Source organism: Notothenia rossii, assembly GCF_949606895.1.
Source record: "Notothenia rossii genome assembly, chromosome: 1".
Classification (NCBI taxonomy): Eukaryota; Metazoa; Chordata; class Actinopteri; order Perciformes; family Nototheniidae; genus Notothenia; species Notothenia rossii.
In genome coordinates, this window is record NC_136912.1 from 8,403,110 (window position 1) to 8,533,843 (window position 130,734).

The 130,734-nt window shown below is 41.1% G+C and overlaps 8 protein-coding genes and 1 long non-coding RNA gene across 15 annotated transcripts in view; 6 read left to right on the plus strand and 3 right to left on the minus strand.

Moving 5' to 3' along the window:
- Positions 1–2,155, plus strand: part of LOC307044621 (uncharacterized protein) — a 2,896-nt gene extending 741 nt beyond the window's left edge. The window contains exons 1-2 of the mRNA XM_079689932.1: positions 1–1,152; positions 1,476–2,155. The exon at positions 1–1,152 is cut by the window's left edge and continues 741 nt beyond it. Coding sequence (XP_079546058.1) covers positions 1,023–1,152; positions 1,476–2,038 — 693 coding nt within the window. The 5' untranslated portion in view covers positions 1–1,022 and the 3' untranslated portion in view covers positions 2,039–2,155. The remainder of the gene's footprint in view (positions 1,153–1,475) is intronic.
- On the minus strand, positions 1,625–6,892 carry LOC307044612 (uncharacterized protein). The gene is made up of 2 exons (XM_079689923.1): positions 3,839–6,892; positions 1,625–3,395 (listed from the first exon to the last, which is right to left on the minus strand). Exons 1-2 carry the CDS (start codon positions 4,132–4,134, stop codon positions 2,711–2,713), a joined length of 981 nt encoding a protein of 326 aa, XP_079546049.1. The 5' UTR covers positions 4,135–6,892; the 3' UTR covers positions 1,625–2,710.
- An 8,385-nt stretch (positions 6,893–15,277) lies between these two features.
- Positions 15,278–27,749, plus strand: LOC307036719 (uncharacterized protein; the record flags this gene model as incomplete). 4 transcript variants are annotated; one of them, XM_079677286.1, is made up of 5 exons in its annotated part: positions 15,278–15,542; positions 15,792–15,884; positions 19,587–19,953; positions 21,162–21,213; positions 27,334–27,749. In XM_079677286.1, the coding sequence occupies exons 3-5, from the start codon at positions 19,609–19,611 to the stop codon at positions 27,747–27,749; spliced, it is 813 nt and encodes a 270-aa protein (XP_079533412.1). In that variant the 5' UTR covers positions 15,278–15,542; positions 15,792–15,884; positions 19,587–19,608. The 4 variants fall into 4 exon arrangements, with proteins under 4 accessions (XP_079533412.1, XP_079533409.1, XP_079533410.1 ...); XM_079677283.1 differs by lacking the exon at positions 27,334–27,749 and adding an exon at positions 21,646–24,099; XM_079677284.1 differs by lacking the exon at positions 27,334–27,749 and adding an exon at positions 21,646–24,099 and having other exon boundaries at positions 15,800–15,884.
- LOC307036737 lies at positions 24,091–25,321 on the minus strand. The gene is made up of 3 exons (XR_013807434.1): positions 24,982–25,321; positions 24,862–24,912; positions 24,091–24,467 (listed from the first exon to the last, which is right to left on the minus strand). It is a non-coding gene; the product is annotated as an uncharacterized lncRNA (long non-coding RNA).
- Positions 27,750–48,630: 20,881 nt separating the features above from the next.
- On the plus strand, positions 48,631–71,904 carry LOC307040269 (uncharacterized protein). 3 transcript variants are annotated; one of them, XM_079682937.1, is made up of 3 exons: positions 48,631–48,773; positions 55,562–55,598; positions 70,757–71,904. In XM_079682937.1, the coding sequence occupies exons 2-3, from the start codon at positions 55,566–55,568 to the stop codon at positions 71,789–71,791; spliced, it is 1,068 nt and encodes a 355-aa protein (XP_079539063.1). In that variant the 5' UTR covers positions 48,631–48,773; positions 55,562–55,565; the 3' UTR covers positions 71,792–71,904. The 3 variants fall into 3 exon arrangements, with proteins under 3 accessions (XP_079539063.1, XP_079539064.1, XP_079539065.1); XM_079682938.1 differs by having other exon boundaries at positions 55,565–55,598; XM_079682939.1 differs by lacking the exon at positions 48,631–48,773 and adding an exon at positions 51,238–51,895.
- On the plus strand, positions 56,722–59,603 carry LOC307040283 (uncharacterized protein). Its single transcript, XM_079682971.1, has 2 exons — positions 56,722–58,600; positions 58,924–59,603. Exons 1-2 carry the CDS (start codon positions 58,471–58,473, stop codon positions 59,484–59,486), a joined length of 693 nt encoding a protein of 230 aa, XP_079539097.1. The 5' UTR covers positions 56,722–58,470; the 3' UTR covers positions 59,487–59,603.
- On the minus strand, positions 65,932–69,692 carry LOC307044863 (zinc finger BED domain-containing protein 5-like; the record flags this gene model as incomplete). The annotated part of the gene is made up of 3 exons (XM_079690287.1): positions 65,932–66,754; positions 66,993–67,343; positions 69,642–69,692. 3 exons carry the CDS (start codon positions 69,690–69,692, stop codon positions 66,278–66,280), a joined length of 879 nt encoding a protein of 292 aa, XP_079546413.1. The 3' UTR covers positions 65,932–66,277.
- A 3,272-nt stretch (positions 71,905–75,176) lies between the features above and the next one.
- Positions 75,177–78,974, plus strand: LOC307014976 (uncharacterized protein). The gene is made up of 3 exons (XM_079643262.1): positions 75,177–76,741; positions 77,951–78,002; positions 78,436–78,974. Exons 1-3 carry the CDS (start codon positions 76,397–76,399, stop codon positions 78,915–78,917), a joined length of 879 nt encoding a protein of 292 aa, XP_079499388.1. The 5' UTR covers positions 75,177–76,396; the 3' UTR covers positions 78,918–78,974.
- A 15,863-nt stretch (positions 78,975–94,837) lies between these two features.
- Positions 94,838–111,935, plus strand: LOC307021193 (uncharacterized protein). Of its 2 annotated transcripts, none has more exons than XM_079653068.1 (3): positions 94,838–94,994; positions 98,573–98,609; positions 110,452–111,935. In XM_079653068.1, the coding sequence occupies exons 2-3, from the start codon at positions 98,577–98,579 to the stop codon at positions 111,820–111,822; spliced, it is 1,404 nt and encodes a 467-aa protein (XP_079509194.1). In that variant the 5' UTR covers positions 94,838–94,994; positions 98,573–98,576; the 3' UTR covers positions 111,823–111,935. The 2 variants fall into 2 exon arrangements, with proteins under 2 accessions (XP_079509194.1, XP_079509195.1); XM_079653069.1 differs by having other exon boundaries at positions 94,842–94,994; positions 98,576–98,609.
- Positions 111,936–130,734: the final 18,799 nt, after the last annotated feature.

The window sequence follows — 130,734 nt, forward strand, 5'->3', positions numbered from 1 at the left end:
CATGGTGTCCAACACTTTTTTGGGGTCTTTGGCTTTAAAAGCATTTCCCAAAAGCTCTCTGTGTGCCTGTTTTGATTCCCTCAATTTGACTTTCAGTTCTCTCTCTGTCTGTCTAAGTGCTCCATACTCTTTGTTTTTGAAAGCTATTTTCCTGGTTTTTATAACTTTTTGTTAATGTCCTTAGTCACATATGATTTATTACTTGAATAGATTTGTATTTCTTTAGTGGGAACACAGAAGTTAATATAGTCTTTGGTAACAGTAGTTATTTCATCTTGTGAACCTTTCTGAAAAATGTCCCAATCTGTCCAATCAAAACAGGCTTTCAACTGTTCCCTACTTTCATTTGTCCATGTCCTTATTACTTTCTTTTCTGGTTGACTTCCCTTCAGTTTGGTCTTATACACTGGTATCATATTCACAACATTATGATCTTGAGTTCAGTATTGGTGGTCTGTATGTAGACACATAGGCTCCTTTATCATTAACAAAGCATTTGTCCAGGATATTGTCTTTCCTGCTGGTATCCCTAACATACTGCTTGAACCCAGGTAACAAAGTCTCCAGGCGACATTGGTTCAGGTCCCCGAGCACTATTGCTGGTGCATCGGGGTGGCTGAGTTGCAGCTCGTGAACACAGTCAGCGATGGAGCCGGCCGCCAGTGACGCTCTGCTGCTGGGAGGCACGTGAACAAGAAACAGTAAAATACACCCAAATTCTCTCGGCCAGTAGTTCTCAACCTTTTTAGGGCCCGTCTACACTACAGGCATCGAAAAATGCTTTCAACGCTTCGCCCATTCACTTGAATGGGGTGACGTAGAAGATTTTTAATCTTCGCCGAACTGCATTGTGGGGGGCATGGCATGGCTTTGCAAGCATCACGAGCATCTATCAGAGGCTCGATGCTTGGCATCAGCCAATCAAATCCCGTTTATGCAATTCCCGCCAGCACAAGCGCTAGCCAATCAAACCGCGTGTATGCTGATACCGCAGGTCTTGACTGTTTTCCATATGTCATAAAATGGAGGATAAATTAATCATTGCCGTGGCAAGTGTCCCAGTCCTGTATGACTGTACTCTGTTCACCTACCGGGACCTAAACCGGAGGAACCAGGCATGGCGGGAGGTGGCAGAGACAGTTGGTGAAACTGGTAGGTTTTCAACTGTTTGGGGAGTTTATATCCAGTTTACTTCGTTTTAACATTGAATGGACAGCTAGTAATGTAGCATAACATATAATATATATTAATATAATAATAAAAAAATAAAAAATAAATATATATAATATATAATATAATAAGTATAAGCATAATATATAACATAACATATAATACATGCACAGCTATCAAGCATAGACAGTATATTGAGCCAGCATGTAGCATAAAAATAGCATTCATTATTGGAGGAATAATTTAGTAAATTCAAGAAATTAACTATTATTTATTAACTTTATTATTTTATTTCATTTTATTAGAGGATGTGTGCAAAAAGAGATGGAAGACTCTGAGGGACAGGTTCCGCAAGGAGAAGAATATGGAGAAGGAGGCAAAAAGAAGCGGGGCAGGGTCTGCAGGGGGGTACAAGCCCTGGCGTTTCATGGCAGTGATGGGGTTTTTAACCCCATTCATCATAGACCGTGCGACGTCCAGCAATGTCCCCCGGCAGACCCTGCCTCCATCCACCCTGGTGGCAGAGGAAGAGAGCCAGGTAGAGAGTGAGCCAGCCAGCCAGTCCACCAGCCAGTCCACCAGTCAGCCCGCCAGTCAGCCAGCAGCAGCCAGCCAGGAGGAGAATGCTGAGGTCCGGGGCAAAAAACGGAGGAGGGAGATGTCCTCGTTCGAACGAAGTCTGCTGTCTGCTGTCAGCAATTACCCAGCAATTGCCCAGCCAACCCCACCAGTGGTGGAGGAGGACGAGGACTTGCAGTTTTTTAAGAGCCTCTTGCCCACCATGAGGCTGATGACAAGGGGACAGAGGGCAAGAGTCCGCCTCGGGATACACCAGTTAATTTTTTACGTGGACCAGGACAATTTATAATTTAATAATTTTTTCACACATACTGATCAACATTACATTTTTTTACACTCATCACTCATCACACACACTTCACTCACAACATTACCATATAAAACATTAAAGTATGTTATGGCTATACTGTGTCTTCACTTGTTCATGTGGTTTGTCAGTTGAAACATACCAGAAGCTTCATGTATGTCGGTATATATAATGTGCTTTCTTCTGTAATTGTTCATGTGAAAACCTATTGAAATTATGAGTGGTTTATCAGTAAAAACAGGGCTGAAAGAAAAAGGTTGTTAGTCATATCATAATATAATAATATCAATTCAAGAAACATGTTTATTAGGAATGTTTGACTTTAAAATGGCTCATTTGGAATATTTGCTCTTTAAAGAAAATGGGTAGCTCTTAAAAGAGCTTTTGGTTTGGAGGAGCCATGGTGACCCTACACCACTTTATGCTGCCATGACACTACACCCTCCTCATTCAAATAGGAGCAGAAGGTCTCCCACAGTTGGATGGATCGGCGTGTGGCGTTGTTTGAGCCCATCCTAGGTGCATCGCGCAGGGTTGGAGCGTCATCACTCGACTCTGCGACGACAGGTACGACAGGTGTGCGTCATGGCCTTCCTATTGTCTTCCTGCGGAGGAAGTTGTGCAACACACAGGTGGCCTTCACACACAACTCTGTTACCTCCGGGCTGTTACCTCCGGGCTGGTGCTGATGACACGCCGGAACATTCTCCACTGTGATGCGAGGACGCCAAACACACATTCAACAACCAACCTGGCCCGGCTGAGGCGGTAATTGAACAGCCTCCTTTCACGCGTGAGCTGACGTCCAGGGAATGGACGCAGCAGGTTGTCCAGCAGCGGAAAAGCCTCATCCCCAACAAACACATGGGGAAGAAGGCCCAGCCGCTCTGCTCCTGGGATGACGCTGTCAGGTGGTAGCTGCAGACTGCCATCTCGGAGGCCCTCTCCAAAAGCGGAATTTTGCAGGCTCCCACCGTCGCTGCTCCTTCCAAAACCTCCGACATCCACTACCCTGAAGAGGTACTGGGCATCCACTACAGCCAGTAGTACCAAGGAGTGGGTGGACTTGTAGTTGAAGTAGAGGGACGCAGAATTTGCCGGAGCCTGGATCACCACGTGCTTCCCATCAATGGCACCAACGCAATTCAGAAAGTTCCAGCGCTCCTGGAACCCAGCAGCGATGGCTCTCCAGTCCTCCGTCTGTGGTACCGGCATGGTCTCCTCGACCAGCGCGGTCCAGATGGCACTCGCAACCTCCTTCACGATGACAGCCACTGTTGCATGCCCGACCCGATAGCTGAATGCTATGGTCCTGTACGAGTCACCGGTTGCCAGGTACCTGAGAAAAAAGTAATATACATGATTTAAAAAAAAAAAAGTCATACGCCACGCAGACACAGATCCCCCCCACACAGACACACACCCCAGACACACACACACACACCCCAGACACACACACACACACACACACACAGACACACAGACACACAGACACACCACAGACACACACACCACAGACCACAGACCACAGACACACACACACATATACCCCAGACACACACACACAGAGACCACACACACACACACACACACACACACACACACACACACACACACACACACACACACACAGGGGAGCAATACTGTGTTTACCTAGCTATCTTAATTAATGTCATTCATCTGAACTAAATCACAGACTTCATTCATCATTCATCCATTGCATGCATTCTCTCTCTTTATATACAGAGTCATATTAAAGAAGTAGAAATACACAAAACGTACCGTAGGCAGATGGCGAGTCGCTCTGCGGGTCGGATTGACAAACGCATACGGGTGTCTGCCTTTGCAATCAGTGGACCCACTTTTCCGAGCAACTCGTTGAACACGTCTTTGCTCATCCTGAAGTACTGCTGAAACAGTACACCATCCAGGCGGAGCTCTTGGACAAGAACGTGGTATTCCTCCCGTTGCAGACGTTTTCTGAGTATCGGATGTACCCAATAGCGACGCACAATACGTGGCCTCCTGCGAGACATTGCATAAACCAACGCTACCCTTGCTACAAAACCGGCATCCATTTTGGCAATAGTGGAAAAGAAGCGGGCTTTTTTTTCGCTTTGTATGCCGGGGGCGGGCGGGAGATTCCTGAATGGTTGTTGGTCGCCTTGGGCGCGAGAAATCGCCAAGCTTCAGACACGCCCAGCTTCAAGATTTTTGGATTCCTGTAGTGTAGACGGGCCGTTACACCAAGTACCACCTGAGAAAATAGTTGGTTCTCCAATACCACCGTATGACCAATGTTAAAATACAGTCTGCACAGTTCATGCAGGACTCTGAGGCACATGTATTCATAATAACTGTTACGTCCCCACTAGGGATGAGGAAATGCAACAAACACCAGTTGGAATTGGTAATAATTATGAATAGTTTTAATGTATAACAGGTAGACAAAATGGCAGGCAAGCAGCCTGAAACAAACAAAGTGCCACAAAAACACCGGTTTAAATAACAACCAAAAGTGGCCACAAGGGCGCAAGTTTAAATGTGCAACCAAACAAAGGGAGGACTCTAATAAGTGAGAATACTTAAATACAAAGGTGTATATATACATATGTATTAGGGGTGTAACGGTACACGTACCCGTACTGAAATTATTCGGTACGGGCCCTTCGGTTCGGTACACAAGTGTACCGAACGAATATAACGTTAAACGTAAACATTTTAGAACGTGAAAAACTTTTTGGTTGTAATCTCAGGTGCTGCGTCGCAGCATTCAGAGTAATTTGCTCAAATTGGGTTCAACGCGTCATAGAGCGAGCAAGTCATTTCATTGGACGAGAGGTATACTATGAGAGCAGGGATGCGTTCAAATGTAGTCAGTAGTGATGAACGATAATTATCGGCCCGATAATTATCGGTCCGATATTAGGAATTATGACGTCATCCGGATAAACCCGATAAAAGTATTAATAGCCCCGATAATATAAAATATCTTTTTTGGATAAAAAAATAAATAAAAATACTGCGGTGTGGGTGGATTGGGATGAGGGGTGCTTGTTTTTCACTCGGCTCCTCCCTTTTTGCCAGTACTCTGGTATTAGTGGTTTAGGAGGAGGGGAGTTTTTCACAAATCCAGCGCTCCCTAACTCATGCCTGGCTGTGACGTAAATGGTGTGCGGCTGTGAAGCCAGGACAGTAAACAAACATGTCGTCGGTAGTATGGGACTCTTTCAAAGTTTCAGAGTTAGATAGTTCTTTTGCTATTTGTATTAACAAATGCAATGCAGAAGTTCCACGAGGAGGGAAAAAGGCAACGAGCTATAATACTTCCAACCTGATTAGTCACCTGAAACATCGCCATCGCTACGATGGTGTGTTAAAAGCGTACGAAGAAGCCTGCGCTGCTAAACTAGCGGCGAATCCAAAGCCAGCTGCAAAGGCACCGGGGCTTTTACCTATCGACGAGGCTGATTGACTCAATTATATTTATTTGGGAAAATAAATATGGTCACTTTGAAGAGTCTTGGCTTTGTTTTGTTCATAGTGTAATGCTCATGTCATTTGCTCACTACTAGTCTTTTTTTTACCACCAGGTGTGCAAAAACTACAGGTACATTTAATATATATATATATATATTATATTATTATCGGTTATCGGTATCGGTCTTGAGAAGCCGGAAGTTATCGGTATCGGTTTCAAAAAAACAATATCGTGCATCCCTAGTAGTCAGTAATGTGAGGAACTGTCGAAATGGCGAACGCAGATAAAGTTGAGCTCGAAAATTCTCCAGCATCATTGAAGTCTCCGGTTTCAGAACATTTTGGTTTCGCAGTTACGTACAAGGATAACGGACAAAGACAGGTGGACCGAACCAAAGCTGTTTGTCGGCATTGTTCAACTAAAATTGGTTACGCGGCAGGCAATACATCAAACTTGCACTCATTTGAAAAGGCATCACCCGAACGTGAATATCAACGGTACCAAAAGACTGAAGTGCAAACCCAACTCCCACTACCATTTAAGCCTCCACCACTCGCAAAAAGTTCAGACCGAGCCAAAGCTATTACAAACGCCAAATATCCTTATGTTGCCATGTTAGCAAAGCGCTACCTGGCTGTATCTGCTACCTCTGTCCCTAGCGAGAGGGTGTTCTCCACAGCAGGAGACATTGTTAGTGCCAACAGATCTGCCCTTTCGGCAAGCAATGTGGACAAATACATTTTTCTTTAAAAAAACATGAAAATACAATGACAAGCAAGTCATAATGTCCCCAGGCTTTGTAGTCATCTCCAGCAGGTGTGCGCCGGCTGTGCGCTGCGATTGGAGTGCGTCGGGCCCGGCGTGCTCCAATCACAATCTTCATGGGGCGGACCAGGAGATGGCAGCCAATGACGTCAGGGCAACCGCACAGCTCATTTACATATCACACAGATTAACACAGTTAAGAGGACCAGGAAGGCAGCAGCCGTAATAATAACATTATTTGTTGTCAGCCACAGCTACATGTACAAAGGGCAGTCAATTCAATAGCTTTATTAGCATGACCATAGTTACATACAGTATTGCCAAAGCTCTGTATAGTTGCAACATCTATACAAAAAATACACACAAATAAACAGTTATAAACAAACTGCTAAGAACATGTTTTTTTACGAGGAATACAGATTCATTTAATTAATATAATACATTAATACAAAATAAAATATGATATAAATATATATATATATATACATAAGATATATAAGATGTGAGAGCTGGTGTATCAGGTCAGTCCGATTCCCTCAAACTGTGGCAGGCAGAGACAAACTGTCCTGCAACAATGCAGCTCTCTTTATATCCCCCCTGGAGTATTTTTTGTTTTTCATTTTTAAATATTTGAGCATGCTTATGGTTGAGTTTTGGGAATAATTGTTTCCGTATAGGTTCAAAGGTTGGGCATTGTGTGAGGAAGTGCTGCTCTGTCTCCACAGCAGTTCCTCCTCACTGTTGGCATGATCGCTGATCTTTTGGCAGCCATGTTTTCTTGTACCTGCCTGTTTCTATGGCCAGGCTGTGTCTCTCTCTCTCTGTCTCTCACCTGTCTCCCTCTGTCACTCACCTGTCTGTGTCTCTGTCTCTGTACCTGCATGTTTCTATGGCCAGGCTGTGAGCACTCACAGTATGCAAAGTAGTCTGGTGGGATTATTTTCGGAGTATTGAAGATCGTTTCCCCGACATCGGCGGTGCCTGCCACAGGACAACACGGAACGTGCGCGATTGGGACGCGATGAGCGCGGGGGTGCTAGTGGAGCACGCGTGTGAACTAAGTTTCCTTGGTAAACTCTGGTAAAATGACTCACTAAAAAGAGCCGGAATTCCCATCACTAACGTAAAGAGATAGTCAATCAATGTTTATTTATATAGCCCAATTTCACAAATGTTACATTTGTCTCAGTGGTCTTCACAGTTTGTACAGAATATCAGTATGACAACACGACACCCTCTGTCCTTAGACCCTCACATCGTACAAGGAAAAACTTCCAGAGAAAACCCACAGTTTAAAGGGGAACATGGGAGAGCAACAGAGTAGGGATCCCTCTCCCAGGACGGACAGACGTGCAATAGATACCGTGTGTAAATCAAAAAGATAATACATCTACAACATAGGTAGACCAAATGTTTAGAAATGCACGTGTCCACAACAAGAAGATGAATCCACGAGGATGTCAGCAATCCTGTGGGAGCCATCAGGGAAGTAGTATGGTGAGAGTCTGTCAGGACCGCAGAGACAGGTTCAGCCACGGCTCAAATTCCAGGACTCAGATCCAGAACTCAGGATCCAGGACACACGACCACAGCAAAATGATTAGCCTCGACTCAGGATCCCGGCATATATATGGACACAAAAAAAATATTTGGGGGAAGCTGGGTTAATCGGAACATGAGAGTACACAGGTACAAACAGAAAGACGGAGTAAGGTGCCCCCCCCCCCCCCAACAGTCCAAGCCTATAGCAGCTAAACTAACGTGTCTACATACATGCACTCCCTTAGGATAGGTTGAGGGAAAAGGGTAGCAAGTAAGAAGTAGGAAACAGAGGGGGAGAGGCACACACAGGGAGAAAGGTACCCACTGGAACCTGAATTGGTTAGAGGTAAGGAGTAGGTCAGTGGCTACATTCCACACTCCCGGGCCGGGTTAGGCCTTCTCTGCATCCTGTTACCCTCTAATAAACCTCGAAAGGTCAAAGAGGGGAAAGGTTTTTGGATGAAGTTTTAAATATAAGAACTACGTTTTTAGGATTTAAGTGAAAGAGTAAGAACTAAAATGTATAGGTGAAGAGGCACAACGTATCTACGTCAATGCACTCTTATTAGATTATTTTATCACTATAAGCTTTATCAAAAAGGAAGGTCTTAAGCGTACTCTTAAAAACGGATAGGCTGTCTGCCACCCGCACACAAACTGGAAGCTGATTCCACAAATATGGAGCTTGATAAGAAAAGGCTCTGGCTCCCATTGTACTTTTAGAGACTCTAGGAACAACTAACAACCCTGCATTCTTGGAACGCAATAGATAGTACCTATAAGGGATGGAGCCCCCTCCCCCCGCGCTCTCAGGGTGGACGCCCTCTCAGCCCTGGTCCGCGTTGTTGCTCAATGAGCGCAGGTTTGTGAGAATGATGGATGGAAGTGGTGACCGGCTGAATCTCTTCTGAACGCCTCCCCTCCTTCCTCGTCTCTTTTTCCTGGTGTTTCTAAGCGGCTCCCGATGGATGTCATCCAATAACGAAGAGCACAGATGGCTTGGTGTATTTGTAGGAGGCCGATCGCATTGCAGCTCTAGCATAGCCTCGCGGCTGCAGCAGCATACCTGTTCGTGCTGTAACTCAGGTGTGTCTTGGAAAGTTGTATGGCCAGACATGGTCTGCAGAAGGCAAATGTAATCCACAGGATCAAAAGCATGGTCTCTCAAAAATAACGTTTCATAAAGACACGACAAAGTTTAGACAATAATTAGACCAAAAAAACTCAAACAAAACACAAGACGAACGGAGCATACTGAGACTCGCGGTGACAGGATGCCATCTCCCTCTGTCTCCTGTATACCAGAGGTGGGAGTAAGTCATACATGTGCAAGTCCCAAGTTACTTGGGTGAGAGTCAAGCAAGTCAAGTCATACGAAATCCTGATGAATAACCCCAGTTTCCGCATTTAAGTCAGTCACATGACTTGACTCAAGTCGCATATTTTTTGACTTGAGACTTGCTTGACTAACATTGATAAAAGACTCGACTTGACTTGTGTAGGGGTGTAGAGTTATTTGTTAATGTGGAAAATAAAACTCTGAAATCATAAAACAGGTAATAGGGGGAATAATTGGGCGTGTGTGTGTGTGTGTGTGTGTGTGTGTGTGTAGAGGTGCGTGTGGTTAAAACGTAGCAGCCTGCGGTCGCTCTTTAGCTGTTCTAATGAAGGTAAACAGTGAAGTAAACAGTAAAAGGCACAGCTCTTTGCAGCTGGTGCTGCTCTTCTCAGATTCTGCTGAGTTACACGTTACTCCTCCTGGTGCTGCAGAGATGTCATGAAGTGAAGGAGGTTTTCCTTCTATAAAACACCTCTGGGCAGCAGATACTGTGAGAGTCACAGACATGACTACATAGGTCAAGGCAGACTGGTTCACAGACTCTCCTGTTTTGCCGATCCGGTGCTTGAACAAATAACTCTACACCTCTACACAAGTCGAGGCTTTTATCAATGCAAGTCAAAAAATATGCGAGTCAAGTCATGTGACTCGAGTCCCCCACCTCTGGTATATACTGTGGTTAGAATGTTGCTGTATTACTGTATCAAATATAATACAAATATAATAAACCCAAACAGTTGATAAGTAGTATTTTGTTAACTCAAGGTTTATATTAAGTGAGTTTTTATTGTTAACTTGTGTATTCATGCTTTTTAGATTGACTTTCTCTCTTTTTCTGTCCGTCTGTTCTAGAAACCGAAAGCAAGAGAGAGACGTCACAGCTGTCAGCAATGTGACAAATCCTTTTCAACATCTTTAAATTTAAAGCGCCACCTGTATATTCACACAGGAGAAAAACCGTACAACTGTGAAGAGTGTGGGACAACTTTCACTCGATCAGATTCTCTCAAAACACATCAACGTATTCACAGGGGAGAAAAACCGTACAGCTGTGAAGAGTGTGGGACAACTTTCACTACATCAAGTCATCTCAAAAAACATCAACGTATTCACACGGGAGAAAAACCATACAGCTGTGAAGAGTGTGGGACAACTTTCACCACACCAGGGGCTCTCAAAATACATCAACGTATTCACACTGGAGAAAAACCTTACAGCTGTGAAGAGTGTGGGACAACTTTCACTTCATCAGGTGCTCTCAAAAGACATCACCGTATTCACACGGGAGAAAAACCTTACAGCTGTGAAGAGTGTGGGACAACTTTCGCTTCATTAGGTTCTCTCCAAATACATCACCGTATTCACACGGGAGAGAAACCGTACTGGTGTGAAGAGTGTGGGACAACTTTCGCCACACCAGGGGCTCTCAAAACACATCAACGTATTCACACTGGAGAAAAACCGTACAGCTGTGAAGAGTGTGGGACAACTTTCACTACATCAAGTACTCTCAAAACACATCAACGTATTCACACTGGAGAAAAACCGTACAGCTGTGAAGAGTGTGGGACAACTTTCACTTCATCAGGTGCTCTCACAAAACATCACCGTATTCACACTGGAGAAAAACCGTACAGCTGTGAAGAGTGCAGTACAACTTTCACTACATCAAGTACTCTCAAAATACATCAACGTATTCACACGGGAGAAAAACCGTACAGCTGTGAAGAGTGTGGGAAAACTTTCGCTGCATCAGGTGCTCGAGAATCACATCACCGTATTCACACGGGAGAGAAACCGTACTGGTGTGAAGAGTGTGGGAAAACTTTCACTACATCAACTAATCTCAAAACACATCACCGTATTCACACTGGAGAAAAACCATAGTGGTTTTAAGAGTGTGGGAAAACTATGAGAGCTAAGCTAGCTGTTTCCTCCTCCTGATGTCCTGAGAGCTGTAGTTATATAGTCTCATTGAAATAAAGCTTATTTCATTCAAATGTGTCTTTTCTTCAGTGAGATATCTTTATGGATTTCCTTATGACTTGAGAGTCTGATTTTAAAAGTGGTTTAATATTTCTCAGTCTGACTAAAGCAACATAAATGTTTGCTTTTGGGCGAAGTCATCTGAACATTTTGTAGTGTGCAAGTAATCTGGCACTCTACCTTTGTCCCTATATTTAGATAAACAAATGAATCACCATTATTGCATTTAATCATTCATATTTCACGACTCACTGTTACTGTAGCACTGACCACTTTTTTGTATAAAGTGCATTCAATTGAAAACACCATAGTGTTACAGTTAAATTATTTACAATTATAAACACTTTATGTACATAAAAGTATTTACATATAATAAATAGACAATCAACGGCTGAAATATCAGAGAAATTAGAATGTAACAATTGCACTAATGGCTCTGTGTGTTTTTTGTCACCAATATTATATTTTAGTTTGCATTGCCTCCACGGCTTTGGTTATGGCATGATAAGAACTGCTCTGTATTCCTAAAGTTTGACCTTTCTGGCAAAATATTTAATTGATTCAGTATAAATGATGGCAACAGCTTAAAGTTAAACTAAGGTAAACACAGGTAAAAAAGCTCAAGTGGATACGAATCAGATGCATGCAACACATTCACTATTTTAGACCCCAGGATGTATTTGTCGTCAGCAGGTATGAATCAAATGTTAGGTTATCAATGACTTCTTGTAAACTAACATTTGTTGTTATGCAAGTCAACCACAACGAGATCTCACTCCACTGCAGAAGAAGAACTGGGGTATACTACGAAGCAGGATTTTCGCTTAGCCGGCTAACATGGAAAACTCTGGGTTTCCGGTCCTACGAAGCTGGTTCTCTTTTTAGCAGGCTAGATCTCCATGGTAACTTATGCTGTGCGGCTAACCTGGGGGGTATACTACGAATCTAGTTCAAACCTATCCTGGATATGTTTTGAGTTATCCGGTTGACTTAATCCAAAACAAAGCCGCTCTCGCTAAACTGTCCTACAACGCTGGCTATCAACTCGTTTGCTCAAGCTAGCAGTATCCTATCTAGTTAGGTGCGCGTTCACATAAAAGGGGTGGTATCTGGAGCATTCGACCAATCACAAACATGGACAAGCGTACTGACAGCGCAGCGTCATACTTCCTGAATGAAAAGTCAACTATAATATTAGTCAAATATGAAGAAGTTAAACTTTAAACATCCATGACTTAAACACTTTATCCAGGATCAAAGCCACATAGCTGCACCTGCAAGGTGAATACAGCTGGTAAAAGAAAAAGTGTTTGAATGCGCACATTAACAGGTTTATGATATCACTGCCCCGTCTAAGACACGATCTGACTTGAATTACATTTGACTCGAGTGTTTCGTCAACTTAATGTGTTGCTTAAAATATACTTCTGCATACAGTACAGTATGTGACACTTTGAGTGTTGCTCGGCCAGATACGGCTCGGCTGACTCAGATAAGGAAATATATGATACATTATGATGTGATATGAATGATAATGGGACACATCGACGTCTGCACTCACAGTGCTGCGGACTGTAGGCTACATAATGTTACTTTGATCCGGTTACTTACGTTGTGGCAGATATTTAATTAAGCTTTCTTAACATAATAGTATAATAATGTGAACATTAATAGAATATCACCTCCGATCTTCAGAGCAATCTGACTATTATAACATTAACGTTAAGAAAGCTTACTTAAATATCTGTCACAACATAAGTAACCGGATCAGAGTAACATTAAGTACAGTCCGCGGCATATCACATCATCATATATTTCCTTATCTGAGACAGCTGAGCCGTATCTGGACGGGCAACACTCACAGTGTCACATACTGTATGCAGAAGTATTATTTTAAGCTACACATTAAGTTGACGAAACACTCGAGACAAATGTAATTAAAGTCAGATCGTGTCTTAGACGGGCAGTGATATCATAAACCTGTTAATGTACGCATTCAAACACGTTTTCTTTTATCAGCTGTATTCACCTTGCAGGTGCAACTATGTGGCTTTTATCCTGGATAAAGTGTTTAAGTCATGGATGTTTAAAGTTTAACTTCTTAATTTGTCTAATATTATAGTTGACTTTTCATTCAGGAAGTATGACGCTGCGCTGTCGGTACGCTTGTCCATGTTTGTGGTTGGTCGAATGCTCCAAATACCACCCCTTTCATGTGAAGGCGCACTAGCTATAGGACACGGCTGGCTTGAGCGATCCACTTGATAACCCGCGTCGTAGTACAGTTGAGCGAGAGCGCGTATGTTTTGGATTAGGCCAACCGTCTAACTCAAACATATCCAGGTTAGGTTGAACCAGCTTCGTAGTACAGGCCTCAGGAATGATCCAGCTATTGAACCCAGTTGGATTCTTAAGGACTTTTTCTGAGCAACAATTCACCTTCATTGATTCAGTATAAAGCAACACAACAATATAAACACAGTTAAAAAAGCTCAAGTGGATACAAATCAGATGTACAATTATGTACAGGGAGGCTGTGGTGCAGTGCGTTGGTGTTGGGATCAGGGGAGCACAGGTTCAAACCCCACTGCAGTCAGCATGTCATTGTGTCCCTGGGCAAGACACTTCACCTCACAGTATTGAGTATGTAAGTCGCTTTGGATAAAAGCGTCTAACAAGTAACATGTAATGTACATAAAACTATTTATATTAATGACGTACATATATTTACAATAGACATAATAAATATAAAACTCAACTTGAAAAATAAAAATGATTACACAGCAAGTTGAAAAACATTTAAATGACTATTTACAATATTTACACATTACAACAGGTCATTGCTCGAACTCGTCAACAACAGCTGTAAAATGTTGGTAACTGTTGTAGACTGTGTTCTCCAGACCCTTTGATGGAGACATCCTCTTCACAGGGCAGAAGACTTTGCGTCTGTACTTTTTGTGCCCCTGGGTGGGTTGGCCACAGCAAGTGCACAACAGCAGCTTTTGAACCCGGGACACTTTGGCTCCTACTCCCGAGGGCTCGTCCATCCCCTTGCGCTTGTAAAGCGTGGACCTTGCCCAGGATGAGGGAATGCACTCGAGAGTAGTGAGGACAGACACATCAGCAGACAGGGTTGCCTGAATGGCAGGCAGTAAAGGCAATGAGGAGGGGCCCGCAATGGCTGGGGTTGGCTGACTGGCAGGCAGGATGGGGCCAGGGAAAAGGGAGGGCACAGGTCTGGTGATGGTACTGGTGGCAGTGACGTCCAGCAATCGCAGGCACGATGGGCCTCGTGGAGGGGCCAGCAATCACCTGGGTTGCTGTGGATGGAGAGGGGGAGGGCAAATGGCTGGGGTTGGTCGCCGTGGCAGTGATGTCTGAGGGTGTGAGAGAGGCATGATCAGGTCCCTCCTTCCCTTCAATGACTGGGTTCCTGCTGTGCTGGGTGTCGGCACGTACTGCATCAGCGGGTAGTCTGGTGGAGGGAGCACTGCTGGCTGGTGTGGCGCTGGAGGCAAGTGGGCAGAGGAAACTGAAGTCGTCTTTGAGAGCATTGCTGGCTGGTTGGTCGCACACAGGTTGAGGAGGTGTTGTTGAGCGCGGATAAAGTCACGCACCGTCTTAATGTTTATCTTTGGCAGTGGAAAACCTGCTTTAGACAAGACGGGATCGTCCACCAACACCCGGTTCTCTCTCTCTCTCTCTCGCTCACTCGTGCGCTCTTGCCACACACACGGAGCTCAGCTTGAATGAAACACCCAGTCTGGTATGCTAGAGTACAGTACAAGTAGCCTACTTCTGGGCCAGAAGTAGGCTACTTGTATAGTACTGTAGCATATCATTTTCGAATCAATCATTTTTAAAATTATGAATTTCACATTAAAAAAATCCATACATTTCTTTGGGTTGCTTAGCAGTTGCTAGGCCAATTGTTGATGTTGCTGTAGCAACTGCAAGCTACCGCCTGGCGCCGCCCCTGATCTCACTGTATATACAAAACATGCTTTTGTAAATGTGTTTTCAAGGCCCGACCATATAGGGCCTGACCTGTTCTTATATATTTACAGAAAATGTAGTAGGGAAACTTCTGCAGTGTGTATTTGAATATACCGTATGTATTTAAAATATGTAATCTTTTGGCAGGTTGCAGAGGATGCCTGAGGAAGGAAGCTGCTCTGTAGTCTGGATGTTCAGCTATGGATACTCCTGTACTGCTTTCCATACATCAGTGTGGTGAACAGGCTGCTGCTGGGGCATATATATTGTCTTAAATATCCTTCAAGCTCCCCTTCTCACCAATCTTAAACTGACGCTCTGCAGAGCAACCCGTCTGCGATGTGCACATCACATGCCAGTTTGTAATGTTTCCAGTGAGTATGTTTTCTATTGCTTCTATAAGAATGTTTAAAAGAAACTCATGGAAATTGTGCCTTCTTAAAAAAGATCACTAAGTATCCTCATGTTCAGGTAACTACTTGTATTATGGGTTTCTACTAGAACATGTTTACAAGCTTTAATATTTGTATTCATCCTTTGTCTGAAATGCTCCATTTGAACATTATACAGTTAACCAAATGTGTCAGCACAAACACTAATAAGTGTTTAATGTCCCCTCTAAGTTTCTTAGAAAACACAGCAGTTTCTGAAGGGTTTTTTCACACGGCAGGAGATGAGTGGTGACCAGCTTCTCTGTTCCTCTATCTCATAAACAGGTGGGAAATATAACCAGCAGAATGTACTGGTCATAATAAGTGTGGTTTATTCACTGACATTTCCTGTGTGAAGTGGAAGTTGGGTGAGGTGATACACACACTCCTCCCTGCTGCCTCCTCCAGCTGCTGGCCTGTTCACACATCTGTACTTGACTCCCTCCCAGGCTGATGCTCACCGTCTTGAATCTCCTCGTAGATCTGCTCAGGGTTCAGCTTCGTCATCGTTGGGGGTTCTCGTTTTTCTGTTTTTGAAGAAGTGTCTCAGGGTTATGATCCCCAGAAGCACCAAAGCAGCCTCAACCGCTACTCGTACGGGTACTTTCCAAAAGTCAGATCGTGGTTGGTTCTCTAGTTCTGCAGTGGCTCCCTCCTGTCCTGAGTCACGACCCAGTCCCTTGTTTCTCTGTGTGACTGGTTTATAGCTTCAGGATCCACCATGTTGGAATCCTTCAGCCTGTCCTCCTACAAAAAACGACCATATAGGCCGATTGTTCATGCCCTTATTACGACCCAGAGACACGTTTTAAAGTGTATGTTGGTGGTCGTGTAAGAAACAACATGCTCCCGGCCCGTTCATTGCAAACGCTCCGGAGGGACGTTTATTCACAAATAACCCGTTCTGGAAAATCCTAAATTGTGGAATAGTTTGGCCATTAAAATGCTTTTTGATTCGATTTCTGGCGAGAAGTGTATATTGTACTCTTAGAATCCACGTCCAGTCGATGTGTAGGATCTATAGTTTGATAGATATTACGTAGATGATTTGTAGACAATACAGTTTCCGAAGACACTACACTACCCAGAATCCCCAGCTATCGTTTGGGACTATGACATCCGCCTTGCTTTAAAAACCCTGTGATTAGTCATCAAGCCCTGTGATTGGATGTTGGAGTGGCAGTGCGACAAGGTTACGCTGAGCGTCAAACAGCTCTATGAAATGGAATGGAACCACGGCAGACTTTCCAAAACTAGAATTGGACGCCCCCCCCCCCCCCCCCCCCCACACCCCCCCCCCCGCCCGAACTACAAATGCTGGCTATTGTGTGTTTCGCAACATGTTCTATGGCACGTCTCTTTATAAGACGTTTTCGTATTTCCCACAAATAGAAGTTGCCAGTATTAAACTGTATACACCCTGGAGGTTTAGGGGATACGAAACACAGTGGTATCAAATTTAATACATATAATTATTAAATGGGTGAATTAATATACCCACATGACGCCTAAGGTCAGAAGAGCTTTATTTAACAGCTGGTCTTATGTCTGTGACCCCTTCTGTTGTTCATTGATAAGCCTGAAACATGCACTTGTCAAGGTTCAGAGGCAAATTTTGCAAATAAGGCAGTAGCCATCGATCATCTTAAGATAAGATGTACTTTATTGATCCCAAGTTGGGAAATGTTTTTGTTACAGCAGCATACTACTTTGTTCTACTCCACTACAATTCAGAGGTTAACCTGGTATTTTTACTCCACTACATTTATTTTAGTTACTTTGCAGATTCTGATTAATGATGTGAAATATAAACAACCCTTAAATCAGACTTTAGTTACACCTGAGTCAAATTCAGGGAAGGTGTAATATATTGGACGTTAAGTACTTTGTCAGACTTCATATTTATCTTTGGATAACCCCAAAGTTTTTTTCTTATTCAAAATAAGACCTTAACTTAAAGTAATCTTTAATGTTTAAATAAAGCCTTATTAGTTTGTCTGTTTTGCACATCCTCCTGTTAATATCTTTGGGTGTCCTGCACTAAACTGTTTTATTGTAGAGATCACTACAGTATTTTCTTGATATTTTCAATGTTGTATGTAGGCTACTCTTAATATTTTAATGTTTTCATCAAATAAAACTTATTCAACAACAAAATTCAATAACGTGCTTTAACCACTAGGCGGTGCGGGTTAAAAAAACAGTGGTGTAGTTAATAAAACATATCAAACATAATATGACTATTAACTTTATTGTGAAATTAAAACAGAATGGTAAAGGAATATACAGTTTCAGTCTCTCGATTTGAAGCTTATGCATTGTACCATGAACCTGTATAGGCCTGTAACAGTCAACTGCATGAGGAGTTGGAAAAGTAGTTCAGTAAATAATATCTTTAAAAACTACAAAAAAATCCCTTTCTATCAGCTGTGCACCATTATGGTGAAAATATAACCTATATACCAATTGGATCAAATATAAAAGTCAGCCAAATTGGTGTTGATACTGTGAGGAAAGGAAGATGTTGCTGCTTTGTTCGCATCTTAACCACATTAGACCAGGTCCTGATCTAAAACCTCTATACCTAGACTCATCAAATCTGGACTGGATTATCCCAGAGACTCTAAAGATTCTTTATAACACAGTTTGAGATTTGTGAAACCTTAATTCTATTTGTAAAAATACAAAAAAGGGAGATTTTGCTGGGTTTTTTTGAGAATTTTGAGCTTCTCTGGGATAATCCAGTCAAGATTTGATGAGTGTAGGTATAGAGGTTTTAGATCAGGACCTGGTCTAATGTGGTCTAGATGTAAACAAAGCAGCAAAATCTGACGTTTATGTATTTTCACAAATAGAATAAAGGTTTCACAAATCTGAAACTGTGTTATAAAGAATCTTTAGACTCTCTGGGATAATCCAGTCCAAATAAATCGTCTATGCAGCGATTTAAGAGGTTCAAACACGGAGGATTGTTCGCTCAGCGCTGTAAATTAAATGTCCCTTAGCTTTCCCCTTAACTGCTGAATCGGACGCCAACTTCAGCGTCGTTGAAACTGAAGCAAAGCGCAGGATTTCTGACATTTATCTCAGTTTTAACATTTCATTTTTAGATAGCAGAAGTCAAAACGGCTCTATATTTCTCACGGTGAAAAGACTGGGTTTCTGTTGGTCATTACATGCTCACTTAGTGATCCAGTCACAGCTTCAGTACTAATGACTGTTTTAACCGTTATAAGTGGTTTAAATACATTTAGTTAAGTAATACACTTTAGTAATGAATGTGTTCTTTACTAGTGTTGCATGCATACTATTATATATGATACTGATTTGGGCAAAACAAGTACTCTTACTTCAGTTATTTAAAGTATATTTGAATGTAGGATTTCACCTGTAACAAACCGTTTTTACACTATGGTATTGCTACTTATATTTAGGTTAATCTGAATATCCCCCTTATTGTCTTCAAGTAATAATTTATTTTGTTAAATGTAAAAAGGGGTGTTTAAAACTCATATGACAAGTGAGACTGCTTAATTATTTCCAAACCAAATTCTAAAAACAGTACAATTTTTAAAAGCTGCAAAACATAGGTTTAAGAAACTTTGTCAGTTGTTCTGGAGTAACGTAAACAGTTAATTGATTGTCTCAATAATCTTCAGTACATTATCAGTCTGTAGAGGATAATCAATACTAGCTAGCTTGTGTTATAACAAGGTTTATAGAATCATACATACATATATTTTCAGTTCTTGAATCACTGTTGTCTAGCTTTCACCAATACCGAAACCAAAATCAATACTTTTTTCCAATAACCTCTTCAGGATATGTGTAATAAAACATGATCATTCTTAAATGTACAGCTGTATAATCATAAGCTTGAACGTTTGGTGCACTAAATACACACAATCTTCTGGAATAAAGACACTCATACACATGATATAAGAAAGAAGCGTAGTGCCAACAATATGTCCTTTCTCTATTGGTCAGGTGACACGTACAGTTTGCCACCATGTCGTCCAATAAGAAGGGCGGCGATGAGCGTTTCCTCCGGGTTCAGAAGGACTCCAGGTTTTGGGAGATATCCGAGAAATACACGGTGGACAAGAGAGGCCGACCCATCAACCAAACCTCCACCGAGGGCCTGAAGCGCTTCTACAACTTCTCCAGCTCAGAGGACGAAGACTACGATGAGGAGGGTGTGAAGAGCAAGAAGGAGAAGCTGGTGAAGATAGAAGTGAAGCTGGAGAAAGAAGTGAAGCTGGAGAAAGAAGTGAAGAAAGGAAAAGCAGTGAAGAGCAAATATATTAAAACTAAAGGACCGCCGCCTGAACGAGGGGTCAGAGTCATAGAAGAGGGGGAGTAGATTTCTCTGAGGCTCATATTCACTGATTCAGGCTGAGGAAACGAGCACAGATTCAACTTAATAGATAAGAACCATGTTTACATATACAAGGAATTTTCCTTGGTGTGTAAGGTGCATAAAAAACACAGGTAAAGAAGAGAAAAAGTAAGAAAAACAACAAAAAAGATTTAAAAAACTAACATTTCCGTGTTTGTATATGTTTGTGTTTTGCCTTATAAATTGTCATTTATTTGCGGTTTAATCAAGTTTTACACATCCCAGAAATCAGCACAACCTCAGCTAATGATATATGTCACTCATTGGAGACTTATAAACACTATAATAGGAGATATTTGCCTATAAATAATTGAGCTTGAATCTTTTACTTATTTCATTAAAAAGAACTGCAAATCCAAATATGGTCATTTCCTTTGTATTAGCAACCAATCGTGAAAGTACAAAGCTAAAACACTTCCTCGTTTAGCTTTCTGGAAAACTATATTTCACATTGCTGGAATAGCTTTCAGGTTTAACTGCTTAAACGTGACAATAGCGCCAAAATAAACATCATATTCATGCTAAATATACATAACTAAGCACAAGAAGAGGCTGTGAAGCTAAAGTCAAGAAGAGCAGCTTACTCGTTTGATGCGATGACAGAAATGAGGGACAGAACTAACGTTCACAGGAGGTGAAGCTATGAAGCGTTCAAACGCCAGTCTTTGCCCAAAACTTCCAATAACTGCTTCAAATATCTGCTTACATATAAACTTAAGGAACTATTGCATTTTCATTAATAAATTGCTTTGACATTTTATTTTATTAACGTCAGTATTTCTTTTTGATGCGTTGTAAACTGCTCAGGGCTGGTAAAGGCCTATAGATTTGAACAGTAGTTTGAAAAAAAAACAGTTTTAATAGCCGTTTTTTATTGGCTGTTTGTCTTCGTGGTTGTTTTAAAAAAAAAAAAGCTTTTTTTTTTTAATACTTGTTGGCTGATGTGCTCGATTTGAAAATGATGCAGTATTTAAACAGGACTTGCATCTTCTGCCTCATATTCTTCAAAAAGACAAGAGCGACAGACAAAAAATGGATTCCCATGGTAAATGGCCGAATTTAGATTAATGCGACTGTTATTCATTCACTGTGTGCTCACTTTAGCGCTGCCTGTTAGAATATGATTGAATTGATTAAACTAATGATTGAAAATGATCTTTTCAGATGAACTTGTGCGTTACACTGCAGCAGAGAAGACCTTCGCTGTGAGAAAAGGTAGGCTGCTTTAATATTGTTTAAGTTAGAAGCAACACACTTAGCTATTCTATCTACCTCTGGAACTAGCTAAACTAATTATAAATATGTTTATTCTTCACTGTCGGCTCAATCTTTCTTCTGGATCAGCGAGCTGCATGAGATACTGACGGGCTGTCAGGAGAGAGAGAGGGGAGAGAGGAAAACACAGGCTCCGTTTATAATCCAAAGTTACTGTACACTTTTGAATCATGTAGTTAATAATGTAGCATAATTAGGTTGTTTAATATAGAGTCGTTATCAATTTCTTTTAAAACTCTATAAATACCATAGAAGACGTTTGACCTGCACTTTTTTCTCATTTTGTCGATGTTAACCGGCTACAAAACATTTCAAAGGGAAGCTCTGGTTTTGTGTGTACACTATTTAGTCACGGTTGTTCTGTGTTTGTAGGGCTTCCAGTGTACCTGCTCACAGCCTCCATGTGCCAGGGTGTTGAAGAGCAGATACCACACCTGACTGCTGCATATGTCCACCCAGGAACATTCCTCCTGGGGAGCCTGGAGCAGCACGCCTGGAAATTTGATCGGGTGACCGGGGAGGCGCTGGTGGTCGTGCACATCGGAACCCTCATTGACCGGATCCAGCGCGGCCATGCAGAGCCTCTCTGTGTGGCCGTCTGCTCCATCCTCCCCCGGCCGGTGGACAACCAAAGGACGATGGATACGGTGCGGGACACCAACCGCAGGTTCAACGAATTGTGTCGGAGGAAGAGGGACACAATTCACCTCCCTACCGGGAAACTGTTTCTCAATCAAAGACAGATTATTACAAATTATTTTACAGGGGATGGACTCCACCTAAATGTGGAGGGGAAAAAAGTCCTCTTTAATTATTTAAAGAAATGTCTTTGGCATTTTTTTAAGCATTTATAGAATATTTACAAAAATGCCAAAGACATGTCTTTCTCACAGACAGACAGACAGACAGACAGACAGACAGACAGACAGACAGACAGACAGACAGACAGACAGACAGACAGACAGACAGACAGACAGACAGACAGACAGACAGACAGACAGACAGACAGGTTACTATACTAGTATTGTATTGTGCTTTCTAATGTATTAACTGGGTCCATTTGGAAGAGTTTTAGACATTACTTTGTTACACACACCTACACACACTGTACAACACACACCTATGCATCGTCCTTGTTGAAATAAATACATAGTAATAATCATTATAAATAATAATAAGATAGAGATAGGAAATTACTGACAGGGAACCCTCTGAATCAGACTACGAGTGGCTGACTGCATCCACTCAGTGTCCGATTCAGAAACGTGACTCTTTCACCCTTTACGTCACAAACAAAGATGGTGGATGAGATTAGATCTATAAAACACATGGAACGATAATCATCGGGCCACAATGAAGGAGAGACTAGCTGCATCTTTTAAAACTTTACGCACAAAGTTTCACCTAAATAATGAAATGCCTCTAACGCAAATGTTAATCGGGTTGTTTATTGCTTTTTCTGTAGTTTAAGAGGAAAAACTAAACACTATTGGACAGTAGGGGGCGGTTTGCACATTGAATTTGTTTTGAACGAAGAAAAGGGAGAGAGAGGAGCTTACTTGTTCCTTGGCTGAGAGACATTGATACCATCGATGGCAGATTAAAAACGAATTGCAAATGTTATTGTAGCGTTTTAAGCAACTATTAGGCAAATTAATTAATAACCTAGTCTATCCGAGACACAACAGTATATGACTTTAAGCACACTTTGTCTAATACATTGGCTTAGTAAACCTTTTTCTTTTTTTTTAGTACATATACAATTCTTATTAATGAGATTTATTAATTATGTTTGTCTAACTGCTACACATGTGGTTGTTAAAGGTTTTAAGATATACATAATCAAATGGGGTCTTTAAGGTTTCAAACAGGTTCATAAGGTAGGCCCACTATAAGATGAAAACATGATTTTTAAAACTAATTTCTGAATCTCACATTAGCCTGTAGTTTGGTATATCATTGATATGGCCTGGACACCCCTTATCAATGATCATTTACTTTTTTAGAACAAATTAGGCCACTAATGAGCTCAATAATTCACATGTATTATTATTACTTTATAAATTAAGAGTACTAGGGGTATATTACAAAACCTTTGAAGGAATCGTATCAATTAAAATAAATGTATGGCAAGTATGATAAAATGAACATAATGTCAAGATATAGCAATATACAATCAACATGCTTGATTATAAAGGCAAGAAGAACAATAAACAGATGAACATTTAGGTTGTATGTGTACATTGTGATAGAGCAAACCATCTTTATACATGTAGCAGCCTAAATAGCAAACTAAGCTTCTTGAACTGCTGCTAGAACAGTTTCACCATGGGGTATTTCTAACAAGACCAAAAAGATATACAAGGCTTCCAAAACAGAAGAAACCAACTCAATACAGTATTTTAATTTCCTTCAAAATGACAAAAGCACCAATAAAAACCAAATTACATCAAGTAAAAGTTTGATGTCGCCTATCACAGTGCACTGAGATTTGTTACTAATTGTAAAGTACTTACTCATCACTGTAGGCTCAGTCATTGGTACATGTTCATCTATAAAGCCATGTTAGGTAAATTATCATCATATATCTGCTCTCTGATCTCACAGAGAGTTGTAGGTAGCTATTGCCTGAGATCTCACGATGTGGTTTTGTTACATGTGCCAAGTGCTAGGACTTGAAACTGAGCAATTTGGTTCCACTGCATGATTTTAAAGCTCGGATAGATTCTATGCAATTTGATACTGTTGGTACCTATCATTGTCGATAGGTATGTAAATGTAGCACTGTGAATATGTTGTATGATGTCCTTTTTGTTTTCTGTTTTCATGTGTAACTGACTAGCAGCAGGTCTCTCTTGAAAGATAGATGATTGATGATCTCAATGGGATTCGCCTGGTTAAATAAAGGCTTGAAATGAAATGACATATTGTTAGAAAAATATCACTCGTCACCAGGTTGAAAATCAATGATCAGGTAACTAATTTATTCTTGCAAGAAGGAGCAGAGTTAAATCACATACAAAGGATATGGCTTAACTCACACACATGGGGTATGTTACTCAAAGGAACAGCACAAAAGGAGAACAGGACTACATATAAACACATCGGTTAATGGGGCACAGGTGAAAACAATCATGAGCAGGAGACCACAATCAAGCTGGCAGGTGACACACAACGACGGGAAGTGTAGACACCTGAAAAGAGAGGACAGAGTCAACATCAAAATAAAATGCAAGGCCACAAGAATAAACACAAAACAATAAACTAACAGAACTCTAACGCTGAAACCTTACAATAACCCAGTGAGAAAGTAGTCGCACACCTCCAATAAAATGTGCAGGTCTGATAACGCCACAAGAAAGATGCACGAGAGGCCTACCTACGTGAATGTTCCTTAAATCCTTTTATTATTGCACACCTTTTTATTTGCAAGTGCATATAGTGAGAGAACATTGGGATTCAAACAGAATGTTTGTCAGGTCTAAGTGGTGGTGAATCACTATTGCATGCATTTACAAATGAAAGGTGTTAAGGAGCAATCAATTGTATTGTGCCATATCACTATATTATGGCCTTATCCTTACTCACCGTTATCATGAAGACACCACAGTCATTCCCATGGGTCTGCTTCGGAAGCCCCTGTATGAAGAAAAGTTAGTAAGAGCATAATAGTCAATTGTGACAATACGATAGTGAAATTCCAAACACCTCAATATCCAGAGCAGTCTTCTCTGTCCAGGATCCTGCAATGATTTTCTGTGCAACACCCCTGGGAAAGCAAGAGCAAAACTCGGTCAAACATCAGAAATTAGGAGTGAAAGAAAAAAAAGAGGGAGAACAAAACTTTGTTGCTTCAGACTCAGAACATGAACCGCCAACTGTAGTCCACAGAACGGGGAACACAGTTGTAGAAAATAACAGCCAATAACACGTTCAGACCATGCAAATAAAGTAAATCGTGTTATTGGAAAAAGTTCAACGAGGAAGATTTCTCTCTGTCTCCCTTCTGATTGTGTTTGACACTTGGCTATTTCATTCAACTTCAGCTCTAAGGAAGCTATAACAATCCTTCCGTACTTAAGGACTACAGTGCCTCCTGTTTGAACTTTTCTTTTTTTTAACAAATAGTCTTAACATTATAGGCAGGTCAGGGTAACGTGACCGCCAGAACACACACATCCAGGGTAACTTTAAAGGGGACCTATCATGCTATATTTGAATAATATATTGTAGGGCCATACCTATATAAGGTATATTTATAAGTTTTATTGGTCAAAATACCAAACAGGTCATGCATTTTAGCCATGCCTCATTTTGCCTCACTCCAGCTCTGTCTCTGCATGAGCTGGAGCTGACCCCCCCCCCCCCCCATGCAAAGGAGGGGGCGAGGCACAAGCGTCATGTTACTATGCTGTTGCTATGCTGTTGCCATGCCACGGCAACCTCTCATTCCCCTGATAGGTGGAGAGTTGACCATACAGGCGGAGTGCACCTCTGTGACATCATAGAGGTGTAAATCAGAATCCACATGTATCAAATCCGTTGCAGCCCCGTTTTTAGATATTTGGGTATGGAGGAAAAGAGAAAGGGTTGTATTTTCTGACACTTGGTGAGTTCCCTGGAACACCGGGGACACATATTCATGTATAAAAGACGTACAAAAGTGCATTTTGCATGATAGGTCACCTTTAATAGATTCCTGTAGGGCTCACAGGGGAAACCCCCTGTTCTTCTGAAATATTGCCAATCCAGAAAGAAAAGTTCTTTCTGGAGTGGCCTCATCAACTAGAGGGAATATTCAGTCTGGACAATAAGCAAATAGTACCCTTTGGGGGTAATAACATTGCCTCAACAAATTCACAAGCAAATAGCATGAGTAATGAAGGTTAAAGCTAAGAAATTCACAACCACATCCTTTCAATGTACATCTGTGGGTGTCATATGCTGCATACAAAGTCTGTATATTTTCAGTGGGTATAATGAATTTACACACAGGAGAAAATGCCCTGGAACCCACAGTGGAATGATCAGGGCTTCCCTCTGATCAGCATCCTTCTGTTGAAAATTATGTACTGCATTTTCATAAAGTAATTTAGTAATGTGGTGTTGCAAAATCGGAAGACCACAGCAAAAATCTCAAATTACGATAATTGTTTTTTTTCAAAACTTACCAGATGCACCCCAGACCTTTTGGAACACCTTGTCATGGTACTGGACATGGACTTGGTAGTGGTATTCTGTGTTAAACACAATGTTGTTGGCCCTGGTCCGAGAACCTATCCAAGGTGCCCATTTATGGTACGATGGGGATACCACACATGGATTTGAAGCATTACCTAGGAAAGAGCCAAACCGACAAATTATGACCAAAATTGTTTATATAAGGTTATATACACAAACACACAGCTTATCCTGAAAAAACTCAAACTAAATTGTTAACAAATGCCTGCAGTTTGACCTAATTGGCACATTGCAATCTCTAAATCATCCCCTTTCAAATTGCTCAAAGTTGACTTACTCTTCACAAGGCCTCGACAAAGGATCTCTTCGCTAACCGAATGCCAGAAGTCTTCAATGTCAACCTGGCCATCAAATTCAGGTGGTGGCTCTTGGAGGTCACTCACTGAAAGAGTTGTCTAAGTTGGAATTGTAACTGACACCATAAGAAATCTGAATTAATTAGCACTCACTTGGCAGGCTGAAGACTCCCTTTTTATGCAAATCCATAATCACCACAGGAGGATGATCTCCACAGTTTACACATGAGAAGTAATTTGTTTGTGATGACAGGGCTTCAAAATTAAGGTACCCATGGAGTCACGGTCTGGATATTTTTGCTTGTTTGTCGCTTGTAAAGCCTCTACAACTCTTCCCACTGCTGTATGGTTCTACAAGTGGATGTGGAGGAAAAACTGTCAGGCTAATATTACAATGGATAGGAACAAAGGTTAACACATACAACATAATATCAAACTTGTACACAAAAACAACACGTTGTGTTTTTGCGCTTTGTGATCAACATTTTGGGGGCTGTGGAAATATTGTGCCATGTTGCTGCAGCAGTCGGAGCCATCCCTGGAGCGGTCGTCGGGGTCATCCCTGGAGCTGTCGTCGGGGCCATCACTGGAGCGGCCGTCGGGGCCATACCTGAAGCGGTCGTCGGGGTCATATCTGGAGCTGTGGTCGGGCCATCACTGGAGCTGTGGTCGGGCCATCACTGGAGCTGTGGTCGGGCCATCACTGGAGCTGTGGTCGGGCCATCACTGGAGCTGTGGTCGGGCCATCACTGGAGCGGTTGTCGGGGTCATCCCTGGAGCTGTCGTCGGGGCCATCACTGGAGCGGCTGTCGGGGTCATCCCTGGAGCGGTCGTCGGGGTCATACCTGGAGCTGTGGTCGGGGCCATCACTGGAGCTGTCGTCGGGGCCATCACTGGAGCGGTCGTCGGGGCCATCCCTGGAGGAGTCATTGTGGTTAATGGGGCCGCCGCCAACGTAGTTGGATGTTCAGTGCAGCAGTTTTTAAGGTGACTAATAAACATCTCCTTTCTCCCAATGATTCTTGGGCAAAAACCACAGTGATAACGGCTGCTGGCCACACATTGGAGATGGCATTTATAGACATTATAACCTAAAAAAGAGACAGAAAGTGGTTAGAGGATTCTAGAAACAAACCAAAATGAATTTCTTGTAAATATGCAATTTGAAATAAGGTGTTTGTGCGAGAGCAATAAATAATCATGTCACCAACAACAATATTTTTGCCTATAAAGTATAAACTGAATTTTTGCAGATTGAATGTGTGATTATGCTCATATTGTGCCTACCCCAAATAAGGATACTATTCCAGCATTATTAATGCTTCATAACCTAAATATAAATCTAATTTGTAATGTTCAATTTCTAATTCAAAACTAATTTAGACCAAGGATGTCCTTGGGCATAGAAATAACACATGTATCCATAATGTGTGAAGCATTACACCTTAAGGAAACTTGGAGACCATTCAAAATTCAAATGATTAAGTATACAATGATGATATAGAATTATAGATGGACTTACCTCCATATTTTACAATTGACCTCTGGTGGCTCTGCAAATGAGCCATCAGGGCAGGGTATGACCCGGTCCTTTCACAAAATGGACACTGGAGAGTGTCCGAGTCCAATTTGTTTAGCTCTGGGCATGCTCCATCTCGGAGTGTTGTTTTGTTAGTCTATAGGTGAATAAAATAGAATACAATTTAAATGAGTTTAATATTGGAAATAGTCAACAAGCAGTAATAGACTGCATACACATATATATTATTTATATATTCCATTCCTTTAAATTGAATATTTAAAATAAAAATTAGCTAAATAAAGACAATTACACTGCGCTAAATAGCCAAATCGAAAAAACAACCGAGAACCTAAATAGTATGTAATTATATCTAAAACCACAAGACGTTAATTACCTGTTCTCTGTACGCCATATTGCAGGGATCACCAACTACATTTGTCCAAGGGCCAAAATGTATCCAATAGACACTATCGCGGGCCAGCGATTTTTATATAGCCCAGAAGGGGGGGTGGGTCCGTGTACGTTTTGTCAGTTTGATTTTTCGTTTAAACCAAAAGCCAAAAAACGAAAATAGCAGCCTTTTTTCCCATTTGTGTTGTCTGAATCAAAAGACGGATAACGAGAAAACTTAATAAAAAAAAGTCTGTAAGGTCAGAATCCGTGTACTGTATCTACCGTCAAATTGTTTTTCTTTATTAAACACGTAAACGGAAGAGTACTTGTGGGGGTAGTTTCACTAGTACTGAGTCCAACAGGATCAATCTCACGAAGAACTAATGGCAAGAAAAAATAATTCCCTCTTCAAACTTAGCAGAAGTGGCTTGATTTTGTTCTCAGCAGAGTATTTCTCAGAAAATACACAGTAAAAGTACTTCAATGTATTGTAAGTAGTAGACTAACTAATACAAAGTCAAACAGTATCAATTTCATTAAGAACTTATGGTAAAATTATATTTTTATCATTCATCAAAGATAGCAGAAACACATGCATTATGTAGGCTACTATGGAGGGGACTCTGACAGAGGATTAGGCCTACTCACAAAGTACACAGCAAAAGTACTTCATTTTATTTCTGGTAGAAGTCAAACTAGAACCGAGTCCAACAGTGTCAGTTTTCTTAAGAACTTGTGGTAAAACATATTTGTATCACTCGTCAAATATAGCAGGAATAATGAAGAGCAGCTGATTTGAAAAAACAAACGCGAGAGGCGGCTGAGTTGACCGCGGTGCAGAATCGCTTTGTAGTTTGAATCTCCGAAAAATGTTGTCCCATTTTAGACAGAGGCTTATTATATTTACAGCCCTTAGTAACATCCATTTTCTGGGCTCAATATGTGTCTTGGCCGTTTTCGTTGTGATCGCTAAATTCACCTTGTTTCCCTTTGTTTATGTTATTATGACCGCTTTTGTTTTGAAATCACTTCCGTGAGTTTCGCCCCGCCCATCGCTCCAATGACCATTAGACCATTTAGTAAGGTAAAAAGCAAAAAGCAAAAAGGCCTCTCAAAGGCTCTTCCGTTTATATGTTTAATAAAAAAAAACTATTGGACAGTAGATACACGGATTATGTAGCAATAATACATAATACATATTTTTTAAATGTCTCCAGTACCGCTGTGTGGAAATATTGTGCCATGTTGCTGCAGCAGTCGGAGCCATCCCTGGAGCGGTCGTCGGGGTCATCCCTGGAGCTGTCGTCGGGGCCATCACTGGAGCGGCCGTCGGGGCCATACCTGAAGCGGTCGTCGGGGTCATATCTGGAGCTGTGGTCGGGCCATCACTGGAGCTGTGGTCGGGCCATCACTGGAGCTGTGGTCGGGCCATCACTGGAGCTGTGGTCGGGCCATCACTGGAGCTGTGGTCGGGCCATCACTGGAGCTGTGGTCGGGCCATCACTGGAGCGGTTGTCGGGGTCATCCCTGGAGCTGTCGTCGGGGCCATCACTGGAGCGGCTGTCGGGGTCATCCCTGGAGCGGTCGTCGGGGTCATACCTGGAGCTGTGGTCGGGGCCATCACTGGAGCTGTCGTCGGGGCCATCACTGGAGCGGTCGTCGGGGCCATCCCTGGAGGAGTCATTGTGGTTAATGGGGCCGCCGCCAACGTAGTTGGATGTTCAGTGCAGCAGTTTTTAAGGTGACTAATAAACATCTCCTTTCTCCCAATGATTCTTGGGCAAAAACCACAGTGATAACGGCTGCTGGCCACACATTGGAGATGGCATTTATAGACATTATAACCTAAAAAAGAGACAGAAAGTGGTTAGAGGATTCTAGAAACAAACCAAAATGAATTTCTTGTAAATATGCAATTTGAAATAAGGTGTTTGTGCGAGAGCAATAAATAATCATGTCACCAACAACAATATTTTTGCCTATAAAGTATAAACTGAATTTTTGCAGATTGAATGTGTGATTATGCTCATATTGTGCCTACCCCAAATAAGGATACTATTCCAGCATTATTAATGCTTCATAACCTAAATATAAATCTAATTTGTAATGTTCAATTTCTAATTCAAAACTAATTTAGACCAAGGATGTCCTTGGGCATAGAAATAACACATGTATCCATAATGTGTGAAGCATTACACCTTAAGGAAACTTGGAGACCATTCAAAATTCAAATGATTAAGTATACAATGATGATATAGAATTATAGATGGACTTACCTCCATATTTTACAATTGACCTCTGGTGGCTCTGCAAATGAGCCATCAGGGCAGGGTATGACCCGGTCCTTTCACAAAATGGACACTGGAGAGTGTCCGAGTCCAATTTGTTTAGCTCTGGGCATGCTCCATCTCGGAGTGTTGTTTTGTTAGTCTATAGGTGAATAAAATAGAATACAATTTAAATGAGTTTAATATTGGAAATAGTCAACAAGCAGTAATAGACTGCATACACATATATATTATTTATATATTCCATTCCTTTAAATTGAATATTTAAAATAAAAATTAGCTAAATAAAGACAATTACACTGCGCTAAATAGCCAAATCGAAAAAACAACCGAGAACCTAAATAGTATGTAATTATATCTAAAACCACAAGACGTTAATTACCTGTTCTCGGTACGCCATATTGCAGGGATCACCAACTACATTTGTCCAAGGGCCAAAATGTATCCAATAGACACTATCGCGGGCCAGCGATTTTTATATAGCCCAGAAGGGGGGGTGGGTCCGTGTACGTTTTGTCAGTTTGATTTTTCGTTTAAACCAAAAGCCAAAAAACGAAAATAGCAGCCTTTTTTCCCATTTGTGTTGTCTGAATCAAAAGACGGATAACGAGAAAACTTAATAAAAAAAAGTCTGTAAGGTCAGAATCCGTGTACTGTATCTACCGTCAAATTGTTTTTCTTTATTAAACACGTAAACGGAAGAGTACTTGTGGGGGTAGTTTCACTAGTACTGAGTCCAACAGGATCAATCTCACGAAGAACTAATGGCAAGAAAAAATAATTCCCTCTTCAAACTTAGCAGAAGTGGCTTGATTTTGTTCTCAGCAGAGTATTTCTCAGAAAATACACAGTAAAAGTACTTCAATGTATTGTAAGTAGTAGACTAACTAATACAAAGTCAAACAGTATCAATTTCATTAAGAACTTATGGTAAAATTATATTTTTATCATTCATCAAAGATAGCAGAAACACATGCATTATGTAGGCTACTATGGAGGGGACTCTGACAGAGGATTAGGCCTACTCACAAAGTACACAGCAAAAGTACTTCATTTTATTTCTGGTAGAAGTCAAACTAGAACCGAGTCCAACAGTGTCAGTTTTCTTAAGAACTTGTGGTAAAACATATTTGTATCACTCGTCAAATATAGCAGGAATAATGAAGAGCAGCTGATTTGAAAAAACAAACGCGAGAGGCGGCTGAGTTGACCGCGGTGCAGAATCGCTTTGTAGTTTGAATCTCCGAAAAATGTTGTCCCATTTTAGACAGAGGCTTATTATATTTACAGCCCTTAGTAACATCCATTTTCTGGGCTCAATATGTGTCTTGGCCGTTTTCGTTGTGATCGCTAAATTCACCTTGTTTCCCTTTGTTTATGTTATTATGACCGCTTTTGTTTTGAAATCACTTCCGTGAGTTTCGCCCCGCCCATCGCTCCAATGACCATTAGACCATTTAGTAAGGTAAAAAGCAAAAAGCAAAAAGGCCTCTCAAAGGCTCTTCCGTTTATATGTTTAATAAAAAAAAACTATTGGACAGTAGATACACGGATTATGTAGCAATAATACATAATACATATTTTTTAAATGTCTCCAGTACCGATAAAAAGACCGATAACGTTGGAGCTTAACGGCGCGTAAAACACACGTGATGACGTCACCAACGAATCGACAACTGAATTAGTTGGCAACTAATTTGGTCATCGATTTTAACCGATTAAGTCGATTAGTTGTTGCACCCCTATACAGGAAGACATCTTTACACAATTCAAAGGTATGTGGGGGATGGAAGGAAGGTGGGGTTTAAAAGAAGGGAGGAAAATGTAATTTCTCGGATGAGAATAGGTCATACAGGTCTCAATCATACTTTAAAGTGGACCTATCATGCTATATTTGAATAATATAGTGTATATTATATTACCTATATAAGGCATATTTATACTTTTTATTTTAGCCATTCCTCATTTCGCTCAATTTAACACTGTCTTTTCAGGGGCTGATTCTGTGAGAACAGCACCATCTACAGGCCTGGCATATGTACTACAGCGCATGGGCGTAGGAAGCATCCTGAATGTGGGGGGGGACATTTTTAACGGGGGGTTTGGGGATCCCCCCCACGAAAAAAATTAATAGATTTCCTGTATTCTGGTGCATTTTAACAGGTGGTTTGATACTTTTATGTGGCTATACTAGCATGAGGAAAATGATGGGTACATTTTGTAATTTCATCCAGTAGTATGTTGGAGATCGGAGGATGTTTAAAACCAACCTCGTCTCCGCGTGTCGTTTGGTAAGCTGGGTAAATTCGTAAAAAAGGAAGGGATTAAGAAACACCAGAATGCAAGTTAAACAATCATCTTGTTTTAATGATAAAAAGTAACAATACAGATACAAAGGAAGTACTTCCTGCTCTTCCTCCAATCTTACGGATCTGGTCAGTTTGAAGAAAAGAAGAGACTGGTCTAAAGAAAACATAGGCTTATATCCAAAAACCCCAGGAGGAGCTATGCGGCTGCCCCCCCCCCCCCCCCCGAGGGGTCCTCCACTTAGAAAAGACAGCCAATCAGCGCGAGCCAGAGGCGACCCTTACATTCGAGATAACAAACCCCTCCTTGCAAGTTTCATATACTTTTGGCATTTTATAAAGATAGGTTTAAGATATAGTTTTTTATAGTTGGATTATACAAATAACACATGTGAGTTACCTTAACCTCAAACAATAATAACAAGAGGAAAACATCAGCTGTGATCTCAAGCAGTTAAAAAGTACCGCACACTCATTTAGCCTGCAGCTCTTCCAGACACTTGAGCTATTGTTCTTTAAGAATATTCCCTGCAGAATCTTTATTTCAAATAAAAGGTTTCACATTGCATATTTCCAGCTTCCTTTACACATACTGTTATTATTAATACAAAGAAATCAACCACACACATCTATTTAAAACAAGTAGATTTCCCTGATCATTGACATGCTGAAAATCTCAAGAAGAATGTCCCCTCCCCCAGCTCTCTCGTCCCTGTCATAAAAGTTGCTTCCATTTCATATAGAGTAATAAAACATGTTTAAGCTAATTTCTCCACAATGTTTGTAGCCATCTAGTACCCACACATGAAAGAATAAAAACAGAGGAATCAAATAAAACACCAATACAGGAATAGTTGATAAATGATTATACAGGACATATGATCACAGTAAGGAATACTCACACATATTCTCTATGAAGTGACCCTTGTTATAGGTCCGAATGTCCTGTCCCCTGACAGTCATGAGTTTTGGTTGATTAACAGAAGTTTAATTGTTCTTATCGCTTAATGGCTTCCCTGAACTTCCCTTCACCCCAAAGTCAGCTTACTAGGAATGAATACATTTTATTGATAAGCTGTTAACTGCCTTATATCTGAAAATGTATCCGGGAATTCCCCTGTTGATTGCAAGGACTATTGATAATTAACAGAGAGACCCTAGGGGCCTCTTCTTGGTATCTGCTAGGCAGAAGTCACTCAATGCAGAAATCACAAGTTTAACATACATTCTATATATGAGGTGACATTAAAATGAATATACCAGATTGAACTTTCCTGCCATAACACGTTACTTTAATCCTTCAAATAATTCAAATAATACTTCAAGTAAAGAAAGGAAACATATTTGATTATTAATTCAGAGCCGTCTTTGAATTAATAAAAAGCAGTTTAAATGCCCATTTTTTGTACATTTATATACAACAATAAATATTTGTGAGTGCATTGAGAGATATTGTTGTGGAGAGTCATTTATATATAAATCGCAAAAATACATTTGTGAATCCTTCTGTGAGCATTTATTAATATTGAGACTGATCTGAGTCCACACAGATGTTAAATTCACCTAGGAATGGTATCATTGACTTAAATGTTGCTCTTCTGTCTATATTGGTCATATGATGCCCCTTGACTGAAATGTTTCCTGTTCAATATCCCCACTGATTTCCTTAAAATTCTGGGATGAGAGTCCACATCACAATTTACTCTAAACTGTCATTTCCCTTTCATCATTCACCTCAGCAATGAACCTCTCTCCAGTGTCCCTGTGTTCTGCCTCTGACTCACTCTCAAGCGCCTAGATGGTGGCGAAGTGATCATTATTTATTGAGCAGTATAGGCTACTCTTTCACATTGAATCATAACAAGTCATACTGAATGTAAATACAACTCGCTCTAAAGTAAGTCCCAGTCTGTGACATTGGACATTTTGAAGACTCAAAGTCCCAAGCAATAGGTAGAATATTAGCTAGTCTATGTAATGTGCACAGAAAATAAATAGTTAACTGAATACTGGGATGGAAATTGCTTATAAGCACTCACTAAAACATAAACACACACAAAAATCTTCTGAATGATAAGAAGTATAATTAAAACATAATGCACATTACCATTTTGAGAGAGAGTACCTAAGTTAAAGAACTCAGAAAATAATCTCTTATCGAACTGAGGCTCCAGTAAAACACACTGACTGCGTCTCTACAGTACATCATGGTGTTTACATGAGCACAGAGATCGGGTTATTCATGTTCCCTGTTTACATGATAAATACTAGTAACCTGGCATTTCGATGCCTTTTCTCATCTAAACTATTCAGTATTTGTATCTCTCTATAATGGCATAAAGACGAAACTCCTCTCCAGAAGTGAGACGCCGCCGCCATCACTGTTAACTGATTAACTGCTACCAGCTGATGACTTACTTTCCTCTTCTTTGAAAAAAATGTTCTTATGTCCATGTTGTCTGGGGGAGAAAACATATCAAACCAAGAGATCGTCAGCTTTGATTTTCGCTGTATTAACAATGACCTGAACATTTGGTGTGTGTGCCTTACCTCCGCTAGCGGCATCGCTTCATACAACTGATCTGAGGTGTCCAACTATGACAACACTCCTTGAACATGCGCGGCGCGCTATGGGAGAATCTGCCTTGGTACAAAGTAGCAGTGAAAACACGAGAGACAGCAAGCGCATTTCGTGGCATCTGCGGGCAGTGGCAAGTACTTCCGGCATCTGCCACAGAGGCCGCTACTCCGTGGTATCTGTGGCAAGTATATGCCACAGATCCCACAACTTGCCGTGGCAAGTATATGCCACAACCATGCCACAACTTGCCGTGGCAAGTATATGCCACAACTTATATATGCCACAACTTGCTGTGGCAAGTATATGCCACAACTTGCTGTGGCAAGTAAATGCCACAAGTTAAGAGTTAAGAGAAGGTTTACGGTAGCTGCCACTCGCCTTCCGTGGCAAATGCTGATATTTAAATGTCGCTGTTTTGGCATGACTTTATCGGACTGATCTGTACACAAGACTGATGATCTGTTACTGATGGTCCGATCATATTTTTCAAAAAGATTAAACATTATATGTTCTATAGATTTTACTTGGAGAACGTGGTTTGTTAAAATAAATAAACGTGCTATTTTTATGATAATACTCAAGATATATTATTAGTAAGTTGACATAAAGATCTAACATTGTTGACCAGAGGTGGGAAATAGGCTAACTTGTATACTCAAGTACTGTATTTGTGATTTAGAAATAGCCTACTTGTAATTTAGTTGAGTATGTATGTAACCGGCTGTGTCTGACTCTGCGTTGTGTTGTGTAGAAAGACGACGACCCAGACGTGTAGCTTCATTCAGGATGTACATTTATTTTCACTCCTGACGAAACAGCGACAGAAAGAAAACATTTCTCCAGTCAGTACTCTCTTTAACGTGCCCCTATACAAATTAAACAACACAGAAATACATTGTGAACACCCGTGAGACACTACAACAAAAATAAGTAATAAAAAGTAACTTAAAGTGCATAAAGTCGACACTAAAACACGGAAATTGCTTCTGGCTGAAGAGCCGCCTACCTCTCCCACAGAGATCAGTATCAAAAGGGGAGAACGATGCATGAACCCCGCGAAAAAAAGGGGAACAGTGTCACATACATAAGGAACGTAGGGGTACACGCTAAAATTATAGTTCCACATACTGATGTGAGTCCTACTGCGTCAGGTATTAACACAAGATGAAACAAGAATAAACACAGATTTTGTGTAATTATATAGACATATTTACATAATATATTATATACAAATGAGACATAACTGTCCCTGTTACACTCACCCCGCTAGAATTATGCAAAATTCTGGGTCGCAAAACAATCCACATATAAACACACTGGCCATTACAACAAGCAACAAAACCATATGAAACAGCAATAAGAGCTTCCTACCTAAAGGATAAGAGAATGAGGCACTCGCTTGGGCCCAGCAAGAACCCACAGTACTCTACAGACAAGGTGAGGTGCAGTTTACACCCCACACCCTGGCCAAACGATGTGGATGAGCGAAAAATAAAAAAAAGGCTCAATACAGCAGTATATCACCAGAGCACAAATAATGGCTAACACGCCACATTTCACACATTAATAACAGCACGCGGCCTTATCTCAACCCTCAAGAAGGGACTCAAGTTGTGCCATGGACTCAATGAAGCGGCGCACAGGTCTAATGACTCTGCCGAATCGTGAGGTAACCTGGCCATCTACATGTGATGCTTGACGCTTATTGGCAGGGGGCCGTTGTGGCAGAGGAGCTGGGAAAGCCATTGGGGTCTCTACAGCAGTTGCAGGGTCACTAGAAACGGGGGTGACCAACACAGAAGGAGGTGGTGGGTGGTCTGGATGAACAGAGTCATCAAAAGGGGACTGCTCAAGGACCCATGAGGCGGTGCGGCCATCCTCCCCGTCAACATCCGAGAGGGAACCAGCTAGGGATGGCCCAGCTGTTGCAGCTGCTGTGTCTAACTCGGACACCTCTGTCCCATGCCAATCAGATGCCGGAGCGGTATCGGTCATGCTAGGGGTAGGTGCGGGCACAGGAGCATCATCTTCACCATCCGAGGCCTCCTCCAGCGGAAGGAAGTTGACTTGCAGCAGCAGGTTTCGGTGAACAACACGCTCATGTCCCTCTGGATCCCTGATCCGGTAGATATGGAGGGCTGGTTTTGAGGCCACCACAGTGTGCACAACAGGCATCCACTTGTCAGAAAGCTTGCATTTTCCCTTGGCGCCTTTGTTCGCCAGCAGCACCTGGTCACCGACAGACAGAGGTTGGCCCCTGACCCGTTTGTTATACTGGTCACTCTGATGTCTCTGCTCCGCTGTGCAGTTTTTCTGGGCCAGTGCCATGGCACAGTGCAGGTCTTCCAAGAGGGATTTCACGTAGGCATTGTAGTCACACACAGTCACATCATGAAGTACATTCCTGAACAGAAGGTCCACTGGCAGCCTTGGGATTCTCCCGAACATCAAATAGAAGGGCGCGAACCCAGTGGTCTCATGGACAGTGCAATTGTACACGAAAGTCATTGTCTGTATTATCTGCGGCCACTTCTGTTTGGAGCGAAGTGGTAGAGACCTCAACATGTTGCCCAGGGTGCGGTTGAACCTCTCTGTGCCGCCGTTCCCCATAGGGTGGTAAGGTGTGGTGTGGGACTTGTCAACCCCTGACAACTGCAAGAGCTCAGCAATCAGCTCACTTTCAAAGTTTGCTCCCTGGTCAGAATGAAGGCGCTGAGGGAAGCCATAAACACAGAAAAAGTTGTCCCACAGCTTCTTGGCTACTCTCTTAGCTGTCTGATCCTGGCAGGGGAAAGCATGTGCCAACTTTGTATAGTGATCGGTGATCACAAGAACATCCACAGACTTGTTGTGACGGTCTTCAGCTGACCAGAAGTCGATGCACACAAGCTCCAGAGGGGCAGAGGTCTTAATGCTCTCCAGTGGGGCTCTTACGGAAGGTTCAGGAGTCTTGCTGAGAACACATCTGTGGCAGTGCTTCACATGATTGCGGACATCCTTCTCCATGTCGTACCAGAAGAAACGCTGGCGGGCCAGAGACAGTGTGCGGGGCTGACCTTGATGGCCAGCATGGTCGTGAACACCAGATAATGCATCTGCCTTTAGCGACTCCGGCACCACGAACTGGGACCTCTTCTGTCTAGTCAAGGGATCTTTCGTGACCCTGTAGAGGACGCCATTCAGAAGAGTCAGTTTATCCCACTGCTTCAAGACTCTCAGAGTCGGCTGACTCTCATTGTAGCGTTCCCGTCTGGAAGGCCTGCGCTTCCTGTCGACATAGAGAGCGACCCTGGAAATTACTGGGTCCTGTTGCTGGTGTGACTGCAGCTCAGAAAGAGATAGGGAATGCAACGTGTCCTGGCCAGGTGGTTCAAAGGTGGTGAGGTGATCAACCAGGGAGGCTGCACGCTCCCTAGGAGCAGAGTCCCACTCGTCCAAGGAGGAAAGAAGAGAAGAGACCTCATCCTCAGACATTGAACCTTCAATGGCGTCAGAGTGAGATGGACCCTCCAGTGACTGTGGTTGGCAGGTGAGGCGGAAGGCATCTTGCACAGACCCATCACTGACGTCACAGACCTGGTCCAGTAGCTCCAAGTAGGGTTCACGCAGCAACCGTTCCCTCAAAGGTTTCACGAAAGGGTCTCTGCTGAGGGCATCCGCCACCACGTTCAACCTGCCGGGAATATGTTTGATTTCGAAGGAATACGGAGCCAACTTAGCAACCCACCGCTGCTCACAGGCGTCAAGTTTCGGCTTGGTCATGATATATGTGAGAGGATTGTTATCTGACCAGACGGTGAATCTGTGACCCTTGAGCCAGTGGCTAAACTTCTCACAAACCGCCCACTTTAGAGCCAAGAACTCCAGTCTGTGTGCAGGATAATTGAGCTGGCTGCGACTGAGAGTTTTGCTTGCAAAGGCGATGGGTCTTGCCTTCTCCTCACCAGCAGAAATTTGGGACAGTACAGCACCCAGACCATCAAGGGAAGCATCGGTGGAGAGGATGAAAGGCCTATCAAAGTCTGGGTGTGCCAGCACCACGCTGTTGAGGAGTGCGTGTCTCAGATCATCAAATGCCTTCTCACAGGCAGGGGTCCAATCCTGAGGAGTCAGTTCTCGAAAGGTGCCAGCTCTTCTCCGACCGAAAGAGCCCTTGGCTTTCCTCTTCTGCCCTGCAGTTAAGGCGTAGAGTGGCTTTGCGATGGAAGAACAGCCAGGAATGAAGTGTTGATAATACAGCACCATCCCGAGGAAAGACCTGACCTTCCGCTGAGATGGGGTGCAACCGTCGTCGTTCATGAGATCCTCCTTCCCGAAAGCTGAGATGACCCTCACCTTCTCTTGGTCGACTGAGACGCCACTGCTGTCTATCACGTGACCCAGAAACCCCACAGTCCTGCGAAGGAAGTAGCACTTCTTCTGAGACAGCTTCAGGTTGTTGGCTCTGAGCCGCGAGAAGACAGTCTCCAGCCGTTTCAGGGCTTCCTCCTCGGATGGAGCAAAGACAAGCAGGTCGTCCAAATAACAGAGGAGGCTGGAGAAGTTCAAATCACCAAACACACTCATCATCATCCGCATAAAGGACGCGGGACTGTTGCAAAGACCTTGGGGAAGTCTGTTGTACTCATACAGGCCTAAGGGTGTTGTGAATGCCGAGTACTTCCTGTCAGACTCATGGAGGGGGATGTTGTAGAACCCCGATGTGAGATCCATGGTGCTGAAAAAGGCGTTTCCACCAAGGGCAGCAAGACAGTCGGCCTGGTGAGGCAGCGGGTGGGCGTCCTTGACGGTCTTGGCATTAAGCCAGCGAAAGTCAGTGCAGATCCTTAACTCTCCTGACTTCTTCCAGACAAGGACCAGCGGCGATGCATACTCACTGACTGATTTACTGATGATGCCTTTCAACTCCATCTCAGACAGCACCTCTCTCAGTTTGTGATAGTGTGCTGGAGGGACACGACGATAGGGTAGCCTGAAGGGGTGATCATCAGTGAGATGAATCCGGTGGACGAACTCTTTCGCTTCCCCACAGTCCAGCTTGTCTTTGGAGAAGACATTCTGGTAAGTGAGCAACAGTTCAGAGAGTCTCTTTTTCCATTCATCTGACACCGCACAGCCTTCGAGGTCGATGTCTGCCAATCCACAGTCTTTAAGCTGCTGAGTGTGGGTAGAGCTGGCATCTGAGTTGGGAGGAGGGTCAGCTGCCTGACTGGTCTGTGGCCTATTCACACCCTGAGAGAGGGGAAGGTCTTCCATCGCGACACAAGTAAACACATCGGCCACTTTAGCATTGCGGCGTAGTGTCACGGGACTCTTGGTTGGGTTAAGGACCTTCATAGGGACCCAACGATCTCCCCACATGGGTGCCACAACCCGTCCCACAATAATGTCTTTGGGGGCTGAACGGGAGGAGGTGGGCTCCACAATGACAGTGCTCCCAGGGGACACAGGAACACTGCCAGGTAGCTTTCCCCACACCAGATACTCCTTCTGTGGTGCTAGAGTGATAGCTTGCCGTAGCTTGACCGTGCCAACCTTGTCAGGCAGTTCAGGACCAGACCAACGAGTGATGCAGCTGAGCAACTGAAGAAACTGCTCACAGTCGGGGTCTGAGGTGTTGGACTGGATGAGCTCCCAGTACTTCTCATCAGACTTCATCCTCTGTAATATGGGCCTGATGACGTTGCTACCAATAATGAGTTCGTCTCTCTGCCCTGGGACAAGGAAAGTTGGCACAATGAATTTAGAACCGTAAACCTCAATCTCCAGGTCATAGATACATCTGGGTTGTGTCATAAGGCCACCACAGCCAACTAGGACCACCTTCTCTGGCACAGGCTGAGGACAAGGGAGGACACCAGCAGCTCTAAGATTGGACTCTGCCTCTTCGCTGAGTGTGCATGACATGCTCCCTGAATCAAGCATCCCCCTTAAAGTTGACTGACCCCCTACTAACACTGGGGTATAAAACAAGTCATTGGCTCCTTCAACTCTATGTGAACCCACAGCAATCACAGTTTTGTCATCAGGAAGATTACTACAGCAGTTCACATATGTTGATCTTAAGTCATTTTCCTCACTGAGGGTGTCACTAGTGCCGCCCATGCTATCCCTCTCACTGCACGGGCGGGCTAGTTTAAACCAGCATTGGAGGGAGAAGGTGGCATGGCTGAGGAAGGAGAGGCCTGTGGGCACTGATTTCTTATGTGACCAGGACTGAAGCAGTTAAGGCATAATCTGTAAAGCCTGCAGTGTGCATGGGTTGAATGGTCCCTGGAGCCACAAACCTTGCATGGAAAGGACTCAGATGCCTGCTGGTAACGGGGTCGACCATTCTGACGGTGGACTTGTTGGTGGTTGCCTGGCTGACCATTCTGACGGTGGGCTTGTTGGTGGTTACCTGGCTGATGGTAGTCTGGCCTTTGACTGGTTGTAAGGGAAGCGTTGCACATAGCCAGAACTCTGTCAAACATTGCAACTACCTGTTGAACACCAGCGTCGGTAGTAGGTGGGTTGACGGTGGTAGGGGCTGGGTCAGAGACAGCAGAGAGAGGCAGGGATAAGGGGGACACTTGGGGACTCACCCTAGCATGGTCTGGCTGCTGAGGCTGACTGTAAGCAAGGGCAGTGGCCGGTAGAGAGTTGGGAGGGGGGTCTGGTTGGTGCGCTAATGAGGCCTGAGACATCCCCAGATTGACAGGGCGAAAAGAATCAGTCACAGGGCTCTGACTATAAACTGACAGACCCACCACATTATGAGACTGCGCTGCTGTTTTTCTCACATTTCTCATATGGGCGTCCAGACGCTCCTGAACCTCAGCCGTGGTCCACCGCTCAGGTGCCTTCAGTTGGAATGATATGGCGAGACTGGGGTCAGGACAGTGATTAATGAACATCAAGACCACTTCTGCACTGGGGTCATCTACACATTTACCTCGCCTCCGGAGGCACTCGTCCGCAGCATCTATTGACTTGTTAAGGCGTATCCAATAGTCCATAGCACTTTCACCAGCACGTGGAACAGTGCCGTAAAAATCTTTCATGGGCAAGTTAGAGTATGACAGCTCACTAAAGTTACCCTTTAATATGTCAAACACAGCTGTGGGCAGGTCGGTCGCACTCAAGTCAGGTCGGCTGCGGATTGACACTTTCACCACATCCCTGGCTTTACCTGTTAGTCTTGACATAATCAGATCAAACCTTTCTACGTGAGTGTCACATTTCACTCTATTCAGGTAACATCTCATCATGTCCTCCCATTCATGAATAGAAAATACATCAGCACGATCACCCCTGAAGTAAGGCGGAGCCTTGGTGTCTGACTGCACCACAACCTTCAATTGAGACAAATCAGCCTGGTGGGACGGGTGTGGATTGGTGGGAGACTGAGGCTGGGCAGCACTGGGCTGGTGCATGGTGCTTGATATGTTCTCACCTATCTGTTTAGCCAAACTTGTTATCATTTCCCCAAAAGCTTCAACAGATACTACTTGTGTAAGTTTACGGTCTGGCTGCATAATAGGTGTGGAGCTTGCAGCAGGTGTTAATGTCGGGTTGAAATCACTAGCGAACCCAAATCTTTCACTACCTTTAAGTCGCTGGCCCCTCCCCAACCCAAATGTGACATCATGCCCACTAACATCCATATTGTTAATGACAACAACAAAAAAATCCCACAAAGCAATCAAAACACAGTTTAAAGCCACCCACAAGAGATAAAACACTAAAATAAAATAAAATGATAAAACACAGATAAACAGATATACTCAGTGATAAGTGTCCTCTCAGACTCAGTGCATCTCTCAATTTGAATATGTACACTGTCCCTTTAACGCACCTGCCGTCGCAGCAAGAGAGGGGGAAAAAAAAAAAAAAAAGAGGAAAAAAACCACACACTCCAGTCTTTCCTTCTTCCCGCCGGTGGGCAGCAGCTTTACCCCGGGGACCAGACGGCGCTGGTCGCGGATACAACGGGTCGTCAAGGCACCAAGTGTAACCGGCTGTGTCTGACTCTGCGTTGTGTTGTGTAGAAAGACGACGACCCAGACGTGTAGCTTCATTCAGGATGTACATTTATTTTCACTCCTGACGAAACAGCGACAGAAAGAAAACATTTCTCCAGTCAGTACTCTCTTTAACGTGCCCCTATACAAATTAAACAACACAGAAATACATTGTGAACACCCGTGAGACACTACAACAAAAATAAGTAATAAAAAGTAACTTAAAGTGCATAAAGTCGACACTAAAACACGGAAATTGCTTCTGGCTGAAGAGCCGCCTACCTCTCCCACAGAGATCAGTATCAAAAGGGGAGAACGATGCATGAACCCCGCGAAAAAAAGGGGAACAGTGTCACATACATAAGGAACGTAGGGGTACACGCTAAAATTATAGTTCCACATACTGATGTGAGTCCTACTGCGTCAGGTATTAACACAAGATGAAACAAGAATAAACACAGATTTTGTGTAATTATATAGACATATTTACATAATATATTATATACAAATGAGACATAACTGTCCCTGTTACATGTAAATGGTATGTTACGTAGTAGGCTACTTACCCCACTACAATTCAGAGGTAAATTGTGTAATTCTAGCCTACTCAGGGGCGCCGTAAGGGGGTGAAAAGTTAGGACGATTCTAAGGGCCCGTGACTGACAGGGGCCCCAAAAAGTGTAGAACATTAAGAAAAAATGTTTAAGTAACCTTTCATCAATCATCAATAATTAACATTAATATAACATTATATTGATAATACACTCACTAAACTTACGATTCATTTCACTTTTTTTGTTCGAAAAGTTAATTATCCAAAGCCTCTGTATACCCCCCTCTATTTACATGTAATGGTTTGGTCCTGTCTCCAAGCGCTGTGCGGCACCGCTCTTTCTAGCAGAGTCAGAGCATGTGAGACAGGGATGCGAGTACTTACGTGTGTACGACGTCTCAACGACTAACAAAGTCAGGCTTTCAAAAAAGAAAATAAAGGAGAGAAAGACAAGAGAGAGTGACAGTATGTCACCCAGTTTTGCTCTGATTTAACACCACCATCAGGCCTTTTCACTTCCGTTTTGTTGTCCATTTACACTTTAATACCCACCTATTTTGTAGTTGGTATGTATATTTAATTAGAAAATCTGCTGCTTATGTTTTTTTTTTGTGATAGCATTTTTATAAATGATAATATTGGTGTTAATGTTCACTTTATTTTAATTTAAGTGGTCATGTATAATTAAGTAATATTTATTTTGATTTATGAATTTTCCATTCAAAAATGTTATTAAAAAGGCATGTACACCATAAAAGATGACTATTGAGGTCTATTGTCAGGAATGTTAGTGTTATATCAAATAGTGAATTCTACTGCAGCAGAATGTTGCAGTAGAATTTGCAGTCTGCAAAGTGTTATATGTTCACAGCTCAGTGTCAGTAAATATTGATCGCTTAGTATTGGACTACAAGATAGATGCAAGCCTGTGCAGGTAGAGTTATTTAAAGCATAAATGAGTCGGTTGGGTTCTGGAGGTGTGGTTACAGCAATTGTGCTTGGTTTGCGTGGCATGTGCCTGGTGGTGGGGCCCAATGTGATATATCTTCATGGGGCCCAAAATCCCTGGCGGCGCCCCTGAGCCTACTCCCCTACATTTATTTAATACGCTACCTTTAGTTACTTACTACAGATTCTGATTAATGATGATACATATAATCAAGTCTTAAATCAGACTTTATAGAGTAAATTCACAAGATACCCTACTACAGTATACAATGTCATTAAAACTAGCTGCACCTTTACCAGCTTTGAGAACACTTTCATGATCAATCATTATAATGAAAACATGTATTATGCACTTTAAGTATATTGTTATGCTAATCATTTTGCGCTTTTACTTGAGTAACATTTTAATGCATGACTTTTACTTGTAACAGAGTATTCCAACATTTAGGTGGGCTACTTCTACTTTTACTTCACACTAGAACCGCCAGGGGTCGCTGTATAGCCTACCTAAAACCACCAACGTGTCAAATGAACGAATGCATTGATTTTCAAGGTACAATATTATTTTATTTATCATACTAGAACACAATGAGTGTTGCCATTACTCGCCGTGGCATGTGCCTTGGCATTTGTGGCATCTCCCACAGAGGCCACTACTCTGTGGCATCTGTGGCAAGTATATGCCACAGATGCCACAACTTGCCGTGGCAAGTATATGCCACAACTTGCCGTGGCAAGTAAATGCCACAGATGCCACAACTTGCCGTGGCAAGTATATGCCACAACTTGCTGTGGCAAGTAAATGCCACAGATGCCACAACTTGCCGTGGCATTTGCGCATGCTGAACGGGAGTTGCCACAAGATGCCAGAGTTAAGAGAAGTTTTACAGTAGCTGCCACTCGCCTTCCGTGGCAAATGCTGATATTTAAACTTGTATTTATCGTGTAAAATGTCGCTCTTTAGGCATGACTTTATCGGACTGATCTGTACACAGGACTGATGTGCGATCTCTATTTTTCAAAAAGATAATAAATTATCATTTATATTCAATTTTATTTAGAATAGCCTACGTTGTTTGTTAAAATAAACAAACGTGCTATATCTATGATAGTAGGCTAAACATAGGCCTATATTGTAATAAAAAAAGAAATATTGGCAAGTGAGCGTTGCAACGCAAGCCCTTGGCAATTGTCGCTTCTTGAGGGGAGTTTCCACTGCTTGCTACGATAACCAGGTGTATTGTTACTAGTAAAGACAAATAATTAAAAAATAAATATCTGTATTGACACAGCAACGTGTACAATGGTGTTATTAGACTTGGCTACAGACTTAGGGCAGCACCATGATAATGATAAATACTTAAATAAACATGAAGAATGTTCTCTTAAGCATGATACTCCAAGCAATCCTCATTTAACCGTATAAAGTTGATTTAATATGTTGAGGAAAGAGGGTTACAATGTAATATAATTACACCCTTGTTAAAACTTTTTTTGTGCATCAGTAAAAAGGTTATATGTCATGCATGCAAATATCAAATCATTGTGTTGCTAATTAACATAAACAGATTTTGATATGATATGTTGTATTTACTTTATTTATCTAAAATGTTGAAATCTTTGCGTTACAGCAGTGATAAGGGATAGGAAACATAAAATAATAATAATAAAAAGAAACAGGAAATAATTTACACATTATTAGTAGATATTTATCTACAGAGTATCTAAAGAATAAACAATATAGCCTACTGAATATGTAAGAATACACTATAATAAATCATCTTACTAAAACCAATAGAAACATATATTTGTGTTTCTTAACCCTTTCATCCATGAATTATGAAAGCCTCACTCAGGATTTTTTTACCAGGTGTTTTTATTGCTCTTGGGGCATGAAAAACAAGATTTTAACTTTAGTTTATTTTTATCTAGTTTTTTCAAATTTAGAACATTTAAAAATACATTTAAAAAAAGAATTTTAAGGATGATGTTTTATAATAATATATCTTGAGTATTATCATAAAAATAGCACGTTTATTTATTTTAACAAACCACGTTCTCCAAGTAAAATCTATAGAACATATAATGTTTAATCTTTTTGAAAAATAGAGATCGGACCATCAGTAACAGATCATCAGTCTTGTGTAGCCTACAGATCAGTCCGATAAAGTCATGCCAAAACAGCGACATTTTACGCGATAAATACGGGTTTAAATATCAGCATTTGCCACGGAAGGCGAGTGGCAGCTACCGTAAACCTTCTCTTAACTCTTAACTTGTGGCATTTACTTGCCACGCAAGTTGTGGCATATACTTGCCACGGCAAGTTGTGGCATATATAAGTTGTGGCATATACTTGCCACGGCAAGTTGTGGCATGGTTGTGGCATATACTTGCCACGGCAAGTTGTGGCATCTGTGGCATATACTTGCCACAGATACCACATTTGTGGCATATACTTGCCACAGATACGACGGAGTAGTGGCAGATGCCGGAAGTACTTGCCACTGCCTGCAGATGCCACGAAATGAGCCAGGCCCTACTGGAGAACATGGTACGGAGTTTCATTGATTTGGGCATTCTCTCAAGAAGCAAGTGGAATGGATTTGATAGTGAAGCACTGACACATTGCTCTACAAAGTGCGGCGAGTGGATAGACCGATTCACGGACTTTCCACATGGTAAAAGTGTGGGGGGGGGGGGTCTAAACTAATCATTTGAAAAAGTGTGGGGGGGGGGGGGACGCCCGTGCCACAGCATCTCCAGCGCTTTCGAACGGCAATGTCCGTGGCTGTCTCCTCCTGATTGGTGGAGTTGGCCCAATAGCCGTAAAGTGTATACACTGTAGCCAGCCAGAAACTGTTGAGTATGTTTTACTGCTTTGCAGGAAATATAGTACTCAGAGAAATGTGCTTTTCCAGACACTGAAGAAAGCAAAATTCCATGACTTGTCGCTATCAGGGCTGTTAGGGAAAACATCAGGCAATATGTATTGTGAGATTATTACGTTTCTAAGAGAATTGATACATTTAAAATAATCTAGAAGTTTGGTTCTTTATTTTATTTTATTTCTTTTGTTTATTGCTTTCTGCATAGTCTCTTGTCCACACTCCAGTCCAGTTGGCTGCGGTAATGCACCTACAAGTTAGTTTGCCAACCGCCAATAAACAATAAAGAAGAAGAAGGAATAGGCGGAACTAACGTTATTCGTCATTCTAGTCGGACCCATTAGAGCGGTGCACTCATTTTCAATGTCCGGCTGAAGCGCGCAAAAAACTACCACTTTTCATCTCGGATCATCAGAGGCTGTTGCATCCAAGAAAGACTGATTGAAACCTACGTTTCGAGAGACTACCACTATAATTCAAGGTGAGTTAAACTATTGTATCCGTGTAATTGTTACAAAGTAAGACTTTAGGTCAGTCAGTGTTGTTGTTGACTGGCGGGTCCACTTTTTCTGGCCCGACAAAATCGTGGTTCTATCGGGGCCAAGACACAGGGCTGAGTATGCTAAACTAGAGAGAGAATCGCTGGCAAGGGGGCTACAACCAGGGCCGGTGTTCCGGATTAACTTGTTTTCCGATCAACTCGTTTCAGTGAGGTGCGTGGCTTTCGACTGAAATACACATTTCGATCGCTTTCTTCTGTCGTTTACATACATCTTTTGGTATATTTGGCTTCTTAGGAACACGTTGATGCACATCCAGTACCAGTGTGTGAGGTTTTGATTACGATGGCGATACCCGACATCATATTGATAATAATATATGATACAAATGTAAGACTGACAACAATAATATTTAGTAAAGGATTTATTGATGTGAATGTTTTGAACAGTGAATACTTATTGTAAATCGCTTTGGATAAAAGCGTCAGCTAAATGCAAATTAATGTAATGTGATCTAACAGGCATCAACACAGCGACTTGATTTATTGTTCTCTGGTGATCTGTTAGGACGTGTTGAATGGAGAAGTCTTCATCTGTGTTAAACCGATCCTCCCAGGGAACTGGGACCCGCCCAGGTTAAAATGTGACCCGCCTAGATTAAACTGTGACCCGCACATGTTAAACTGTTACGATTTCTGTGTTAAGTGTTCACTGTTCAAAACATTCACATCAATAAATCCTTTACTAACTATTATTGTTGTCAGTCTTACATTTGTATCATATATTATTATCAATATGATGTCGGGTTGCATTTTTCTAGAACTTGTTGACAATGTTAATGTAACAAAATGAGCTGTGGTGATTTATTAAGACGTGATAATTTGTGGCGCACTCGTAACGCGCAGGGCATGATTAATTTTTACTGTTGGGACTCGGGTTTGAGTCCAGCATGAACTTTTTCATGGGTCACGGGTCACAAATTGGATAATATATTGATTTCAAACCATGTCAGTGGGCTGCAGCATAAATTATTTTTTAAAGTGTAATACATAAGAATCAGTTGATTGTTACTATTAATGATCTGGACATGCAGAAGAGGCTAACATGATCACAAAACATTGTCAACATTCATTTTCCATGTCTCTCTCCTTTCCATAACCTGCAGCCTCTCTTCCTGTTCATTACTCTCTCTGTCCTCTACTCTTTCTTTGTTCAATCTCTCCAGGCGCGGTTCCAGAACAAAATGACTCAGGGTGCATCTGAGATTAGAGAGGGGGCATGCTCCCCCGGGAAGATTTTTTTTAAATATTGAAGTTAAAAGCATCAATCTGGTGCACTTTGAGAGCAAAATTAAGAGATCTATGTTCTCTTTGCTTGATTCATGCCTTCCCAGTCCCTTATCACGTAGCCTATAAGAGCATGGCGCCAGTCCTTGTAGCCAGTTGTAGGCCTGTCACGATAATCGATAAATTGACTTATCGTACGATAAATACAAATGGACTCGATAACTTTTCTGAGCTCGATAAATTGCCGTTTACATAAAGATGTGACCAGCATTTTAGCCTGAAGCGCTGTGGCTGCCAGGCGCGCTGTGAGGGGCGGGGCTGACACACAGCCAGGTCAGGACACTCCGCGTGCACGTGCAGCAGCGTAGCAGCCAAATTAATAATATAGCGACAAGCGGGAGACAACGTGTGACTTACTCGCGGGGAATTTAAAGTGAAATGGAATTGGTTACAAAACCTAACTACACATCTCGATTCTCCGGTGTGGCAGTATTTTGGATTCAAACCAAATCAACGAGGCGAACCTACGGACTTGAATGAGCCGGGCGGTGTGTCGCATTGGTTTAAAAAAGGTAGCGACAAAAGCAGGCAATACCACGCATTTTAAACCACCTAAAACACAACCACCCCATTCCCTTTTCCCAGCTGGGAGCAAACACGGCAACTGGAGATGGAGAGCCCCCGCCCCGCCCGACAATGCAAACATGTTGGTGTTCCTTGCTCGAAAACTTAGAAAAACAGATTTGGATATGGCCTGTTGAGGCATCTGGGTCTTTGACAGTGGACTGTACACTTGACTGTTGTTTTAAGGAGTTTTTTTTTGCTTGTGAGATAATGTGTGCTCAATATATATATATATATATATATATATATATATATATATATATATATATATATATATATATATATATATATATATATATAATTATATATATATATATATATATAATTATATATATATATATATATATATATATATATATATATATATATATATATATATATATATATATATATATATATATATATATATATATATATATATATATATATATATATATATATATATATATAATTATATATATATATATATATATATATAATTATATATATATATAATTATATATATATATATAAATATATGAGAGAGAGAGAGCTCTGTTTTCCAGCCTGACTATTTAATTTATTGTTTTGATGTGTGAGGGTGATGACGTCAGAGCATCGTCCTATGTGCAGGGCCAATTTAACCCCTGGGTATTTGTGAGGGAGCTCCTATATGGCATTACCCCGCTGAAGCTCACCAAAGTTTAATATATTTCATAGTTCAACGTTTTGTCAATTGTTTTGTTTATTGGTCAAATACTGGTTTCTAATGGTTTCTGAGGAGTTTTACTGGAATGAAAGAGCACAGAGTCTACAGAAGCAAAAAAGCAGCATACTGCATTAAACCTGACCTTCACAGAGAGGTTGAAGTTCATGTGGAGAGGAGGCTTCAGTAGTCTGTCTGCACTCTGTTTAGTTTTGCTATCTTACAATCAATATAGTAAATGTGAGGTAAAGTGTGTTACCAATGTAACCGGTTAGAACTCGAAGTTGCGATGAGGTCTTAAAACGTATGGAAAGGGTCTTAAAAAAGGTATTACATTTGACTTCAGGATTCCTGCATATACCCTGATTACACATATCCACACTATTTACTGTATATCTGTTTAGGTCAATGTTAATTTACAATAAATATTGTGGTTTTTGAATTTTACTTTCTTTATTTGATTGGCAGTCAGTTGCTGATTACATGCAGACGTTGATAAAGCTACAGGGTAATTCAATATATATATCACACTAATTCATAAAGCAAGTTAGACATTTTGAAGTTCCGGACCTTGCACGGGGACATTTTCTCTAACTGGACCTCGTTGAATTGTAGTTACCCCTGCACTAGAGAATCTAAAGAATACACAATATGCAGAAAATACTGTATACATGGAGTACATTAAACAGTCTCACTAGCTAATGTTTGCTTTCTGTGTTAACTTAGTGATAGTTAATGACACAGATGGCGTTATAACCAGGGGTGCACATAACTTTTTTGGCCTGGAACTCAAAGGAGCACCTGGAGATGTGACTTGGTGCTCACCAAATATCGCGACCCGTCTCGCAGAATGAATAAAACAGGGATACATGGATAACTTATTGCGATATAAAATGTATTCATAAATAAATATGAATTAACACATTATGGTGTGTGTGTTAGTCTGTATAATCAGTAGTGTAGGTGAGTGGATGTGTGCAAAGTATGGTGTGTGAAGGTGTTGGATGGAAAACAAAATAAAATAAATCAAATTACTGCTCTTGTAATTAACACTGTTCTAAAACACACTGAAATCAACTGACATCCTCACATCAATCATCTCTTTAAGCATTGAATGTCTGTTCTTTTAACACTGAAATCAACTGTCATCTTTTTAAGCACTGATGAAGAATGTGACTCTCTATTCTGTTAACACTGAAACACTGAACAATAACTCAAACTGACTGCCCTTTAACCACTGCAATTAAATGTTGGTTCTGTAAACACTAGAACAAACACTGAAACACTGAAACATAACTTAACTGACTGCCCTTTAACCACTGCAATTAAATGTTGGTTCTGTAAACACTAGAACAAACACTGAAACACTGAAAAATAACTTAACTGACTGCCTTTTAACCACTGCAATTAAATGTTGGTTCTGTAAACACTAGAACAAACACTGAAACACTGAAACATAACTTAACTGACTGCCCTTTAACCACTGCAATTAAATGTTGGTTCTGTAAACTCAGGATAAAACACTGAAACACTGAAAAATAACTCAACTGACTGCCCTTTAACCACTGCAATTAAATGTTGGTTCTGTAAACACTGGAACAACTGACTGGCTCTTCTTTCAGCTCAGTTTAAAGCTACAATCTCTCCATTTATCTTTTTATTCTACAAGCTGGACATCATCATCCTCACTGCTCTCTTGACTGCTGCTATCACTGTCCTCAATTTCAACCATGGCAGCTGCTGATGTAGGCCTACTCCTCTCCCTCTGGTTGAGCCTACGATCAGCTGTTTGCATCCACAAGTCAATAGCCTGCTTTGGGTCAAAGGTCTCTGTTGTCAACTTAGACAGGTGGATGTGCATCAGGGATGACAGGCGACAGTCTGACAGGCGGGATCTGTACTTGGTTTTAATAATGTTAAGGTGTGAAAATCCTCTCTCACATGCAGCACTGCTTAAAGGCAGTGTAAGGGACAACACAAGGACTTTCTTAATGTTAGAGTAATTCTCTGGATTGCCTGTCTTCACAATGTTGACCAAGTCATACACAGAGGAGGCTGCTAAACGTTTTCCTGCTTGCTTTAAACGCATCCATTCACTTAGAATGGAGTCTCTGTCAACAGACATGCTGGCCTCATAATTCTGGAGGATGCTTTTAAGTGTTGTGTTGCCAAAACTGTGGAGGTCTTTCCTTTCCTGAGGCCAAGTTGAAGGATCAAAAATTAGAAATTGGTCACATGACTTGAGGGATTCATATCTGGTTTCAAACTCTTGAATTAAACCCCTCAGTACATTATTCTTGTCCCTGTCAGCATCAGCATTTGCAACACTTTGTTTCCTGTACTTCCCATCATCACTGTCAAGCAGAAGTGTCAGCTGGCCAACAGCTACCATGAGCTCATCTTTGCATTCACCGATACTCAGCTGATCTCGCTGGAACTTGAGAGAGAGCCCCTGTAATATCTTCCCAATATCAAGCATGTTGGCTAGGAAACAGTGAAAACGCTCTGTGCAGACATGCTTTAGGTCACTGTCATCACTTTTAGCCAGTTGTATTTTAATGGCAGGTAATAGCCTCCATATTTTTAACAGAGTCTCATGTCTCCAAGCAGACCATCTAATGTTGTGAAACTTTCCCAGTTTTACAAAGTCAATGCCAGTCTCATCACAGTGTTTCTTTAGTTGTGCTGTGTTAGCGGCACCCCTCTTTTGCAAATAAAAGCGTAGCAAACTGACAACGGAGCGATTAAAAGACTCACAGTATGGCACCATGCGATCGGCTGATTTGGCGCAGTTCTCCAGGGTGTGGGCTGTACACAGAATATGAACCAGGGAATCCCCGACGTCCACTATCCGGCGTAGTTTAGGGATGACGCCGTTGTATACTCCCACGTTGACAGCTGCTCCGTCTGTACACACCGAGACCAACTTTGTCTTCCACTCATCCGCTAATCCACATGCATTAAATAGTTGCACAAGTCCGTCAACAATGTCCTGTGCTGATCGTGCTGCCCCCAGATTAATTAATCCAAGGAAATTCGAGTTTAACTCTCCGTCGCTTGACACAGACACAATGTACACGATTTCCTGCTCAGTTTTGTTGATGTCTTCTGATCCGTCAAAGAGCAGACCCCAGAATTCTGCTGCTTTTAATTTTTCAAACAGTTCCGTGCTGATTGTCTGTGCAATAGTCTGCATGATGCGGGATCCTCCTTCTCTTGAATGATACGCAGTCCCGACATCAACTCCAAGCCTCTTAAACAGAGGAATGTCCTCTTCATACGAGCGCATCGGCCGTGCGTGTTTAGCTTTATGAAAGGCCAACAGAAATATATTACTGAGTGCCTGACGCTGTTCTTCGTTAATTTTGTCTTGCCACCTATCAAGAGGGCGACTCCGACCCTGTCTGCTGCTGTTTTCAATTGTTTTAATGATGTTCACGTGCTCTTTGCTTTTCTCATGTTTTTCGAAAGGTGGGTGACTGAAATTATTTGTCCCAGTATAAAACGCGCTGTTTTTATCTGCCAGATTAGGATGCTCACGGCATAATTTGCACCACATGTCGGTGCGTTCATCATTGGATTTAAGCCAGCCCACCTGCTGAAGCCACTTTTCAGAAAAAACACGTTTTCTTTGCGAGTCAGGTGGTGGTTCAGTGTGTTGTCTCTTTGGTGGTGGCGGTCCTGGAAAACCAAAAAAGTTACTCAGCGTTGCTTGCTTTTTGGACATTTTAACAAGTGCCTGCAGATAGTGTCACGATTTTCCAAGTGCCGCTCGCTGCAGAGCCGAGATCCAGGGGCGGGGCTGAAGCGCTAGGTCCAGGGGTGGGATTTTCAGGAAGAAATTTCCTCTCAGTGGCCCCAGCAGTTGGTGCGCAAAAGCGTTTCCCGGGGTTCATCTGGCAGCGCATCATTCAATTTCGGTGCGCATGCGCACTGGCGCACCAGTTATGTGCACCCCTGGTTATAACCGTGGTTCAAACAACCATTAATGTCACTTTCTAGGTGAATAAAGTCATTTTAATTAAAGTGAACAAACTGTGAGCTGTAAATTAGAATGTAAGTTGCTACACAGATTATGAATAATTATATCAAAATATTTGTATTATATTAATAATGATTTAATAATAATAACTTTTTATCGTTAATAACTATCTGACCTTTCTATCATTTTCAGCAGCATGGAGGAGTACAAGGAGGCCCCTGAAGCTCAGGTCAGTGTGCACTTCATCACAATATATTCCTTTTTTCTAAAAAACTTTTTATTTTATTTTTTTTATAAACAAACAGATAGCACAATAGTAATTGGCAAACAAATTAGGATGACAACAATGTGACACATTCACAATATATTCCTAACTCCAGCGTTTCCGCCAGGCGAGCGTCTTGCCGTAATTTGACGCCCTTATTCAGCTCGGAACGCCCTGAACTCGAGCCGAGGGCGTCCAAAAGAGCCGGAATTCCCATCACTAATGCGTAAAGATATAGTATCTCTATAAGGGACGGCTCAATTAAAGATTCAAGTCCAGGGTTTCCCACACAGACTTTACTTGGGCCGCCCAGGTTTAACGGCCACCAAAGTATATTTCGCAACCCATTCATTATTATTTTGTTTGTATCCGTCCGCGAGCACGACGCTATCTGCAATCGATTTACAATGATCCCTCGCTTGCTGTACCTGTTCGCTCTATCGCGTGGAGGGTTTGCTAACAAGTGACCAACAGAAAGGTTCATGTTAATGTTGTTGCACCTTACAAATGCCTAACACTGTTACCCCCAAATGAAAGATCACAACCTGTTTTGAAATATACAATATGAATGCACAATATGGTTAGATATAGGTTAGAACGTTGTTGTATACGATAATACTTTAATTGTCAGATCAAGTCTGAAATGTGACTTGCGTCACAGCAGCTCCATGTGTAACATCAACATAGACAAATAAGATAAACCCAATACATGAGAAACAAACAACAAACATGTAACATAACAGCAGGATCAGTGAGAGCTGCTCAAAGAGCCTTCAGCGTGCATCTGATCTGGATTCAGCTCTGTGTTTACTGAGAGGATTGGCTCTCTTTTTTCTGTTCTCACGGTCATGGCCTTTCTCCATGGAGATCTTTTCTTGCCAGTCACTTCCTTTACCTTAGTTGGAGCAATGGCATCTATAAACATTTTTTTTTTTTTACTAGCTCATTTACTGAGATGTTAGCAGGGGCAAGTGTGGAAGAAACATTCTGAGTAAAAATGTCCCTAGTGTTTTCAGTTAAATATCGCTTGGTTGTTACCTCTTTTTGAACATGTGTGTGAACAGAAATAGAGCTCTCAAAGGAGAGTGCAACATCAGTCACCACAACCTCAGAGATATTTAGACCCTTTGAGATCATTAAGTCCAGAGTGTGCCCCTTATTGTGCGTGGGCTCGTCACATGCTGAGTCAGTCCATAGTTATCAAGAAACCAAAACAGTTCTTTAGCCCCTCTGTCCTGGGTGTTGTCAACATGGATGTTAAAATCACAAACAATGACTAGACGGTCAAAGTGAATACACACTATAGACAGCAGTTCAGTAAAGTCATCAAAAAAAGCTAAAAGAAGCTAGTAAAGGGCACAGCTGAACTCCCACAGCCCTGGGGGGCCCCTAGATTGGTTGTGATGGCAGATGACAGGGTTTTGTTAACCTTCACAAGTTGCTCTCTACTGGTGAGGAAAGCGGCATACCAGTAAATCAGGTATGGATTTACTTCCATTTTGGCCATTTTTGACACCAAGATGTCTGCTTGTATTGTGTTGAATGCTGCTGAGAATTCTAGGAAGAGGGCTCTTGCATAGGTGTGACGTTTATCTAAATGTTTAGTATGAACCAGAGTAGCAACAGTACCACCCCCTTGCTTATAGGCAAATTGGTATGGATCAAGTATGTCTTGTCCGTCACAATAGGTTTAGCTGAAGAGGTCATTCCTGTCATGGTTCTCATGGTGTCCAACACTTTTTTGGGGTCTTTGGCTTTAAAAGCATTTCCCAAAAGCTCTCTGTGTGCCTGTTTTGATTCCCTCAATTTGACTTTCAGTTCTCTCTCTGTCTGTCTAAGTGCTCCATAGTCTTTGTTTTTGAAAGCTATTTTCCTGGTTTTTATAACTTTTTGTTAATGTCCTTCGTCACATATGATTTATTACTTGAATAGATTTGTATTTCTTTAGTGGGAACACAGAAGTTAATATAGTCTTTGGTAACAGTAGTTATTTCATCTTGTGAACCTTTCTGAAAAATGTCCCAATCTGTCCAATCAAAACAGGCTTTCAACTGTTCCCTACTTTCATTTGTCCATGTCCTTATTACTTTCTTTTCTGGTTGACTTCCCTTCAGTTTGGTCTTATACACTGGTATCATATTCACAACATTATGATCTTGAGTTCAGTATTGGTGGTCTGTATGTAGACACATAGGCTCCTTTATCATTAACAAAGCATTTGTCCAGGATATTGTCTTTCCTGCTGGTATCCCTAACATACTGCTTGAACCCAGGTAACAAAGTCTCCAGGCGACATTGGTTCAGGTCCCCGAGCACTATTGCTGGTGCATCGGGGTGGCTGACTTGCAGCTCGTGAACACAGTCAGCGATGGAGCCGGCCGCCAGTGACGCTCTGCTGCTGGGAGGCACGTGAACAAGAAACAGTAAAATACACCCAAATTCTCTCGGCCAGTAGTTCTCAACCTTTTTACGGCCCGTCTACACTACAGGCATCGAAAAATGCTTTCAACGCTTCGCCCATTCACTTGAATGGGGTGACGTAGAAGATTTTTAATCTTCGCCGAACTGCATTGTGGGGAGCATGGCATGGCTTTGCAAGCATCACGAGCATCTATCGGCATCAAAAGTTGAACAATGTTCAACATCAAAAGTTGAACAATGTTCAACTTTTGAACAATGTTCAATGTTCAACTTTTGAGTTCAACTTTTGAGGCTCGATGCTTGGCATCAGCCAATCAAATCCCGTTTATGCAATTCCCGCCAGCACAAGCGCTAGCCAATCAAACCGCGTGTATGCTAATACCGCAGGTCTTGACTGTTTTCCATATGTCATAAAATGGAGGATAAATTAATCATTGCCGTGGCAAGTGTCCCAGTCCTGTATGACTGTACTCTGTTCACCTACCGGGACCTAAACCGGAGGAACCAGGCATGGCGGGAGGTGGCAGAGACAGTTGGTGAAACTGGTAGGTTTTCAACTGTTTGGGGAGTTTATATCCAGTTTACTTCGTTTTAACATTGAATGGACAGCTAGTAATGTAGCATAACATATAATATATATTAATATAATAATAAAAAAATAAAATAATAATATATATAATATATAATATAATAAGTATAAGCATAATATATAACATAACATATAATACATGCACAGCTATCAAGCATAGACAGTATATTTAGCCAGCATGTAGCATAAAAATAGCATTCATTATTGGAGGAATAATTTTGTAAATTCAAGAAATTAACTATTATTTATTAACTTTATTATTTTATTTCATTTTATTAGAGGATGTGTGCAAAAAGAGATGGAAGACTCTGAGGGACAGGTTCCGCAAGGAGAAGAATATGGAGAAGGAGGCAAAAAGAAGCGGGGCAGGGTCTGCAGGGGGGTACAAGCCCTGGCGTTTCATGGCAGTGATGGGGTTTTTAACCCCATTCATCATAGACCGTGCGACGTCCAGCAATGTCCCCCGGCAGACCCTGCCTCCATCCACCCTGGTGGCAGAGGAAGAGAGCCAGGTAGAGAGTGAGCCAGCCAGCCAGTCCACCAGCCAGTCCACCAGTCAGCCCGCCAGTCAGCCAGCAGCAGCCAGCCAGGAGGAGAATGCTGAGGTCCGGGGCAAAAAACGGAGGAGGGAGATGTCCTCGTTCGAACGAAGTCTGCTGTCTGCTGTCAGCAATTACCCAGCAATTGCCCAGCCAACCCCACCAGTGGTGGAGGAGGACGAGGACTTGCAGTTTTTTAAGAGCCTCTTGCCCACCATGAGGCTGATGACAAGGGGACAGAGGGCAAGAGTCCGCCTCGGGATACACCAGTTAATTTTTTACGTGGACCAGGACAATTTATAATTTAATAATTTTTTCACACATACTGATCAACATTACATTTTTTTACACTCATCACTCATCACACACACTTCACTCACAACATTACCATATAAAACATTAAAGTATGTTATGGCTATACTGTGTCTTCACTTGTTCATGTGGTTGGTCAGTTGCAACATACCAGAAGCTTCATGTATGTCGGTATATATAATGTGCTTTCTTCTGTAATTGTTCATGTGAAAACCTATTGAAATTATGAGTGGTTTATCAGTAAAAACAGGGCTGAAAGAAAAAGGTTGTTAGTCATATCATAATATAATAATATCAATTCAAGAAACATGTTTATTAGGAATGTTTGACTTTAAAATGGCTCATTTGGAATATTTGCTCTTTAAAGAAAATGGGTAGCTCTTAAAAGAGCTTTTGGTTTGGAGGAGCCATGGTGACCCTACACCACTTTATGCTGCCATGACACTACACCCTCCTCATTCAAATAGGAGCAGAAGGTCTCCCACAGTTGGATGGATCGGCGTGTGGCGTTGTTTGAGCCCATCCTAGGTGCATCGCGCAGGGTTGGAGCGTCATCACTCGACTCTGCGACGACAGGGACGACAGGTGTGCGTCATGGCCTTCCTATTGTCTTCCTGCGGAGGAAGTTGTGCAACACACAGGTGGCCTTCACACACAACTCTGTTACCTCCGGGCTGGTGCTGATGACACGCCGGAACATTCTCCACTGTGATGCGAGGACGCCAAACACACATTCAACAACCAACCTGGCCCGGCTGAGGCGGTAATTGAACAGCCTCCTTTCACGCGTGAGCTGACGTCCAGGGAATGGACGCAGCAGGTTGTCCAGCAGCGGAAAAGCCTCATCCCCAACAAACACATGGGGAAGAAGGCCCAGCCGCTCTGCTCCTGGGATGACGCTGTCAGGTGGTAGCTGCAGACTGCCATCTCGGAGGCCCTCTCCAAAAGCGGAATTTTGCAGGCTCCCACCGTCGCTGCTCCTTCCAAAACCTCCGACATCCACTACCCTGAAGAGGTACTGGGCATCCACTACAGCCAGTAGTACCAAGGAGTGGGTGGACTTGTAGTTGAAGTAGAGGGACCCAGAATTTGCCGGAGCCTGGATCACCACGTGCTTCCCATTAATGGCACCAACGCAATTCGGAAAGTTCCAGCGCTCCTGGAACCCAGCAGCGATGGCTCTCCAGTCCTCCGTCTGTGGTACCGGCATGGTCTCCTCGACCAGCGCGGTCCAGATGGCACTCGCAACCTCCTTCACGATGACAGCCACTGTTGCATGCCCGACCCGATAGCTGAATGCTATGGTCCTGTACGAGTCACCGGTTGCCAGGTACCTGAGAAAATGTAATATACATGATTTAAAAAAAAAAAAAAGTAATACGCCACGCAGACACAGAACCCCCCCCACACAGACACACACCCCAGACACACAGACACACACCCCAGACACACACACACACACACCACAGACACACACACACAGACCACAGACACACACACAGACACACACACAGACCACAGACACACACACAGACACACACACATACCACAGACACACACACACCACAGACACACACACCACAGACCACAGACACACACACACCACAGACACACAGACCAGACACACACACCCCAGACACACACACACAGAGACCACACGCACGCACACACACACACAGGGGAGCAATACTGTGTTTACTTAGCTATCTTAATTAATGTCATTCATCTGAACTAAATCACAGACTTCATTCATCATTCATCCATTGCATGCATTCTCTCTCTTTATATACAGAGTCATATTAAAGAAGTAGAAATACACAAAACGTACCGTAGGCAGATGGCGAGTCGCTCTGCGGGTCGGATTGACAAACGCATACGGGTGTCTGCCTTTGCAATCAGTGGACCCACTTTTCCGAGCAACTCGTTGAACACGTCTTTGCTCATCCTGAAGTACTGCTGAAACAGTACACCATCCAGGCGGAGCTCTTGGACAAGAACGTGGTATTCCTCCCGTTGCAGACGTTTTCTGAGTATCGGATGTACCCAACAGCGACGCACAATACGTGGCCTCCTGCGAGACATTGCATAAACCAACGCTACCCTTGCTACAAAACCGGCATCCATTTTGGCAATAGTGGAGAAGAAGCGGGCTTTTTTTTCGCTTTGTATGCCGGGGGCGGGCGGGAGATTCCTGATTGGTTGTTGGTCGCGAGAAATCGCCAAGCTTCAGACACGCCCAGCTTCAAGATTTTTTGATACCTGTAGTGTAGACGGGCCGTTACACCAAGTACCACCTGAGAAAATAGTTGGTTCTCCAATACCACCGTATGACCAATGTTAAAATACAGTCTGCACAGTTCATGCAGGACTCTGAGGCACATGTATTCATAATAACTGTTACGTCCCCACTAGGGATGAGGAAATGCAACAAACACCAATTGGAATTGGTAATAATTATGAATAGTTTTAATGTATAACAGGTAGACAAAATGGCAGGCAAGCAGCCTGAAACAAACAAAGTGCCACAAAAACACCGGTTTAAATAACAACCAAAAGTGGCCACAAGGGCGCAAGTTTAAATGTGCAACCAAACAAAGGGAGGACTCTAATAAGTGAGAATACTTAAATACAAAGGTGTATATATACATATGTATTAGGGGTGTAACGGTACACGTACCCGTACTGAAATTATTCGGTACGGGCCCTTCGGTTCGGTACACAAGTGTACCGAACGAATATAACGTTAAACGTAAACATTTTAGAACGTGAAAAACTTTTTGGTTGTAATCTCAGGTGCTGCGTCGCAGCATTCAGAGTAATTTGCTCAAATTGGGTTCAACGCGTCATAGAGCGAGCAAGTCATTTCATTGGACGAGAGGTATATTATGAGAGCAGGGATGCGTTCAAATGTAGTCAGTAGTGATGAACGATAATTATCGGCCCAATAATTATCGGTCCGATATTAGGAATTATGACGTCATCCGGATAAACCCGATAAAAGTATTAATAGCCCCGATAATATAAAATATCTTTTTTGGATAATTTTTTTTTTTTTTAAATACTGCGGTGTGGGTGGATTGGGATGAGGGGCGCTTGTTTTTCACTCGGCTCCTCCCTTTTTGCCAGTACTGTGGTATTAGTGGTTTAGGAGGAGGGGAGTTTTTCACAAATCCAGCGCTCCCTAACTCATGCCTGGCTGTGACGTAAATGGTGTGCGGCTGTGAAGCCAGGACAGTAAACAAACATGTCGTCGGTAGTATGGGACTATTTCAAAGTTTCAGAGTTAGATAGTTCGCTTGCTATTTGTATTAACAAATGCAATGCAGAAGTTCCACGAGGAGGGAAAAAGGCAACGAGCTATAATACTTCCAACCTGATTAGTCACCTGAAACATCGCCATCGCTACGATGGTGTGTTAAAAGCGTACAAAGACGCCTGCGCTGCTAAACTAGCGGCGAATCCAAAGCCAGCTGCAAAGGCACCGGGGCTTTTACCTATCGACGAGGCTGATTGACTCAATTATATTTATTTGGGAAAATAAATATGGTCACTTTGAAGAGTCTTGGCTTTGTTTTGTTCATAGTGTAATGCTCATGTCATTTGCTCACTACTAGTCTTTTTTTACCACCAGGTGTGCAAAAACTACAGGTACATTTAATATATATATATATATATATATATTATATTATTATCGGTTATCGGTATCGGTCTTGAGAAGCCGGAAGTTATCGGTATCGGTTTCAAAAAAACAATATTGTGCATCCCTAGTAGTCAGTAATGTGAGGAACTGTCGAAATGGCGAACGCAGATAAAGTTGAGCTCGAAAATTCTCCAGCATCATTGAAGTCTCCGGTTTCAGAACATTTTGGTTTCGCAGTTACGTACAAGGATAACGGACAAAGACAGGTGGACCGAACCAAAGCTGTTTGTCGGCATTGTTCAACTAAAATTGGTTACGCGTCTGGCAATACATCAAACTTGCACTCATTTGAAAAGGCATCACCCGAACGTGAATATAATCGGTACCAAAAGAAAAAAGACTGAAGTGCAAACCCAACTCCCACTACCATTTAAGCCTCCACCACTCGCAAAAAGTTCAGACCGAGCCAAAGCTATTACAAACGCCAAATATCCTTATGTTGCCATGTTAGCAAAGCGCTACCTGGCTGTATCTGCTACCTCTGTCCCTAGCGAGAGGGTGTTCTCCACAGCAGGAGACATTGTTAGTGCCAACAGATCTGCCCTTTCGGCAAGCAATGTGGACAAATACATTTTTCTTTAAAAAAACATGAAAATACAAGGACAAGCAAGTCATAATGTCCCCAGGCTTTGTAGTCATCTCCAGCAGGTGTGCGCCGGCTGTGCGCTGCGATTGGAGTGCGTCGGGCCCGGCGTGCTCCAATCACAATCTTCATGGGGCGGACCAGGAGATGGCAGCCAATGACGTCAGGGCAACCGCACAGCTCATTTACATATCACACAGATTAACACAGTTAAGAGGACCAGGAAGGCAGCAGCCGTAATAATAACATTATTTGTTGTCAGCCACAGCTACATGTACAAAGGGCAGTCAATTCAATAGCTTTATTAGCATGACCATAGTTACATACAGTATTGCCAAAGCTCTGAATAGTTGCAACATCTATACAAAAAATACACACAAATAAACAGTTATAAACAAACTGCTAAGAACATGTTTTTTTGTTTTTTTACGAGGAATACAGATTCATTTAATTAATATAATACATTAATACAAAATAAAATATGATATAAATATATATATATATATACATAAGATATATAAGATGTGAGAGCTGGTGTATCAGGTCAGTCCGATTCCCTCAAACTGTGGCAGGCAGAGACAAACTGTCCTGCAACAATGCAGCTCTCTTTATATCCCCCCTGGAGTATTTTTTGTTTTTCATTTTTAAATATTTGAGGATGCTTATGGTTGAGTTTTGGGAATAATTGTTTCCGTATAGGTTCAAAGGTTGGGCATTGTGTGAGGAAGTGCTGCTCTGTCTCCACAGCAGTTCCTCCTCACTGTTGGCATGATCGCTGATCTTTTGGCAGCCATGTTTTCTTGTACCTGCCTGTTTCTATGGCCAGGCTGTGTCTCTCTCTCTCTGTCTCTCACCTGTCTCCCTCTGTCACTCACCTGTCTGTGTCTCTGTCTCTGTACCTGCATGTTTCTATGGCCAGGCTGTGAGCACTCACAGTATGCAAAGTAGTCTGGTGGGATTCTTTTCGGAGTATTGAAGATCGTTTCCCCGACATCGGCGGTGCCTGCCACAGGACAACACGGAACGTGCGCGATTGGGACGCGATGAGCGCGGGGGTGCTAGTGGAGCACGCGTGTGAACTAAGTTTCCTTGGTAAACTCTGGTAAAATGACTCACTAAAAAGAGCCGGAATTCCCATCACTAACGTAAAGAGATAGTCAATCAATGTTTATTTATATAGCCCAATTTCACAAATGTTACATTTGTCTCAGTGGTCTTCACAGTTTGTACAGAATATCAGTATGACAACACGACACCCTCTGTCCTTAGACCCTCACATCGTACAAGGAAAAACTTCCAGAGAAAACCCACAGTTTAAAGGGGAACATGGGAGAGCAACAGAGTAGGGATCCCTCTCCCAGGACGGACAGACGTGCAATAGATACCGTGTGTAAATCAAAAAGATAATACATCTACAACATAGGTAGACCAAATGTTTAGAAATGCACGTGTCCACAACAAGAAGACGAATCCACGAGGATGTCAGCAATCCTGTGGGAGCCATCAGGGAAGTAGTATGGTGAGAGTCTGTCAGGACCGCAGAGACAGGTTCAGCCACGGCTCAAATTCCAGGACTCAGATCCAGAACTCAGGATCCAGGACACACGACCACAGCAAAATGATTAGCCTCGACTCAGGATCCCGGCATATATATGGACACAAAAAAAATATTTGGGGGAAGCTGGGTTAATCGGAACATGAGAGTACACAGGTACAAACAGAAAGACGGAGTAAGGTGCCCCCCCCCCCCCAACAGTCCAAGCCTATAGCAGCTAAACTAACGTGTCTACATACATGCACTCCCTTAGGATAGGTTGAGGGAAAAGGGTAGCAAGTAAGAAGTAGGAAACAGAGGGGGAGAGGCACACACAGGGAGAAAGGTACCCACTGGAACCTGAATTGGTTAGAGGTAAGGAGTAGGTCAGTGGCTACATTCCACACTCCCGGGCCGGGTTAGGCCTTCTCTGCATCCTGTTACCCTCTAATAAACCTCGAAAGGTCAGAGAGGGGAAAGGTTTTTGGATGAAGTTTTAAATATAAGAACTACGTTTTTAGGATTTAAGTCAGGGGTTCTCAACCTTTTTTGGGCCAGCGCCCCCCTGTCCATTATCCAGGTCTCTTACAGCCCCCCATCAAAAAAAGTAGACTTATTTTCTTCCCTGAATATTAATGTTGACTAATATTCTGTGTTATATCATTTAAAAAGCATGTCACTGAATGCCAAATAATAGATTTGATTTAACTGGGCAGTTGGAATATCATTATCATTAGTTTACCAGAGAGCAGAAAATGCATGTGAATGTGAATAAAAATGATATTTATGAGTGTTAAACAAACTCAGACAAGAGCAGAGAATACAAACAGACTGCTACGGAACAGCAGCAATTTCACACATGTCCAGTGCAGAACAAATAGTAGGCTACAAAACTGTACATTAGGCCTACAGAACTAACAGGTCGGAAAGGTGTTGCATTTCGCCAAATTGCGGGGGGGGGAAGGTTAGTGTGAGCCCTGCGCTTGGTGGTTCTCTGCCAGTTTCTTCACTGCGGGTTGCAGAGAACTTAGTTTCAGTCGCAGTGCACCTGAGGCCGTCAAGTTCAAGCGATTGCGGTACTTGGACTGCATGTGGAGGACCTGGCTGAATCCCTGCTCCACGAGGTATGTGGTTGGGAAAGCCAGAAGAAGCAGCCTCGCTTTCTCCCAGAGAGCCGGGTAACGCTGAGAGTATTTGACCCACATGTTGCCCCAGCCAGAGGTGCGGAAAATAGCCTGGGCCTCATCGTCACTCTGGATGTCGATGAGATGCTCCTGTATTGCTGGCTCGCATTCCGCCACGTCCGCCTGAAAGGGCTGCACCACCCAGGTGGGAACATCGAGGTCCAAAAGATCTCTGAAGCGGATCTTCAAGTCGGCATTCACCATCCTCAGGTGGTCTGTGTAAATGAGGAGGCGCTCATCGGTAAGAGCCTCAGACACCTGCAATGAGTATAACCAGGAAATTGTTATCGGTGCAGAATGTTACCATCCGATTTTAAACTGGTTATTTTATTGCTAATTAGTTTACTAATTTATGTTTCTTTATTCTCATAATACATTCAGAACATAAGTTATTTATACTAACCAGGAACACAAATATAGTGTTGCATAGAGTAGCCTACATTTATTACATGTATTATTTATTATTATCATTATTTAGTAGCCTAGGCTAGATCACCTTGGTCAACAGCGGGAAATGAGCAAACTGCCTCCTGCCTATGCTCTGCCAGTATAGATCCAGCCTGGAGGTGAGACTGTGGATGACCGCCTTGCTCTGGATCAGAGTAACTCCTTTTCCTTGGAGCTTCAGCGTGACTTCATTCATTTTGCCAAAGAAGTCTGCGAGGTACATGATGTCGCAGCGGCTGGATGACACCTGTTCCCAGAGTGCTGCATCCACCTCCTCCAGGAACTCCACGATGCTGTCAAACAGCTCACAAAAACGAGCAAGGCCGTTTCCTTTTGAGAGCCAGCGGACATCAGTGTGGAGAAGAAGATGCTCAAAGGTCTCAGCATTTTCCTGACACAGCTGTCGGAACAATCTGTTATTCAGGGCATGGGCTTTTATTTTGTTTATTGCCTTTACTGCAACATTGAGAGACTCGTGGAGAGGTGGACTTTTAGATTTGGCCACAAGGTTGTGGCGGTGCAAGACACAGTGGACTGTGAGGACATGCGGGACCTGCTCCTTCAGCAGAGTGGTGAAGCCACGGTACCTGCCAACCATGGAAGGGGCACCGTCAGTAGCACATGCGAGGATGTTGTTGATCGGGATTGACTTCTCCTGTAGATAAGCATCCAGTGCATTAAAAATGGTCTGGCCCTTGGTGTCTGTGACCAGATATTTGGAAAATAAAAATTCCTCAGCCATCTCCTGACTGTTGGAGGTGCTATAGCGGACATAGGCCATCAACAGAACATTGTTGTCAGAAGTGGTTGTCTCATCCAGCTGAAGGCTGAATGGAGTTTCCCGCAGGATGGCACACAGCTGCTCCTCTGTATCAGCGCCCATTTAATCAATCCTAAGTGCTACGGTGTCATTACTGAGTGGGATGGATTTCAGCACCTGTGTGGGATCACGCCCCATCACAGTAGATATGACCTCTTTGATGGCAGGGAGTACCAACTTCTCTCCGATTGTGAACGGCTGCCCACATTTGGCTATCAGCAAGGAGATGTTATATGACGCTATTAGCCCGCTATCAGTCTGGGTGGTCTTCCTAGCGAAGAGACTGCTGATGGTGCTCCTACCATGTTTCTCTTTGAGGGCCTGGAAGAACGGACGCTCCTTATCTGCCTTATCCGGGTGGATCTTGGTAAGGTGCTCCTTTAAACGTGAGGGTTTCATTCCCTCATTGGAAAATACATGTTCGCAAAGTAAACACATTGGGAGTTGTGCATTGGTAGGAGACGGTATGAAGCCATAGCTAAGATATTCAATAGAGTAATGTCTGTATTTTATCTTTTTCGCGGCCATTTTGCTGATGTGATATGATTTTTGTTGTTTTATGATGCTAATATTTAGGGGGGGGGGGGGTAGTGTCACGATATGGCGGCAAAGGCTAGAGGGCTAGCTGGTGACATGACAAGACATCGTGCCGGGAGCGGACCAGAAGTCGTTGTAATTTTGAACAAACAGAGCTCTGTGTGGAGCAGCCTGGCTAGCCAGCTCTTCCATGTCGTAGCAGACATAGAAACGGGTATTATTTTTCATAAATTGACCACTTAGTTCGAATCTGTTAGTGGAATTTGTCATATCAAAACATATCAAAATTTAACAAAGTGACACAGATTATTAACAGTCGCGATCCCAAAATTACAACGACTTCCGGTCCGCTCCCGGCTGCTTTTTGTAGGGTACGTTCGTAAATGCGCTCTGAGCGCTCCGAGCGTCCCCGTTCCACAGTCCAGAGGGCTGCGCTCTGAGCGCTCACAGCTGGGTGCTCTGGCGGAACAGACGGGTTGTCCGAGCGGACTGACCGTTCGTGCATTTACGAACGTACCCGTAATAACACTGCGGACAGCTGACCAATCGCAAGCAGAGTTGTGGTTTCCTATAGCAACAAAAGATGCTGACAGCTGCTTTTTGTACAGGAAAAGACGCTGTGGCCAGCGTTTTTCATGACAAAAAGACATTATGCGTGAACGCCCCCCAAGAACACCTCAACGCCCCCCTTTCAAAAATATTGCTTCCAGCGCCCCCCGATGTTCTCTGAACGCCCCCTGGGGGGCGGTACCGCCCCCGTTGAGAACCAGTGATTTAAGTGAAAGAGTAAGAACTAAAATGTATAGGTGAAGAGGCACAACGTATCTACGTCAATGCACTCTTATTAGATTATTTTATCACTATAAGCTTTATCAAAAAGGAAGGTCTTAAGCGTACTCTTAAAAACGGATAGGCTGTCGGCCGCACACAAACTGGAAGCTGATTCCACAAATATGGAGCTTGATAAGAAAAGGCTCTGGCTCCCATTGTACTTTTAGAGACTCTAGGAACAACTAACAACCCTGCATTCTTGGAACGCAATAGATAGTACCTATAAGGGATGGAGCCCCCTCCCCCCGCGCTCTCAGGGTGGACGCCCTCTCAGCCCTGGTCCACGTTGTTGCTCAATGAGCGCAGGTTTGTGAGAATGATGGATGGAAGTGGTGACCGGCTGAATCTCTTCTGAACGCCTCCCCTCCTTCCTCGTCTCTTTTTCCTGGTGTTTCTAAGCGGCTCCCGATGGATGTCATCCAATAACGAAGAGCACAGATGGCTTGGTGTATTTGTAGGAGGCCGATCGCATTGCAGCTCAAGCATAGCCTCGCGGCTGCAGCAGCATACCTGTTCGTGCTGTAACTCAGGTGTGTCTTGGAAAGTTGTATGGCCAGACATGGTCTGCAGAAGGCAAATGTAATCCACAGGATCAAAAGCATGGTCTCTCAAAAATAACGTTTCATAAAGACACGACAAAGTTTAGACAATAATTAGACCAAAAAAACTCAAACAAAACACAAGACGAACGGAGCATACTGAGACTCGCGGTGACAGGATGCCATCTCCCTCTGTCTCCTGTATACCAGAGGTGGGAGTAAGTCATACATGTGCAAGTCCCAAGTTACTTGGGTGAGAGTCAAGCAAGTCAAGTCATACGAAATCCTGATGAATAACCCCAGTTTCCGCATTTAAGTCAGTCACATGACTTGACTCAAGTCGCATATTTTTTGACTTGAGACTTGCTTGACTAACATTGATAAAAGACTCGACTTGACTTGTGTAGGGGTGTAGAGTTATTTGTTAATGTGGAAAATAAAACTCTGAAATCATAAAACAGGTAATAGGGGGAATAATTGGGCGTGTGTGTGTGTGTGTGTGTGTAGAGGTGCGTGTGGTTAAAACGTAGCAGCCTGCGGTCGCTCTTTAGCTGTTCTAATGAAGGTAAACAGTGAAGTAAACAGTAAAAGGCACAGCTCTTTGCAGCTGGTGCTGCTCTTCTCAGATTCTGCTGAGTTACACGTTACTCCTCCTGGTGCTGCAGAGATGTCATGAAGTGAAGGAGGTTTTCCTTCTATAAAACACCTCTGGGCAGCAGATACTTTGAGAGTCACAGACATGACTACATAGGTCAAGGCAGACTGGTTCACAGACTCTCCTGTTTTGCCGATCCGGTGCTTGAACAAATAACTCTACACCTCTACACAAGTCGAGGCTTTTATCAATGCAAGTCAAAAAATATGCGAGTCAAGTCATGTGACTCGAGTCCCCCACCTCTGGTATATACTGTGGTTAGAATGTTGCTGTATTACTGTATCAAATATAATACAAATATAATAAACCCAAACAGTTGATAAGTAGTATTTTGTTAACTCAAGGTTTATATTAAGTGAGTTTTTATTGTTAACTTGTGTATTCATGCTTTTTAGATTGACTTTCTCTCTTTTTCTGTCCGTCTGTTCTAGAAACCGAAAGCAAGAGAGAGACGTCACAGCTGTCAGCAATGTGACAAATCCTTTTCAACATCTTTAAATTTAAAGCGCCACCTGTATATTCACACAGGAGAAAAACCGTACAACTGTGAAGAGTGTGGGACAACTTTCACTCGATCAGATTCTCTCAAAACACATCAACGTATTCACAGGGGAGAAAAACCGTACAGCTGTGAAGAGTGTGGGACAACTTTCACTACATCAAGTCATCTCAAAAAACATCAACGTATTCACACGGGAGAAAAACCATACAGCTGTGAAGAGTGTGGGACAACTTTCACCACACCAGGGGCTCTCAAAATACATCAACGTATTCACACTGGAGAAAAACCTTACAGCTGTGAAGAGTGTGGGACAACTTTCAATTCATCAGGTGCTCTCAAAAGACATCACCGTATTCACACGGGAGAAAAACCTTACAGCTGTGAAGAGTGTGGGACAACTTTCGCTTCATTAGGTTCTCTCCAAATACATCACCGTATTCACACGGGAGAGAAACCGTACTGGTGTGAAGAGTGTGGGACAACTTTCGCCACACCAGGGGCTCTCAAAACACATCAACGTATTCACACTGGAGAAAAACCGTACAGCTGTGAAGAGTGTGGGACAACTTTCACTACATCAAGTACTCTCAAAACACATCAACGTATTCACACTGGAGAAAAACCGTACAGCTGTGAAGAGTGTGGGACAACTTTCACTTCATCAGGTGCTCTCACAAAACATCACCGTATTCACACTGGAGAAAAACCGTACAGCTGTGAAGAGTGCAGTACAACTTTCACTACATCAAGTACTCTCAAAATACATCAACGTATTCACACGGGAGAAAAACCGTACAGCTGTGAAGAGTGTGGGAAAACTTTCGCTGCATCAGGTGCTCGAGAATCACATCACCGTATTCACACGGGAGAGAAACCGTACTGGTGTGAAGAGTGTGGGAAAACTTTCACTACATCAACTAATCTCAAAACACATCACCGTATTCACACTGGAGAAAAACCATAGTGGTTTTAAGAGTGTGGGAAAACTATGAGAGCTAAGCTAGCTGTTTCCTCCTCCTGATGTCCTGAGAGCTGTAGTTATATAGTCTCATTGAAATAAAGCTTATTTCATTCAAATGTGTCTTTTCTTCAGTGAGATATCTTTATGGATTTCCTTATGACTTGAGAGTCTGATTTTAAAAGTGGTTTAATATTTCTCAGTCTGACTAAAGCAACATAAATGTTTGCTTTTGGGCGAAGTCATCTGAACATTTTGTAGTGTGCAAGTAATCTGGCACTCTACCTTTGTCCCTATATTTAGATAAACAAATGAATCACCATTATTGCATTTAATCATTCATATTTCACGACTCACTGTTACTGTAGCACTGACCACTTTTTTGTATAAAGTGCATTCAATTGAAAACACCATAGTGTTACAGTTAAATTATTTACAATTATAAACACAATTTATGTACATAAAAGTATTTACATATAATAAATAGATAATCAACGGCTACAATATCAGAGAAATTAGAATGTAACAATTGCAGTGATGGCTCTGTGTGTTTTTTGTCACCAATATTATATTTTAGTTTGCATTGCCTCCACGGCTTTGGTTATGGCATGATAAGAACTGCTCTGTATTCCTAAAGTTTGACCTTTCTGGCAAAATATTTAATTGATTCAGTATAAATGATGGCAACAGCTTAAAGTTAAACTAAGGTAAACACAGGTAAAAAAGCTCAAGTGGATACGAATCAGATGCATGCAACACATTCACTATTTTAGACCCCAGGATGTATTTGTCGTCAGCAGGTATGAATCAAATGTTAGGTTATCAATGACTTCTTGTAAACTAACATTTGTTGTTATGCAAGTCAACCACAACGAGATCTCACTCCACTGCAGAAGAAGAACTGGGGTATACTACGAAGCAGGATTTTCGCTTAGCCGGCTAACATGGAAAACTCTGGGTTTCCGGTCCTACGAAGCTGGTTCTCTTTTTAGCAGGCTAGATCTCCATGGTAACTTATGCTGTGCGGCTAACCTGGGGGGTATACTACGAATCTAGTTCAACCTATCCTGGATATGTTTTGAGTTATCCGGTTGACTTAATCCAAAACAAAGCCGCTCTCGCTAAACTGTACTACAACGCTGGCTATCAACTCGTTTGCTCAAGCCAGCAGTATCCTATCTAGTTAGGTGCGCATTCACATAAAAGGGGTGGTATTTGGAGCATTCGACCAATCACAAACATGGACAAGCGTACTGACAGCGCAGCGTCATACTTCCTGAATGAAAAGTCAACTATAATATTAGTCAAATATGAAGAAGTTAAACTTTAAACATCCATGACTTAAACACTTTATCCAGGATCAAAGCCACATAGCTGCACCTGCAAGGTGAATACAGCTGGTAAAAGAAAAAGTGTTTGAATGCGTACATTAACAGGTTTATGATATCACTGCCCCGTCTAAGACACGATCTGACCTAAATTACATTTGACTCGAGTGTTTCGTCAACTTAATGTGTTGCTTAAAACAATACTTCTGCATACAGTATGTGACACTGAGAGTGTTGCACGGCCAGATACGACTCGGCTGACTCAGATGAGGAAATATATGATACATTATGATGTGATATGAATGATAATGGGACACATCGACGTCTGCACTCACAGTGCCGCGGACCGTAGGCTACGTAATGTTACTTTGATCCGGTTACTTACGTTGTGGCAGATATATTTAATTAAGCTTTCTTAACATAATAGTATAATAATGTGAACATGAATAGAATATCACCTCCGATCTTCAGAGCAATCTGACTATTATAACATTAGCGTTAAGAAAGCTTACTTAAATATCTGTCACAACATAAGTAACCGGATCAGAGTAACATTAAGTACAGTCTGCGGCATATCACATGCGCCCACCCCCCCGCCCGAACTACAAATGCTGGCTATTGTGTGTTTCGCAACATGTTCTATGGCACGTCTCTTTATAAGACGTTTTCGTATTTCCCACAATTAGAAGTTGCCCATATTAAACTGTATACACCCTGGAGGTTTAGGGGATACGAAACACAGTGGTATCAAATGTAATACATATAATTATTAAATGGGTGAATTAATATACCCACATGACACCTAAGGTCAGAAGAACTTTATTTAACAGCTGGTCTGTGACCCCTTCTGTTGTTCATTGATAAGCCTGAAACATGCACTTGTCAAGGTTCAGAGGCAAATTTAGCAAATAAGGCAGTAGCCATCGATCATCTTAAGATAAGTTATACTTTATTGATCCCAAGTTGGGAAATGTTTTTGTTACAGCAGCATACTACTTTGTTCTACTCCACTACAATTCAGAGGTTAACCTGGTATTTTTACTCCACTACATTTATTTTAGTTACTTTGCAGATTCTGATTAATGATGTGAAATATAAACAACCCTTAAATCAGACTTTAGTTACACCTGAGTCAAATTCAGGGAAGGTGTAATATATTGGACGTTAAGTACTTTGTCAGACTTCATATTTATCTTTGGATAACCCCAAAGTTTTTTTCTTATTCAAAATAAGACCTTAACTTAAAGTAATCTTTAATGTTTAAATAAAGCCTTATTAGTTTGTCTGTTTTGCACATCCTCCTGTTAATATCTTTGGGTGTCCTGCACTAAACTGTTTTATTGTAGAGATCACTACAGTATTTTCTTGATATTTTCAATGTTGTATGTAGGCTACTCTTAATATTTAAATGTTTTCATCAAATAAAACTTATTCAACAACAAAATTCAATAACGTGCTTTAACCACTAGGCGGTGCGGGTTAAAAAAACAGTGGTGTAGTTAATAAAACATATCAAACATAATATGACTATTAACTTTATTGTGAAATTAAAACAGAATGGTAAAGGAATATACAGTTTCAGTCTCTCGATTTGAAGCTTATGCATTGTACCATGAACCTGTATAGGCCTGTAACAGTCAACTGCATGAGGAGTTGGAAAAGTAGTTCAGTAAATAATATCTTTAAAAACTACAAAAAAATCCCTTTCTATCAGCTGTGCACCATTATGGTGAAAATATAACCTATATACCAATTGGATCAAATATAAAAGTCAGCCAAATTGGTGTTGATACTGTGAGGAAAGGAAGATGTTGCTGCTTTGTTCGCATCTTAACCACATTAGACCAGGTCCTGATCTAAAACCTCTATACCTAGACTCATCAAATCTGGACTGGATTATCCCAGAGACTCTAAAGATTCTTTATAACACAGTTTGAGATTTGTGAAACCTTAATTCTATTTGTAAAAATACAAAAAAGGGAGATTTTGCTGGGTTTTTTTGAGAATTTTGAGCTTCTCTGGGATAATCCAGTCAAGATTTGATGAGTGTAGGTATAGAGGTTTTAGATCAGGACCTGGTCTAATGTGGTCTAGATGTAAACAAAGCAGCAAAATCTGACGTTTATGTATTTTCACAAATAGAATAAAGGTTTCACAAATCTGAAACTGTGTTATAAAGAATCTTTAGACTCTCTGGGATAATCCAGTCCAAATAAATCGTCTATGCAGCGATTTAAGAGGTTCAAACACGGAGGATTGTTCGCTCAGCGCTGTAAATTAAATGTCCCTTAGCTTTCCCCTTAACTGCTGAATCGGACGCCAACTTCAGAGTCGTTGAAACTGAAGCAAAGCGCAGGATTTCTGACATTTATCTCAGTTTTAACATTTCATTTTTAGATAGCAGAAGTCAAAACTGCTCTATATTTCTCACAGTGAAAAGACTGGGTTTCTGTTGGTCATTACATGCTCACTTAGTGATCCAGTCACAGCTTCAGTACTAATGACTGTTTTAACCGTTATAAGTGGTTTAAATACATTTAGTTAAGTACTACACTTTAGTAATGAATGTGTTCTTTACTAGTGTTGCATGCATACTATTATATATGATACTGATTTGGGCAAAACAAGTACTCTTACTTCAGTTATTTAAAGTATATTTGAATGTAGGTTTTCACCCGTAACAAACCATTTTTACACTATGGTATTGCTACTTATATTTAGGTTAATCTGAATATATCCCCCTTATTGTCTTCAAGTAATAATTTATTTTGTTAAATGTAAAAGAGGGGTGTTTAAAACTCATGACAAGTAAGACTGCTTAATTATTTCCAAACAAAATTCTAAAAACAGTACAAAACATAGGTTTAAGAAACTTTGTCAGTTGTCCTGGAGTAACCTCAACAGTTAATTGATTGTCTCAATAATCTTCAGTACATTATCAGTCTGTAGAAGATAATCAATACTAGCTAGCTTGTGTTATAACAAGGTTTATAGAATCATACATACATATATTTTCAGTTCTTGAATCACTGTTGTCTAGCTTTCACCAATACCTAAACCAAAATCAATACTTTTTTCCAATAACCTCTTCAGGATATGTGTAATAAAACATGCTATCATTCTTAAATGTACAGCTGTATAATCATAAGCTTGAACGTTTGGTGCACTAAATACACACAATCTTCTGGAATAAAGACACTCATACACATGATATAAGAAAGAAGCGTAGTGCCAACAATATGTCCTTTCTCTATTGGTCAGGTGACACGTACAGTTTGCCACCATGTCGTCCAATAAGAAGGGCGGCGATGAGCGTTTCCTCCGGGTTCAGAAGGACCCCAGGTTTTGGGAGATATCCGAGAAATACACGGTGGACAAGAGAGGCCGACCCATCAACCAAACCTCCACCGAGGGCCTGAAGCGCTTCTACAACTTCTCCAGCTCAGAGGACGAAGACGACGATGAGGAGGGTGTGAAGAGCAAGAAGGAGAAGCTGGGGAAGATAGAAGTGAAGCTGGAGAAAGAAGTGAAGCTGGAGAAAGAAGTGAAGAAAGGAAAAGCAGTGAAGAGCGAAGACATTAAAGCTAAAGGACCGCCGCCTGAACGAGGGGTCAGAGTCATAGAAGAGGGGGAGTAGATGTCTCTGAGGCTCATATTCACTGATGCAGGCTGAGGAAACGAGCACAGATTCAACTTAATAGATAAGAATAAGGTTTATACATACAAGGAATTTTCCTTGGTGTGTAAGGTGCATTAAAAAAACAGGTAAAGAAGAGAAAAAGTAAGAAAAACAACAAAAAGATTTAAAAAAATAACATTTCCGTGTTTGTATATGTTTGTGTTTTCCTTATAAATTGTCATTTCTTTGCGGTTTAATCAAGTTTTACACATCCCAGAAATCAGCACAACCTCAGCTAATGATATATGTTACTCACTAGAGACTTATAAACACTATAATAGGAGATATTTGCCTATAAATAATTGAGCTTGAATCTTTTACTTATTTCATTAAAAAGAACTGCAAATCCAAATATGGTCATTTCCTTTGTATTAGCAACCAATCTTAAAAGTACAAAGCTAAAACACTTCCTCGTTTAGCTTTCTGGAAAGCTATATTTCACATTGCTGGAATAGCTTTCAGGTTTAACTGCTTAAACATGACAATAGCGCAAAAATAAACATTATTATATTCATGCTAAATATACATAACTAAGCACAAGAAGAGGCTGTGAAGCTAAAGTCAAGAAGAGCAGCTTACTCGTTTGATGCGATGACAGAAATGAGGGACAGAACTAACGTTCACAGGAGGTGAAGCTAGGAAGCGTTCAAACGCCAGTCTTTCGCCCAAAACTTCCAATAACTGCTTCAAAAATCTGCCTACATATAAACTTAAGGAACTATTGCATTTTCATTAATAAATTGCTTTGACGTTTTATTTTATTAACGTCAGTATTTATTTTTGGTGCGCTGTAAACTGCTCAGGGCTGGTAAAGGCCTATAGATTTGAACAGTAGTTTGAAAAAAAAACAGTTTTAATAGCCGTTTTTTATTGGCTGTTTGTCTTCGTGGTTGTTTAAAAAAAAAATGCTTTTTTTTTTTGAATACTTGTTGGCTGATGTGCTCGATTTGAAAATGATGCAGTATTTAAACAGGACTTGCATCTTCTGCCTCTTATTCTGCAACAAGACAAGAGCGACAGACAAAAAATGGATTCCCATGGTAAATGGCCGAATTTAGATTAATGCGACTGTTATTCATTCACTGTGTGCTCGCTTTAGCGCTGCCTGTTAGAATATGATTGAATTGATTAAACTAATGATTGAAAATGATCTTTTCAGATGAACTTGTGCGTTACACTGCAGCAGAGAAGACCTTCGCTGTGAGAAAAGGTAGGCTGCTTTAATATTGTTTAAGTTAGAAGCAACACACTTAGCTATTCTATCTACCTCTGGAACTAGCTAAACTAATTATAAATATGTTTATTCTTCACTGTCGGCTCAATCTTTCTTCTGGATCAGCGAGCTGCATGAGATACTGACGGGCTGTCAGGAGAGAGAGAGGGAAGAGAGGAAAACACAGGCTCCGTTTATAATCCAAAAGTTACAGTACACTTTTGAATCATGTAGTTAATAATGTAGCATAATTAGGTTGTTTAATATAGAGTCGTTATCAATTTCTTTTAAAACTCTATAAATACCATAGAAGACGTTTGACCTGCACTTTTTTCTCATTTTGTCGATGTTAACCGGCTACAAAACATTTCAAAGGGAAGCTCTGGTTTTGTGTGTACACTATTTAGTCACGGTTGTTCTGTGTTTGTAGGGCTTCCAGTGTACCTGCTCACAGACTCCATGTGCCAGGGTGTTGAAGAGCAGATACCACACCTGACTGCTGCATATGTCCACCCAGGAACATTCCTCCTGGGGAGCCTGGAGCAGCACGCCTGGAAATTTGATCGGGTGACCGGGGAGGCGCTGGTGGTCGTGCACATCGGAACCCTCATTGACCGGATCCAGCGCGGCCATGCAGAGCCTCTCTATGTGGCCGTCTGCTCCATCCTCCCCCGGCCGGTGGACAACCAAAGGACGATGGATACGGTGCGGGACACCAACCGCAGGTTCAACGAATTGTGTCGGAGGAAGAGGGACACAATTCACCTCCCTACCGGGAAACTGTTTCTCAATCAAAGACAGATTATTACAAATTATTTTACAGGGGATGGACTCCACCTAAATGTGGAGGGGAAAAAAGTCCTCTTTAATTATTTAAAGAAATGTCTTTGGCATTTTTTTAAGCATTTATAGAATATTTACAAAAATGCCAAAGACATGTCTTTCTCACAGACAGACAGACAGACAGACAGACAGACAGACAGACAGATGTGTTACTATACTAGTATTGTATTGTGCTTTCTAATGTATTAACTGGGTCCATTTGGAAGAGTTTTAGACATTACTTTGTTACACACACTGTACAACACACACCTATGCATCGTCCTTGTTGAAATAAATACATAGTAATAATCATTATAAATAATAATAAGATAGAGATAGGAAATTACTGACAGGGAACCCTCTGAATCAGACTACGAGTGGCTGACTGCATCCACTCAGTGTCCGATTCAGAAACGTGACTCTTTCACCCTTTACGTCACAAACAAAGATGGTGGATGAGATTAGATCTATAAAACACATGGAACGATAATCATCGGGCCACAATGAAGGAGAGACTAGCTGCATCTTTTAAAACTTTACGCACAAAGTTTCACCTAAATAATGAAAAGCCTCTAATGCAAATGTTAATAGGGTTGTTTATTGCTTTTTCTGTAGTTTAAGAGGAAAAACAAAACACTATTGGACAGTAGGGGGCGGTTTGCACATTGAATTTGTTTTGAACGAAGAAAAGGGAGAGAGAGGAGCTTACTTGTTCCTTGGCTGAGAGACATTGATACCGTAGATAGCAGATTAAAAACGAATTGCAAATGTTATTGTAGCGTTTTAAGCAACTATTAGGCAAATTAATTAATAACCTAGTCTATCCGAGACACAACAGTATATGACTTTAAACACACTTTGTCTAATACATTGGCTTAGTAAACTTTTTTTTTTTTAGGACATATACAATTCGTATTAATGAGATTTATTAATTATGTTTGTCTAACTGCTACACATGTGGTTGTTAAAGGTTTTAAGATATACATAATCACATGGGGTCTTTAAGGTTTCAAACAGGTTCATAAGGTAGGCCCACTATAAGATGAAAACATGATTTTTAAAACTAATTTCTGAATCTCACATTAGCCTGTAGTTTGGTATATCATTGATATGGCCTGGACACCCCTTATCAATGATCATTTACTTTTTTAGAACAAATTAGGCCACTAATGAGCTCAATAATTCACATGTATTATTATTACTTTATAAATTAAGAGTAATAGGGGTATATTACAAAACCTTTGAAGGAATCGTATCAATTAAAATAAATGTATGGCAAGTATGATAAAATGAACATAATGTCAAGATATAGCAATATACAATCAACATGCTTGATTATAAAGGCAAGAAGAACAATAAACAGATGAACATTTAGGTTGTATGTGTACATTGTGATAGAGCAAACCATCTTTATACATGTAGCAGCCTAAATAGCAAACTAAGCTTCTTGAACTGCTGCTAGAACAGTTTCACCATGGGGTATTTCTAACAAGACCAAAAAGATATACAAGGCTTCCAAAACAGAAGAAACCAACTCAATACAGTATTTTAATTTCCTTCAAAATGACAAAAGCACCAATAAAAACCAAATTACATCAAGTAAAAGTTTGATGTCGCCTATCACAGTGCACTGAGATTTGTTACTAATTGTAAAGTACTTACTCATCACTGTAGGCTCAGTCATTGGTACATGTTCATCTATAAAGCCATGTTAGGTAAATTACCATCATATATCTGCTCTCTGATCTCACAGAGAGTTGTAGGTAGCTATTGCCTGAGATCTCACGATGTGGTTTTGTTACATGTGCCAAGTGCTAGGACTTGAAACTGAGCAATTTGGTTCCACTGCATGATTTTAAAGCTCGGATAGATTCTATGCAATTTGATACTGTTGGTACCTATCATTGTCGATAGGTATGTAAATGTAGCACTGTGAATATGTTGTATGATGTCCTTTTTGTTTTCTGTTTTCATGTGTAACTGACTAGCAGCAGGTCTCTCTTGAAAGATAGATGATTGATGATCTCAATGGGATTCGCCTGGTTAAATAAAGGCTTGAAATGAAATGACATATTGTTAGAAAAATATCACTCGACACCAGGTTGAGAATCAATGATCAGGTAACTAATTTATTCTTGCAAGAAGGAGCAGAGTTAAATCACATACAAAGGATATGGCTTAACTCACACACATGGGGTATGTTACTCAAAGGAACAGCACAAAAGGAGAACAGGACTACATATAAACACAACGGTTAATGGGGCACAGGTGAAAACAATCATGAGCAGGAGACCACAATCAAGCTGGCAGGTGACACACAACAACGGGAAGTGTAGACACCTGAAAAGAGAGGACAGAGTCAACATCAAAATAAAATGCAAGGCCACAAGAATAAACACAAAACAATAAACTAACAGAACTCTAACGCTGAAACCTTACAATAACCCAGTGAGAAAGTAGTCGCACACCTCCAATAAAATGTGCAGGTCTGATAACGCCACAAGAAAGATGCACGAGAGGCCTACCTACGTGAATGTTCCTTAAATCCTTTTATTATTGCACACCTTTTTATTTGCAAGTGCATATAGTGAGAGAACATTGGGATTCAAACAGAATGTTTGTCAGGTCTAAGTGGTGGTGAATCACTATTGCATGCATTTACAAATGAAATGTGTTAAGGAGCAATCAATTGTATTGTGCCATATCACTATATTATGGCCTTATCCTTACTCACCGTTATCATGAAGACACCACAGTCATTCCCATGGGTCTGCTTCGGAAGCCCCTGTATGAAGAAAAGTTAGTAAGAGCATAATAGTCAATTGTGACAATACGATAGTGGCATTGCAAACACCTCAATATCCAGAGCAGTCTTCTCTGTCCAGGATCCTGCAATGATTTTCTGTGCAACACCCCTGGGAAAGCAAGAGCAAAACTAGGTCAAACATCAGAAATTAGGAGTGAAAGAAAAAAAAGAGGGAGAACAAAACTTTGTTGCTTCAGACTCAGAACATGAACCGCCAACTGTAGTCCACAGAACGGGGAACACAGTTGTAGAAAATAACAGCCAATAACACGTTCAGACCATGCAAATAAAGTAAATCGTGTTATTGGAAAAAGTTCAACGAGGAAGATTTCTCTCTGTCTCCCTTCTGATTGTGTTTGACACTTGGCTATTTCATTCAACTTCAGCTCTAAGGAAGCTATAACAATCCTTCCGTACTTAAGGACTACAGTGCCTCCTGTTTGAACTTTTCTTTTTTTTAACAAATAGTCTTAACATTATAGGCAGGTCAGGGTAACGTGACCGCCAGAACACACACATCCAGGGTAACTTTAAAGGGGACCTATCATGCTATATTTGAATAATATATTGTAGGGCCATACCTATATAAGGTATATTTATAAGTTTTATTGGTCAAAATACCAAACAGGTCATGCATTTTAGCCATGCCTCATTTTGCCTCACTCCAGCTCTGTCTCTGCATGAGCTGGAGCTGACCCCCCCCCCATGCAAAGGAGGGGGCGAGGCACAAGCGTCATGTTACTATGCTGTTGCTATGCTGTTGCCATGCCACGGCAACCTCTCATTCCCCTGATAGGTGGAGAGTTGACCATACAGGCGGAGTGCACCTCTGTGACATCATAGAGGTGTAAATCAGAATCCACATGTATCAAATCCGTTGCAGCCCCGTTTTTAGATATTTGGGTATGGAGGAAAAGAGAAAGGGTTGTATTTTCTGACACTTGGTGAGTTCCCTGGAACACCGGGGACACATATTCATGTATAAAAGACGTACAAAAGTGCATTTTGCATGATAGGTCTCCTTTAATAGATTCCTGTAGGGCTCACAGGGGAAACCCCCTGTTCTTCTGAAATATTGCGAATCCAGAAAGAAAAGTTCTTTCTGGAGTGGCCTCATCAACTAGAGGGAATATTCAGTCTGGACAATAAGCAAATAGTACCCTTTGGGGGTAATAACATTGCCTCAACAAATTCACAAGCAAATAGCATGAGTAATGAAGGTTAAAGCTAAGAAATTCACAACCACATCCTTTCAATGTACATCTGTGGGTGTCATATGCTGCATACAAAGTCTGTATATTTTCAGTGGGTATAATGAACTTACACACAGGAGAAAATGCCCTGGAACCCACAGTGGAATGATCAGGGCTTCCCTCTGATCAGCATCCTTCTGTTGAAAATTATGTACTGCATTTTCATAAAGTAATTTAGTAATGTGGTGTTGCAAAATCGGAAGACCACAGCAAAAATCTCAAATTACGATAATTGTTTTTTTTCAAAACTTACCAGATGCACCCCAGACCTTTTGGAACACCTTGTCATGGTACTGGACATGGACTTGGTAGTGGTATTCTGTGTTAAACACAATGTTGTTGGCCCTGGTCCGAGAACCTATCCAAGGTGCCCATTTATGGTACGATGGGGATACCACACATGGATTTGAAGCATTACCTAGGAAAGAGCCAAACCGACAAATTATGACCAAAATTGTTTATATAAGGTTATATACACAAACACACAGCTTATCCTGAAAAAACTCAAACTAAATTGTTAACAAATGCCTGCAGTTTGACCTAATTGGCACATTGCAATCTCTAAATCATCACCTTTCAAATTGCTCAAAGTTGACTTACTCTTCACAAGGCCTCGACAAAGGATCTCTTCGCTAACCGAATGCCAGAAGTCTTCAATGTCAACCTGGCCATCAAATTCAGGTGGTGGCTCTTGGAGGTCACTCACTGAAAGAGTTGTCTAAGTTGGAATTGTAACTGACACCATAAGAAATCTGAATTAATTAGCACTCACTTGGCAGGCTGAAGACTCCCTTTTTATGCAAATCCATAATCACCACAGGAGGATGATCTCCACAGTTTACACATGAGAAGTAATTTGTTTGTGATGACAGGGCTTCAAAATTAAGGTACCCATGGAGTCACGATCTGGATATTTTTGCTTGTTTGTCGCTTGTAAAGCCTCTACAACTCTTCCCACTGCTGTATGGTTCTACAAGTGGATGTGGAGGAAAAACTGTCAGGCTAATATTACAATGGATAGGAACAAAGGTTAACACATACAACATAATATCAAACTTGTACACAAAAACAACACGTTGTGTTTTTGCGCTTTGTGATCAACATTTTGGGGGCTGTGGAAATATTGTGCCATGTTGCTGCAGCAGTCGGAGCCATCCCTGGAGCGGTCGTCGGGGTCATCCCTGGAGCTGTCGTCGGGGCCATCACTGGAGCGGCCGTCGGGGCCATACCTGAAGCGGTCGTCGGGGTCATATCTGGAGCTGTGGTCGGGCCATCACTGGAGCTGTGGTCGGGCCATCACTGGAGCTGTGGTCGGGCCATCACTGGAGCTGTGGTCGGGCCATCACTGGAGCTGTGGTCGGGCCATCACTGGAGCGGTTGTCGGGGTCATCCCTGGAGCTGTCGTCGGGGCCATCACTGGAGCGGCTGTCGGGCTCATCCCTGGAGCGGTCGTCGGGGTCATACCTGGAGCTGTGGTCGGGGCCATCACTGGAGCTGTCGTCGGGGCCATCACTGGAGCGGTCGTCGGGGCCATCCCTGGAGGAGTCATTGTGGTTAATGGGGCCGCCGCCAACGTAGTTGGATGTTCAGTGCAGCAGTTTTTAAGGTGACTAATAAACATCTCCTTTCTCCCAATGATTCTTGGGCAAAAACCACAGTGATAACGGCTGCTGGCCACACATTGGAGATGGCATTTATAGACATTACAACCTAAAAAAGAGACAGAAAGTGGTTAGAGGATTCTAGAAACAAACCAAAATGAATTTCTTGTAAATATGCAATTTGAAATAAGGTGTTTGTGCGAGAGCAATAAATAATCATGTCACCAAAAACAATATTTTTGCCTATAAAGTATAAACTGAATTTTTGCAGATTGAATGTGTGATTATGCTCATATTGTGCCTACCCCAAATAAGGATACTATTCCAGCATTATTAATGCTTCATAACCTAAATATAAATCTAATTTGTAATGTTCAATTTCTAATTCAAAACTAATTTAGACCAAGGATGTCCTTGGGCATAGAAATAACACATGTATCCATAATGTGTGAAGCATTACACCTTAAGGAAACTTGGAGACCATTCAAAATTCAAATGATTAAGTATACAATGATGATATAGAATTATAGATGGACTTACCTCCATATTTTACAATTGACCTCTGGTGGCTCTGCAAATGAGCCATCAGGGCAGGGTATGACCCGGTCCTTTCACAAAATGGACACTGGAGAGTGTCCGAGTCCAATTTGTTTAGCTCTGGGCATGCTCCATCTCGGAGTGTTGTTTTGTTAGTCTATAGGTGAATAAAATAGAATACAATTTAAATGAGTTTAATATTGGAAATAGTCAACAAGCAGTAATAGACTGCATACACATATATATTATTTATATATTCCATTCCTTTAAATTGAATATTTAAAATAAAAATTAGCTAAATAAAGACAATTACACTGCGCTAAACAGCCAAATCGAAAAAACAACCGAGAACCTAAATAGTATGTAATTATATCTAAAACCACAAGACGTTAATTACCTGTACTCGGTACGCCATATTGCAGGGATCACCAACTACATTTGTCCAAGGGCCAAAATGTATCCAATAGACACTATCGCGGGCCAGCGATTTTTATATAGCCCAGAAGGGGGGGTGGGTCCGTGTACGTTTTGTCAGTTTGATTTTTCGTTTAAACCAAAAGCCAAAAAACGAAAAAAATAGCAGCCTTTTTTCCCATTTGTGTTGTCTGAATCAAAAGACGGATAACGAGAAAACTTAATAAAAAAAAGTCTGTAAGGTCAGAATCCGTGTACTGTATCTACCGTCAAATTGTTTTTCTTTATTAAACACGTAAACGGAAGAGTACTTGTGGGGGTAGTTTCACTAGTACTGAGTCCAACAGGATCAATCTCACGAAGAACTAATGGCAAGAAAAAATAATTCCCTCTTCAAACTTAGCAGAAGTGGCTTGATTTTGTTCTCAGCAGGGGACTCTGACAGAGTATTTCTCAGAAAATACACAGTAAAAGTACTTCAATGTATTGTAAGTAGTAGACTAACTAATACAAAGTCAAACAGTATCAATTTCATTAAGAACTTATGGTAAAATTATATTTTTATCATTCATCAAAGATAGCAGAAACACATGCATTATGTAGGCTACTATGGAGGGGACTCTGACAGAGGATTAGGCCTACTCACAAAGTACACAGCAAAAGTACTTCATTTTATTTCTGGTAGAAGTCAAACTAGAACCGAGTCCAACAGTGTCAGTTTTCTTAAGAACTTGTGGTAAAACATATTTGTATCACTCGTCAAATATAGCAGGAATAATGAAGAGCAGCTGATTTGAAAAAACAAACGCGAGAGGCGGCTGAGTTGACCGCGGTGCAGAATCGCTGTGTAGTTTGAATCTCCGAAAAATGTTGTCCCATTTTAGACAGAGGCTTATTATATTTACAGCCCTTAGTAACATCCATTTTCTGGGCTCAATATGTGTCTTGGCCGTTTTCGTTGTGATCGCTAAATTCACCTTGTTTCCCTTTGTTTATGTTATTATGACCGCTTTTGTTTTGAAATCACTTCCGTGAGTTTCGCCCCGCCCATCGCTCCAATGACCATTAGACCATTTAGTAAGGTAAAAAGCAAAAAGCAAAAAGGCCTCTCAAAGGCTCTTCCGTTTATATGTTTAATAAAAAAAAACTATTGGACAGTAGATACACGGATTATGTAGCAATAATACATAATACATATTTTTTAAATGTCTCCAGTACCGATAAAAAGACCGATAACGTTGGAGCTTAACGGCGCGTAAAACACACGTGATGACGTCACCAACGAATCGACGACTGAATTAGTTGGCAACTAATTTGGTCATCGATTTTAACCGATTAAGTCGATTAGTTGTTGCACCCCTATACAGGAAGACATCTTTACACAATTCAAAGGTATGTGGGGGATGGAAGGAAGGTGGGGTTTAAAAGAAGGGAGGAAAATGTAATTTCTCGGATGAGAATAGGTCATACAGGTCTCAATCATACTTTAAAGTGGACCTATCATGCTATATTTGAATAATATAGTGTAGGACCATACCTATATAAGGCATATTTATACTTTTTCTTTTTCAAAATACCAAACAGATCATGCATTTTAGCCATTCCTCATTTCGCTCAATTTAACACTGTCTTTTCAGGGGCTGATTCTGTGAGAACAGCACCATCTACAGGCCTGGCATATGTACTACAGCGCATGGGCGTAGGAAGCATCCTGAATGTGGGGGGGGACATTTTTAACGGGGGGTTTGGGAGGTGGTTTGATACTTTTATGTGGCTATACTAGCATGAGGAAAATGATGGGTACATTTTGTAATTTCATCCAGTAGTATGTTGGAGATCGGAGGATGTTTAAAACCAACCTCGTCTCCGCGTGTCGTTTGGTAAGCTGGGTAAATTCGTAAAAAAGGAAGGGATTAAGAAACACCAGAATGCAAGTTAAACAATAATCTTGTTTTAATGATAAAAAGTAACAATACAAATACAAAGGAAGTACTTCCTGCTCTTCCTCCAATCTTACGGATCTGGTCAGTTTGAAGAAAAGAAGAGACTGGTCTAAAGAAAACATAGGCTTATATCCAAAAACCCCAGGAGGAGCTATGCGGCTGCCCCCCCCCCCCCCCCCCCCCCGAGGGGTCCTCCACTTAGAAAAGACAGCCAATCAGCGCGAGCCAGAGGCGACCCTTACATTCGAGATAACAAACCCCTCCTTGCAAGTTTCATATACTTTTGGCATTTTATAAAGATAGGTTTAAGATATAGTTTTTTATAGTTGGATTATACAAATAACACATGTGAGTTACCTTAACCTCAAACAATAATAACAAGAGGAAAACATCAGCTCTGATCTCAAGCAGTTAAAAAGTACCGCACACTCATTTAGCCTGCAGCTCTTCCAGACACTTGAGCTATTGTTCTTTAAGAATATTCCCTGCAGAATCTTTATTTCAAATAAAAGGTTTCACATTGCATATTTCCAGCTTCCTTTACACATACTGTTATTATTAATACAAAGTAATCAACCACACACATCTATTTAAAACAAGTAGATTTCCCTGATCATTGACATGCTGAAAATCTCAAGAAGAATGTCCCCTCCCCCAGCTCTCTCGTCCCTGTCATAAAAGTTGCTTCCATTTCATATAGAGTAATAAAACATGTTTAAGCTAATTTCTCCACAATGTTTGTAGCCATCTAGTACCCACACATGAAAGAATAAAAACAGAGGAATCAAATAAAACACCAATACAGGAATAGTTGATAAATGATTATACAGGACATATGATCAAGGAATACACACACATATTCTCTATGAAGTGACCCTTGTTATAGGTCCGAATGTCCTGTCCCCTGACAGTCATGAGTTTTGGTTGATTAACAGAAGTTTAATTGTTCTTATCGCTTAATGGCTTCCCTGAACTTCCCTTCACCCCAAAGTCAGCTTACTAGGAATGAATACATTTTATTGATAAGCTGTTAACTGCCTTATATCTGAAAATGTATCCGGGAATTCCCCTGTTGATTGCAAGGACTATTGATAATTAACAGAGAGACCCTAGGGGCCTCTTCTTGGTATCTGCTAGGCAGAAGTCACTCAATGCAGAAATCACAAGTTTAACATACATTCTATATATGAGGTGACATTAAAATGAATATACCAGATTGAACTTTCCTGCCATAACACGTTACTTTAATCCTTCAAATAATTCAAATAATACTTCAAGTAAAGAAAGGAAACATATTTGATTATTAATTCAGAGCCGTCTTTGAATTAATAAAAAGCAGTTTAAATGCCCATTTTTTGGACATTTATATACAACAATAAATATTTGTGAGTGCATTGAGAGATATTGTTGTGGAGAGTAATTTATATATAAATCGCAAAAATACATTTGTGAATCCTTCTGTGAGCATTTATTAATATTGAGACTGATCTGAGTCCACACAGATGTTAAATTCACCTAGGAATGGTATCATTGACTTAAATGTTGCTCTTCTGTCTATATTGGTCATATGATGCCCCTTGACTGAAATGTTTCCTGTTCAATATCCCCACTGATTTCCTTAAAATTCTGGGATGAGAGTCCACATCACAATTTACTCTAAACTGTCATTTCCCTTTCATCATTCACCTCAGCAATGAACCTCTCTCCAGTGTCCCTGTGTTCTGCCTCTGACTCACTCTCAAGCGCCTAGATGGTGGCGAAGTGATCATTATTTATTGAGCAGTATAGGCTACTCTTTCACATTGAATCATAACAAGTCATACTGAATGTAAATACAACTCGCTCTAAAGTAAGTCCCAGTCTGTGACATTGGACATTTTGAAGACTCAAAGTCCCAAGCAGTAGGTAGAATATTAGCTAGTCTATGTAATGTGCACAGAAAATAAATAGTTAACTGAATACTGGGATGGAAATTGCTTATAAGCACTCACTAAAACATAAACACACACAAAAATCTTCTGAATGATAAGAAGTATAATTAAAACATAATGCACATTACCATTTTGAGAGAGAGTACCTAAGTTAAAGAACTCAGAAAATAATCTCTTATCGAACTGAGGCTCCAGTAAAACACACTGACTGCGTCTCTACAGTACATCATGGTGTTTACATGAGCACAGAGATCGGGTTATTCATGTTCCCTGTTTACATGATAAATACTAGTAACCTGGCATTTCGATGCCTTTTCTCATCTAAACTATTCAGTATTTGTATCTCTCTATAATGGCATAAAGACGAAACTCCTCTCCAGAAGTGAGACGCCGCCGCCATCACTGTTAACTGATTAACTGCTACCAGCTGATGACTTACTTTCCTCTTCTTTGAAAAAAATGTTCTTATGTCCATGTTGTCTGGGGGAGAAAACATATCAAACCAAGAGATCGTCAGCTTTGATTTTCGCTGTATTAACAATGACCTGAACATTTGGTGTGTGTGCCTTACCTCCGCTAGCGGCATCGCTTCATACAACTGATCTGAGGTGTCCAACTATGACAACACTCCTTGAACATGCGCGGCGCGCTATGGGAGAATCTGCCTTGGTACAAAGTAGCAGTGAAAACACGAGAGACAGCAAGCGCATTTCGTGGCATCTGCGGGCAGTGGCAAGTACTTCCGGCATCTGCCACAGAGGCCGCTACTCCGTGGTATCTGTGGCAAGTATATGCCACAGATCCCACAACTTGCCGTGGCAAGTATATGCCACAACCATGCCACAACTTGCCGTGGCAAGTATATGCCACAACTTATATATGCCACAACTTGCTGTGGCAAGTATATGCCACAACTTGCTGTGGCAAGTAAATGCCACAAGTTAAGAGTTAAGAGAAGGTTTACGGTAGCTGCCACTCGCCTTCCGTGGCAAATGCTGATATTTAAATGTCGCTGTTTTGGCATGACTTTATCGGACTGATCTGTACACAAGACTGATGATCTGTTACTGATGGTCCGATCATATTTTTCAAAAAGATTAAACATTATATGTTCTATAGATTTTACTTGGAGAACGTGGTTTGTTAAAATAAATAAACGTGCTATTTTTATGATAATACTCAAGATATATTATTAGTAAGTTGACATAAAGATCTAACATTGTTGACCAGAGGTGGGAAATAGGCTAACTTGTATACTCAAGTACTGTATTTGTGATTTAGAAATAGCCTACTTGTAATTTAGTTGAGTATGTAAATGGTATGTTACGTAGTAGGCTACTTACCCCACTACAATTCAGAGGTAAATTGTGTAATTGTAGCCTACTCAGGGGCGCCGTAAGGGGGTGAAAAGTTAGGACGATTCTAAGGGCCCGTGACTGACAGGGGCCCCAAAAAGTGTAGAACATTAAGAAAAAATGTTTAAGTAACCTTTCATCAATCATCAATAATTAACATTAATATAACATTATATTGATAATACACTCACTAAACTTACGATTCATTTCACTTTTTTTGTTCGAAAAGTTAATTATCCAAAGCCTCTGTATACCCCCCTCTATTTACATGTAATGGTTTGGTCCTGTCTCCAAGCGCTGTGCGGCACCGCTCTTTCTAGCAGAGTCAGAGCATGTGAGACAGGGATGCGAGTACTTACGTGTGTACGACGTCTCAACGACTAACAAAGTCAGGCTTTCAAAAAAGAAAATAAAGGAGAGAAAGACAAGAGAGAGTGACAGTATGTCACCCAGTTTTGCTCTGATTTAACACCACCATCAGGCCTTTTCACTTCCGGTTTGTTGTCCATTTACACTTTAATACCCACCTATTTTGTAGTTGGTATGTATATTTAATTAGAAAATCTGCTGCTTATGTTTTTTTTTTGTGATAGCATTTTTATAAATGATAATATTGGTGTTAATGTTCACTTTATTTTAATTTAAGTGGTCATGTATAATTAAGTAATATTTATTTTGATTTATGAATTTTCCATTCAAAAATGTTATTAAAAAGGCATGTACACCATAAAAGATGACTATTGAGGTCTATTGTCAGGAATGTTAGTGTTATATCAAATAGTGAATTCTACTGCAGCAGAATGTTGCAGTAGAATTTGCAGTCTGCACAGTGTTATATGTTCACAGCTCAGTGTCAGTAAATATTGATCGCTTAGTATTGGACTACAAGATAGATGCAAGCCTGTGCAGGTAGAGTTATTTAAAGCATAAATGAGTCGGTTGGGTTCTGGAGGTGTGGTTACAGCAATTGTGCTTGGTTTGCGTGGCATGTGCCTGGTGGTGGGGCCCAATGTGATATATCTTCATGGGGCCCAAAATCCCTGGCGGCGCCCCTGAGCCTACTCCCCTACATTTATTTAATACGCTACCTTTAGTTACTTACTACAGATTCTGATTAATGATGATACATATAATCAAGTCTTAAATCAGACTTTATAGAGTAAATTCACAAGATACCCTACTACAGTATACAAAGTCATTAAAACTAGCTGCACCTTTACCAGCTTTGAGAACACTTTCATGATCAATCATTATAATGAAAACATGTATTATGCACTTTAAGTATATTGTTATGCTAATCATTTTGCGCTTTTACTTGAGTAACATTTTAATGCATGACTTTTACTTGTAACAGAGTATTCCAACATTTAGGTGGGCTACTTCTACTTTTACTTCACACTAGAACCGCCAGGGGTCGCTGTATAGCCTACCTAAAACCACCAACGTGTCAAATGAACGAATGCATTGATTTTCAAGGTACAATATTATTTTATTTATCATACTAGAACACAATGAGTGTTGCCATTACTCGCCGTGGCATGTGCCTTGGCATTTGTGGCATCTCCCACAGAGGCCACTACTCTGTGGCATCTGTGGCAAGTATATGCCACAGATGCCACAACTTGCCGTGGCAAGTATATGCCACAACTTGCCGTGGCAAGTAAATGCCACAGATGCCACAACTTGCCGTGGCAAGTATATGCCACAACTTGCCGTGGCAAGTAAATGCCACAGATGCCACAACTTGCCGTGGCAAGCATATGCCACAACTTGCCGTGGCATTTGCGCATGCTGAACGGGAGTTGCCACAAGATGCCAGAGTTAAGAGAAGTTTTACAGTAGCTGCCACTCGCCTTCCGTGGCAAATGCTGATATTTAAACTTGTATTTATCGTGTAAAATGTCGCTCTTTAGGCATGACTTTATCGGACTGATCTGTACACAGGACTGATGTGCGATCTCTATTTTTCAAAAAGATAATAAATTATCATTTATATTCAATTTTATTTAGAATAGCCTACGTTGTTTGTTAAAATAAACAAACGTGCTATATCTATGATAGTAGGCTAAACATAGGCCTATATTGTAATAAAAAAAGAAATATTGGCAAGTGAGCGTTGCAACGCAAGCCCTTGGCAATTGTCGCTTCTTGAGGGGAGTTTCCACTGCTTGCTACGATAACCAGGTGTATTGTTACTAGTAAAGACAAATAATTAAAAAATAAATATCTGTATTGACACAGCAACGTGTACAATGGTGTTATTAGACTTGGCTACAGACTTAGGGCAGCACCATGAGAATGATAAATACTTAAATAAACATGAAGAATGTTCTCTTAAGCATGATACTCCAAGCAATCCTCATTTAACCGTATAAAGTTGATTTAATATGTTGAGGAAAGAGGGTTACAATGTAATATAATTACACCCTTGTTAAAACTTTTTTTGTGCATCAGTAAAAAGGTTATATGTCATGCATGCAAATATCAAATCATTGTGTTGCTAATTAACATAAACAGATTTTGATATGATAGGTTGTATTTACTTTATTTATCTAAAATGTTGAAATCTTTGCGTTACAGCAGTGATAAGGGATAGGAAACATAAAATAATAATAATAAAAAGAAACAGGAAATAATTTACACATTATTAGTAGATATTTATCTACAGAGTATCTAAAGAATAAACAATATAGCCTACTGAATATGTAAGAATACACTATAATAAACCATCTTACTAAAACCAATAGAAACATATATTTGTCTTTCTTAACCCTTTCATCCATGAATTATGAAAGCCTCACTCAGGATTTTTTTACCAGGTGTTTTTATTGCTCTTGGGGCATGAAAAACAAGATTTTAACTTTAGTTTATTTTTATCTAGTTTTTTCAAATTTAGAACATTTAAAAATACATTTAAAAAAAGAATTTTAAGGATGATGTTTTATAATAATATATCTTGAGTATTATCATAAAAATAGCACGTTTATTTATTTTAACAAACCACGTTCTCCAAGTAAAATCTATAGAACATATAATGTTTAATCTTTTTGAAAAATAGAGATCGGACCATCAGTAACAGATCATCAGTCTTGTGTAGCCTACAGATCAGTCCGATAAAGTCATGCCAAAACAGCGACATTTTACGCGATAAATACGGGTTTAAATATCAGCATTTGCCACGGAAGGCGAGTGGCAGCTACCGTAAACCTTCTCTTAACTCTTAACTTGTGGCATTTACTTGCCACGCAAGTTGTGGCATATACTTGCCACGGCAAGTTGTGGCATATATAAGTTGTGGCATATACTTGCCACGGCAAGTTGTGGCATGGTTGTGGCATATACTTGCCACGGCAAGTTGTGGCATCTGTGGCATATACTTGCCACAGATACCACATTTGTGGCATATACTTGCCACAGATACCACGGAGTTGTGGCAGATGCCGGAAGTACTTGCCACTGCCTGCAGATGCCACGAAATGAGCCAGGCCCTACTGGAGAACATGGTACGGAGTTTCATTGATTTGGGCATTCTCTCAAGAAGCAAGTGGAATGGATTTGATAGTGAAGCACTGACACATTGCTCTACAAAGTGCGGCGAGTGGATAGACCGATTCACGGACTTTCCACATGGTAAAAGTGGGGGGGGGGGGGTCTAAACTAATCATTTGAAAAAGTGTGGGGGGGGGGGGGGGGGGGGGGGACGCCCGTGCCACAGCATCTCCAGCGCTTTCGAACGGCAATGTCCGTGGCTGTCTCCTCCTGATTGGTGGAGTTGGCCCAATAGCCGTAAAGTGTATACACTGTAGCCAGCCAGAAACTGTTGAGTATGTTTTACTGTTTTGCAGGAAATATAGTACTCAGAGAAATGTGCTTTTCCAGACACTGAAGAAAGCAAAATTCCATGACTTGTCGCTATCAGGGCTGTTAGGGAAAACATCAGGCAATATGTATTGTGAGATTATTACGTTTCTAAGAGAATTGATACATTTAAAATAATCTAGAAGTTTGGTCCTTTATTTTATTTTATTTCTTTTGTTTATTGCTTTCTGCATAGTCTCTTGTCCACACTCCAGTCCAGTTGGCTGCGGTAATGCACCTACAAGTTAGTTTGCCAACCGCCAATAAACAATAAAGAAGAAGAAGGAATAGGCGGAACTAACGTTATTCGTCATTCTAGTCGGACCCATTAGAGCGGTGCACTCATTTTCAATGTCCGGCTGAAGCGCGCAAAAAACTACCACTTTTCATCTCGGATCATCAGAGGCTGTTGCATCCAAGAAAGACTGATTGAAACCTACGTTTCGAGAGACTACCACTATAATTCAAGGTGAGTTAAACTATTGTATCCGTGTAATTGTTACAAAGTAAGACTTTAGGTCAGTCAGTGTTGTTGTTGACTGGCGCGTCCACTTTTTCTGGCCCGACAAAATCGTGGTTCTATCGGGGCCAAGACACAGGGCTGAGTTGGGCTGAGTTTGCTAAACTAGAGAGAGAATCGCTGGCAAGGGGGCTACAACCAGGGCCGATGTTCCCGATTAACTTGTTTTCCGATCAACTCGTTTCAGTGAGGTGCGTGGCTTTCGACTGAAATACACATTTCGATCGCTTTCTTCTGTCATTTACATACATCTTTTGGTATATTTGGCTTCTTAAGAACACGTTGATGCACATCCAGTACCAGTGTGTGAGGTTTTGATTACGATGGCGATACCCGACATCATATTGATAATAATATATGATACAAATGTAAGACTGACAACAATAATATTTAGTAAAGGATTTATTGATGTGAATGTTTTGAACAGTGAATACTTATTGTAAATCGCTTTGGATAAAAGCGTCAGCTAAATGCAAGGTAATGTAATGTGATCTAACAGGCATCAACACAGCGACTTGATTTATTGTTCTCTGGTGATCTGTTAGGACGTGTTGAATGGAGAAGTCTTCATCTGTGTTAAACCGATCCTCCCAGGGAACTGGGACCCGCCCAGATTAAACTGTGACCCGCACATGTTAAACTGTTACGATTTCTGTGTTAAGTGTTCACTGTTCAAAACATTCACATCAATAAATCCTTTACTAACTATTATTGTTGTCAGTCTTACATTTGTATCATATATTATTATCAATATGATGTCGGGTTGCATTTTTCTAGAACTTGTTGACAATGTTAATGTAACAAAATGAGCTGTGGTGACTTATTAAGACGTGATAATTTGTGGCGCACTCGTAACGCGCAGGGCATGATTAATTTTTACTGTTGGGACTCGGGTTTGAGTCCAGCATGAACTTTTTCATGGGTCACGGGTCACAAATTGGATAATATATTGATTTCAAACCATGTCAGTGGGCTGCAGCATAAATTATTTGTTAAAGTGTAATACATAAGAATCAGTTTATTGTTACTATTAATGATCTGGACATGCAGAAGAGGCTAACATGATCACAAAACATTGTCAACATTCATTTTCCATGTCTCTCTCCTTTCCATAACCTGCAGCCTCTCTTCCTGTTCATTACTCTCTCTGTCCTCTACTCTTTCTTTGTTCAATCTCTCCAGGCCCGGTTCCAGAACAAAATGACTCAGGGTGCATCTGAGATTAGAGAGGGGGCATGCTCCCCCGGGAAGATTTTTTTTAAATATTGAAGTTAAAAGCATCAATCTGGTGCACTTTGAGAGCAAAATTAAGAGATCTATGTTCTCTTTGCTTGATTCATGCCTTCCCAGTCCATTATCACGTAGCCTATAAGAGCATGGCGCCAGTTCTTGTAGCCAGTTGTAGGCCTGTCACGATAATCGATAAATTGACTTATCGTACGATAAATACAAATGGACTCGATAACTTTTCTGAGCTCGATAAATTGCCGTTTACATAAAGATGTGACCAGCATTTTAGCCTGAAGCGCTGTGGCTGCCAGGCGCGCTGTGAGGGGCGGGGCTGACACACAGCCAGGTCAGGACACTCCGCGTGCACGTGCAGCAGCGTAGCAGCCAAATTAATAATATAGCGACAAGCGGGAGACAACGTGTGACTTACTCGCGGGGAATTTAAAGTGAAATTGAATTGGTTACAAAACCTAACGACACATCTCGATTCTCCGGTGTGGCAGTATTTTGGATTCAAACCAAATCAACGAGGCGAACCTACGGACTTGAATGAGCCGGGCGGTGTGTCGCATTGGTTTAAAAAAGGTAGCGACAAAAGCAGGCAATACCACGCATTTTAAACCACCTAAAACACAACCACCCCATTCCCTTTTCCCAGCTGGGAGCAAACACGGCAACTGGAGATGGAGAGCCCCCGCCCCGCCCGACAATGCAAACATGTTGGTGTTCCTTGCTCGAAAACTTAGAAAAACAGATTTGGATATGGCCTGTTGAGGCATCTGGGTCTTTGACAGTGGACTGTACACTTGACTGTTGTTTTAAGGAGTTTTTTTTTGCTTGTGAGATAATGTGTGCTCAATATATATATATATATATATATATATATATATATATATATATATATATATATATATATATATATATATATATATATATATATAATTATATATATATATATATATATATATATATATATAATTATATATATATATATAATTATATATATATATATATATATAATTATATATATATATATAATTATATATATATATATATATAATTATATATATATATATATATATAATTATATATATATATATAATTATATATATATATATATATATATATATATATATAATTATATATATATATATATATATATAAATATATGAGAGAGAGAGAGCTCTGTTTTCCAGCCTGACTATTTAATTTATTGTTTTGATGTGTGAGGGTGATGACGTCAGAGCATCGTCCTATGTGCAGGGCCAATTTAACCCCTGGGTATTTGTGAGGGAGCTCCTATATGGCATTACCCCGCTGAAGCTCACCAAAGTTTAATATATTTCATAGTTCAAAGTTTTGTCAATTGTTTTGTTTATTGGTCAAATACTGGTTTCTAATGGTTTCTGAGGAGTTTTACTGGAATGAAAGAGCACAGAGTCTACAGAAGCAAAAAAGCAGCATACTGCATTAAACCTGACCTTCACAGAGAGGTTGAAGTTCATGTGGAGAGGAGGCTTCAGTAGTCTGTCTGCACTCTGTTTAGTTTTGCTATCTTACAATCAATATAGTAAATGTGAGGTAAAGTGTGTTACCAATGTAACCGGTTAGAACTCGAAGTTGCGATGAGGTCTTAAAACGTATGGAAAGGGTCTTAAAAAAGGTATTACATTTGACTTCAGGATTCCTGCATATACCCTGATTACACATATCCACACTATTTACTGTATATCTGTTTAGGTCAATGTTAATTTACAATAAATATTGTGGTTTTTGAATTTTACTTTCTTTATTTGATTGGCAGTCAGTTGCTGATTACATGCAGACGTTGATAAAGCTACAGGGTAATTCAATATATATCACACTAATTCATAAAGCAAGTTAGACATTTTGAAGTTCCGGACCTTGCACGGGGACATTTTCTCTAACTGGACCTCGTTGAATTGTAGTTACCCCTGCACTAGAGTATCTAAAGAATACACAATATGCAGAAAATACTGTATACATGGAGTACATTAAACAGTCTCACTAGCTAATGTTTGCTTTCTGTGTTAACTTAGTGATATTTGATGACACAGATGGCGTTATAACCGTGGTTCAAACAACCATTAATGTCACTTTCTATGTGAATAAAGTCATTTTAATTAAAGTGAACAAACTGTGAGCTGTAAGTTAGAATGTAAGTTGCTACACAGATTATGAAGAATTATATCAAAATATTTGTATTATATTAATAATGATTTAATAATAATAACTTTTTATCGTTAATAACTATCTGACCTTTCTATCATTTTCAGCAGCATGGAGGAGTACAAGGAGGCCCCTGAAACTCAGGTCAGTGTGCACTTCATCACAATATATTCCTTTTTTTCTAAAAAACTTTTTATTTTATTTTTTTTATAAACAAACAGATAGCACAATAGCAGTTGGCAAACAAATTAGGATGACAACAATGTGACACAATCACAATATATTCGTAACTCCAGCGTTTCCGCCAGGCGGGCGTCTTGCCGTCATTTGACGCCCTTATTCAGCTCGGAACGCCCTGAACTCGAGCCGAGGGCGTCCAAAAGAGCCGGAATTCCCATCACTAATGCGTAAAGATATAGTATCTCTATAAGGGACGGCTCAATTAAAAATTCAAGTCCAGGGTTTCCCACACATAGACTTTACTTGGGCCGCCCAGGTTTAACGGCCACCAAAGTATATTTCGCGACCCATTCATTATTATTTTGTTTGTATCCGTCCGCGAGCACGACGCCATCTGCAATCGATTTACAATGATCCCTCGCTTGCTGTACCTGTTCGCTCTGCTATCGCGTGGAGGGTCTGCTAACAAGCGACCAACAGAAAGGTTCATGTTAATGTTGTTGCACCTCACAAATGCCTAACACTGTTATCCCCAAATGAAAGCTCACAACCTGTTTTGAAATATACAATATGAATGCACAATATGGTTAGATATAGGTTAGAACGTTGTTGTATACGATAATACTTTAATTGTCAGATCAAGTCTGAAATGTGACTTGCGTCACAGCTGCTCCATGTGTAACATCAACATAGACAAATAAGACAAACCCAATACATGAGAAACAAACAACAAACATGTAACATAACAGCAGGATCAGTGAGAGCTGCTCAAAGAGCCTTCAGCGTGCATCTGATCTGGATTCAGCTCTGTGTTTACTGAGAGGATTGGCTCTCTTTTTTCTGTTCTCACGGTCATGGCCTTTCTCCATGGAGATCTTTTCTTGCCAGTCACTTCCTTTACCTTAGTTGGAGCAATGGCATCTATAAACATTTTTTTTTTTTTACTAGCTCATTTACTGAGATGTTAGCAGGGGCAAGTGTGGAAGAAACATTCCGAGTAAACATTTCCCTAGTGTTTTCAGTTAAATATCGCTTTGTGGTTACCTCTTTTTGAACATGTGTGTGAACAGAAATAGAGCTCTCAAAGGAATGATCAGAGAGTGCAACATCAGTCACCACAACCTCAGAGATATTTAGACCCTTTGAGATCATTAAGTCCAGAGTGTGCCCCTTATTGTGCGTGGACTCGTCACATGCTGAGTCAGTCCATAGTTATCAAGAAACCAAAACAGTTCTTTAGCCCCTCTGTCCTGGGTGTTGTCAACATGGATGTTAAAATCACAAACAATGACTAGACGGTCAAAGTGAATACACACTACAGACAGCAGTTCAGTAAAGTCATCAAAAAAAGCTAAAAGAAGCTATTAAAGGGCACAGCTGAACTCCCACAGCCCTGGGGGGCCCCTAGATTGGTTGTGATGGCAGATGACAGGGTTTTGTTAACCTTCACAAGTTGCTCTCTACTGGTGAGGAAAGCGGCATAGCAGTAAATCAGCTACGGATTTACTTCCATTTTGGCCATTTTTGACACCAAGATGTCTGCTTGTATTGTGTTGAATGCTGCTGAGAATTCTAGGAAGAGGGCTCTTGCATAGGTGTGACGTTTATCTAAATGTTTAGTATGAACCAGAGTAGCAACAGTACTACCCCCTTGCTTATAGGCAAATTGGTATGGATCAAGTATGTCTTGTCCGTCACAATAGGTTTAGCTGAAGAGGTCATTCCTGTCATGGTTCTCATGGTGTCCAACACTTTTTTGGGGTCTTTGGCTTTAAAAGCATTTCCCAAAAGCTCTCTGTGTGCCTGTTTTGATTCCCTCAATTTGACTTTCAGTTCTCTCTCTGTCTGTCTAAGTGCTCCATACTCTTTGTTTTTGAAAGATATTTTCCTGGTTTTTATAACTTTTTGTTAATGTCCTTCGTCACATATGATTTATTACTTGAATAGATTTGTATTTCTTTAGTGGGAACACAGAAGTTAATATAGTCTTTGGTAACAGTAGTTATTTCATCTTGTGAACCTTTCTGAAAAATGTCCCAATCTGTCCAATCAAAACAGGCTTTCAACTGTTCCCTACTTTCATTTGTCCATGTCCTTATTACTTTCTTTTCTGGTTGACTTCCCTTCAGTTTGGTCTTATACACTGGTATCATATTCACAACATTATGATCTTGAGTTCAGTATTGGTGGTCTGTATGTAGACACATAGGCTCCTTTATCGTTAACAAAGCATTTGTCCAGGATATTGTCTTTCCTGCTGGTATCCCTAACATACTGCTTGAAACCAGGTAACAAAGTCTCCAAGCGACATTGGTTCATGTCCCCGAGCACTATTGCTGGTGCATCGGGGTGGCTGAGTTGCAGCTCGTGAACACAGTCAGCGATGGAGCCGGCCGCCAGTGACGCTCTGCTGCTGGGAGGCACGTGAACAAGAAACAGTAAAATACACCCAAATTCTCTCGGCCAGTAGTTCTCAACCTTTTTACGGCCCGTCTACACTACAGGCATCGAAAAATGCTTTCAACGCTTCGCCCATTCACTTGAATGGGGTGACGTAGAAGATTTTTAATCTTCGCCGAACTGCATTGTGGGGAGCATGGCATGGCTTTGCAAGCATCACGAGCATCTATCGGCATCAAAAGTTGAACAATGTTCAACTTTTGAACAATGTTCAATGTTCAACTTTTGAGTTCAACTTTTGAGGCTCGATGCTTGGCATCAGCCAATCAAATCCCGTTTATGCAATTCCCGCCAGCACAAGCGCTAGCCAATCAAACCGCGTGTATGCTGATACCGCAGGTCTTGACTGTTTTCCATATGTCATAAAATGGAGGATAAATTAATCATTGCCGTGGCAAGTGTCCCAGTCCTGTATGACTGTACTCTGTTCACCTACCGGGACCTAAACCGGAGGAACCAGGCATGGCGGGAGGTGGCAGAGACAGTTGGTGAAACTGGTAGGTTTTCAACTGTTTGGGGAGTTTATATCCAGTTTACTTCGTTTTAACATTGAATGGACAGCTAGTAATGTAGCATAACATATAATATATATTAATATAATAATAAAAAAATAAAAAAATAATATATATAATATAATAAGTATAAGCATAATATATAACATAACATATAATACATGCTCAGCTATCAAGCATAGACAGTATATTTAGCCAGCATGTAGCATAAAAATAGCATTCATTATTGGAGAAATAATTTAGTAAATTCAAGAAATTAACTATTATTTATTAACTTTATTATTTTATTTCATTTTATTAGAGGATGTGTGCAAAAAGAGATGGAAGACTCTGAGGGACAGGTTCCGCAAGGAGAAGAATATGGAGAAGGAGGCAAAAAGAAGCGGGGCAGGGTCTGCAGGGGGGTACAAGCCCTGGCGTTTCATGGCAGTGATGGGGTTTTTAACCCCATTCATCATAGACCGTGCGACGTCCAGCAATGTCCCCCGGCAGACCCTGCCTCCATCCACCCTGGTGGCAGAGGAAGAGAGCCAGGTAGAGAGTGAGCCAGCCAGCCAGTCCACCAGCCAGTCCACCAGTCAGCCCGCCAGTCAGCCAGCAGCAGCCAGCCAGGAGGAGAATGCTGAGGTCCGGGGCAAAAAACGGAGGAGGGAGATGTCCTCGTTCGAACGAAGTCTGCTGTCTGCTGTCAGCAATTACCCAGCAATTGCCAAGGCAACCCCACCAGTGGTGGAGGAGGACGAGGACTTGCAGTTTTTTAGGAGCCTCTTGCCCACCATGAGGCTGATGACAAGGGGACAGAGGGCAAGAGTCCGCCTCGGGATACACCAGTTAATTTTTTACGTGGACCAGGACAATTTATAATTTAATAATTTTTTCACACATACTGATCAACATTACATTTTTTTACACTCATCACTCATCACACACACTTCACTCACAACATTACCATATAAAACATTAAAGTATGTTATGGCTATACTGTGTCTTCACTTGTTCATGTGGTTTGTCAGTTGAAACATACCAGAAGCTTCATGTATGTCGGTATATATAATGTGCTTTCTTCTGTAATTGTTCATGTGAAAACCTATTGAAATTATGAGTGGTTTATCAGTAAAAACAGGGCTGAAAGAAAAAGGTTGTTAGTCATATCATAATATAATAATATCAATTCAAGAAACATGTTTATTAGGAATGTTTGACTTTAAAATGGCTCATTTGGAATATTTGCTCTTTAAAGAAAATGGGTAGCTCTTAAAAGAGCTTTTGGTTTGGAGGAGCCATGGTGACCCTACACCACTTTATGCTGCCATGACACTACACCCTCCTCATTCAAATAGGAGCAGAAGGTCTCCCACAGTTGGATGGATCGGCGTGTGGCGTTGTTTGAGCCCATCCTAGGTGCATCGCGCAGGGTTGGAGCGTCATCACTCGACTCTGCGACGACAGGGACGACAGGTGTGCGTCATGGCCTTCCTATTGTCTTCCTGCGGAGGAAGTTGTGCAACACACAGGTGGCCTTCACACACAACTCTGTTACCTCCGGGCTGGTGCTGATGACACGCCGGAACATTCTCCACTGTGATGCGAGGACGCCAAACACACATTCAACAACCAACCTGGCCCGGCTGAGGCGGTAATTGAACAGCCTCCTTTCACGCGTGAGCTGACGTCCAGGGAATGGACGCAGCAGGTTGTCCAGCAGCGGAAAAGCCTCATCCCCAACAAACACATGGGGAAGAAGGCCCAGCCGCTCTGCTCCTGGGATGACGCTGTCAGGTGGTAGCTGCAGACTGCCATCTCGGAGGCCCTCTCCAAAAGCGGAATTTTGCAGGCTCCCACCGTCGCTGCTCCTTCCAAAACCTCCGACATCCACTACCCTGAAGAGGTACTGGGCATCCACTACAGCCAGTAGTACCAAGGAGTGGGTGGACTTGTAGTTGAAGTAGAGGGACGCAGAATTTGCCGGAGCCTGGATCACCACGTGCTTCCCATCAATGGCACCAACGCAATTCGGAAAGTTCCAGCGCTCCTGGAACCCAGCAGCGATGGCTCTCCAGTCCTCCGTCTGTGGTACCGGCATGGTCTCCTCGACCAGCGCGGTCCAGATGGCACTCGCAACCTCCTTCACGATGACAGCCACTGTTGCATGCCCGACCCGATAGCTGAATGCTATGGTCCTGTACGAGTCACCGGTTGCCAGGTACCTGAGAAAAAAGTAATATACATGATTTAAAAAAAAAAAAAGTCATACGCCACGCAGACACAGATCCCCCCCACACAGACACACACCCCAGACACACACACACACACCACAGACACACACACACACACACACACACACACAGACACACACACAGACCACAGACACAGACCACAGACACACACACACCACAGACACACACACCACAGACCACAGACACACAGACCACAGACACACACACACACATATACCCCAGACACACACACACAGAGACCACACACACACACACACACACACACACACACACACACACACAGGGGAGCAATACTGTGTTTACCTAGCTATCTTAATTAATGTCATTCATCTGAACTAAATCACAGACTTCATTCATCATTCATCCATTGCATGCATTCTCTCTCTTTATATACAGAGTCATATTAAAGAAGTAGAAATACACAAAACGTACCGTAGGCAGATGGCGAGTCGCTCTGCGGGTCGGATTGACAAACGCATACGGGTGTCTGCCTTTGCAATCAGTGGACCCACTTTTCCGAGCAACTCGTTGAACACGTCTTTGCTCATCCTGAAGTACTGCTGAAACAGTACACCATCCAGGCGGAGCTCTTGGACAAGAACGTGGTATTCCTCCCGTTGCAGACGTTTTCTGAGTATCGGATGTACCCAATAGCGACGCACAATACGTGGCCTCCTGCGAGACATTGCATAAACCAACGCTACCCTTGCTACAAAACCGGCATCCATTTTGGCAATAGTGGAAAAGAAGCGGGCTTTTTTTTCGCTTTGTATGCCGGGGGCGGGCGGGAGATTCCTGAATGGTTGTTGGTCGCCTTGGGGGCGAGAAATCGCCAAGCTTCAGACACGCCCAGCTTCAAGATTTTTGGATTCCTGTAGTGTAGACGGGCCGTTACACCAAGTACCACCTGAGAAAATAGTTGGTTCTCCAATACCACCGTATGACCAATGTTAAAATACAGTCTGCACAGTTCATGCAGGACTCTGAGGCACATGTATTCATAATAACTGTTACGTCCCCACTAGGGATGAGGAAATGCAACAAACACCAGTTGGAATTGGTAATAATTATGAATAGTTTTAATGTATAACAGGTAGACAAAATGGCAGGCAAGCAGCCTGAAACAAACAAAGTGCCACAAAAACACCGGTTTAAATAACAACCAAAAGTGGCCACAAGGGCGCAAGTTTAAATGTGCAACCAAACAAAGGGAGGACTCTAATAAGTGAGAATACTTAAATACAAAGGTGTATATATACATATGTATTAGGGGTGTAACGGTACACGTACCCGTACTGAAATTATTCGGTACGGGCCCTTCGGTTCGGTACACAAGTGTACCGAACGAATATAACGTTAAACGTAAACATTTTAGAACGTGAAAAACTTTTTGGTTGTAATCTCAGGTGCTGCGTCGCAGTATTCAGAGTAATTTGCTCAAATTGGGTTCAACGCGTCATAGAGCGAGCAAGTCATTTCATTGGACGAGAGGTATACTATGAGAGCAGGGATGCGTTCAAATGTAGTCAGTAGTGATGAACGATAATTATCGGCCCGATAATTATCGGTCCGATATTAGGAATTATGACGTCATCCGGATAAACCCGATAAAAGTATTAATAGCCCCGATAATATAAAATATCTTTTTTGGATAAAAAAAAAAAAAAGAAATACTGCGGTGTGGGTGGATTGGGATGAGGGGCGCTTGTTTTTCACTCGGCTCCTCCCTTTTTGCCAGTACTCTGGTATTAGTGGTTTAGGAGGAGGGGAGTTTTTCACAAATCCAGCGCTCCCTAACTCATGCCTGGCTGTGACGTAAATGGTGTGCGGCTGTGAAGCCAGGACAGTAAACAAACATGTCGTCGGTAGTATGGGACTCTTTCAAAGTTTCAGAGTTAGATAGTTCTTTTGCTATTTGTATTAACAAATGCAATGCAGAAGTTCCACGAGGAGGGAAAAAGGCAACGAGCTATAATACTTCCAACCTGATTAGTCACCTGAAACATCGCCATCGCTACGATGGTGTGTTAAAAGCGTACGAAGAAGCCTGCGCTGCTAAACTAGCGGCGAATCCAAAGCCAGCTGCAAAGGCACCGGGGCTTTTACCTATCGACGAGGCTGATTGACTCAATTATATTTATTTGGGAAAATAAATATGGTCACTTTGAAGAGTCTTGGCTTTGTTTTGTTCATAGTGTAATGCTCATGTCATTTGCTCACTACTAGTCTTTTTTTTACCACCAGGTGTGCAAAAACTACAGGTACATTTAATATATATATATATATATTATATTATTATCGGTTATCGGTATCGGTCTTGAGAAGCCGGAAGTTATCGGTATCGGTTTCAAAAAAACAATATCGTGCATCCCTAGTAGTCAGTAATGTGAGGAACTGTCGAAATGGCGAACGCAGATAAAGTTGAGCTCGAAAATTCTCCAGCATCATTGAAGTCTCCGGTTTCAGAACATTTTGGTTTCGCAGTTACGTACAAGGATAACGGACAAAGACAGGTGGACCGAACCAAAGCTGTTTGTCGGCATTGTTCAACTAAAATTGGTTACACTGCAGGCAATACATCAAACTTGCACTCATTTGAAAAGGCATCACCCGAACGTGAATATCAACGGTACCAAAAGACTGAAGTGCAAACCCAACTCCCACTACCATTTAAGCCTCCACCACTCGCAAAAAGTTCAGACCGAGCCAAAGCTATTACAAACGCCAAATATCCTTATGTTGCCATGTTAGCAAAGCGCTACCTGGCTGTATCTGCTACCTCTGTCCCTAGCGAGAGGGTGTTCTCCACAGCAGGAGACATTGTTAGTGCCAACAGATCTGCCCTTTCGGCAAGCAATGTGGACAAATACATTTTTCTTTAAAAAAACATGAAAATACAATGACAAGCAAGTCATAATGTCCCCAGGCTTTGTAGTCATCTCCAGCAGGTGTGCGCCGGCTGTGCGCTGCGATTGGAGTGCGTCGGGCCCGGCGTGCTCCAATCACAATCTTCATGGGGCGGACCAGGAGATGGCAGCCAATGACGTCAGGGCAACCGCACAGCTCATTTACATATCACACAGATTAACACAGTTAAGAGGACCAGGAAGGCAGCAGCCGTAATAATAACATTATTTGTTGTCAGCCACAGCTACATGTACAAAGGGCAGTCAATTCAATAGCTTTATTAGCATGCTCTGTATAGTTGCAACATCTATACAAAAAATACACACAAATAAACCGTTATAAACAAACTGCTAAGAACATGTTTTTTTGTTTTTTTACGAGGAATACAGATTCATTTAATTAATATAATACATTAATACAAAATAAAATATGATATAAATATATATATATATACATAAGATATATAAGATGTGAGAGCTGGTGTATCAGGTCAGTCCGATTCCCTCAAGCTGTGGCAGGCAGAGACAAACTGTCCTGCAACAATGCAGCTCTCTTTATATCCCCCCTGGAGTATTTTTTGTTTTTCATTTTTAAATATTTGAGGATGCTTATGGTTGAGTTTTGGGAATAATTGTTTCCGTATAGGTTCAAAGGTTGGGCATTGTGTGAGGAAGTGCTGCTCTGTCTCCACAGCAGTTCCTCCTCACTGTTGGCATGATCGCTGATCTTTTGGCAGCCATGTTTTCTTGTACCTGCCTGTTTCTATGGCCAGGCTGTGTCTCTCTCTCTCTGTCTCTCACCTGTCTCCCTCTGTCACTCACCTGTCTGTGTCTCTGTCTCTGTACCTGCATGTTTCTATGGCCAGGCTGTGAGCACTCACAGTATGCAAAGTAGTCTGGTGGGATTATTTTCGGAGTATTGAAGATCGTTTCCCCGACATCGGCGGTGCCTGCCACAGGACAACACGGAACGTGCGCGATTGGGACGCGATGAGCGCGGGGGTGCTAGTGGAGCACGCGTATGAACTAAGTTTCCTTGGTAAACTCTGGTAAAATGACTCACTAAAAAGAGCCGGAATTCCCATCACTAACGTAAAGAGATAGTCAATCAATGTTTATTTATATAGCCCAATTTCACAAATGTTACATTTGTCTCAGTGGTCTTCACAGTTTGTACAGAATATCAGTATGACAACACGACACCCTCTGTCCTTAGACCCTCACATCGTACAAGGAAAAACTTCCAGAGAAAACCCACAGTTTAAAGGGGAACATGGGAGAGCAACAGAGTAGGGATCCCTCTCCCAGGACGGACAGACGTGCAATAGATACCGTGTGTAAATCAAAAAGATAATACATCTACGACATAGGTAGACCAAATGTTTAGAAATGCACGTGTCCACAACAAGAAGACGAATCCACGAGGATGTCAGCAATCCTGTGGGAGCCATCAGGGAAGTAGTATGGTGAGAGTCTGTCAGGACCACAGAGACAGGTTCAGCCACGGCTCAAATTCCAGGACTCAGATCCAGAACTCAGGATCCAGGACACACGACCACAGCAAAATGATTAGCCTCGACTCAGGATCCCGGCATATATATGGACACAAAAAAAATATTTGGGGGAAGCTGGGTTAATCGGAACATGAGAGTACACAGGTACAAACAGAAAGACGGAGTAAGGTGCCCCCCCCCCCCAACAGTCCAAGCCTATAGCAGCTAAACTAACGTGTCTACATACATGCACTCCCTTAGGATAGGTTGAGGGAAAAGGGTAGCAAGTAAGAAGTAGGAAACAGAGGGGGAGAGGCACACACAGGGAGAAAGGTACCCACTGGAACCTGAATTGGTTAGAGGTAAGGAGTAGGTCAGTGGCTACATTCCACACTCCCGGGCCGGGTTAGGCCTTCTCTGCATCCTGTTACCCTCTAATAAACCTCGAAAGGTCAGAGAGGGGAAAGGTTTTTGGATGAAGTTTTAAATATAAGAACTACGTTTTTAGGATTTAAGTGAAAGAGTAAGAACTAAAATGTATAGGTGAAGAGGCACAACGTATCTACGTCAATGCACTCTTATTAGATTATTTTATCACTATAAGCTTTATCAAAAAGGAAGGTCTTAAGCGTACTCTTAAAAACGGATAGGCTGTCTGCCACCCGCACACAAACTGGAAGCTGATTCCACAAATATGGAGCTTGATAAGAAAAGGCTCTGGCTCCCATTGTACTTTTAGAGACTCTAGGAACAACTAACAACCCTGCATTCTTGGAACGCAATAGATAGTACCTATAAGGGATGGAGCCCCCTCCCCCCGCGCTCTCAGGGTGGACGCCCTCTCAGCCCTGGTCCACGTTGTTGCTCAATGAGCGCAGGTTTGTGAGAATGATGGATGGAAGTGGTGACCGGCTGAATCTCTTCTGAACGCCTCCCCTCCTTCCTCGTCTCTTTTTCCTGGTGTTTCTAAGCGGCTCCCGATGGATGTCATCCAATAACGAAGAGCACAGATGGCTTGGTGTATTTGTAGGAGGCCGATCGCATTGCAGCTCTAGCATAGCCTCGCGGCTGCAGCAGCATACCTGTTCGTGCTGTAACTCAGGTGTGTCTTGGAAAGTTGTATGGCCAGACATGGTCTGCAGAAGGCAAATGTAATCCACAGGATCAAAAGCATGGTCTCTCAAAAATAACGTTTCATAAAGACACAACAAAGTTTAGACAATAATTAGACCAAAAAAACTAAAACAAAACACAAGACGAACGGAGCATACTGAGACTCGCGGTGACAGGATGCCATCTCCCTCTGTCTCCTGTATACCAGAGGTGGGAGTAAGTCATACATGTGCAAGTCCCAAGTTACTTGGGTGAGAGTCAAGCAAGTCAAGTCATACGAAATCCTGATGAATAACCCCAGTTTCCGCATTTAAGTCAGTCACATGACTTGACTCAAGTCGCATATTTTTTGACTTGAGACTTGCTTGACTAACATTGATAAAAGACTCGACTTGACTTGTGTAGGGGTGTAGAGTTATTTGTTAATGTGGAAAATAAAACTCTGAAATCATAAAACAGGTAATAGGGGGAATAATTGGGCGTGTGTGTGTGTGTAGAGGTGCGTGTGGTTAAAACGTAACAGCCTGCGGTTGCTCTTTAGCTGTTCTAATGAAGGTAAACAGTGAAGTAAACAGTAAAAGGCACAGCTCTTTGCAGCTGGTGCTGCTCTTCTCAGATTCTGCTGAGTTACACGTTAATCCTCCTGGTGCTGCAGAGATGTCATGAAGTGAAGGAGGTTTTCCTTCTATAAAACACCTCCGGGCAGCAGATACTGTGAGAGTCACAGACATGACTACATAGGTCAAGGCAGACTGGTTCACAGACTCTCCTGTTTTGCCTATCCGGTGCTTGAACAAATAACTCTACACCTCTACACAAGTCGAGTCTTTTATCAATGCAAGTCTCAAGTCAAAAAATATGCGAGTTAAGTCATGTGACTCGAGTCCCCCACCTCTGGTATATACTGTGGTTAGAATGTTGCTGTATTACTGTATCAAATATAATACAAATATAATAAACCCAAACAGTTGATAAGTAGTATTTTGTTAACTCAAGGTTTATATTAAGTGAGTTTTTATTGTGTTAACTTGTGTATTCATGCTTTTTAGATTGACTTTCTCTCTTTTTCTGTCCGTCTGTTCTAGAAACCGAAAGGAAGAGAGAGACGTCACAGCTGTCAGCAATGTGACAAATCCTTTTCAACATCTTTAAATTTAAAGCGCCACCTGCATATTCACACAGGAGAAAAACCGTACAACTGTGAAGAGTGTGGGACAACTTTCACTAGATCAGATTCTCTCAAAACACATCAACGTATTCACAGGGGAGAAAAACCGTACAGCTGTGAAGAGTGTGGGACAACTTTCACTACATCAAGTAATCTCAAAAAACATCAACGTATTCACACGGGAGAAAACCCGTACAGCTGTGAAGAGTGTGGGACAACTTTCACCACACCAGGGGCTCTCAAAATACATCAACGTATTCACACTGGAGAAAAACCTTACAGCTGTGAAGAGTGTGGAAAAACTTTCACCGCATCAGGGGCTCTCAAAATTCATCAACGTATTCATACTGGAGAAAAACCGTACAGCTGTGAAGAGTGTGGAAAAACTTTCGCTACATCAAGTAATCACAAAACACATCACCGTATTCACACTGGAGAGAAACCGTACAGCTGTGAAGACTGTGGGACAACTTTCACTTCATCAGGTGGTCTCAAAATACATCACCGTATTCACACTGGAGAGAAACCGTACAGCTGTGAAGAGTGTGGGACAACTTTCATTAGATCACATCATCTCAAAACACATCAACGTATTCACAGGGGAGAAAAACCGTACAGCTGTGAAGAGTGTGGGACAACTTTCACTAAATCAAGTCATCTCAAAACACATCAACGTATCCACACTGGAGAAAAACCGTACAGCTGTGAAGACTGTGGGACAACTTTCACTTCATCAGGTGGTCTCAAAATACATCACCGTATTCACACGGGAGAAAAACCTTACAGCTGTGAAGAATGTGGGACAACTTTCAGTTCATCAGGTGCTCTCAAAAGACATTACCGTATTCACACGGGAGAAAAACCTTACAGCTGTGAAGAATGTGGGACAACTTTCGCTTCATCAGGTTCTCTCAAAATACATCACCGTATTCACACGGGAGAGAAACCGTACTGGTGTGAAGAGTGTGGGACAACTTTCACCACACCAGGGGCTCTCAAAATACATCAACGTATTCACACTGGAGAAAAACCGTACAGCTGTGAAGAGTGTGGGACAACTTTCACTACATCAGGTGCTCTCAAAAGACATCACCGTATTCACAAGGGAGAAAAACCTTACAGCTGTGAAGAGTGTGGGACAACTTTCACTTCATCAGGTTCTCTCAAAATACATCACCGTATTCACACGGGAGAGAAACCGTACTGGTGTGAAGAGTGTGGAAAAACGTTCATTAGATCAGATGCTCTCAAATCACATCTGCGTGTTCACACAGGAGAAAAACCATAGTGGTTTTAAGAGTGTGGGAAAACTATGAGAGCTAAGCTAGCTGTTTCCTCCTCCTGATTTCCTGACAGCTGTAGTTATATAGTCTCATTGAAATAAAGCTTATTGCATTCAAATGTGTCTTTTCTTCAGTGAGATATCTTTATGGATTTCCTTATGACTTGAGAGTCTGATTTTAAAAGTGGTTTAATATTTCTGAATCTGACTCAAGCAACTTAAATGTTTGTTTTTGGGCGAAGTCATCTGAACATTGTGTACTGTGCAAGTAATCTGGCACTCTACCTTTGTCCCTATATTTAGATAAACAAATTAATCCCCATTATTGCATTTAATAATTCATATTTCACGACTCACTGTTACTTTAGCACTGACCACTTTATTGTATAAAGTGCATTCAATTGAAAACACCATAGTGTTACAGTTAAATTATGTACAATTATAAACACAATATGTACATACAAGTATTTACATATAAAACGCCTACAATATCAATGAAATTAGAGTGTAACAATTGCACTGATGGCTCTGTGTTTTTTGTCACCAATATTATATTTTAGTTTGCACTGCCTCCACGGCTATGGTTATGGTATGATAAGAACTGCTCTGTATTCCTAAAGTTTGACCCTTCTGGCAAAATATTTAATTGATTCAGTATAAATTATGGCAACAGCATAAACTAAGGTAAACACAGGTAAAAAAGCTTGAGTGGATACAAATAAGATGCATGAAACACATTCACTTTTGTAGATCGCAGGATTTATTTGTCATCAGCAGGTATGAATCAAATGTTAGGGTATCAATGACTTAATAAATTAACATTTGTTGTAATGCAAGTCAACAACGAGATCTCACTCCACTGCAGAAGAAGAACAGGAATGATCCAGCTATTGAACCCAGTTGGATTCTTTAGGACTTTTTCTGAGCAACCATTCAGCCTCATTGATTCAGTAAAAAGGATGGCAACAGCAACAACATAAACACAGCTAAAAAAAGCTCAAGTGGATACAAATCAGATGTACAATTATGTACAGGGAGGCTGTGGCGCAGTGCGTTGGTGTTGGGATCAGGGGAGCACAGGTTCAAACCCCACTGCAGTCAGCATGTCGTTGTGTCCCTGGGCAAGACACTTCACCCCACAGTATTGAGTATGTAAGTTGCTTCGGATAAAAGCGTCTAACAAGCAAAATGTAATGTACATAAAAGTATTTACACTTTCTACATTAATGACGTACATATGAATGAAAACTATTTACAATATACATCAAATATAGAAGTCGACACGAAAAATAAACTTCACCCCAAATTGCTCCTGTGGGGATTGCCCACAGTATTGAGTATGTAAGTCGCTTTGGATAAAACCATCTAACAAGTAACAAGTTCTCTAGTTCTGCAGTGGTTCCCTCCTGTCCTGAGTCAACACCCAATCCCTTGTTTCTCTGTGTGACTGGTTTATATCCAGCTTCAGGATGCACCACCATGTTAGGATCCTTCATTACATTCAAATATATATAGTAGTTATTACAAAAATACATTGTTTCAAGAGAGTGTGTAACATTTTCTATCACCAGTGAATTATCTGATCCAAAAGCAAAGGCTTTTTCAATGATGTTCAATTTGCCCTTTTTTCTATAGTGATAAGAGGCAGAAGTTTACCATTACGCTTGTTAAACCAACTCCATTTTACATCTCCTTTCTTATGAGGACATGGCAGGGCAGCTTTCGTGCCCGGCAGCACTGTTATTTGTTCAGGATCAGCTGAAAAGCAAAAAGCTAGTTACACATTTATTGACCCAACAGCCTTGACAAGCTGGACAATTGATTTGCTCATGGTGGTTTTAATTGATAGTGTTTCTATATTTAGAAAAACAACAGGCAAAACTAAGAAACAAGTTACATTTTTGTCCATGCTACATTCTACTGAAAGAGCCTGTTAACTCAAATGTTTTTATTATTTTTCTTTTTCATGTTATGCTCATTTTCAGGTTCACATTTGTATTTTGCACGTCTACTGTAATGTGATGCTTTAATGTTCAAAAAGCTCTTTCCCAGAGAAACTGCCTCTGGAGGGAACACAGGGATTTCAGCCTCTGCAGACCATTTACATGCACAAACCTGTATAACACACTACAGGAAAGGGAGAACCCCAAAATGCAGAATAGAGCCCCTTTAAGCTATACTAAACAAAATATTGTAAACTCAAACACTTTTTCAACATATCAAACAGTAAAACTTGAAATGTCTTTGACTTGATTTATATTATTAATTTCAATGTCAAATCATCCAGATTTATGAATATTTTAATAGAAACCTGTTAAAAATAGTTATTGTTATTAGGGATGCACCGAATATTTGGCCGCCGAAAATTATCGGCCGAAAATGGTTAAATAGGCGCTTTCGGCCGAAAGGGTTCTAGCACCGAAAAAATATCACAGAATGTCAGAGAACAGGGTTACGTGAGCTAACGTGTTGTTGTGATGACGTAATCAAAACGCGGCGACAAGCACGGCGCGCGACCATGCTCGCGGCTGGCTGGCTCACAGCCAACATGTCTGCCGCTTGGAGATATTTAAAAATATCAGAGAAAGAGGCGCGGATTGCGATTTGTAAAACGTGTTCAGCTGACATTTCTCAAGGGGGTGTAACTGCAAAGACTTTCACCACTTCAGGATTACTCCACCACTTGAAATCAAAACACCCGGACAAATATGCGGAGTAAGATCAAATCACAAGCACTGACAGCGGGAGACTGTTCAGCGCTGCCTCTCATGTGCTTGATGAGAAGAGGAACAGACTTATGGCTGATAAAGCAGAGAAGCTAATGTTCATTAAAAAGAACCTCCCACTTTTCCTTAATAAGTAGACAAGGCTGGCTTATCATAAGTTTATCTAGTTCTACATGTCTACTCTATACCCACTTTCCTGAACAATTTTCATTGTGAGTTATAATTCACCATCTCAGGTTATCATTAGGGGGAAATGACAGCAGCACAGTGTTCAATATATTGTACTTTCGGTATCTAAATGATACAATGTTATTTATATTGCTCATGAGGACAGACCACCTTATTTGCAGATTCTTGAAATTGTAATTTAATTTGTAATTGATTGTGGATTTTTTATTCAGTTTTCACTTTATGTATCTTTATACAATGTTTACTACTTTTTCTTATGAAGACAGACAGCCTTATTTACAGATTCTTGAAATTCAATTGTAATTTCATTTGTAAATAGTTACATTCATGTGGATTTATCCAGTTTGCACATTTGTATGCATGCACTTATAGGTGCATTTGTTGTTGTTGAAGGCCTGGCTGTTACAGTCTTTATTTCCACTATTTTGTTGCAGGCCTACTGGCCTAGATGTTTATGCAGTTTTAAAGCACCTTGGCTTTGTTCTGAATGCACTTTGTTGTAGTTATCCTACAGAGAAAAATAAAATACACTTGACTTGGAATTAATGTACTGTATGCATTCAAAAGTGCTGAATAAATGTTTTATGGACCCATAATAGTGATTATTATTTAAGTTAAGTTTAGCCATAATCATGTATTTTTCCATAATCAGGCAGCTGAACAACATTGGTAAAAAATGTATACATTATATATATATATATTTCTATTAATCATTTTCGGCCTTTCGGCATTCGGTTTTCGGCCAACTGTTTCCTATTTTCGGTATCGGTTTCGGCCAAGAATTTCCCATTCGGTGCACCCCTAATTCTTACCTGTATAGGTGATAGAGAAGCATGCAGTGAGCAGCAGGAAGTAGAGACAAAGCAGCATCTCTGCAGCTGGTGAACTCTGCTGTGTCACATACGACTCAGCTTCTTTTTAAGTTAAGAGGAAGTTATGAGTAATATGGCTGGGGAGTGAAAAGATCTTGAGTGATTGGCTGTTTTCCACCGTGGGGAGTTTCTCTGCGCAGTACAGGGACATTTGGTTGAACTAATCAGATCTTAAAGGTCCCATGTCATGGCCATTTCTACTGATCATAATTCCATTGTTGAGGTCAGGGCTGTATCCAGGATTTTCTAAATACCGAGGTCCAAACATGCTAGGAGGGTTCGGGGGTATACCCCCCCGGGATTTTTGGCATTTTCATGATCTAGTTCGGTGCTTTTTAAGTCCTGTGGGGGGTCACAAATTGGATAATATATTGATTTCAAACCATGTCAGTAGGCGGCAGCATCAATTATTTTTGAAAGTGTATTGCATAAGAATCAGTTGATTCTTACTATTAATGACCCGGACATGCAGAAGAGGCTAAAATTATCACAAAACATTGTCAACATTCATTTTCCACGTCTCTCTCCTTTCCATAACCTGCACCCTCTCTTCCATCTTCTTTAGTCTCTCTGTCTTCTTCCTGTTCATTACTCTCTCTGTCCTCTTCTCTTTCTCTTTGTTCAATCTCTCCCTCGTCGTTCACTGTTTGCTCCTCCTCACTTGTCGCTCCTGCTAGTGAATTAAAAGCAATTCAGCAATTTAGTTCATTTCACTTGTTTGTTTGCATTCTTTTTTTTATTTAAATCTGTTTTGTTTAATTCTCAAAAGAGAACAAAGATGTAAGCAAATTGTGTGGTTTTATACAATTGTATGTTATTATGACATAACTGCAATAGATATATGTTGTTTTAAAATTATGCCTATTGTCTATAGTGTAAATGAAGACTATTGTTATAGATAAATAGATAGATGGGGTTATTAAGCCTATATTCTTCTTTGTGACTGTACCTGCAGTTCCTCCCTGATCACTTTCTTTCTCTCTCTCTCTCTGCCTGTACTGTCTCTTCCTTACCAACGCTGAGCTTCAACTGGCTTAGTCTTTTCATTATATCTGAGTCAGTGTAAAAAGAAAACAATACAATGTTATATCTTCAAAGTTTTACTCAAATTGAAATGAAAGAAAAGCATTACGTTTGTTAAAAGGTAATCCTTGGATGAATGTAATTAACTTTAGCTCTCTAGCTAGTTTATTCACGCAATTTAAACCAAAGTATAGCCTATAGCTGCAAATTCTGCAATATAAGTTACTGTGCATGTTGTCAGACGTTCCACTGACTAACGTAGAGCGTTCAAACAGGATCTGCTGGTCATATGATGTCCTGATGAACAGAAACACAAGCAGCCCGCTGGACTCAGATCTCTAGATACCTCAACACTCCTCCTCTGCTCCGGTTCAAGTCCGGGCTGCGGTGGTTTGTTGATACATGTCGTCTTCTTCTGTTTGCTTTAATCAAGGCTACGTAGTTATGTAATAGACACAGCTCGGAAAAAATTACCGTGGTCCGGACCTCGGTGACCTCAATAGTGGATACGGCCCTTAAGGTATAGGCAAGGCAAGGCAAGGCAATTTTATTTATATAGCACTTTTCAGCACGTGGCGATTCAAAGTGCTTTACAGATTAAAAGCAAAAGACATTTAAGAACAAATGTCAACCCTACTTTTATAATTTTTGAATAATAAATCTAGTCGGCAGAAGCAAAATGCTAACGTTATGCTATAAACGAACTACAAGCCAGTACAGCAGCAGGGTCGCACGACTTCAACGTCACGCCAACTTAAGATCGTTTCAACTGACTTTCGCGCACTTGCATATTTTAACAAAGCTTTTCATTTGAGCCACACTGAATTTAACTAGAAGTCATGGCTGTGTCAATTACCAGTCTGATATCATTTTACAAAGATGACAAGAAGAGTGTAGATAGAGGAGAGAACCACTACAAGTCAGGACACGTACAACAGTGCAGCCTAGATGAAGGTGTGCTTACCGGTGTTGTCAGTGCTAGCATGAGGGACAAGGTTTATAGTGTCGGTGAGTAGTGATGGCAAGAGTACCGTTAACCTTTTAAGACCGAGTTAATTTATTCACATTCATTCCCATCAACAAATCAATTTTATTTGTCACATGAAATCTTTATTAGGCAAGGCAAGTTTATTTATATAGCACTTTTCAACACAAGGCAATTCAAAGTGCTGTACAAAAAATGAAAGACATTAAGAAAATGGCATTTAAAATCAGTCATTAAAAAGAAAAGCTAATAAAACAAACATTAAAAGAAAAAATACATGGATAAAAGTTACAGTGCAGTCTAAAATATGAATAGTTCAATTAAAAGTAGCGACAAAAAGAAAAGTCTTCAGTCTGGATTTAAAAGTAGTAAGTTGCAGCGGACCTGCAGGTTTCTGGGAGTTTGTTCCAGATATTTGGAGCATAATAACTGTACGCTGCTTTACCATGTTTAGTTCTGACTCTGGGGACAGAAAGCTGACCAGTCCCTGAAGACCTGAGAGATCTGGATGGTTCATCCTTTAGCAGGAGGTCAGAAATGCATTTTGGTCCTAAACCATTCAGTGCTTTATAAACAGCAGCAGTATTTTGAAATCTATTCTTTGACACACAGGAAGCCAGTGTAAAGACTTCAGAACAGGAGTGATGTGATCCACTTTCTTAGTGTTAGTGAGGACTCGAGCAGCGGTGTTCTGAATCAGCTGCAGCTTTATAATAGATTTTTTAGTGAGACCTGTGAAGACACCATTGCAGTAGTCCAGTCTACTGAAGATAAAAGCATGGACACGTTTTTCCAAATCCTGCTGTGACATTAGTCTTTTAATCCTAGATATGTTCTTTAGGTGATAGTAAGCTGATTTAGTAACTGTTTTAATGTGACTGTTGAAACCAATAACTAATTTAACCCGCTGACAAGAGAGCCCACCTCCGAAGATCGTGACTGGCTGAGGGACAGACTCGGGGGCAGGTTCTCAGGAATTTCTTGGCTTCTCTCCCCCGAGCCAGAAGAGGAACACTACAGCTTGGAAAAATTTACTGTTCCTGAAATTATCAAATCTGTTGGGCATCAGGGACCTGAGGCAATTGTGGCAAGCATGGCGTTGTCTGAAGAGCAACAGAGGGCAATTCAGGTGGCTACCACTGGTCAGCGAACCAAACCAAACTGGCATTTGTTCAGGAAAGGAAGGTTGACTGCCAGCAACTTTGGAGCTGTCCTGAGGTCAAAGCGTGTGACTGCTTCCTTTATTGCCAGGGTGCTTGGGCAACAACAGGCCCTTGATGGTGTTTTGTCTGTACAGTGGGGGACTATGAATGAATGTGAGGGCGTTAGGGCATTCACCACTGCAACTCAGATGCAGGTCCATGAGTCAGATTTGTGGCTCTCCCTATCAGGATTGTTGGGGGCATCTCCGGATGGTCTGGTAGGGTCTTCCGCTGTGCTGGAGGTAAAGTGTCCCTACGGAGCCAGGGAAATGACAATTAGTGAAGCATTGAAAATCAAGGGCTTCTTTGTCAGTAAGGAAGGAGAAACATTCAGACTGCGTGAGGAACATCCTTACTGGCACCAAGTGCAAGGTCAGCTTCACCTCACTGCAAGGAAGAAGAAATAAAAAAGAGTTTTGGTTGTTAGAGTGTTAGGTTTCCTGTCAGCTCGTCTGTTGGGAAGATATAAAATATAGTTTCATGGAAGTCACACCGTCACATATACTGTAAGAGCATTAAGACATACAGTACATAGGCTAAAAAAAACATCTAAAGATATAACCATTTTCACTATTTTGACATTTTTATAGATGAAAATTGAACTAAAGAAATAAATGGTAGATTAATCCATATTGAAAATAGGTGTCAGCTGCTACACTAATTATAATAGTTATATTTATTAATTAATTAAGATAAGATATTACTGTATTGATCCCAATTTGGGAAATGTTTGTGTTGCAGCAGCATAACAAGAAAAACAAAATATAAGTTATTATATATACAAAAGTATGTGAGGGATGGGATATTAAATTGAATATAAATGTAAAATGTACATGTGATTTTACGTCCAAGAGAAGCTATGGAGCAGAGAGTTCTCTGCCAGCCAGAGGTGATTTGTTATTAGTTCAATATGTCAAACTGATTTCCCTGACTACAATCTTTAGTTACATGGTGAAACGTTATGCTGCTTGTACTAATAAGACTTATCATATAAGCCACACAGGTTTTAATAGGATGTATTCATTATCTTTACTTATGTTGCGGTCTTTTCACAGGAGGGCCTGGCTCATTTCGTGGCATCTGCAGGCAGTGGCAAGTACTTCCGGCATCTGCCACTACTCCGTGGTATCTGTGGCAAGTATATGCCACAAATGTGGTATCTGTGGCAAGTATATGCCACAGATGCCACAACTTGCCGTGGCAAGTATATGCCACAACCATGCCACAACTTGCCGTGGCAAGTATATGCCACAACTTATATATGCCACAACTTGCCGTGGCAAGTATATGCCACAACTTGCGTGGCAAGTAAATGCCACAAGTTAAGAGTTAAGAGAAGGTTTACGGTAGCTGCCACTCGCCTTCCGTGGCAAATGCTGATATTTAAACCCGTATTTATCGCGTAAAATGTTGCTGTTTTGGCATGACTTTATCGGACTGATCTGTAGGCTACACAAGACTGATGATCTGTTACTGATGGTCCGATCTCTATTTTTCAAAAAGATTAAACATTATATGTTCTATAGATTTTACTTGGAGAACGTGGTTTGTTAAAATAAATAAACGTGCTATTTTTATGATAATACTCAAGATATATTATTATAAAACATCATCCTTAAAATTCTTTTTTTAAATGTATTTTTAAATGTTCTAAATTTGAAAAAACTAGATAAAAATAAACTAAAGTTAAAATCTTGTTTTTCATGCCCCAAGAGCAATAAAAACACCTGGTAAAAAAATCCTGAGTGAGGCTTTCATAATTCATGGATGAAAGGGTTAAGAAAGACAAATATATGTTTCTATTGGTTTTAGTAAGATGATTTATTATAGTGTATTCTTACATATTCAGTAGGCTATATTGTTTATTCTTTAGATACTCTGTAGATAAATATCTACTAATAATTTGTAAATTATTTCCTGTTTCTTTTTATTATTATTATTTTATGTTTCCTATCCCTTATCACTGCTGTAACGCAAAGATTTCAACATTTTAGATAAATAAAGTAAATACAACGTATCATATCAAAATCTGATTTTCAGCATGTCAATGATCAGGGAAATCTACTTGATTTAAATAGATGTGTGTGGTTGATTACTTTGTATTAATAATAACAGTATGTGTAAAGGAAGCTGGAAATATGCAATGTGAAACCTTTTATTTGAAATAAAGATTCTGCAGGGAATATTCTTAAAGAACAATAGCTCAAGTGTCTGGAAGAGCTGCAGGCTAAATGAGTGTGCGGTACTTTTTAACTGCTTGAGATCAGAGCTGATGTTTTCCTCTTTTTATTATTGTTTGAGGTTAAGGTAACTCACATGTTTTATTTGTATAATCCAACTATAAAAAACTATATCTTAAACCTATCTTTATAAAATGCCAAAAGTATGTGAAACTTGCAAGGAGGGGTTTGTTATCTCGAATGTAAGGGTCGCCTCTGGCTCGCGCTGATTGGCTGTCTTTTCTAAGTGGAGGACCCCTCGGGAGGGGGGGGGGGGGGGGGGGCAGCCGCATAGCTCCTCCTGGGTTTTTTGGATATAAGCCTATGTTTTCTTTAGACCAGTCTCTTCTTTTCTTCAAACTGACCAGATCCGTAAGATTGGAGGAAGAGCAGGAAGTACTTCCTTTGTATTTGTATTGTTACTTTTTATCATTAAAACAAGATTATTGTTTAACTTGCATTCTGGTGTTTCTTAATCCCTTCCTTTTTTACGAATTTACCCAGCTTACCAAACGACACGCGGAGACGAGGTTGGTTTTAAACATCCTCCGATCTCCAACATACTACTGGATGAAATTACAAAATGTACCCATCATTTTCCTCATGCTAGTATAGCCACATAAAAGTATCAAACCACCTGTTAAAATGCACCAGAATACAGGAAATCTATTTATTTTTTTCGTGGGGGGGTTCCCCAAACCCCCCGTTAAAAATGTCCCCCCCCACATTCAGGATGCTTCCTACGCCCATGCGATGTAGTACATATGCCAGGCCTGTAGATGGTGCTGTTCTCACAGAATCAGCCCATGAAAAGACAGTGTTAAATTGAGCGAAATGAGGAATGGCTAAAATGCATGATCTGTTTGGTATTTTGAAAAATAAAAAGTATAAATATGCCTTATATAGGTAATATAATATACACTATATTGTTCAAATATAGCATGATAGGTCCACTTTAAAGTATGATTGAGACCTGTATGACCTATTCTCATCCGAGAAATTACATTTTCCTCCCTTCTTTTAAACCCCACCTTCCTTCCATCCCCCACATACCTTTGAATTGTGTAAAGATGTCTTCCTGTATAGGGGTGCAACAACTAATCGACTTAATCGGTTAAAATCGATGACCAAATTAGTTGCCAACTAATTCAGTCGTCGATTCGTTGGTGACGTCATCACGTGTGTTTTACGCGCCGTTAAGCTCCAACGTTATCGGTCTTTTTATCGGTACTGGAGACATTTAAAAAATATGTCATATGTATTATTGCTACATAATCCGTGTATCTACCGTCCAATAGTTTTTCTTTATTAAACACGTAAACGGAAGAGCGTTTGAGAGGCCTTTTTGCTTTTTACCTTACTAAATAGAGAACCGCAGTGACGCGTCGTAAAACCCGGAAGTAAGTTAGCATTTTTAGCACTTCCGGTTCCTTCCTCAAAAAGCAATGCATTTTTTCCATAGGGTTTTGGAAAATAGCTCGAAATAAGGTCTGTGGTTGACACAAATTTAAGAGGTAAATCACGTTTTGTTCTACGACATTAAATACATCAGCAGTGACCCCACTGGGGATTTTTGAAGAGTTTACGTGTCTGAAAAACGATGGTTGTTACCGAATGGCTGAATAGGACTACAGAAATTGTCGAGGCCGTTGTACGTCATTACGCCGAACACGTAAACACTCCCGCTAAATTTGTTTCCCCCTGTGTTCTGCTTGAAAGCAAGTACCTGCCTATCTTTAGTATCTGTATATCTATATCTGACCATTAGAATCTGTATTTTTGAAATTGTCGTTTTTAACACCGTAGTTTTACAAATTATAGAATAATTAATTACCAGTGTTTTCCAATTTTACTCGGCAGTTCGTTTCGTTGGCTAACGTTAGCTAAAGCTAGCGCTACTAGTTAGCTACGCAATGGTTTGTTGCTTTGCTCCGGGTTGCAGCCACAGGTCTTCGCATGAAACGTGCTTGTTCTATCGTTTCCCGGCCAATGTTTACCAAAGGAGAGTCTGGATTCGTGCCATGAGGTAAGCTGACGTTACATTTTTGTCCATGTCACGGTGAAATGTAAATAATGGGTAGTGACTGTATCGCCGTTATAGAGATGGCGCTGCTGAAAAGACCGCAACATAAGTAAAGATAATGAATACATCCTATTAAAACCTGTGTGGCTTATATGATAAGTCTTATTAGTACAAGCAGCATAACGTTTCACCATGTAACTAAAGATTGTAGTCAGGGAAATCAGTTTGACATATTGAACTAATAACAAATCACCTCTGGCTGGCAGAGAACTCTCTGCTCCATAGCTTCTCTTGGACGTAAAATCACATGTACATTTTACATTTATATTCAATTTAATATCCCATCCCTCACATACTTTTGTATATATAATAACTTATATTTTGTTTTTCTTGTTATGCTGCTGCAACACAAACATTTCCCAAATTGGGATCAATACAGTAATATCTTATCTTAATTAATTAATAAATATAACTATTATAATTAGTGTAGCAGCTGACACCTATTTTCAATATGGATTAATCTACCATTTATTTCTTTAGTTCAATTTTCATCTATAAAAATGTCAAAATAGTGAAAATGGTTATATCTTTAGATGTTTTTTTTAGCCTATGTACTGTATGTCTTAATGCTCTTACAGTATATGTGACGGTGTGACTTCCATGAAACTATATTTTATATCTTCCCAACAGACGAGCTGACAGGAAACCTAACACTCTAACAACCAAAACTCTTTTTTATTTCTTCTTCCTTGCAGTGAGGTGAAGCTGACCTTGCACTTGGTGCCAGTAAGGATGTTCCTCACGCAGTCTGAATGTTTCTCCTTCCTTACTGACAAAGAAGCCCTTGATTTTCAATGCTTCACTAATTGTCATTTCCCTGGCTCCGTAGGGACACTTTACCTCCAGCACAGCGGAAGACCCTACCAGACCATCCGGAGATGCCCCCAACAATCCTGATAGGGAGAGCCACAAATCTGACTCATGGACCTGCATCTGAGTTGCAGTGGTGAATGCCCTAACGCCCTCACATTCATTCATAGTCCCCCACTGTACAGACAAAACACCATCAAGGGCCTGTTGTTGCCCAAGCACCCTGGCAATAAAGGAAGCAGTCACACGCTTTGACCTCAGGACAGCTCCAAAGTTGCTGGCAGTCAACCTTCCTTTCCTGAACAAATGCCAGTTTGGTTTGGTTCGCTGACCAGTGGTAGCCACCTGAATTGCCCTCTGTTGCTCTTCAGACAACGCCATGCTTGCCACAATTGCCTCAGGTCCCTGATGCCCAACAGATTTGATAATTTCAGGAACAGTAAGTGTTTCCAAGCTGTAGTGTTCCTCTTCTGGCTCGGGGGAGAGAAGCCAAGAAATTCCTGAGAACCTGCCCCCGAGTCTGTCCCTCAGCCAGTCACGATCTTCGGAGGTGGGCTCTCTTGTCAGCGGGTTAAATTAGTTATTGGTTTCAACAGTCACATTAAAACAGTTACTAAATCAGCTTACTATCACCTAAAGAACATATCTAGGATTAAAAGACTAATGTCACAGCAGGATTTGGAAAAACGTGTCCATGCTTTTATCTTCAGTAGACTGGACTACTGCAATGGTGTCTTCACAGGTCTCACTAAAAAATCTATTATAAAGCTGCAGCTGATTCAGAACACCGCTGCTCGAGTCCTCACTAACACTAAGAAAGTGGATCACATCACTCCTGTTCTGAAGTCTTTACACTGGCTTCCTGTGTGTCAAAGAATAGATTTCAAAATACTGCTGCTGTTTATAAAGCACTGAATGGTTTAGGACCAAAATGCATTTCTGACCTCCTGCTAAATGATGAACCATCCAGATCTCTCAGGTCTTCAGGGACTGGTCAGCTTTCTGTCCCCAGAGTCAGAACTAAACATGGTAAAGCAGCATTCAGTTATTATGCTCCAAATATCTGGAACAAACTCCCAGAAACCTGCAGGTCCGCTGCAACTTACTACTTTTAAATCCAGACTGAAGACTTTTCTTTTTGTCGCTACTTTTAATTGAACTATTCATATCTTAGACTGCACTGTAACTTTTATCCATGTATTTTTTCTTTTAATGTTTGTTTTATTAGCTTTTCTTTTTAATGACTGATTTTAAATGCCATTTTCTTAATGTCTTTCATTTTTTGTACAGCACTTTGAATTGCCTTGTGTTGAAAAGTGCTATATAAATAAACTTGCCTTGCCTAATAAAGATTTCATGTGACAAATAAAATTGATTTGTTGATGGGAATTAATGTGAATAAATTAACTCGGTCTTAAAAGGTTAACGGTACTCTTGCTATCACTACTCACCGACACTATAAACCTTGTCCCTCATGCTAGCACTGACAACACCGGTAAGCACACCTTCATCTAGGCTGCACTGTTGTACGTGTCCTGACTTGTAGTGGTTCTCTCCTCTATCTACACTCTTCTTGTCATCTTTGTAAAATGATATCAGACTGGTAATTGACACAGCCATGACTTCTAGTTAAATTCAGTGTGGCTCAAATGAAAAGCTTTGTTAAAATATGCAAGTGCGCGAAAGTCAGTTGAAACGATCTTAAGTTGGCGTGACGTTGAAGTCGTGCGACCCTGCTGCTGTACTGGCTTGTAGTTCGTTTATAGCATAACGTTAGCATTTTGCTTCTGCCGACTAGATTTATTATTCAAAAATTATAAAAGTAGGGTTGACATGTGGATATTATCCGGCTGAACAAAACGTGATCCATCTCTTAAATATGTGTCAACCACAGATCTTATTTCGAGCTATTTTCCAAAATCCTATGGAGAAATTTTATTGCGTTTTAGACGAAGGAACCGGAAGGAGTTTACTTCCGGGTTTTACGACGCGTCACTGCGGCTCTCTATACTAACACTACAGTATGCCTTTTTAGTCATGTATTCTGTACCTGCTGTGTTTATTTATTTCATTACCTTTGCTTATTATGCCAGTTTTTAAATGCCTTTTTAATAATGTATTTATGCTGTATTTGTTCTTAAATGTCTTTTGCTTTTAATCTGTAAAGCACTTTGAATCGCCACGTGCTGAAAAGTGCTATATAAATAAAATTGCCTTGCCTTGCCTTGCCTATACCTTAAGGGCCGTATCCACTATTAAGGTCACCGAGGTCCGGACCACGGTGATTTTTTCCGAGCTGTGTCTATTACATAACTACGTAGCCTTGATTAAAGCAAACAGAAGAAGACGACATGTATCAACAAACCACCGCAGCCCGGACTTGAACCGGAGCAGAGGAGGAGTGATGAGGTATCTAGAGATCTGAGTCCAGCGGGCTGCTTGTGTTTCTGTTCATCAGGACATCATATGACCAGCAGATCCTGTTTGAACGCTCTACGTTAGTCAGTGGAACGTCTGACAACATGCACAGTAACTTATATTGCAGAATTTGCAGCTATAGGCTATACTTTGGTTTAAATTGCGTGAATAAAATAGCTAGAGAGCTAAAGTTAATTACATTCATCCAAGGATTACCTTTTAACAAACGTAATTCTTTTCTTTCATTTCAATTTGAGTAAAACTTTGAAGATATAACATTGTATTGTTTTCTTTTTACACTGACTCAGATATAATGAAAAGACTAAGCCAGGTGAAGCTCAGCGTTGGTAAGGAAGAGACAGTACAGGCAGAGAGAGAGAGAGAAAGTGATCAGGGAGGAACTGCAGGTACAGTCACACAGAAGAATATAGGCTTAATAACCCCATCTATCTATTTATCTATAACAATAGTCTTCATTTACACTATACAATCGGCATAATTTTAAAACAACATATATCTATTGCAGTTATGTCATAATAACATACAATTGTATAAAACCACACAATTTGCTTACATCTTTGTTCTCTTTTGAGAATTAAACAAAACAGATTAAAATTTAAAAAAGAATGCAAACAAACAAGTGAAATGAACTAAATTGCTGAATTGCTTTTAATTCACTAGCAGGAGCGACAAGTGAGGAGGAGCAAACAGTGAACGACGAGGGAGAGATTGAACAAAGAGAAAGAGAAGAGGACAGAGAGAGTAATGAACAGGAAGAAGACAGAGAGACTAAAGAAGATGGAAGAGAGGGTGCAGGTTATGGAAAGGAGAGAGACGTGGAAAATGAATGTTGACAATGTTTTGTGATAATTTTAGCCTCTTCTGCATGTCCGGGTCATTAATAGTAAGAATCAACTGATTCTTATGCAATACACTTTCAAAAATAATTGATGCTGCAGCCCACTGACATGGTTTGAAATCAATATATTATCCAATTTGTGACCCCCCACAGGACTTAAAAAGCACCGAACTAGATCATGAAAATGCCAAAAATCCCGGGGGGGTATACCCCCGAACCCTCCTAGCATGTTTGGACCTCGGTATTTAGGAAATCCTGGATACAGCCCTGACCTCAACAATGGAATTATGATCAGTAGAAATGGCCATGACATGGGACCTTTAAGATCTGATTAGTTCAACCAAATGTCCCTGTACTGCGCAGAGAAACTCCCCACGGTGGAAAACAGCCAATCACTCAAGATCTTTTCAACCCCAGCCATATTACTCATAACTTCCTCTTAACTTAAAAAGAAGCTGAGTCGTATGTGACACAGCAGAGTTCACCAGCTGCAGAGATGCTGCTTTGTCTCTACTTCCTGCTGCTCACTGCATGCTTCTCTATCACCTATACAGGTAAGAATTAGGGGTGCACCGAATGGGAAATTCTTGGCCGAAACCGATACCGAAAATAGGAAACAGTTGGCCGAAAACCGAATGCCGAAAGGCCGAAAATGATTAATAGAAATATATATATATATAATGTATACATTTTTTACCAATGTTGTTCAGCTGCCTGATTATGGAAAAATACATGATTATGGCAAAACTTAACTTAAATAATAATCACTATTATGGGTCCATAAAACATTTATTCAGCACTTTTGAATGCATACAGTACATTAATTCCAAGTCAAGTGTATTTTATTTTTCTCTGTAGGATAACTACAACAAAGTGCATTCAGAACAAAGCCAAGGTGCTTTAAAACTGCATAAACATCTAGGCCAGTAGGCCTACAACAAAATAGTGGAAATAAAGACTGTAACAGCCAGGCCTTCAACAACAACAAATGCACCTATAAGTGCATGCATACAAATGTGCAAACTGGATAAATCCACATGAATGTAACTATTTACAAATGAAATTACAATTGAATTTCAAGAATCTGTAAATAAGGATGTCTGTCTTCATAAGAAAAAGTAGTAAACATTGTATAAAGATACATAAAGTGAAAACTGAATAAAAAATCCACAATCAATTACAAATTAAATTACAATTTCAAGAATCTGCAAATAAGGTGGTCTGTCCTCATGAGCAATATAAACAACATTGTATCATTTAGATACCGAAAGTACAATATATTGAACACTGTGCTGCTGTCATTTCCCCCTAATGATAACCTGAGATGGTGAATTATAACTCACAATGAAAATTGTTCAGGAAAGTGGGTATAGAGTAGACATGTAGAACTAGATAAACTTATGATAAGTCAGCCTTGTCTACTTATTAAGGAAAAGTGGGAGGTTCTTTTTAATGAACATTAGCTTCTCTGCTTTACCAGCCATAAGTCTGTTCCTCTTCTCATCAAGCACATGAGAGGCAGCGCTGAACAGTCTCCCGCTGTCAGTGCTTGTGATTTGATCTTACTCCGCATATTTGTCCGGGTGTTTTGATTTCAAGTGGTGGAGTAATCCTGAAGTGGTGAAAGTCTTTGCAGTTACACCCCCTTGAGAAATGTCAGCTGAACACGTTTTACAAATCGCAATCCGCGCCTCTTTCTCTGATATTTTTAAATATCTCCAAGCGGCAGACATGTAGGCTGTGAGCCAGCCGCGAGCATGGTCGCGCGCCGTGCTTGTCGCCGCGTTTTGATTACGTCATCACAACAACACGTTAGCTCACGTAACCCTGTTCTCTGACATTCGGTGATATTTTTTCGGTGCTAGAACCCTTTCGGCCGAAAGCGCCTATTTAACCATTTTCGGCCGATAATTTTCGGCGGCCAAATATTCGGTGCATCCCTAATAAGAATAACTATTTTTAAAAGGTTTCTATTAAAATATTCATAAATCTGGATGATTTGACATTGAAATTAATAATATAAATCAAGTCAAAGACATTTCAAGTTTTACTGTTTGATATGTTGAAAAAGTGTTTGAGTTTACAATATTTTGTTTAGTATAGCTTAAAGGGGCTCTATTCTGCATTTTGGGGTTCTCCCTTTCCTGTAGTGTGTTATACAGGTTTGTGCATGTAAATGGTCTGCAGAGGCTGAAATCCCTGTGTTCCCTCCAGAGGCAGTTTCTCTGGGAAAGAGCTTTTTGAACATTAAAGCATCACATTACAGTAGACGTGCAAAATACAAATGTGAACCTGAAAATGAGCATAACATGAAAAAGAAAAATAATAAAAACATTTGAGTTAACAGGCTCTTTCAGTAGAATGTAGCATGGACAAAAATGTAACTTGTTTCTTAGTTTTGCCTGTTTTTTTTCTAAATATAGAAAAACTATCAATTAAAACCACCATGAGCAAATCAATTGTCCAGCTTGTCAAGGCTGTTGGGTCAATAAATGTGTAACTAGCTTTTTGCTTTTCAGCTGATCCTGAACAAATAACAGTGCTGCCGGGCACGAAAGCTGCCCTGCCATGTCCTCATAAGAAAGGAGATGTAAAATGGAGTTGGTTTAACAAGCGTAATGGTAAACTTCTGCCTCTTATCACTATAGAAAAGGGCAAATTGAACATCATTGAAAAAGCCTTTGCTTTTGGATCAGATAATTCACTGGTGATAGAAAATGTTACACACTCTCTTGAAACAATGTATTTTTGTAATATCTACTATATATATTTGAATGTAATGAAGGATCCTAACATGGTGGTGCATCCTGAAGCTGGATATAAACCAGTCACACAGAGAAACAAGGGATTGGGTGTTGACTCAGGACAGGAGGGAACCACTGCAGAACTAGAGAACTTGTTAGATGGTTTTATCCAAAGCGACTTACATACTCAATACTGTGGGCAATCCCCACAGGAGCAATTTGGGGTGAAGTTTATTTTTCGTGTCGACTTCTATATTTGATGTATATTGTAAATAGTTTTCATTCATATGTACGTCATTAATGTAGAAAGTGTAAATACTTTTATGTACATTACATTTTGCTTGTTAGACGCTTTTATCCGAAGCGACTTACATACTCAATACTGTGGGGTGAAGTGTCTTGCCCAGGGACACAACGACATGCTGACTGCAGTGGGGTTTGAACCTGTGCTCCCCTGATCCCAACACCAACGCACTGCGCCACAGCCTCCCTGTACATCTTATTTGTATCCACTTGAGCTTTTTTTAGTTGTGTTTATGTTGTTGCTGTTGCCATCCTTTTTACTGAATCAATGAGGCTGAATGGTTGCTCAGAAAAAGTCCTAAAGAATCCAACTGGGTTCAATAGCTGGATCATTCCTGTTCTTCTTCTGCAGTGGAGTGAGATCTCGTTGTTGACTTGCATAACAACAAATGTTAATTTATTAAGTCATTGATACCCTAACATTTGATTCATACCTGCTGATGACAAATAAATCCTGCGATCTACAAAAGTGAATGTGTTTCATG

What these genes read in the sequence shown, in the direction of transcription:
- LOC307021193 (XM_079653068.1), top strand. Translation starts at nt 98,577, where the DNA reads ATGGAGGAGTACAAGGAGGCCCCTGAAACTCAG. An exon ending in AGGAGGCCCCTGAAACTCAG is followed by an intron (nt 98,610 to 110,451) that starts GTCAGTGTGCAC and finishes CGTCTGTTCTAG; the next exon opens with AAACCGAAAGGAAGAGAGAG.
- LOC307040269 (XM_079682937.1), top strand. Translation starts at nt 55,566, where the DNA reads ATGGAGGAGTACAAGGAGGCCCCTGAAGCTCAG. An exon ending in AGGAGGCCCCTGAAGCTCAG is followed by an intron (nt 55,599 to 70,756) that starts GTCAGTGTGCAC and finishes CGTCTGTTCTAG; the next exon opens with AAACCGAAAGCAAGAGAGAG.
- LOC307044612 (XM_079689923.1), bottom strand. Translation starts at nt 4,134, where the DNA reads ATGGATGCCGGTTTTGTAGCAAGGGTAGCGTTGGTTTATGCAATGTCT. An exon ending in CGACTCGCCATCTGCCTACG is followed by an intron (nt 3,396 to 3,838) that starts GTACGTTTTGTG and finishes CTTTTTTCTCAG; the next exon opens with GTACCTGGCAACCGGTGACT.
- LOC307014976 (XM_079643262.1), top strand. Translation starts at nt 76,397, where the DNA reads ATGTCGTCCAATAAGAAGGGCGGCGATGAGCGTTTCCTCCGGGTTCAG. An exon ending in GGGTCAGAGTCATAGAAGAG is followed by an intron (nt 76,742 to 77,950) that starts GGGGAGTAGATG and finishes ATGATCTTTTCA; the next exon opens with GATGAACTTGTGCGTTACAC. An exon ending in GACCTTCGCTGTGAGAAAAG is followed by an intron (nt 78,003 to 78,435) that starts GTAGGCTGCTTT and finishes CTGTGTTTGTAG; the next exon opens with GGCTTCCAGTGTACCTGCTC.
- LOC307040283 (XM_079682971.1), top strand. Translation starts at nt 58,471, where the DNA reads ATGGAGGATAAATTAATCATTGCCGTGGCAAGTGTCCCAGTCCTGTAT. An exon ending in AGAGACAGTTGGTGAAACTG is followed by an intron (nt 58,601 to 58,923) that starts GTAGGTTTTCAA and finishes TCATTTTATTAG; the next exon opens with AGGATGTGTGCAAAAAGAGA.